The following is a 118,500-nucleotide window of genomic DNA, read 5'->3' as shown; positions in this document are numbered from 1 at the left end:
CTTGAAGGCCCTTTCACACAAAGGAGAATAACTATAACGGTAACTATAAAGATTTAATAATGAGAATAGGGAAAGTCCACATCACAGCTATAATGATAACGGCACAGAGGAATGTTATTGTTGAAATCACTTTCAGAACGATTTTTTTCAGCTGATGAACGATAAAAACATGTCAACCAATCAGAATCCACCACCTGACTTCAAAGAGCTTGAGAATTAAAGTGGCAGACGACAACTGCAGTGCGCGCTTATAATAAAAAGAGTGTTATGGTCCATGGTGTGGATGCTAATATAGTTATCATTATAGTGGCACAGTTTACTGGCAAAAATTATTCAATAGTTGCTGTATTTCATACCACAGTAAAATTACCGTAAAAATAACTACAGTAGTTGTAATCATACTGTAAAATAAAGTACAGCATTAAGTATAATGCTGCACTTTATTTTACAGTATGCTTAAAACTACTGTAGTTATTTTTAGTTAATTTTTAATATTATTATTATTTATTTTAATTTTACTGTTATAAATTCAATAACACAAGTTATTGCTTCACATCAACTTTATTTAGGCTTCATCTTTTACATTTCTGAACTTCAGTACAGATTTACCAGCATATTAATTTCATCAGTTAACAAAATACAATTAAAGTAATACCACTAAAATCACATTAACACATAGTGCCAGTGGAAAGTAAATGTTGGAAATATAAAAATAAAAGTTTGAAGAGATAAAGTACTTAATTAGTAGCAGTATACAACAATAACCAGCGAATACATATAATCTTAAATCTTAAAACCACATGCTATAAAGAAAAGGGTCTTCTTTATTGCGACGACTCTTCCCCCCTGTCTCACGATGGTTCAGCCCGTTCAGCCGGTCTCTGCCAGCGCCGGTGCCGCTGCGGGAGGAAAGAGCTACTTAGTGCGCCTTAACGGAAATGAGCACCCGCTTCGATGTTCTTACGGACATTTACAAACTTAAACATATTTATACCTTGCAAACAATATTGGTACAAAACAAAAAAAGTCGATTACATAAATTTTAAAGCTGACCTACCAATTTCACGTAGTAGGCTTTTTGTCTTCACAACGACTTTTCCCGCCTGTCTCGCAATGGTCCAGCCGGTCTGCGAACGCCGCTGCGGGAGGAAGATTCTAGTTAGTGCGGCTTAAATGGGAAATGCTCACCCGCTCCGATGTTCATACATATATTAATTAACTCAAACGTATTTATACTTTGCAAATAACATTTGTATAAAACAAATAAGGCAATTACATGTGTTTTAAAGTATACCCACCCACCAATCTCACATAGGCCTACTCCGTCCTCGGACTTTCATCTTCACCACGCTGCAGGAGGAAAATGCCAGAAAATGAACGCTTGCTCACGTATTTTTATGGAAACGTATTAACTAAAACGTAGCTTTATATCTTGCAAATAACATCAGAATAAAACATAAAGGGAAAAAAGAGAAAAGTTAACCTACCATACTCTTGTGGGGTTTCATCTTCATGATGAGTCGGTCATTTAGTAGCCTACTGTATTTAGATATACAGTAGGCTAATATTTTCCCAGAATGCATTGAAAATCTACAGTAACATACTGTACACAGCTTATACAGTTGGAAACTTAAGAATACAGTAACAAGCTGTGAAAACGAATAAAATCTACAGTAATATGCTGTACTCAGATTCTACAGTAGACAACTGTTGAGAACACAGTATAAAACAACAGAAATCGTTTACAGTGCATCTTTACAATTATCAGGCCAACATCCATGTCAGTAAGTCCTAAGTCACTAACAAGATTTTACAATCTCTAGATCGTGGTCAGCAGAGGCTGATAGGCAGAGAACTGCATAGACAAGACTATAAACCCTCCAAAGATGCAAATACTTTGGCAGCCTGTTACCAAAGTGTGAATTTGCAGATCACAGCAAAGAAATAATAAAACTTTGTTGGAAGATGAACACAGGCTAAGGGGGTGGGGGAGACTGGGAGGCTTTGTGGTTGTTTGCAGGTTGTTGTGGTTTAGGAACTACCCAGACAACAAGTGATTGTCAGGACGTTTTAACCTACACCCCTTCCCCCACCTCTTCTTTTGGGGGTGGAGGGGAGATGCCTGGTTCTACTAAGAGCAAGGTGTCAAGCCCTCCTCCCATTGTTATCCACACAGATCAGAGCAGAATTGCCACCATAACCAGCACATCTCATCTCCTCTCTGTCCCGCTGCATGTAGTGACTGGAAGAGGCGCATTCCATCCCTCCATGCCAGAGCCGACCCCCTCCTTCCCCTGTCGTCCACTCAAACGTACCCCTTGGGGTGTTTATGGGTGAGCCAACAGGATGCTCGGCCCATTGGGAGATCAAAGGATTCCTGGCTCAGATAAATGTGGTGTAACTGTGACCTCTTCAACTCTAATAGGGTTTAACACGTCAGGACAGGAGGAGGGAATAAAAGACTGAGACGTCAGAGGAAAACTGAGACTTTATTTGAGAAAGGGATAGAACCTTCATTTAAGGATCTTAAAGGAGTCAATTTGAGGAGGGGGAAAAAAATCAATGTAAGATGAATTATAATACAAGTTTTTGTATTTCCTTTTTATGAAAAAAAGTCAAATAAAAGTATTATTTTTTTAAATAAAAAATATGTAAATTAAAATAAATCTCATTTAAACATTATTTGACGAAAAGCAGGGTTATTATAGTAAACTAAAATAAAAAATACTAGAAATAAACAATTTGAATTTAAATTAAAGGGGTGGTTGTTACGGCGCTCAAAGTTCAATGCAAACGGAGATATTTTCTTTTAAAGAATTCTCTGTTTAAGGACTACAACAAATGGCTGGTAGGGACTACAATGAGCTTCTTCCCTGGTTAGTGACATCACTAACCCTAAAATTTACATAAACCCTGCCCCCAGGAACGTGCAACAAAGGGGGCGAAGCCATGTTGTAGTAGAGTGTTGTTACCATGCTGTCATTTTATGCCGGACTGCTTCACAAACGAGGGTCAATTCAATGCTGGATTTGCACAAAAGATTAACATGACGGAACATGCTAGTCGATGAGTTGAATTAAATTATCCACTAACCATTCAGAAACGTCCAGTTGCATTCTAGAAGTTGTAACTTCTTCCTGAGTCTCTCCATCAGTGTTTGACTCTGGTTTGAACCACGTAAAGCTGAACACCGTTACTGACAATCCTCATTTTGGCTGCGTGAGATTCTCCAGCTTTGCTGTTGAGCAACTGTTAAAGCTCCGCCCTCTTGGGAGCTGCAGCTCATTTGCATTTAAAGGGACACACAAAAACAGCTTGTTTTTGCTCACACCAAAATAGGGGCAAATTTGACAAGCTATAATAAATGATCTGTGGGGTATTTGGAGCTGAAAATTCACAGACACATTCTGGGGACACCAGAGACTTATATTACATCTTGTAAAAGAGGCATTATAGGTCCCCTTTAAAATGAATTAAAAACAGTAGTAATAATTAAAAAGACAAACACATACCACAAAATTACTAAAACTAACAAAAATGAAAATGGAAAATATAAAAATAAAAACTTCAACATAAAAACTAGAATGATACTAAAATAATACTGATGAAAGTCACGACTCAAGTCAATTTAGACCATATATTTAATTAAAAGAAACAATATACATTTACACAAATCTCTCACTCAAGCAGGAAGGCTGTGAAACAGAAATGGGCATGTGTTCAACAGAGAATGACTGTTTACATTTCTTTTGAAGCCATCATTTGTTCGAACAGACACGAAGCTTAACATAATTCAACCAGTTTGACATGCATAAAAAGAATCATGGAGTGATTTAGTCATAAGCATTTCATAAAACAGGACTTAAACTCTTATGGCTTCAGTTTCTCATCACAAATCTAAACTAAACTGACTAAACTCAAACAAAACCGACTCTCAAGGCTTTGTGTGTGTGTGTAGCTGGGAAATACAGTGAAAAATAATGCACACTCTTACAGTAATCGTTTCAGTGGCAGTGTTTGAACTATGAGTGATAGTGATACAGAGGACAACACTGTATTTAAGGAATAATTCACTGAAGAAAATGAAAATTCTGTCATCATTTATTCACTCTCATGACGTTCCAAACCTGTATGACTTTCTTTCTTTTGTGGAACACAAAAAGAGGATTTTGAAGACTCGTTCTAGTCGCTCTCATTCATGCAGTTAAAATTAATGTTGACTGAAGCATTAAAAAAAGAGAACCATATAAACAATGATTCAGTAGCTTTGAATGTGGAATTTTAAGTCATTATTCATTAAATAAAAGGTTCCAAAAGGGGATTTTCACAGCAGTGCCATAGAGAAACTATTTTTTGGTTTACCAAAGAACCAGTCAAGCGATCTTAAAGAGATCTTATAGAACATTTTAAAAATCAAGACTTATAAGAACCCTTTTTTTGAAATCGAAAGGTTTATGGATGTTAAAGATTCTTCATGGAACCATCGATGCCAATGAGGAACATTTATTTTTAAGGGTGTAACACGAAGAAATTGTCCGAGTTTTAACTTTTCAGTGAATGATCGAGTTCACAGAGCCTGAATAATTAATTCGTGAATCAAACTCACAGCTGTTAACAGCTCACCAGAGGGGAAGATTTTCAGTGAGTAACACTTTAAATATAGCTTCTTTTTTTTTTTTGTTCACATAACGCGTATTGTACGACTTCAGAAAACGTAATATATAGACATGCGCCAGAGAAACGTGCGCGCAGCCATCTTTAGAAATTTTGTCCTGAACTTCCGTTTTTGCTCTGTATATTTCTATGGCATCGCTGTCAAAGAATAACTAGCTGGTGAAGTGGATTTACTCATTGTAGAGTTAACGAAAGGTATCATGAGCTTTGTAATGTTTAAAGCAGATGTCTTAACAAATGTCAGTAGACCGGGAAGATTTTAAAACGAGCAGTTCATTCATAAATACGTAAGACCGCTGTGGAAATACAAACCGGAAGTCAAAAGACAACGAGCGCAGCGCTGAAAAGGTTGTGTCCTTTTTGAAGCTCGAAAGACTCAGTCCTCAGTCATTGTAGTTCTAAAAGAGAAACCACAATTTTATTCCAATGAAGAAAGAAAGTCATAGGCGTTTAGAACAATACAAATGTGAGTAAATACTGAAAAAAACAAAACAAAAAAACCCTTTAAACAGTGTGTATAATTGCTGGCCGATGTGCTCGGTGCTTCCCTTTATCTCTGCTGACTTTGCTATCCAGAGCAGAGCAGCAGATTTAACGCAACCATCCCAGAGAAGCCAGCAAGATGTGTCCTCTACTCTCTCAGCAGGGCCGAATACCCATGTGTCTCACAGACACCACTCACACAGCACAGCCTTCAAAGCATTCAGTGCGTCAAGAGAAAAAAACCCCAAAAACATCTAGACAAAAAAATTCCATGGTAACATAAACAGAATTGTGGCCCCAGCCAACAGACACATTCACAGGACAATTAAGACTAGCTGGCATATGTTTCACATATTACAAATAGTTTCATAATTACAGTGAACAACACAGTTGAGGCACTTTGCGAAGTTCAAAAATGGATACAATTTCTATTAAGATTTAGATTTTGTGTAAATGAGATTGGAAGTGCAGCACATTAAGCAGCATACAAGGATGTTCTGAAACCATATCACAACTATTGTATGAAAAGAAGCCAAAAGTGCAATTTATGCCCATTTTAGAAAGCGCTGCCGTACAGTGGAAGATCAAACAAGTCTTTTTAACATTTAAGAGGATTTTTGTGATGGCTGTGCGAATCCCTCAGTGCACCGACAGGAAAGGCACTTCCTTTTTATAACATATAACACGATATGAAAGATACACAGTGCGAGTATGGAGAAAATCATTATTTTTATCAGCAGGACCTAATGAAATAAAGTGATAGTTCACCCCCAAATTAAAATTATGTGATCATATACTCACTGTCATGTTGTTCCCTAAACCTTTATGGCTTTCTTTATACAATACATAGCAAAAGATGATATTTTGAACAATATCTGTTTTTCTGACCATACAATGTTGTATTGAACGCCATTGACTTTAATTGGAACAAACAACAATTCTTCAATATATGTATTTTGTTTATTTGTTCTTAATTTATTACTGACTGTTTACTTGTTCTGTAAAAATGTTTGAACTTTTAGTAGTTACGATAACAGTTTTTGTTGTGGTATAAAAATTGTAAATCAAGAATTATGAAATATCACTAGTATGTAAAATGTTGGTGTCAAACTTACGAAAGTAAGTAAAAGTAATAACTTTTTTTGTGGGGAGGCAAGTGGAAAATTTCTTCAGTTCTGAGCCCTGCTGTATTAAAGGAACAGCTAAATGTGACATTTATTATAATGGGTTTATGTCAAGATTGTTTTAAGTTCACTTAAATTAAAAGTGTTTTTTTTAAAGATTAATAAATGTTAAAAATGATGCCTTTTAATTACCCATTTAATCCCCTAAAATTGAAAAAAAAAAAAAATTACAGTATAATGTGTGATTAATTAGTATATATTATATATATTTATTTATTTTTTTTATTTTTCATTCTTTTTTTTCCTTTTGTGTTCCGCAGGAGAAAGAAAGTCATACAGGTTTGGAATGACATGAGGGTGACTCAGTGATGACAAATTTTCATTTTTGGGTGAACTATCCCTTTAATATATTTTATGTCATAATCAATCATAATTATGAACATTTATATTGTTTACCCTTTTTTAAGGCACCAGAGGTACTGAATCAAGTCTTAAGACTTAGTAGGGCTCAAAGTGCTTCACATCGACAGACAAGAGTGAAAAAGGATCTTGTTCCAATTTAGGCATCACATGATTATTGCGTTATACAAAGCATCTGCAAGTAACCGTGCAAAGCAAAACAAACACCCACACCCACATACATACACAGAGCTAAAATGTCTCTGTTGGTGCCTGTCCCATGGAAAAATCTGAATTCATAGACGACATTGCTCAATAAAAGAAAGTTTTCAAGTGTCAGACGGAGTACCAGTGTTGCTGTGCCGACCGTGATCAGCAAAGCAAAAGCAAAAATCAGCACAGGAAGATCTACTATACTATTAAACAGCTCAGGTGATTACGGTTTGTCACTCAGTGACAGAGACTAAGTCCATCACGCTGAGCGTCAGTGCCTCGGGCTCCAGCCCAGTCTGTGATTCACAGGACAGAACATACTGCTTTTAAAAAGTTAAAGTTCTATCTTAGCCGTCAATGCTCAAAAAGTTGCAGGCGACTGCCTGATTTGCCTGACCAAAAATCTTTGGAATGTTTGTTTGTTAAAAGCAGTATAAATCATCGCACTGTCGAGAAGAATGTTCCCTTTTCACAAAAAAAGTGCATGTTTGGATGTTCCCTTTATGCTCTCTTGTTCCCAAGCTCTCTGTTTTGGGACTGCAGGAAACCAGATGGAACCAGGCAGGAACGGTGACGCTATCGTCTCTTGTGGAGGTTTTGCTGAAGGCACGTGGGGCTCATTTACCAGGAGGTTCAACAGGGTTGTATTCGGTCTCTCCTGAGGACACCTGCGAGATTCTGCGTGTGGATCCCCACAGTCGGCGGGAAAACTGCCCCGATCGCACCTGAATTAAGACAAATGTTTAAATATTATATATATAATGTTTAATGTATAATGTTTTAAATATTATATATAATGTTTAAATGTTATATATTTTTTTTTTAGTCCTTTAGAAAAGAAGGTGCTGATTTAAGTGAAAAAATCAACACATCTTCAATAAAGAAAAGGTGAACATTAATTTTTCTAAAAAACACAATACAGAAGTAACGCAATATTTAAAAGCGAACAATATTTTTACAGCATTTATTAATATTAATTTCTACATGTACAGTATGCATATGCAGCATGCATTTCATTTCAATCAGTTAAAGCTTTATGGCAAACCCTTCCGCATACAGACCCTTTCAAACTCACTCACCTCTTCCGGTTTTCCTGCTCCCACCACAATGAGTTTGCCATCCTCTAGGCCCACCAGGATATGACTGCTCTCTTTTGTGACAGAAACACAGCGCACAGGGACCTTCAGGGCCAAGGGAGCCACAGCCAGATTTAAGCTACACACACACCCACACACACACACACACACACAAAGACAGGAAAGGAGACTTGGGAATGAGAAATAAACATGGACCCAGCTGCTGAAGATTTAATGTGATGACACAAAGGATTTAAGAATGCTTCTACAAAAAAAAAAAAAAATTAAATAAAAAAAAATATGATCAAACAGGTGCTAAGCGGGGCAGCTGTACGCCTACACTACTGTTAAAAGGTTTGGGCTCAGTAAGATTTTTACATTTTTTTGAAAGAGTCTCTTATGCACACACAGGCTGCATCAATTTGATCACAAATAGAGTTAAACAGTAATATTCTTAAATATTATTACAATTTAAAATCTATTTTAATATTTTTTTAAAATGTAATTTATACCAAAAATGAATTTTCAGCATCATTACTCCAGTCTTCAGTGTCACATGATCCTTCAGAAATCATTTTAAAATGCTAATTTGCTGCTCAAGAAACATTTTTCATTATCATCAAAGTTGAAAACAGCTTAATATCTTATGGAAACTGTGACAGATTTTTTTTCAGGATTCTTTGATGAATAAAAAGTTCGAAAGAACAGCATTTATTTGAAACAAATTGACTTGTACCAAAGTTAAAGTCTTTACTGTAACTTTTGGTCAATTTAATGTGTCCTTGCTGAATAAAAGTATTAAAGGATTAGTTCACTTTAAAATGAAAATTACCCCAAGATTTACTCACCCTCAAGCCATCCTAGGTGTATATGACTTTCTTCTTTCTGAGGAACACAATCGGAGTTATATTAATAAATATCCTGACGCATCCGAGCTTTATAATGGTAAAATAAAGTAAAACATCTAGAAGACCGCCATCCGTATTCAGCTTACGAAAGCTTACTTTTCGTAAGTTGAATATGGAAGGCGTAGGACGTAGCGTAAGCGTATTGAACTGTTAAAAAGGCGTTACACTTATAAGTTTCATAAGTTGAATACAGAAGGCGGTCTGGCGGATGCTAGATATTTTACTTTATAACTTGTTAAATATGGATATTTTTCTTACAGAAACATATCGCTTTACTTAAGAAGGCCTTTAATATCCCACCGGCGCCGTGTGGAATGCGTTTATGATGGATGGATGCACTTTCTTGAGCTTCATACTCGTTGGTCCTGTTCACTGCCATTATAAAGCTTGGATGCATCAGGATATTTATTAATATAACTCCGATTGTGTTCATCAGAAAGAAGAAAGTCATATACACCTAGGATGGATTGAGGGTGAGTAAAGCTTGGGGTAATTTTCATTTTAAAGTGAACTAATCCTTTAATTTCTATTAAAGAAAAAAAAAAAATACTGCCCCCAAACTTTTGAACAATAGTGTACAATAACCGTTAGAGGTTTGTTTACCTGTACAAGTCTCGAATGTGAAGGTTCCCCTGTTGTGTGCCCACAATGAGGTAGTCAGGCACCAGGTGCAAAGCTGAAATCTTTTCATCCAAGGTCTCAGATGCTAAGAGAGAGCCATTTACAGAATACACATGCAGTGCATACTTTTCCTACAGGCAGAAAATAATAAAAAACAATGAATGTAGCAATAAAAAAATGGGTCTCCAGGAAGGGTTTGAGAAGCACTGCCTTAATAAACCTATATATAAAAACAATATAATTTAAGTATTTTTTACAATGTGTTAATTTCCATTCTCACAATAACAATTTCATCGCTGTCAGGCGGAAACCTTGTTTCTCCAAAAACGCTACTTAAAATAACAGTTTTTTTTAAACATGCTGTGAAAGTTGATATTGTGGCTTTATATGCGTTCAGACACTTGCATGTGTCACTATATTATGAAAATTTTATTAAAATCAAGTTCAAAAGAAGTTACAAGTTTTTTGACCAGTGAATTACGTGTTTTGTCCATCATTAGAACGTAATCTGTTTTCATTGTTTTCATCAACTTACAGGTTATAAAGTTTATTGTAGCTATGTGGGCGCTCAGTTTTTTTCTGTCATTTGGCCAAAATCCTATTGAAGTGCTAAGGACAGACTATTTAAGACAGTACTGGCTATGACTCGACGACAAATGCTAGATTAAGACGCTCTTCTCCACTCCTCAAATACATAAAACATTAGCCTTCATATATATATATATATATATATATATATATATATATATATAGTGTTTCTTGTGTAAAGAGAATGCTGTACTTATTCAAAGAACCAGTTCTTTATTTACCCTTGCATTGCAAACAAGCAGAGACGGTCTACACTGCGTCCGGCACTTCATTCTCGATAGAGGTGGGTGGAGTTATGAAGTTTGACAGACAGTTTGAGGACCCATTGGATTTATGAGGTTTAGTCACAAGCTCTTTCTAATACTTTTCATTGGTTAGATATTTGCAAAACCCAAAGACAGACGTAAAGGGTGACGATTAGTAACGATTTATAAAAAAAAATATATATATATGGCGGAAAATGGAAATACGAGGTTTTCCCCTGACAGCGATGACTTGCTTATTTTGACTAACAGTGTTTAGTGGTCTGCAGTCAATCAGCACCTTTCCAGCCGAGCGGCCCTCCATAACAGTCTGTGCCACTATGTGTCCCTCCATGCCGACCTCCAGCTGTGCCACAGGGGCAGGAAGGCAGGTCTCACACGGCGGTCTCAGGGTCCGCAGGTACTGTCCACGACGCACACTGTGCATGATTACTGTGCCATCCTGAACGAGAGTCAAAGAGAGCAAGTGAGAGAAAACTCATCAACCCTGATGGCAATGCAATAAAGTTCAACTCCTGAAGGGACGTTTCAGAAATGGCCTGATTTAAACTGACCTTTGACCCCGAGAGTGCCATATCCAACTCAGTGCTGATGGCGACACACGTGACCTCTTGATCATGTCCACAGAGCACCTGCACGGGCCGTGGAGACAGGCCGCTAGAGAAACCACCCTACAGGTAATCAAAGAATATATTCTGATTTAATCACCAGTTATATTATATAACTGTAGTTCCGACTATTATTACCATTCAAAAATTGAGGTCAGTACGATTTTTTTGTTTTGTTTTTAAGTCTCTTATGCTCACCAAGGCTGCATTTATTTGATCAAAAATACAGTAAAAACAGTAATATTGTGAAATATTATTACAATTTAAAATACCTGTTTTCTATTTTAATATATTTTAAAATATAATTTATTCCTGTGATGTCAAAGCTGAATTTTCAGCATCATTCCTCCTCACGTCATTGTAATCATTCTAATATGCTGATTTGGTGCTGAAGAAATATTTCTTATTATCATCACAGCTGAAAAACTTTGTGCTGCTTAATATTTTTGTGGAAACCATAATACATTGTTTTCAGGATTCTTTGATTAATAAAGTAAAAAAAAAACAAAAAAAAAAAACAACAACATTTATTTGGAATAGAAATCTTTGTAATATTATGAAATCAAATGTCTTTACTGTCCCTGTTGATCATTTTAAAGCATCCTTGCTGCATTATTTTATTTAATACATTAATAATTTATTTAATAATTTAAAAAAATCTGACTGACCCCAAACTTCTGAACAGTACAGTAACTCATAACAGTGATATAAAGTGAAGAAAATTCAGTATATCAGTAAATTAACACATCTTGATAACAGCAAAAATAAATATGCTACTAAACACACTTTTATTAAAAAGTTAAATATCAAAATAAATATTAACAAATTAAAATAAAACAAAGGAATATAGTCTAACTGTCAATTAAGTAAAAACTGCTTCAAGTAATTTTTCAAGTAATTAATTAGTTATAAAATCAAGAAAAAAAAATGCACAAATGAGCAATAGAATAAAGGGTTAATAAAAAATAACAGAAAAAAACATAAAAATAATGTAAATAATGCTTGAATTTTTTTAGGTTACATTATAAATGTTTTTACTGTCACTTTTGATCAATGTAATGTGTCCTTGCTGAATAAAAGTATAAATATATATATATATATATTTTTTTTTTTTAATATTGACTTTTGGACATTTTGACCAAGAAGTAAAAAAAGATCTCATGACGACGCATCATGATATATGATGCGGTACGGGCGCCCTTCACATGGGCACACAAGCGTTCAAAAGCAGCTGTCTGTCAGTGAGACAGGGAAATGGGTATCGAATAGAGTCGGTACATCTACGTACTTCTGATATAGAACAAAGACTAGTATAATTTTATTTTTGTACTAACTTGGTACAAAAGTACAAGTATTTTGTGTTAGCAAACCTGCTGTAGGACCTGCCACACCATGCAGGTGGTGTCCCGTGAGCCAGAGATGAGGTAGATACCACAGAGGTCCAAAGCCAGGCATGTGACCACATCTACATCCCGCAAAAATGCATATTAATTAGCCGTAATGACATGCATTCATAATCAAATGCATTATGTAATCAGCAATTTGCACCATGCATCTTCTGTATGGTTTAAATCAAGAGGGAGCTGATGGTTATTAATTGTTCAGTTTCAGCAACAAAAGATTCAAAGAACATCTCTGCCATATCTCATTTTATTTAGGATTTAGCTCCATCAAGCTCATTCCAACTCCTACAGCTGCGTCTCGGCTCAGTAGTACTATTTCGGTATGTCTATGTCGGACAGACGGCTCTTACCTATGTGACGGCAGATCCTGCCCACCAGCTTGGCCTTGCCTAACATAGTGACCCGCAGGCTGCAGTCCCAGTGCCCCCCGCTGAACAACAGACGCCCGTCACTGGACACCACCAGCACCTGGGAGCCGATTTCCACCCCTGGGGAGAACGGCCCGCTGAGGAACCGCTGGGTCCTAAAAACAGATCAAACAAAAGGTTAGTACTAACAAACAGGACTAAACTTGTCAGCAGGAACAGTGGGAGAACATTTGAAATAGATCAATGTTGTGTTTAAGCATCAGATTCGACACATGTTAGCGAACCACTCATAAATAACAAGAAAGGCTTGGCAAAACAAATTAGCTTTTACTACAAAGAGCTCAATTTGACTGAAGAACATTCATAGAGATGAAAGCAGCCAAACCACCAGAGCTTAATGCTGTTTATATGCTCCTACAAAGCTTTTGATTATTTGTCCAAGAACCAGTGTTGTCACTATAAAAATTACTTTCTGGCTAAACAAAACTTGGTCTTTAAAACTGTATGACATCACTGACCAAAAGTCTCTGCACGTGATTATATAATGTGTTCATACTAAATATATGTGCTGGTTCAAACTTACTTTGGGTTGCTCACAGAGGGGTCTCTGGTGAAGGTGAAGTAATTAGCTATGTTCTTGTCATAGGGCAGCCAGCTATGAGTGCCTATCATTCCATTAGCACTCACTGTCACCTTAAAAACAGGACAAAGGCCAATCAAAACTCATTCGGATGCAGATATCTGTTCTTCAACAAACTTACGCCTTGAATATGGCCTTGAATCCTGTTGCACGTTCATACAGACAGTTTTTGAGACGCTACTGTAAGTTGCTCTGTGAACGAGACATTTTGAGACTCGCACCTATAAGTAAATGAGGCTGTCAATCCCAAAAACTGACAATGTGAACGTAGCTTTATTTATGTCAAAGACCCACAAATATGATGAAACATTTGTAAGGGGCTCCCTTCCTAAAATATAAAGGCAGCTACACTACCATTCAAATGTTTGGGGTCAGCAAGATTCTTTAAAAAAAAAAAAAAAAAAAAAAAAAAAAAAAAAAAAAATCAATACGTTATAAATTACTGTCACTTTTGATCAATTTAATGCATTAAAGGCATTTATAATGTTACAAATGTCAAATAAATTATTTTCTTTTGAACTTTGTATTAATTAAATGATTGTTCAAAACAGAAATCAACATATTAGAATGATTTCTGAAGGATCATGTGACACTGATCTATAATAAATACATATGATATATAGAGATAATGATAAAGATTCATGTACACTAAGTGAAATCAATATTATGAGTACGATAAATACAGAATGTTTCCAAAATTAAAAAAAAAAAAAAAAATTCAAAATTAATTTAAAATTTTAGAACTTCTACACTACCAGTCAAAAGTTTGGAAACATTACTATTTTTAATGTTTTTGAACGAAGTCTCTTATGCTCATTAAGGCTGCATTTATTTCATAATAAATTCAGAAAAAACAATAATATTGTGAAATATTATTACAATTTAAAATGATGGTTTTCTATATTAATGTACTTTAAAATATAATTTATTTCTGTGAAGGCAAAGCTGAATTTTCAGCATCATTACTCCAGTCTTCAGTGTCACATGATCCTTCAGAAATCATTCTAATATGCTGATTTGATACTCAGTTATTATCAATGTTGAAAACAGTTGTGTTGCTTAATATTTTTTTGGAACCTGTGATACTTTTTTCAGGATTCATTGATGAATAAAAGGTTAAAAAGAACAGCATTTATTCAAAATATAAATCTTTTCTAACAATTTAACACATCTGTGCTGAATAAAAAAAAGAAAGAAAAAAAATGACTGACCCCAAACTTTTGAACGGTAGTGTATATTGTTACAAAAGATTTCTATTTTAAATAAATGCTGATATTTTTTTTTAACTTTTTATTCATCAAAGAATCCTGAAAAAGTATCACAGGTTATAAAATAATATTAAGCAGCACAACTGTGTCCAACACTGATAATAAATTATCATATTAGAATGATTTCTGAAGGATCATGTGACACTGAACACTGGAGTAATGATGCTGAAAATTCAGCTTTGCATCACAGAAATAAATTAAAAATAGAAAACCATAATTTTAAATTGTAATAATATTTCACAATATTATTGTTTTTTCTGTATTTATTATGAAATAAATGCAGCCTTAATGAGCATAAGAGACTAGTAATGTTTCCAAACTTTTGACTGGTAGTGTATATTGTCGCTGTACTGAAATTATGTGTACAATACTTTTCCAATAAATATCGTTCCAAAGCAGTTTTACCCAGAATTTTGATCCCCAGTGAGCTGCTAAAGACCACATACAATATTCAAAGGTCCACAACAATATTCAAAGGTCCCAGTTGTTCATAATTGCATGAGGATTTTTAAAAATATGTTGTATTCACAACTTCCACCCCATAATTTTTTTAGAGCTTGTAATAACAAGACAATTTAGATATATTATAAAAATTTTGTCTTATTTTACTTCATTTTATGTCCTCTTGAGGCCCCCTAGTGGGCCCTGGGCCCCTTGGTTGAGAACCACTGACCTAGCACCCTCTTGCACCCTCTTCCACAAACCAACTTGCACCCTCAAATGGCACTTTTCCACTGCGTGGTACTACTCGGCTCAGCTCGGCTTGCGTCACTTTCGTTTTGCTTTTCTATTGCAGTTAATACCGCTTCAAAATGGGTGGGATTATAGACTGATCGTATAGTTACGCCGCCTCTACTGCCGTGGATCCGCTCCTCGTCTACCAATGAGTCTGCACCTTGTCTACTGACCACGATAAAGCCATTACTTTTTTCAAGTTGTGTGTGACAGTTGTTTAAAGCAGGTCGTTTCGCGAACAAATGATACTGCGGTGGCTGTGACTGACTATTTAAATCTAGCGGGTTCGGTGTCTTGTGTTTCAAATCCAATGACGCTGGTAGTGACGATTCTCTCTGACCAATCAGTGATCTGCAGTGTTTACACGTCACATTTAGTATCGCTTGGAACCTCCACTGAAGTGGTCCTATTTAAGCGAGCCGTACCGTTCTGTACCGAGCCGTCCCATGCAGTGGAAAAGCACCAAAAAAGTGAGTCATATCAAGCCGTACCGAACCGTACCATGCAGTGGAAAAGCACCAAAACTCCTGGTCTAAGTGATTGGTTTATCCTATTCAAATATTAGTGCAAGTGACCATAACTGTGAAATAATCTTACCAGTATGTCAGAACCTGGGATGATAAAAGAGCGGGTTTGATTTCTGGGCACCACGGCTTGCACTAACGGCAGACCATCACTCACCACCTACACGAAAACAACATCAAAAACAAACATGACACAAATCACAGTTTCACAAAACAATCTCCTTAAATTAAACTCGAATTGTTAGCACATGGTTCTCAAAAAGTGCCATTTCAGCACAATATTCAGTTGAAATAAAATACTGATTAATTTGGACTTACCTCCTTAAATGATCGGAGTTTACTGAGCTGATCAAACAGGTTGGGGGGTAAAATGTCCAGACGGGCCTGCCGCCTAAATGCGTTCTCTGCTGACATACGGGGAGGATGAGGCTCCTGAATAACACAGAGAGGTTTCATTGTACCATATTACCCACAATACATTACACAAATGCCTTCAGCCCCAAGTTTTTACTAAGACAAACTATTAAGAGCATTTTTGTTAACTTAAATAATGCTGAAATTAAATATAACTATTAAGGTAACACTTTACAATAAGGTCCCATTAGTTAACTTTAGTTAATGCATTAACTAACATTAATAAACAACCAAACAGTTAATGGGACCCATTGACTTCAATAGTATTTTATTTCCAAAATATGGAAGTCAAAGGGGTCCATCAACTGTTTGGTTACCCATATTCTTTTGTGTTCAGCAGAAGAAAGAAATTCATACAAGTTTGGAACAACTTGAGGGTGAGTAAATGAAGACAATTTTCATTTTTGAGTGAACTATCCCTTTAACTAATGCAGTTAACTAAAGGTAATAAATGGAACCTTATTATAAATTGTTAACTATATTGGATGAAAAACTAAAATAAGTTTAAGTTGAAGCTAAAATGTTTAAATGGAAATGGATAAAAACTAAAACCGAAATTAAAATGAATTAAACCTAAACAGTAATATAAAAAAACAACCTAATAAAAATGACAAAAGCTAAGAATTAAACTAAAATGAAAACTGAAAATATAAAAGTGCAAATTTATTATTTAATTCAAAATATTATTAAAAACTATAATAGCATATAAAAAAATAACACTGTGCAGACCAGGAAGCTCAAGTATAATTAAGCTTATGCTGACTAGAGATGGAAACATCTGTCAGATGTCCCACCTTGAGAAGCTGACAGGGCGTTTGGCCAAAGTTGCTGATGATGCCTTCCAGGGCCTTGCGCTCGGTCTCATTAGCTATGGCGTCCAGATCCACTGCACCTGAAAGCCAAAACACACACCGATCAGTCATATTTTCCATGCAGGAACATGCTTAAACTAATCTAAACTCATAAGAGGCCTCTTACCCTCATAAGTGCAGTAGTAGAAGACATTAAGAGCCTCCACTGCTTCAGGTCCTCGCTGCTTACACCCGAATATGAGATCTATCCACTCGTGCAGGTGAGCAGACACATGCTCACTCTCCTTTAAACACACAGATACACAAGGAAAGTGTGTGTCAGATGAAGAACAAAAGAGTGTGCATGTTTTAAAAGCATTTTTTCCATTAAGCCATTGAACCTGCAGCACCAGGTTCAACGTTCAACCTGCAGAACCTACTGAAACATCTGACTCACTTCCTGGATATTTATAAGACAACTTTTAGTTATAGTAAATTGTTATGTTATGAAATCAGTGTGTTGAGCATTGTGTCAGTTCCCACACCAAGGCTTTTCGGTGTTTCCTGATGAAGTCTTCACGCGAAGACGCCCAGGGGGGAAGCAACACGTCATTGACCATCTCCTGATTCATTTGCAAGCAGCCCAGATCAAAACCTGCACACATGACATAATACAATTCAAAATCCATTCATTTAACATATTTCAGTGGCAGTGTGTTTTTCATCATTGACACACTGACCGTTCATGTTCTGCAGGAACTCTGGGAAGTAGAAGAACTCTGGGATGAGCTCCTTCACGTCAGCTGGACTCTCCATTCGCGCCTGCCACGCTGCTGCTACTGAATGAAACTGCCTATCGGCACAATCAAACCTAAACACACAAACAATCACTCACATAAGAGCAGCCCAGGCAAATGACAATGTGCATGATTACTTAAAAACCATCAGGTAAACAACACTGCAACCTAGTGGTCATTACTAGGGAGTGCCAACAAACATGATCTTTTATTTACAATATTTATAATATTATAAATATTTATAACATTTATAATTTGATATTGGTGATCTACATTCCTGCATGGATACTTAGTTTTATAGTTTTGGAGTGTAAAAGCCATCAAACTTACTTAAATGATCAATTAGATTAATACTGGGATTTTTATTTAAGAGGAACTGTTATGCTTTTTTACATTTTCAACTTTATTTAGCTCGGCACAGTTACAAAGCACAAAGTCCACTCCAAAGGGAGTTCTTCTCTATATCAGTAAGCACTGTTTCTGAACACCCTGAAATGCCTCAATTTCTTGATTTTTCTTCCGGGAATGTACACTTCACAATATTACTTATTTAAATAATTCCCTCCTAGGGCATGTGCAAAAAAAGGGGCAAGACCTGGTTGAGTTGCATTTGTATTGTGTTGAAACTAGTGGTTATAGTAAGGGGCGTGACATTTCCAAAACACGCTCAAAGTGGTTGACCAATCACAACACACTGGTCCAGCCGACCAATCAGAGCACATTGCTCTTTTCAGAAGGAGGGGCTTCATAGAGACTAAACAGAGTGTTTCAGACAGACTTGGAAGAGAGGTGCTGCAACAACGTAAAATATGTGGGGAAAAAAAAAAAGTTTTTTTTTTTTAACATTCAAGCATGAAAACCTATTCTAGCAGACCCCAAAAACAAAACTAAGACTTTGTAAAAGGGCATAATATGGCCTCTTTAATAATATTATAAAGATTTATAAAACGGTTAGTTCCTGTCCTTGATTCTGATTGGTCAATAGCTGTGTTTTATTCATGATAAAATACGGCTATGATCGCTTCACTACATATCACTACACAACACCCTTAGCAACCACTCTTGTAAACTGTTTGTTCTCAATTGATATTTTTCATTGAAGCTGACTGTATTATGTAGAAGAGTATTGTGAGAAAGAGATTGAGTGAGCGAGTTTATTACCTGTATTCAGATTTAGCTTTTTCCTTCAGGTCAGTCCTATGTTCATAATAAAAAATCTGTTTAAATGTCTGATGTATTATCTTGTCTTTTTAACATTTAAGGGGTTTTCCCGTGACTGACAGCGCTAGTCAAAGCATTTGTCAGTCACGTCTTGTTCCGTGTTCACAACAATTCAGTCTTTTCAATGTAAAAGTCTTCGCTACTGACTGAAACACACTCATAAAAGACAGTCTTTGCCGCCATCTAATGGCGTGATAATGTAACTTCTGTTGCCGTTCACGGTCAGGGACTATTTTTTCCAGCGGAAGGAAGGCTTTTAGTGAAAGTTTACTTCATGAAAGTTGCATTAATACATATTTTTGGCTTTAATATTTGTATTGTGTGGTAACCGTTTTATAAAAGCAATAAGGTACTCGAGGCTGCTGTATCTGAAGGGGTTGCAGGCACTTTAGCCGGGACTTATTCACGATACAGCACAGTCTCTTGTACCTTATTGCTTACTTATGAGTTGAATTTACATTTGTACCTCGGGTAACAATCCTTGGAATGAATAAAAGCACATGTCTGAGTACAAATGTCTTCTGTTAAACAAAAAAATCATGAAATTCAAATGTGGCCCAAAGCAAAATTAAGCACACCCTTGAGCAGGGGTGTCCAATGCTGCTCTTGAAGGGCAAACGTTTTAAAGAGTTTAGCTTCAACCTGTTCTAACACCTTCCTGGAAGTTAATCTTGAACTTTGATTAGGTGGTTCAGGTGTGTTTGAGCTAAACTCAGCAGGCCCCCAGAAGCAGGATTGGACTCCCCTGCCGTTAGCTTGCAGCATTTGCCCAGTGGTAAGACTGCACTGGTGTGTGCGTGATTGTGTGTGTCTTACTTGCCGCTCTGGAGCTGTATATGTAATGAGGTGAAGGGCTCTGTGCGGATCATGTAGTGCATGACACCGGCAGCATTAGAGTAGTGTGTGCCATAATGGAACTTATCGATAGTGCCTGTTGGGTCCTCAAAACTCTCATACCTATTCAAACAACAACAACAACAACAACAAGACACATAGCAAGTCAGCTGAAAGACAAAACATTCTACATTACACTGCTTTACCTTATTAAAGATCAAACTGGTACAATTTACTCATTTAAATCTATTTATAAATCATGTAGATATCGGCTTGTGGTATTTGTTATCCATCCTTCTAGTTTTGTCATACACATTCTTTGATAATGAAAATTCTGCAATAAGGACCGCAAGACTGTCTCACTTCTCCCTGACGTTCTGTGCATGACGAGAGTTGACAACACCAATGGGTTTGGACAGATCTCTGAAAACCGCTGGGTCTTCCAGATCCAATTCAGCAGACGTGTAGTCACACAACACCCAGGGGAACTGAGAATAAAAACATGAGCATGAAGAAAAGAGAAGACCCGTGTGACTCGTACAATATCCATTAACAACACCAGTAGTGTTGATTTAGAGTTTTCAGCAAAATGGATTTTAAATGCATAATTACCATTAAATGCATATATAAAGTGTTATATAAACATTTAAAAAAAGGAAATAAAGTATTGAATAAAAAAAACTAAATAAAATAAAAAATAAAATGCATCATTAGAATCAGCCAAAAAACTAGGTAAGCACCAACTTATCCGCACCACTACATAGGACAAAAAACAAAAACAAAAATTGAAACAAAAACAAAATTTGAAATGAAACAAAAACAGAACAAAACAAAAATTGAAACAAAAACACGAAAAATGAAACGAATCAAACATAAATTTACAAACAAAAACAGAAATTTAAACGAAACAAAAAGAAAGAAATTTAAACAAAAAGACAAAACAAAACAAAAAACAAAACAAAACAATGCTAGCTCTGTGAGAACTCACCACTGGATACTGGGATAAATCATTGTATGTGCGACCAGCAATGGTGTTGAGCTGCATCAAATATTCAAAATTGGAGATCTCTCTGCAAACCCATCTCTGCAAAAGGAACAAAAATAAAAATAAACAATAGTTTAATTTGGAAGTTTTTTTATTTTTATTGTTGGGCTTTTTAACAGTTTTTATTGGCAGATTCAATACAGAGGGAATAGGAAATTATGGGGAGAGAGGGAGGAATGGGATCGGGACACAATGCAGAACAGATTGCAATCAGCATCTCCCATATAAGCACCAAGACTCAACACTTGGCTATGGCTCTAAACACAGCTATATTTCTGAAAGCATGCTTTTTAATTCCCCACAAAAATGGAAAATATTGGCACTATGAGCCTTCTTTCATATAAGACGTACGTGAGTCAGGTTGGAGGCTTTCAGGAGCTCCTGAGGAGATCGAGAACCAAAGTAGAACAGATTGGGCGGTCTGAGACCCAGGATCCTGGAGTAGACTTTGTTTCGCACCTGTGGAAGAACCCAAACAAATATAAAAATACGGAGACCTCAAATTCCACCACTGCTTGTGGCCATCTACTATGTGTCAACAGGTCTACGGTACAACAGGTTGTGTTTGTCTAGCTCACCCCCTTCCTGAAGTTGATGAAGTAGTGTGCCTGGTCAATGAAGAACAGCTCTAGTGCTGATCTCCGCAGGTTGTATCGCCTCAGGTGGACCTCCCTTAGCTGTGACAACGGCCTCTTGAAATCAAACCCAATACCTGGATGGGCAGTCCAAAGCATACACATTATAATCATGAATCATATCTTATCCAATACACTACTGGTCAAAAGTTTGAAATAATATGCTTTAATGTTTTTAAAAGAAGTCTCTTATGCTCACCAAGACTGCATTTAATCTAAAATATAGTAAATAATTTACAATTTAAACTGTTTTCAATTTTTATATATTTTAAAATGTAATTTATTCCTGTGATGCAAAGCTGGATTTTTAACATCATTACTCCAGTCTTCAGTGTCACATGATCCTTCACAAATCATTCTAATATGCTGATTTGGTGCTCAAGAAACATTTCTTATTACCAATTCTTCTTATTCATGCTGCTTAGTATTTTTGTGGAAAACGTGATACACTACAATTCAAAAGTTTCGGGTAAATAAGGAAAAACAAAGAAATTAATACTTTTATTCAGCAAGGGTGCATTAAACTGATTAAAAGTGAAAGTAAAGACATTTATGTTACAAAAGATTTCTATTTCAAATAAATGTTGTTCTTTTAAACTTCTATTCATCAAAGAATCCCGAAATGTTTTAGCGATAATAAGAACCATTACTAATCATCAATATTAATTAATCAATAATAATATAATAATTGATGTAAGTGAGCACCAAATTAGCATATTAGGATGATTTCAGAAGGATCATGTGACACTGAAGACTGGAGTAATGATGCTGAAAATTCAGCTTTGCATCACAGGAATAAATTACATTTTAAAATATACAAAAATTGAAAAAAGTTACTTTAAATTGTAATAATATTTCACAATATTACTGCTTTTACTGTATTTTTGATCAAATAAACGCAGCATAGGGACAATTATTAAACTTTTGACCGGTAGTGTGTACACATTCATTATGTGAACAATGAATGGAGGCTTATCAGTGAGATATATATACAGTATATACAGTGCAATACAAGCTGCAACTCACCTTCCTCTGTCTCCTCTTTCTCACTGCTGCCATCGTAGAAGTACAGGTGGTGTGTTGTGACCTCCAGACGACCTGGTACCACGGCAACAATAGTGATGAGCTCACACTCTTCTGAGAGCACAAGCTTTTCTTTCTGGTTCTCCTCCTCGCCCTCTTCCGCCCTGAGGAATGACACACACCCTGCTAAACATATGCTTGATCACACAAAACCCAGTTGTTCAAGTCTATGCAGGCACCAAAACGGCTGAATCATTACTAAACTGATTCGTTCAAAGACACTGATTCACTCAGGAACAAAACACCACTACTGTGTGTTACGTGGAGACGTGCAACAGTTGATTTTGCTTTCACTTAAAAAATTTGAACCTGAAATAAGTAGTAGTGATAAAGTTTATGTACGGAAATTACTAAAACTGAAATAAAGGTCAATAGAAATATTAAAAAACAACAACAACAAACTAATAAACATTACAAAAGCACCCCCTGCTGGCCTCACTAACATCTCTTCCAGCAGCAACCTGTTTTTCCCAGGAAGTCTCCCATCCAGGTACTAACCAGGCTCAACCCTGCTTAGCGTCAGTGGGTAACCAGTATTGGGCTACAGGGTGAAATGGCGTCTTTATGGCCCTTATATTTTAGGAAGTGAATTGCTTGCAAGGAGCTCATCATATTTGATGGTTCTAGGCATCAACAAGTTTGATTTAGATCTCTTGGTTTAGATAACTTGCTTAAAGAGTTATTTCTGAAAATTCTGTCATTAATTACTCACCCTCATGTTGTTTCAAACCCGTAAGATTTTTGTTCATCTTCGAAAAATTTGGACTAAACCATTTAATTCATATGGATTCGTTTTAGGATCTCTTTATGAACTTTTTGAAGCGTCAAAGTGTCAGTTGCGTAGCAGTCTATGGAGGGACAGAAAGCTCTCACATTTCATCAACAAGATTAATTTGTGTTCTGAAGATGAACGAAGGTCTTACAGGTTTGGAATGACATAAGGGAGAGTAATTAATGACAAAATTTTAATTTTTTGGGTGAACTAATCCTTTAACAAAGCAAATGAGTTACAGCAGGACACTCACTCATCAAGAAAGACAATTTCCTCATCTTCTAGTTTGTCATCCTCCATGTCACTAACTTTGGCTTCCTTGGCAACAGCAAGAGGGATGGGCTCGGTCGAGCTGCGAGGGCTATCGGCTCCTGCAGAAAAAAAAAAAAACTCAAACATATAAACATTAACACTAAAACAACAAAGAGTTCAAGTGGAGAGAAATGATTTTTAAAATTGAAATAAAGAGTTGAAATAAATTCAGAATGTTCATTTACCAGCAGTCATTCTGAGATCTTTTACTCCCTAATGATTTATTCAGTATCATTCATTCATTAATACTCATTTAGCAGATTACGGGACAGGCACATTCTCCACAGTTATACTAACCCATGTTATCTCTCAGTGCACTGGCATCACAATGGGAGTCAAAGTTGTAGTTCGGCACCAGCTTCAGACGCATCTTAGAGTAGGTCTCTGCACTTGACAGTTTCCACTTCACCTCTGGCTGAACCCTGAAACACAAACACTTCCACTCAGTCCATCATCACACATACCACAACATAATACTTGAATATACAGTATGAGTGTATACAACTGAACCTCACTTCAACTCTATTTACAGTGGCATTGTTATACTGCTTCTATTTGCAATTTTTATAATTGAATACATTCTTTAGTGACCTAGAAATGAAAAATTGTCAAGCGATTCAATTTTTTAATTTGAAATTAATCACAAATTAATTAAATCGCACATCAATTTTGGCTGAGAAATTACCCCAAAAAAATAATTAAAAGTCATTATTGTGTAAAGCATCAAATAGACATTACAAAAAGTAGCTTAAGAAAGAAATATTTTTTGGATTCAGCATAGAATTTATTACACATAAATCTTTGGACCATGAGGTTGAGTAAATAATAATGCCTGATTTTTCATTTTTGGATGAACTATACCTTTAATGTTTTTTTAATAATATGGAAATATGAAATTATTTTTAATGAAATTATACTCTAAATAAGAAACTAAAACTGCCAGTAGGTGGCAGTAAATGTCTTAATGATTAAGTCATTGAGTCATTCATTCATTCGATTCATTCAAACGGTTGATTCATTCAGGAGTGACGTAAATGATTCTCTTTATGAATGGTCCTTTGAATCATTGGTTCACCCGATTCGTTCAAAATGAGGAGTTAGAAATTAAACGCTGCAGTGTGTTGCTCGGAGAAGAACAATTCTGCTTTGTCTTTATATTTTCGTTATCAAAATTGAGCAAAACAGACAATATTGTGTCTAAAATAACATTAACCTCTGATTTATTGAACTGTTGTATAAAAGAAGTATCGCATTTGCACTTGTGCTATTCTGGACAGAAAAACAGCACTCGTGTGATATTGCGCTTGTTGCTCGTTTGATATAGCATCTAGGCCTATATCATATGATGTAAATATTAGACAAAAACTCACACAGGGGCATTTTTGCCCCCATATCTTGAATTTTAGGGACATTAACTATATTCTATAGGCTCCATTGCCTCCATGAAGATTCGGAGCGTTATGAATCTTTTGTGTCGAATCAGCGGTTCGGAGCACCAAAGTCACGTGATTTCAGCAGCTTGGCGGTTTGACACGCGATCCGAATCATGATTCGACGCAAAAGATTCATAACGCTCCGAAGCTTCATGAAGCAGTGTTTTGAAATCGGCCATCACTATATAAGTCGTTATTTTGGTTTTTTGGCGCACGAAAAATATTCTCGTCGCTTTATAATATTAATATTGAACCACTGTACTCACATGAACTGATTTAAATATGTTTTTAGTACATTAATGGATCTTGAGAGAGGAAATGTCATTGCTGGCTATGAAGGCCTCACTGAGCCATCGGATTTCAACAAAAATATCTTTGCGTTCTGAAGATTTACGAAGGTCTTCCGGGTGTGGAACGGCATGAGGGTGAGTAATAAATGACATTATTTTTATTTTTGGGTGAACTAACCCTTTAAATGTTGAGCAAGCATCTCACTGGCTGCAGAATCAACAAAGGCCAATCAGCTTGTGCCAGGTGTTAACAGTGAGATGTAAAGGACCTATCAGCTTGCGCTATCTAGAGTTTAATGAATTAACTACTGTGTATATATATAAAACAGTTAAACGCTTGCAGACCTGAGTGCCCATGCTCCTCTCTCACTGCTCAATAATCTACGCAGTGATTTCCAGTGCCTCACCACCACCGCCTGCTGGCCGTTAATCATCTTCTGCACAGTGTGGTAGCGGCTGTTCTCTGTGCGCACTCGTTTTAGGTACGGGTCAATGATGAGCTCCTGGAAAGAGAAGAACACAAACAGTCCATGTTATTAACTCATCTGTCATAAACACATATGTTTTGGGATGTGTAATAAATAATCCCAATATTCCCGAGCAGTAGGCACTCATGGTTTGCTCCATGTGTGGATTGAACCAGCAATCTTCTCTTTACCAGCCTAACATATTGCCTCTGTAATTGAATAACTGGGGTTAGCAGACACCTGAAACTTGGCTTTGCAGTCAGAACGGTCCTTGTCTCTTCTCTGTGCAGAGCTCATGAGGTCATCAAAGCAGGAATTCCAAAAGTTGGACATCAGGTCGTGACTCTTTCCAAAAGTGTCTAGCTCATACTGCTGCATTGTGGGCTCCACCTACGGGCATACATTATGAAAAACATTTCCTGTTACTGTTAACACAGGCACATCTGTGACCACACATCAGAAATATATATTAATGTGTACATTTTATTTTTGTAGAATTGTTTGGAAAAATATAATATAATATAATTACAAAATTAATACTTAAAACTTAATTACATTACAAATGCTTACAATTTATTTAAAATTATTAAAAAGTATTATAAAAGTATTAAAAGTAAAAATAACATAATTAATGCATAAAATAACTTAAAATAATAATTTTAAATATTTTATAAATGCATAAAATTCATTTAAAATTATACAAATTGTTTAAAGTAAAATAATATCATATAACAAATAAATGCATAAAACTATTTAAAATAATAATTACTTTCATATTTTTCAAATTTCAAATTATTTCATAAATGTATACAATATATTTACAATTATTAAAATTTGTAAATTCAATAAAATTACATATTATGCATACAATAATTTGAATAAAATAATTCTTTTATTTATATTATAAATGTATAATTTTTAAAAAAAAATATTAAAATACTTGATAATTTAATATAAATTAATACAATAAAACAATATAATTAAAATAATAATTATTGATGTCTTCTATCATATTACTGTTGTTGACATTTTGCTGCTTTTATTTATACTAAATATGTATTAAATGTACTGTATCAACCTTTAAAATGCAAAGTTAATGAACCTAACACATTTTAATGCTGAACAATCAAAACACACACATTTTTCTCTCTCTCTTTACCTCCCCTCACCTAGATAGATGTTTGGGCATATTATAAAACCTGGTTTACTTCCCGATTCACGGCATGGTAATATACCATGTGATTTGTATATACAAACAGTCCAAACAGGGTAGATTTATAACCACACACAGTCACACTCCAGCCTCCATAAATCTTCTCCAGGTCACTCTGCCGTGATGTCTGTTTAATTTAAACGCATGGCTTGTTTTGGATTTGTGAGACGAGGCGAATAAATCAGAATTTTTCTGTCTTGTTTTGGCACTGGATGAACAAAATAGTCTAAATATAGAGTTCATCACTACAATGGAAGCGGATTAAACGCCAAAGTGCCCTCATGCTAAAACAAACACACGTCCACCAAGTAAGTTATTCACTGTTTTAGAGAGAGGGGTCTACAGCTCTGAAATCAGGCGAACAGCTTTAGGTTAACCAAAATGAATCCAAGGTGGTTATATAATATGCTACAGATGTGAACGTGGGAATGGGTTATTTCAACAAAAAACTTCTTTAATCCTTTAGGACTGAGCTTTGTGTGAGATGATGAGTTTATCTCATGTTTGACTGAGAATGAGGGCTGAGAGACTTATTTTTGTCGTTCTGCATCCAAAAAAGGTAAAACAATACAGGTTTGTGGTAACATATACTGACAAGGCTGTGGCGGAGAAGCTGCCAGCTTATCGTAAGGTAAACAGTCTAACTGGGTGTCTGCTAAGCTGTGTGTGTGTGAGGAAGATTGGGCTGTACTGACGTGGTTCTGGAAGAACTGCTGCCACTCAGCAGTGCTGCAGTAGTTCTGGAGGTCCTCGGCGAAGGAGGGGCTGCCGTTGGTGGCGGGGAGGTTGGGGAGCATATTCTGAAGGGTGGTGCGATCCGCATGCTGGTCCAAAAGCGTTCGGACGATGGGCACCAGCGGGCTCAGCAAAGCCTCGGTGCCCGGGTCTGAACCAGAGTTTGCTGGCCAAAGTGGTGCACCAAGACGACCCAGCAGAAAACACACCTCCTCCCAGGACAGACATAACACAGTTTGCAGCAGGCTATGAAGCTTTAAACATGCCATCTCACACACCTAAGGAGAAACAAATTGCAGATATTACGTGTTATGGTCATGATTTTGGGATTATCTGCGTTTATTGTCTTTTTTTCTGTTCATATTAGGCTTTTATGTTGATATCTATATTGTGAAAGTATTTTGAATATGATCAGAATGGCATACAATCATATTACGTATTATTCCTGCAGTATATACTATACTATACTATACTATACTATGTGATATGGTACAATACTATTATGGATTAATAGCTTATACATAATGCAACATAATATACTAGTATAGTACACTGCCCGGCCAAAAAAAAAGGTCGCTGTTTGGATTTTAATAGGCAAATACTTAATACTATGAATGGATCATTATTACAGTGATTATGTTTCTAGCATGTTATGTGTTTGGCAACGGTTCTTTTAACCCTAAAATATGGAGTGTGTAGCTTTTCATTTCTTAAAAAAACATGTAGGAAGACACATCATGGCCATATTCCAGGATGACAATGTCACGATTCATCAGGTTCAAATTGTGAAAGAATGGTTGGGAGGAGCATGAAAAATCATTTTCACACATGAATCGACACCTCTGAGTCCAGACCTTAAATTTATTGAAAGTCTTTGGGATGTGCTGGAGTAGACTTTACAGAGTGCTCACCTCTTGCATTGTCAATACAAGATCTTCACCAAAAATTGCTAACCTCTTGATGGAAATAAATGTTGTGATGTTATTTCCATCAGTAGGTGCATCAATTTTTGGTCAAGATCTTGTATTGACAATGCAAGAGGTGAGCACTCTGTAAAGTCTCCTCCAGCACATCCCAAAGACTTACACTAAGGTTAAAGTCAGTGCCAATTCATGTGTGAAAATGATTCTTCGTGCTCTCTGAACCATTTTTTCACAGTTTTAACCCTGGTGAATATTGGCATTGTCATCCTGGAATATGGCCATGATACAAATTCCAACATGGCTGTTTAAGAAATGAAAAGCTACACACTCCATCTTTTAGGGTTAAAAGAACTGTTGCCAAACGCATAACATGCTAGAAACATAAAAATCACTGTAATAATGATCCATTCATAGATTCTTAAATATTAAAATCCAAACAGTGACCTTTTTTTTGGCCGGGCAGTGTATATACTCTATACTATATTTTAGTGGTGTAACTTTGTTTTAAAAAGTGGGCGGTACAATACAATGCTATATCAGATATATGTACAATAACAATTGCAGAAAAAATAACATCACAATGTCCAGAAATCAACTTACATTGGGTTTAATTGGTCAACAGAGAACTCATGTTTAACGTAAGTCTGGTGGTAAAACTTTTGTTAAGCGTGTCAGAGGTTCTGGATTCTATCCACCCTTGTATAGTTTTTTCACATTAAACCAAAGATGTTCATCAGTGACTGTATATCAAGAACAGGGACATGTTTGTGTGCATTTTGTTTTGTGATTTCACCAGACCAAATAGAGAGTCTCCGCAACGGCATTAAGCGAGAGATTGAAATACTATACCACACTGCAACATTAAATATTTGAAATGGAGTATGATGCAGTCATGTGACTATGTAAAACATTTTTTATTGTTACATAATGCATTCTGTATCAGATTAAACAATATTAGGCAGTATAAAGTATATATTGTGCAGTATGTAGCAAACAGTAAGCTAGACATGAATTATTCTATTAGTATACACTATAGTTCACTGTAAAGTATGCATATTCTCTGTATGGACAGGATGGAGTTAATAATAAGGTATTATTCCTTTCTGAACACACACAGTATCTGAAATCATGCTATAACTGCATGAATCTCCAGGGATTTCCTCGTTAGTCTTGTTTATCTACTCATGTTTGCCTCTTGTCTTTGTCTAGGGTTATTTCTGAAACACGGCTTTCGTGGTGAGTGGCACTTGGTTGTCAATGCTTATTATAGAGTTCCTGTGAACACAGCAGCTCTTCATGAGAGCTCATAAGCTGAGCCATTTTCATTTTATGGTTTTAAGGATGCATCTATGTTAGTTAATTTATTCTTTGATCCAATTAATGATTTCTATGAATATTCACACATGCCTTATGGTCAAAATTAAAGTGTCCTTATATTGCTTTTTCAGATATTACCTTTCATGCAGTGTGTAATATAGATGTTTGTGAATGTAAAAGGTATGAAAAGTTTCAAAGATCAAAGTGCTCAACAAATGGAGTAATTGTGTACCAAAAGAAGGAACCGATTCTGAATAGCCTGAAACGAGTCGTCAGTAACTCTCAAATTTGCATAATTCCAGCCTGTGGCCTTCATTGGCTGTCTGTGAACAACTTCTAATTTGACCCACCCTCAAACACTATAGTTGTAGCTGAGGCCCGGAAGAGTTTGGTTCGTGTTGTCGACATGTTGAGAAGACACTGTTTTCTGTGCTATGAAAGCAAATTTAGATATGCTAATGGGCATTTTGTGTCCGACACGCACTGTAGGCAGTAGACCAATCATAACAGATTGGACCATCTGACCAATCAGAGCAGAGTGATTTCAGAAAGGAGGGGTTTTAGAGAGAACTAATCTTCGAACAAAATAGAGTACCTCAGGGATGACGTGTTTTTGTAGGCAAAACCCGGAAGCGAGTTAGCATTTTAGGACTTCCAGTTCCATCGCCCCGAAGTCAATGGGTTTTTTTTGAATGGGTTTTTGCTAAATCGCCTGAAATAAGGTCTGTGGTTAACAAAGCCTCTAAATATTTTCACGTTTTGATCTATGACATAAAACACACCAGTTATAACCCGCTTGTGATTTTTTTAAACCTTTATTGTGTCTTAAAAACGGCGGTTGCTAACAAGTTGCTAAAAGGGACTACTTCCTTTGGCAGGGACTTTAGACGTCATCATGACAAACAGGACATTTGGACAGCATTTCTCATGAAAAAGTGGATAAGTATTCATACAAAGTGCAGATCATAATCAGCGAGCATGTTTTTAAATAAAGTTGTTTTCTAAATAAAGTTTGAGGAAGCTTGGTGGTGGTGACGTTGATCCGCGACCGTGGTGTGCTGTAGTTTATATCCTACTGTTAGCTTTTTATATCTGATGACTTCATTTAGGCTTCAAAATGTATAAATCTTGTGTTAACTTGTGAAGATTATCTTGATAGACAAAACGTGTAAGTGTCATAACCCTTTGTTAAACACAGAGCTTATTTTTTGCGATTTTCCAAAAGTCTATGGGAAAAATGCATTGGCTTTCAATCAAGGGAACCCGTGGGCCGCTAACTTCCGGGTTGGCCTACAAAAACATGTCATCCCTGAGGTACTCTATTGTTTCAGACACTGTGAGAAAAGAGATGATGCTGCAATGTACTGTATGTTATGAGAAAATTTAAGTGTTTTTTCAAAGTCGGACCCTAACAAATTTAGAGTCTTTTTTCCCAAACAACAACTGAATTTTTAGAATTGAGGCACATTACACTAAAGGTAATAGTTACAAGCTTAGTGCTGTATAAACAGACAACCAGTCTATAGGAAAAAACATGTTCATGAACAACAGACTGAAAGAAGCGCATGTTTTCCTCAACTGCCCCACAGTAAGTCAGTTCCTCAGTCAGTTGATATGATCTAATTTAAGTGTGGGATGGTCTTGAGTGAGTCTGGAGAAGAAAGATAAAAAAAACCACACATCTCCATATACGGACATCTGCTCTCCACTGGAATGAACTGAAGCTACTTACAAAAAAAGCTCTTTAAAGCCTAAAGGCATATCCAATAATCCTGAACATGACCATGGAAAATGTGTGTGTTTTTAAACACTCCACCTGTAGAAGGGAGTATAACTAGTGTGCAGTTTCAACACCATTTATTTTATTTAGTTTTGTTTGAGACTGTCATAATAATCATTCAGTTCATCCCACATAATCAGCTAATAAAAAACACATTTGTAAATGTCAAAGAACAAGAATTTTATAAAACAACCCAGGAATCCGTGGTTTATCTAGTAAGACAGGTGTGTGTGTGTGTGTGTGTATGTGTGTACCTGTGGGTTCTGCTGCTGCTGAATATATCCAGTGATGATACGCAGGCCAATCAGAGACATCTCCTTGAGCTCAGCAGACCCCGCTGACCCGGGGGTCGTGTGCCACGCCTGCAGCCTGTCCAGCAGATTCACCACACCTTCAAAGATCTGCCACGAATATAGACACACTCTTATCCTCATTCACAAATAAACGCAATAAAAAAGCAGCATCAGAACAAAGTTTCCTTAAAATGAATTTGCACACTTATTATTTATATTACATATACAACCCGAATTCCGGAAATGTTGGGACGTTTTTTTAAACTTGAATAAAATGAAAACTAAAAGACTTTCAAATCACATGAGCCAGTATTTTATTCACAATAGAACATATATAACATAACAAATGTTTAAAGGGAGAAATTTTTACACTTTTGTCCACTAAATGAGCTCATTTCAAATTTGATGCCTGCTACAGGTCTCAAAAAAGTTGGCACGGGGGCAACAAATGGCTGAAAATGCAAGAAATTTTAAAAAGATTCAGCTGGGAGAACATCTAGCAACTAATTAAGTTATTTGATATCAGGTCTGTAACATAATTAGCTATAAAAGGGATGTCTTAGAGAGGCAGAGTCTCTCAGAAGTAAATATGGGCAGAGGCTCCTCAATCTGTGAAAGAGTGCATAAAAAGATTGTGGAGTACTTTAAAAACCATGTTCCTCAACATCAAATCGCAAAGGCTTTGCAAATCTCATCATCTACAGTGCATAACATTAAATCTCTGTGCGTAAGGTACAAGGCCGAAGACCTTTATTGGATGCCCGTGGTCTTCGGGCCCCTCAGACGACACTGCATCACTCATCGACATGATTGTGTCAATGACTTTACTAAAGGGGCCCAGGAATACTTCCAGAAACCACTGTTGGTAAACACAATCCGCCGTGTCATCTGCAGATGCCAACTAAAACTCTATCATGCAAAAAGGAAGCCATATGTGAACATAGTCCAGAAGCGCTGTCGTGTCCTGTGGGCCAAGGCTCATTTAAAAGGGACTGTTTCAAAGTGGAAAAGTGTTCTATGGTCAGACGAGTCCAAATTTGACATTCTTGTTGGAAATCACGGACGCATCTCATTTTATTTTATTCAAATTTAAAAAACATCCCAACATTTCTGGAATTCGGGTTGTATGTTTACAAACTCAAACCAAACCGCATCCTGTTATTATATTAAAAGCAGATTTTTTGGAATGTGCATCAATGGTCTTAATGATCTGTTTCCAAATACAGTTATTTTTGCTAACAGATTTGAAAGCCAAATTGGATGTGTGCAGTATGAACATCCTCATTCTGACATTTTGTCTCAAACTCTTCTGGATTTGAAATAAGAGTGTGTGAGTTATAAAATCTATTGTCAGAGTAAGAATATATCAATCCATTCCCCACCTTCTCACTCCATAGTGTTTGATTGTCAGTGCCCTCGGCGAATAGGAAGTCCTGGAGCAGTCTGAGGAGGCGAAGCAAAGAAGGCACATGGTGCAGAGACACACCCTGAGAGTCCCTCAGATCTGACAGAGACGACTCCAGCATCATCTCCAACAGACTACAACACACAAAAGACACATGAGGCATCTGTAACACCCCCAACAGCTTATAATGTTTGTTCACAGCCACAAAACAAAGAGAATACAACTTGTCTTGAACAAGTCATCAGACAGGCACACCCTATGACTTAAAGTAAAAACAAGCTCTATGGTGATGCAATGCTGGAGCCACCCCAAAGAAAAAAGCAACAGCCCAGTAGCGCAAAGAACTTCTGCCCTCCAGAGATCCCCACCCTGCCCTCATCTGAGCCAAGGGAATCCAGAAAACACTTTAATGTACAGTACCTCCCTTCAGTCTCAGATCTCTACTGGATTTCAAATACAGTAGTTGTTCTCATAATGGCATCTTAAAGAGGCAATATTATGCCCTTTTACAAAGTCTTGATTTTGTTTTTGGGGTCTGCTAGAATAGGTTTCATGCTTGAATGTTCAAAAAACACATTATTTTTCACACATTTTACATTATTGCAGTACATCTCTCCCCATTCTGTCAGTAACGCTCCGTTTAGTTCCAGCCTCTATGAAGCCCCTCCTTCCGAAAAGCGCAATGTGCTCTGATTGGTCGGCTGGACCAGTGTTGTGATTGGTCAACTGCTTCGAGTGTGTTTTGGAAATGTCAATGCGTTTTAACACACCACTAATGCAACTCAAATAGCCCTCGCACCCCCCTCCCCCCCATTATTATAATGAAGAATATTGTGACGTATGTTCCCAGAATATAACTCAAGACTACAGTCGAGTTCAGAAACAGTGCTTACTGACAGAGAACAACCTCCTTTGGAGTGGACTTGGTGCTTTGTAACTTTGCAGACCTTTTTCATGTTTAAAAAGCAACATTACACACTAAATAAAGTTGAAAATATATAAAAAGCACAATATGTCCCCTTTAAAACAAGCCTTACAAAGCATAAAACAGAAAGATGCCCATTTCTGTGCAACCAATAGTATGGTTGCTAGAGTGTTCTGTGTTATTAGGTCCAAATCAAAAAAAGCCCATCCCCAAAGTGTCTAAATTCACCCTGTCTATTTTCTAAATTCATGTTATTGATTTTATTGTGAACAATTTATCCATGCATATGTTTTTTAAAATTAGTTTTGACCTTAAATTTAATCAAAATGTCATAACTCAATGACATATGCCGGACTACTCCAATCATTTAGTGCACTTAATCCAGCCCCACCCTCCACAATCGACCGAAAGCTTGAAGTCAGATCTGCTTCCAATGAATCAACAACCGATTTTTTTTTTCGTTAATCTGTTGTTCTCAGATTTACATCACAATACAGAGGAAACTATCTGTCACTGTTTCTGTTCCATCGCAACTTTAAAGTCTCTAGCACATCTCTTCTCAGCAAGCTGCACAACTTGAGGTATCATTCAAGTTCAGATGCAAATTTAAATACTTAGGGTTAAGGGTTTTGTTCAAAGTTCGTTCGGTTTCAAAAAGTTAAATCTTCAAAATTCAAATCAGTCTGAAAAAAGTCTTCATTTTAGCTCTCTGGGACAGAGGAATTGTTAATGCAGCATTAAAAGCATTAAAGTTTTAAGTTTCTGACCTGCGTTTGATGTCATCAGGTGGCCGCACCAGCTGGCAGGACGAGCCAAGCTTGGTAAGGACAGAGAACACCTGACCCCTTTCTCTCCATATCACATCCTCAGACCCCTCAGTGCCAGTCCACAGCACAGAGAATACGATGTTCGTCAGCAAATTACACAACTCCTCCTCTGGAGCCTAATGGGGGGATAGAGAGGCAAGTTTTTAACAAAGTTTAAGGTCAAAGGTCAGAAACATCTCGTATTTCATCAAAAATATCTTAATTTGTTGTCTGAAGATCTTACGGGTTTGGAACGACATGAGGGTGAGTAATTAATGACAGCATTTTCATTTTTGGGTGAACTATCCCATTAAATAGGCTGATTTCAGACACAGACAGGGTGTTCAGCATGTACCTGTGGGTTGGATGTGTTGGAGATGGTGTCTGTGGGCGGTTCAGTGCTATAGCTTGTGTCATCCAGAACGTTGGACAGACTGGAGCTCTTGCGTGGTCTCATGCCTGGGAAGGTCTTACTGTGCTCCAGAGGAGAAGGAGTCTCTGGTTGACTACCCACAGGGGTCTGGGGTCCTTTTTGGAGGCTTAGTTCCATCTCAAAGGGTAAGTTGAAGGGCGATTGCGGCTGATACACACTTTCATCTTCCTCTAGCAGGCGGGACGATGCTGGAATATCCACAGTGTTGGACAGGGAGGATGAATGACTGCTTTGTTCTCCAGAGTCAAATGGCTTGAAGTGGAGGGAACCGTTCTTGAGTTGTTCAGATGACGGGGGAGACTGGGAGAGGTCAGAGTAGCCCTCTGACACATCCTGAGTTTCTTCCTCCTCAAACTCCTCTTCATGGCGGGTATTGAGGGAGATGTAGACGTTCTGCCGAGCGTCCTCCATTACGCTGTCCTCCCGACGGAAGACGGTTCTGGAAAGAACGGGGTCCAGTGAAGTGGTGGGGCTGGATAAAGAATTGGATTGGCTGAGAACACGAGACTCGTACGATTCTTTGACGTAGAGTTTGGTGAGAACATCCTGCCAGCCTGATTGACGAGCGAGCTGTTTTACATACTCTTCATTGGAGTGGATCAAGTGGAAGAGCTACAGGAATGAAGGATGGAAAAAGAAATGTAAATTAATTGATTTAATAATTAGTCATTTAGATGAGAATGTACCACTTCAGGACAGTCACTACATACATGTTTAAAAAAGGGCTTTGTTTTGCAGTGTTTCAAACATGCAATGTCAGACGGTGCACTTGTATTATTATGAATGGGAGAAAGTCCCGCCTTCTAAAGAAGAGCCAATCGGCGATTGGTAAAGTCATTGTGTCACTGCAGTTGCCGTTAGAAGCTCTGGTTCCTATAGAAACAGTCAGGTGAACAGCTTTGGAGAATTTGATGTTTCCCTTTCAAAGAGATAGGAGCTGCACTTGCATGCCTGAGAGGCGTTTCAAAGATGGCAGCCGAAATGACTTGTCTTAAAGGGACTTTGATTACCTGAGAGATTCATTTTGTTCGGCGGTGTGAAATGATGATTTGTAGATTAGTAGTCAACATGAACATACTTATTATTATGATATCTTGTTCTAAATAATCAAAAGAGCTTTTCTTAACCAGTTATCGCTATGCTAAAGTAGCAAGCTAAGCTCTTAGCAAGTTTGCTAACCACAGGCTAACTGACAAACACAAAGAAAGGGAAAGCTACAACACCAATTCATTAATACTTTCCTACATTTCACTAAAAGAGAAAATATATTTCCCTTATCCTGCTGAACCCCCCCCCCCACTCTTAGCTGGTTTAAGATGGACATATCTGGTTTAAGCTGATCAAGCTGGTCTCCCAGCCCTGCCAAGTTGGTATTCATCTGGTTTTAGCTGGTTGGGCAACCGATCTTCCAGGCTGACCAGCTTAGACCAACCAGACCAGATAAAGAAGTGGTCAAAACCCCCCTAAAACCAGCTATGACCAGGCTGGAAGACCAGCCAACCAGCTAAGGCTGGTTTTAGCTGTTTTTTTAAGCAGTCACTCACCTTTCGACAAATATCTAGTCGTACACTGAGGTCGGCGCGATGGGACAGATATGCCACTGCCAACAGGTCTCTAAAATTAGGAGTGGGATCTGCACCAAACAGACAACAAAACAGACCAATCAACACCTGAAGCATAAGTTGAAAACTACTGCCCACCTTTTCTTCAGTTTACCTGTGGCGAGCACCTGCTCATACAGACAGCGCACAGTTGCCATGGTGATGGGAATGTCTACAAAGGAGCAGACCAGCCCAAGGTAACTGGAATCCTTAAGTTTGATGCGCAGTTTATTGCGCTCAGGTACACGCTCACTCTTCAGGACTTTATACATGACCTGTAGAAGAGCAGAAGAGATGTGCTCATTTCACACCGAAAGAGACTGATCTCACCGTGATGCTTTCAGCAGTGCATCTCAAAATGTGCCTTAATGATTTTTGAGCCATTTAAATCTCACCCGGAATAATCTCTCACGAGCCTCGTCTCCAAAGTTGTGTTTGAGCAGCAGACAGTAGAGCTGCTCCACCCCTCGCTCCAGAAGAACCGTCACAGCCTGCTCACGTGGATGAGGAGAACTCCTCAAAACAGTGTATAACACATCCAGAATACTGATCACCTACAGAGAGAGAGAACATTCAGTCACCAATCTGTGAACTCTAGTCCTACCAGAATATCCTCATGATAAGAAAGACCACAATAAATGGAAAAGTGATCATTCAAAGAAAAGATATTCTGTTTTAATCTTTATTTTTCAGTGTAATAAAATAAAAATTTGATTATACACAAGTCTTAAAGGTTCAGTAATGCCTTTTTGTCTTTTTCCAAAATAAAATATTAAATTGACAAAATGTTGTGTCAGTGTTTTTTTAGTAACATTGATGTACTATTATAGTTTTTGTCAATATTTTCAATTAAATTTTATTTTTAATATTTTATATTATCATTTTAATTAAAGTTTTAATCAAATTTTGTTGTGTTTTTTGTTTTTAAAATAGGTCTGTATAGTTTTTGTTAAGTTTCAGTTTTTGGTTTTAGTTATTTTAGTACTTGAACTTACAGTAAATGAAAATGAGAAATGTCACCTTGGCAACTAGCTGAAATAAAATGAGTTTGTTTTTTTTATATTTTATTTTATTTATGTTAATGTTAATTTTCTTTCAAGTAATGGAAATGTTTTGTATGGTTTTAGTTTTAATTAATAATAAATAATGTGTAATCCATGGCATGCCAAGCAATTCAGTATTGTTATTAATATTATTATTTTTTTTATTATTGACAAAATTCATGACAAATCAATAACATGGTGAGTCAGAATTCGATTGGAAATGCATACAGGTCAGTTTGACCTTCTTTATAAAAAATTTTGGGTCATACAAAAATATATATATTTTCCTGATCGTATGAAATTAACTGAGGCTCACATACAAGATTTATAAAAAAAAATACTTAGGATAACAGAATTAAATTAATTATTACTATTATTATTATTTTCATTATTAATATTTGTTATTGAAGAAATCTAAAAGGATAGAATCACTGCACTCAACCGTTTTTTTGGGTGCGTAGATCAGTGGAAATTGCAATAAAATTATTGAAGAAATCTACAAATCATTTACTTTTTGTAAACTTGACCCCCTTAAAGCATTCTAGGGTTAAATATATTTTAAAAATATATTTTATTCCAAATTCCATTGGTTGGGCAAATATAGTCTCGCCCCAAAATAGCATTATTGGTTGATCCAATGTGTCAGGCTTGTTGGGATACTCAAAGAAACAATGATCTGACACAAACAGACGCACAACAGACACTGTTTACTCTTTTCAGGAAGTCAACCTACCAGTGTCTAACTACTTCCAGCTATCTGTGTGAATTTTCTGTCTCTTATGAGTTTCCATGGGAGTTAGTATACTGCTTTTGAAGGCAGTGCCTCTGTAGGCAGAAGCAGATGACTACATTTTAAACAGAGCTAGTGTGCTTGTGTGGTTCACCTGTTGCTCGTCCTGCACTATAGCAGCGTAGCCTAGAACACTTTGCAGCTCCTCAGCAGTGGGAGATTTCAGAAGGTCTTTCAGCAGAGCGAAAAGCGAGATTTGCACCGTCTGCTTCTCTTCAGACAGAGGACTGCCGTCCTTCTCCGCACTGTGGACCCCCCCCCCCAAAAAAAATGTATAAACATTGTCTTTTATCCACATGTAATTAGTTAATTTTCTTAGATCTGTCACCAAAATCATAATATTACAATTTAAACCTGAACGCACCTGTAGTGTGTCCGAATCGAGTCCATGATGTATTGAACACCGTACCTCTTGCGAGTCTTCAGCTTGCCTTCATTGATGACAGTGGTTAGGTACTGCACATGACCTACAAACCAACACAAATACAGACAAAGGGGTTTGGAATGACATATTGAGGTAAATAATAACAGACGTATCCTTTTTAGGTAAACTATTCCTTTAGGAACTGATTATCATTTGCATTTAATGCCAAAGTTGAATAAAAAACAATGGCTAATGCTATTGTGATGTGTAGCGGTTGTTTTTTTACCCAGACAGACAGCAAAGTGGCTGTGGCTCCAGATCCTGAAGTCAAAAAGCAGGTACTGGTACAGTTGTGATAGGAGGGCATTGTTGCCCTCGTAGGACACCTGCTTGAGCAGGAACTGACAGGCCATCAGAACGCTCATGTCCATCATACTGCTAGAGACCTGGAAAAGACAAAGAGAGGCAGGAGATGATCAGAAAGTGTTTGTAGTTATTATAGCCATCCATCAATTAGAATTTGTATTCAAATTAGTTAAAGGTGCAGTAAGCGATTTCTTAGAAATTTAAACCAACACCTAAACAAACAATTTTGTGCATATTTGTTAGATGTGTGTTCTGTGTGTGTGCTGAAAAAATATTGTGTTTGTACATAGTCCTGGCTGTGTAAATAGGAGAAAAAACAACGTGGATTGGACTGAATCACAGAGCACCACAACACACTTGTATCCAATAGGGGGGCGTATACGCTCATGATGGGGGAGGAGAGAGAGTGAGCAAGCGGTACATTTGTAGAAAGACTGTAGAAAGAGAGATATTACCAAAGAGGAATATAATTGGAAGAAGAAGGGTTATGATCAAGCAAGAGCTTTAGGCCCTGCGTTAATACTGGAAAAGCTTTCCAGCGCTAGAGAGACATTAGAGAGAGGGAAGGCCAGAAAACAAACACAGAGGTTGCTTTGTTTCTACTCGACACGCGAGTAACATTGTTTATTTTTTGATGTTTCACAGAACCAAGATATGCTGTTGTTGAATCACAGCTGATTCATCCATACTTGTGCCAGCTGTTAGTGGTTGCCTGTGTTACATAGCATGTTTGTTATTTTGGGGGCGGAACAATGAAGGAAGTGGTGTGTTTATTTGGGTGTCTTTCATATATCAATAGTGTATCATACTGTACCTTTAAATATGATGATTAATTACATTATTCACATATATCAATATTTGCTGAGAAAAGCCTCCAAATATTTTGAAAATTTCTCGTTTATGGTTAAATGAAACATGAGACACACAACTTTGATTGTTGCATAGTGTCTCAATTCAAGCTTGATGGTAGGAAAATTTTCTTTTACATAATTTACGTATGTATTAAATTGATCAAATGTGACAGTAAAGACATTGATACAAAAAAAACCCAATCTTTCAAATAAATGTTGTTCATTTTAACTTTCTATTCATTAAAGAATCCTGAAAAAAATGTATTACCGTTTCCACAAAGACATTAAGCAGTACAACCGTTTTCAACATCAGCTATGTTTCCAACCACCTATTTTTATCCGCATTTTGGGATATTGCATAAAAAATTGCTGGATGGAAATGCCAAGATGCTTAAAAATTCTAAAAATGCACATAAAAAAAAACGTATATGCTCAATTAAAGTGGAATTTTTTTATCCGATAAAAAGTCATGCGCATAAACTACAATGGAAACACATTCACTGAATAAATCCCTCGATGCGCAACAAAAACCTCAACAGTGGATGTGATTGGATAATTAGACTTTTATTGCATTTTGTCTGCGTGCTCTGAGAAGAAATTCATTTATGATGTAGGAAAAAGAGCCACAGTGGCTTCCCAGATTGCAGAAACTTCCATTTTTATTACACATATTTTACATCAAGTTCCCAGGAAGTGACGATTTTGTTCTCTTGAACACATGGGATGGAAACGCTGCCTTATTCGCAAATGTTTGCACACACATTAAATTCTGAACTTTGGATCGAAACATAGCTATTGATAATGATATTAAATGTTCCTTGAGCAACAAATCAGCATATTACAATGATTTCTGAAGGATCACATGACACTGAAGACTGGAGTAATGATGCTGAAAATTCAACTTAGCAATCACAGGCGTAAATAAACGTTTTAAATATATTAAAATAGAAAAGAGTTATTTTTTTTTAAGTAATATGTAAAAATATTTCACAATATTATTGTTTTACTGTATTTTTGATCAAATAAATACAGCCTTGGTGAGCAGAAGAGACTTCTTTTTAAAAACATTAAAAAATACAGACCACATACTTTTGAATGGTAGGGTAAATATTAAAAAAAACAATTAATAAAAATTGTATTTATATTTTTTTATTTAAGTCATTTTAATTTAATGCTTGTCCTAAATTAATGTATATAATTGACAGCCTGAGTATTTCTGCCTGAGGATGGTATACTCGTGTAACTCTGTGTGGGTGTGAGTGCACTTTTCAACTCTCAATCTCAAACTCCTCTTCAAAGGATTTCACAGGCCTGTCAAGTCACAGTACATCAGAAGCAGAATAGATACAACTTTTAATTCAGTGGAACAATATAAGCCACTGCTGAGCCTAATGATCCGCAGCAGATCAGCATCTGTTTCTATGAACTTCAGCTGCTGTTTAATTACATGCTGTATCATAGCTATCATTTTCACTTATCAACTTCTAATCAAGTTACCTGATTAATATCATGCGCCTAGTAACTGATCTTTGTCTAATCACAAATGTAAAGACAACTACGCAGCTTCTACACATTTTAAGCTTTTATTTAATATCGATTAAGTGTTAAATGTCACACAGATTTAGGATTGTGCTGTTTCGCTACACGTGTGAACTCTTGATTTGAATGCATTTACGTCACACTCAAACACTGCTTGTTAATTTCTTGAAAGATTCCTGGCACCAGATAAAACCTTAAAGCATGTGAAACTGTGGTTGTGTGTGTGCATTGTGCAATATCATGAGATTGTTAGCACAAGTGTTTCCTAACAGGATGCTACGCCTTGAAGTCACATACACCAATATGTCCTGTTAGACCTACAGACGCCCTCTCTATTGACCAGTATGCGTGTGTGTGTGTACCTTGCTGAGCATGGCTCCGATGATGGGCGGCCCGTGGCACTGGAGCAGACTCTCCTGATTGGCTGGGTGGTTGCGCAGCATGTTTTTAATCATCAGCAAAAACGCTGCCACGCTGTTCTTCTCTAAACGGCCCTCTATCACACAAACACCAGCAATGGTTTTACATTAGTGAAGTTTAACATTGACAAATAACTGCAACAGCATTACAACAGTTCAACAGTCAAAGGTAATATAAAGTTCAATAACAGTACACGAAAAACACAATCTTGCCTGCAGCCTCTTGCACAGGCATATACACACATATGCGAATACTGAAACGCAACTTCATGAATCACTGACTATGAGCAAAAACAGCATGCTTAGAAAATATCAATGATGACTCATACTGCAATTACAGAAAAAATTTACATCATCAATCTGCTAAGCAGCTCAAAGCGCCAAATAACAAGCTGTTAATAGTTCATGCTATAACGCTGCAGACTGAAAAAAATCCCAAAAAATAATAATAAATGATACTTTGCATGAAAAAAAAAATCTGATTATTTTACAACCCTTAATATATTTTTTTCATTGTGACATTATTTCATGAGAATTAAACATTTTCCTCAGATTTCTCACTTTAATGAGTCAAAATGTTTTACTTGCAAGTCTGTTTGTAATTCTCAGTGGTGATTCTCATCTAGGTTATAAGTCCTTTAATAAAATGTCATTTTTTTATATTCATTACGAAAAATTAAATTGTATTTATCTCTACAATTACTGTAAAATAATGTTTTTTTTTTTTTATTTTCCAACAAATACTACTATGTTCAATAACTTGAGACACTTGTAAGTTCAATATATACATATATGCAATATCACTGCAAACCAAAGTGATGCATTAGAGACATAATTATAACAAAAACTTTGAATAACTAACTGCATAAGTGTGCACACCCTTGAACTAATACTTAGTTACTTAGTTGAAGCACCCTTTGATTTTATTACAGACAGACAGATAGACAGATAGATAGATAGATAGATAGATAGATAGATAGATAGATAGATAGATAGATAGATAGATAGATAGGAGATTTTATACGTAAGCAATAAGGTACGAGAGGCTGTGTTGTATCGTGAATAAGTCACGGCTGAAGGGCGTTGTTAGGCACGACATGAAGCGGAGACTTCAGCCGTGACTTATTCACGATACAGCACTAGCCTTGAGTACCTTATTGCTTTTATAAAACAGTTACCACACAATACAAATATTAAAGCCAAAAATATGTATCAATGCAACTTTCATGAAGTAAACTTTCACTAAAAGCCTTCCTTCCGCCGGAAAAAATAGTCCCGGACCGTGAACAGCAACAGTTACATTATTACGCCTTTAGATGGCGGCAAAGACTGTCTTTATGAGTGTGTCAGTCAGTTGCGAAGACTTTTACACTGAAAAGACTGAATTGTTGTGAACAAGGAACAAGACGCAATAGACAAATGCTTTGACTAGCGCTGTCAGTCACGGAAAACCCATTAACTGTTAAAAGGACAAGATAATACATCGGACATTTAAACAGATTTTTTATTATGAACATAGGACTGATCTGAAGGAAAATGCTAAATCTGAATGCAGGTAATAAGCTCGCTCACTTGATCTTTTTCTCACAATACTCTTCTACATAATACAGTAAGCTTCAATGAACAAAATCAATTGAGAACTAACAGTTTACATTAATAAGAGTGGTTGCTAAGGGTGTTGTGCAGTGATACAAAGAACCGTTGGGTGAAGCGGTCATAGCCGTGTTTTATCGTAAATAAAACACAGCTATTGACCAATCAGAATCAAGGACAGGAACTAACCGATTTATAAATTTTTATATAGCAGAGTACTGACCAGATGACTTCCCCAGTGGCAGCAGCATGCCGGCAGGACCCCTGGAGGATGTGAGCTCTGGCCCGAGAAGATCTGAAGTCTCCTGACCTACTATCTCGCCTTGATCCAGTGAACATACCTGCTCCAACAGGGGCAGGAGAGCCCCCATACCACCTACTGAGCTCAGCACATCCTACACGTAAGACAAGATAATAAAACTTAATTAGCGGTTACTGCTCCTGCAGGGATGTATGAGCATGAACTTTGTTCTAGAAGAATGTATTAAATACACACATTTCCAAAAACTGGTAAACAAAAGGCCGTACTGATGTCAGGACTAGATGAATCATTTTAATCTTAAAAGACAGTGAAGCTCAGTGACGGATACATACTTTGACATCCCAGTTCACCACTCTGTGACCAGTCAACCTGCCATCGTACAGATGATTTGGGGACAGATCCAAGCAGATCTGACTCTTAAAGGCCTACAAGACAAAAGAATGTGGGCAATCCTTCAATATAAGCAAGATATTATCATCATAATATATACAGTGGGGTTCAAGGTCTATCTTGACTGAATGATATTTCAAATTTGTGTCTTTTATCATGTGAACTCAAAAGGTCAACAAAAAGGTCCAGCTTTTGCATCAGGTTTTAGAAAATAAATATATTATAAACATTATTATACACATAATACTGATAATAATATAATGTTGTATGACAATATTTATATTTATTGTGTAAAAATATAAAAATATATTATACATATTTAAATATAGCATCATCAGACATTTTGTACAACGGAGTCCCACATTATAATTGACACAAATTAGAAATATTTTGTATATTTTAAATATTATTAATAATATTATATATATATATATATATATATATATATATATATATTAGTCAAACCAAAATGTATTCAGACACCTTGAACATTTCATTCATTAATACAGTTTATTCACTATAGTTTAAAAAAACTGTAATAAAATATGACAAGATCTCAGAGTTAAACTTAAACTTTAGACTTTTTAACCTTACTTTATATTATATTTATTTTATATTACTATCATCATAAATATACAAGACAATCAATCAGATGGATGGGAAGATAATTACCTGTGGGGTATAGTATAGCACTAGTTTACTGTTGACTTCTGACGGCTCACCATCAGCTTTGAAAAGAGATACATTATTGGGCCCTGAAAAGCAGAATGAGAGAAGCAGAGATAGACATACTTTAACACTTGTTTCTTTGTGGTTGGAACTGTGAATTTATGCTTTATTTGTGGGAATGTCACATTCATACCTGCAGTGAACAAGGCTCGTGCCTGAGCAGGCTGCAGAGCTTCATGGCAGATGAACGCCGTGGCTAAAAGGCCACCCAGTGATGTAGGAGAACCCCACGCGGTGTCCTGTAGCCCTGCTGGGATGGTGTGGACCGGACTGTCACGACTCACACCTGGCCTCCCCCCTGTGGCTGCTGCAAAGGATGCTGGGAAGGACTGGGAGCGTGCAAGGGTGGGTGGCCCAGTATGAGCTGCAAATGCCATCTCAGAGGGCGAGTGGGATGGGTTGGTCAGGGTTGGAGAGGTAGTCATAGTGGTAGTGGTGCGGTGACCAGCTGATCCAATGCAGCAGGAAGTGAAAGGCTGTAACGTCGAAAGTCAAAAAGACCAATAAAACAAAACATATTCATAAAAAATAAATAAATAAATAAAACTACTGCAAACAACAACATTTTCTCACCTCATTCAGAGACGGAAAGCGCAGGGGTGCTGTTTTACACTGCACTCCATCCACATAAACAGTAACCACATTCTGTCCAAAAGGTCGACGGCCAGGAACGTGAACTATGGCTACTGAGTGCTAGAGTGAAGAAGAAGGGTAAGAATGAGACTTTGAATATAGAGAGTGGACTTATGCAGATCATTTTCAACTTTACAGTACCAGTGTTGTTTTTGTTAACTAAAACTATGAAAAATCATTTTCGATTTCAGCTGAAATCAGCTAAAGCTAATACTGAAGCAAAGATACATGTGATGCCTCTATTAAAAAGGTGACTGACTTTTTTTAAAACTTAAAGGGACTTTTTTTCTGCTGCCATTTTGAGCAATATTTTTATAGTTTAAATTTCTCGTCATATACTGTCAATGTTAATTTGTGTGTGAGTTATCTGTAAGATCACTAACCCAGGCACAGTCTTTGAATGGGTGTTCTGGCAAGGAAACTGCCATGTACTCCTTTTTAGTACATACTGCAACCACCAAAACTTCTTCTGTGGTGAAAAAAGCTTCAAACCCAGTTCCGCTTGCTGTGAAGAAACTACACACAGGACACAATACAGCTTTAAAATGTATAAATACACACAGAATCATATCAGTATTTTTAGTTATAGATTAGTACAAAGTGTACTAGTCTAATACAGGCACACAATACGTAAAAACCTTTTGTCACAAGTAGGCCTGGGAAATATATTGAATATTCTCTACTTACTCGCTATGATTTTGTTTGCCATATATAAAATGATATACTGCAGATGCACGATATACATGTTTATATACACAACTAAAAAAATAAATAATAAAGATGTCAAACCTGTAAAGCTGTTTCCTGCGTGGTCCCATAGCCATGCGAACTGTATTATCTGGGTGTGTCAGGTGGGATTCGGAGTAGTGGTGCTGGGGTGGAGGAAAGTCCGTGTTGAGGCACAACCAGGCGTGGAAAGCAAACGCGCTCCCTGGCCAGCGTTGTATAGCTGGCACCATAATACCCGCCATAGGGGGCGTAAGGTCAAAATACTGCAAGGCGCTGCACCCGCCCTCCCCACGGGCTGCCATGGCGGAAAGCACCCTTACAACGCGCCCGCAGTACGGGTGAGGGGGTGCTCTGGGCTCAGTCCGCAAGAGCTTCAGCAGACTCTTCAGTTCACGGGGCCGTAAAGAAAGAGATCCCAAGTCTTGAAACAAGCCCAGGAGGGCGTCCGCACACTGCCGGTCAAGCCGCTCCGGGGGTTCAGAAAGCACCTCCAGCACAGCGCCCACTAAGCCCGCTTCGACGGCTACAGTACGGCAGGACAGAGTTCCTCGACACACGGCCGCCAGCCACTGGGACACCAGCAGCTGCAGAGAGCGAGAGCCCAGATCAGGCAACCACTGTAGCAGCAGGAGCAAAGGCTGTTCGTTACTGATGCCCAACTGCATGGCCTGGGAATACTCTCCTTCAACAGCCTGAGAGAGAAAAACGTGGAGAAAGAGGAAGGAAAAAGCAAAAAATGATGTTGAAGGATACAAGTTTTTTGATAGCACAGTGACTGGTACTGGAATAATTCATTGTTGTATCTAAAATTGCATACAGCTTAGTGTATATGTTGAAGAACTTCTTGACGTTTTATAAGTATGCATGTGTGTAGTATGAATTCAGTCTTATTTTAGTGTCAATTACAGAGTATTATAGTAAAGATTACATAGTGTAGCTTTAGCAGTATTAACAATTGGCAAGCTACAATATCCACCATGTTCTCCACCATTTACAAATAGTTAGACTCTTCTCCTGCAGCCTCATGGGATAGTAAAGTGTCCATCGGATGCATACTTCAGAATCTTCTTGGTGGTAGTAGTAGATTTTTCATCTACTATTGTTTGAATACTGTGTTATGGACATGCTACTCATTTTACATTGCTTTCTGCATACTATACATATGTGGAAGCATTTTTTGAGCATTTTTTGAAATTTGAGTCAAAGTTATCCAAAACATGCAGTGTTGTGAGGCCTCCAGGACTGGGAATTGAGAATCAGTACTATAGTACAGTTAACAACAACAGAAGTTGTTAAAATACAGGTTAAATAACAAGAAGCCTAAATATTAACACACATCATACATTAAATGACTTTTTACAGGTACAGCTTTCGTTCTGTTCCTCACACAATTTCTACTGTATGGCTTCAGAAGGCTTTAAATACATAATAATTATTGAATAAATTATTACTTTGAAAAAAAAAAAAAAGTCAATTCAAATTTAATTCTGTTCAAGTATTATGGAATTTGGCTAGTCATGTGATTTCAAGATGGCTGCCCCCATGAGGTGACCCCCTCTATGTAAAATAAAACTGCTTTTATTAGGCTACTGATATTATAGGAGTCTTCATATCACGTGAGTGTACATTATTTTAATTATATGGTTTTTTATTATATTATGTGTAAAAACAAATACTGAGTACACATTTTATCTGACTAAATGACAAGAGGGAAGGAAATGGATGTCGCACCATCTTTGATAGTAGTCAGAGTTAGGCTGCATTTAACTCCACTTTTAGACGTTGGCTGAATCCCAAATGGCACCCTAAACACTCGTGGTCTTCCTCTGAGTCCACACTTTCGTGACATAATGCCGCTTTGACTGCAGGGTAAAGTCCTCTGCGTAGCTGGCAAACTTACGGGCTCAGCTGAAGTGCGCATCGAGGGCGCATAGCGGCTGCAAAGGGGGCGCTCTCGAGCACCCTTCTGAAACCTAAAATGATGAATGGGACACCCTACGGTCTCGTGGACTTAACAGACACGTGTACGCGGCAGCCATTGTAAGTCCAGAAGTAGTGCCATTTGGGATTCAGCCATAGACTTGCGAACTTCCCTAAGCACCTCCCCTCGTGGGAATCCCTGCTGCCATTTTGAATGCGTTCATCGTCAAAGTGGGCGAGGGAAGTTTATTTGGATAGACCCTAGACCCCTTGATTTTGACCAAGGGAGCGAGTCTACTCAATATGTAGAGTTCAGGCAGATCCATAGACCACAATGCAACACAATTGTGACGTCACAGCAGATCTCACTTAATTTACTTCCACCCCACAAAACTGTAGTGGATGATATTGAAATTAATTTGACATTTAACTGCATATTACTTGTAGCTACCTTAAGCTGACTGTTTATAGTTATAGTTTATAAAATTTTCGTTTGTGTAATTTTTTTTATATTTTCTCCAACAGCCCAAGCTACATACAGGCCTATTGAATGGTGTGTAAAACAAATTCAAAAGGAAAAAAACTGTAAATAATAAATCAGCTCCACTGCGGATTCTAAGTGATCAAGGGCTTAGGGCGTTCCAATACAGTGGTTCCGCCAGTAGTGGGCACTCGTGCAACATGAACAATGACGAACATCCGAGTGAACGAGTCGGAGGGAAGTCAGCGAGGAAAGGGCATAAAAATTGACTTAAATGCAGCCTTAGTCTCTTTACCATGTTCATCAGCTCCTGCAGAAGTCTTTTGGTGGGCTGTCCTTGACTTTTCAACACATCGAACAGCTGTGAGTAGCCAATCCGTTCCTTGAAGACCTCCTGGGAAGACAAACCACACAAAACCAGTTACATTACAATTGAACACGCATTGAATACAATGAGTGTTTTCCCCACCCTGTTCCCCAAAATAAACCAAAACACAAAAGCTATTATATAAAGTAGAAATGTTTTCACATGAAATCAGGATACTAAAGGGGGGATATCATAAAAAAAAAAACCTGAATTTTACTTTCAATTTAAATTAAATAGAAAGTCCAATCTACTATGTAAATTGCTTTCACAACGCAAGGCCATCCAGATTATTTATTGAAACTACGCTGCAAAGACAGAGAAAACAAAGTTATAAATCTTCATTGTGCTGCAGTATAATGTTTGTTTGCAAAGAGGGTGTTATAGAAGAACGGGGCGGCACAAACTATATTTGACCCAACAGCAAAGGGCATTTACATAAAGAGGTAGCAGTAAAAAGAACCTGTTTAATTCTGAAAAATAGTCATGAAAAACTACTTTATGACAGTTTTGGTAGAAGAAACTTTGACTGAAATTATAAATAATAAACAAAAAATAGGTAATGAGATTAGGATACTTTTGGACCTGACAAACAACTGTCACTAAGTACCATAGCATAAAGGAGGAAGCGCATGTCATAACGTCACCATGGGTGACCTGGTTCTGCACCACCACATCAAATGCGCTGATAAGATTAACCACATACGCATAAGGGGCACATCACACGCAAGCACTTTGACTTATCATGCTGATAAAACGAGAGATGTCTGTGAGCTAGCTGACCTTTCAGAGACTTTAGGAGCAACATACATAAGGAACGAGAGGAGATGTGGTGTGAGAAATGAGTCAAAGGAGATGTGTCATACCTTGGCAGAGGGCGAGTTGCTCATAATGGCAGTGAGGACTCGAATGGCGTGTACTGTGATGCAGTCAGAGCCCTTTTCCCAGACCTACACATGTAAACGCGCAAAATTCACACATCATTTAGTTGACAATCTTCACATAATCTCATATATTAAATTAGTTCACCCGAGAATACACATTCTGTCATTATTTCCGACCCCATAGGAGAAGTTTTTGAAGAACCAATGATGTGACGTTTCTGAATCTAACACCGAAATGAATGAGCTTTCAAAGCTTCAGTGAATTTCCGTTGATTAATGACTTATGTTTTGGCTTCAAAACAGTGCACAAGTCATATGTACCACTTTTATTCTGCATTTATGGTGTTTGTAGTCCATTTTAGAGCTATATATATTGTAAGAATTATTGCATAAAGATTCTTCAGAATTTCTCCCTTTGACAAAAACAACAGAATATGGGTTTGGAATGACATTAGTGAGTAAATAATGATATACACTATTGTTCAAAAGTTTGGATTTAGTAAGATTTTTTTTTTTTTTTTTGAAAGAAATAATACTTTTATTCAGCAAGGATGCATTAAATTGATTAAAAATAGCAGACTTTATATTGTTTTTCCAACATTTTATCAGTTTCCACAAAAATATAAAACAGCACAACTGTTTTGTACATTGATAATAACAAAAAAAAAAAAATGTTTCTTGAACAGCAAATCAGCATATTAGAATGATTTCTGAAGAATCATGTGACACTGAAGACTGGAGTAATGATGCTAACAATTCAGCTTTGCCATCACAAGAATAAATGGCATTTTAAAATATATATTATAATATTATAATTATATATATATATATATATATATATATATATATACATACATATATAAAAAACAGTTATTTTAAATGATTAAATATGTCACAATATTACTGTTTTAACTATTTTTGATCAAATAAATGCAGCCTTGCTGAGCATAAGAGACTAATAAAATTACATTTTGTGTGAAAAATTTATTTTAATTAAAGAGTTTCAGAGAGAAATCACACAAAGTCGATAGATTCATAGTTTCTGAACATTCCTCTTTGAAGTGCAAGATTTTAATAAATATCTCAAAACATGCAATAGTAAAGCAATTTTCTCACTAGAAATATTTATCACCACTCCACCACAAATATCCCACTAAAGACCACCAAATGAAACACATACCAAATATTACACCCACAGCACCACAGCCAGAGTAGACATACTAGAAATCTAGAAACACTCTGCACACTGCAAGACTACATGCAAGGTGACACGGCCTTGCAAGTACATCCAAAGAACTTCACACATACACACATACACACACACGCAGCAACACAAAACCACCATCAGCAGGATCCTCACCCTCAAACTCTGTGTACTGACACTGCACAAACCTTTAAAAATGTACTGGTACCATAGTATCAAATGCTATAATTTCATGTTACTATATGATTACCATATTTATATACAACAGTGTTCCAACAGTCGTTAACTAAATCTATTAAAAATATTTTTGTTAATTGAAATAAAGCTAAAATAAATTGTTTTATTAAATGTAAATAATAAAATTAAATCTTAGATAAATATAAAAATATTAGAAAAACTACTAAACTACAGTCAAACCAAAAAATTATTCAGATATTTTTGATATATTTTTACTAGTGTGTGCAGGACACTATAGTTCATTTATGTAAGTGAGGATAGCGAAATAAAGTAAACTTTGACATATTATACCCAAAAATTCTTCATACAGTGGACTACCAGTACAATTAATAAAAAATTGGGACAAAAAATTATTCAGACACTTTGACCTGACCATGTTTTGTTTAAGTGTTATCTGACATAATTAAGATTATTTTTTTCTGACACAGTTTAACTCAGAGATCTTGTCATATTTTATTACCATTTTTTTTAAACTATAGTGAATAAACTGTATTAATGAATGAAATGTTCAAGGTGTCTGAATAAATTTTGGTTTTACTGTACACAAAGATGACATGTTTCTTTGGCAAATAACTGTAATAAGTTTAAGATGAAGTAATAACATTACTAACTGAAATAAAATAAATTGAAATAGAACTAAATTACTATTTAAAAAAATATAAAAAAACATAAAAATGACAAAAGAATTTAATGTACTAAAAGCTAAACTAAAAGTGAATTGAAAACTGAAAATATAAATATAAAACAATTCAAAATATTAATAAATACTATAATATTATATAAATAATATTAAAATAACACTGATATACAAAGGTAATAAAGTAGTAGACAAAATACATTTGACAAAGTTGACATGTCCTGTGGTGTGACATGTTATTGCTATTTTATATATGCTATTTTCAAAAGGATTTTGCTTTTTTAAAAAATAATTTTACGCCTTCCACATTTATGACTAATATAATAACACTTTTCCAAAATATTTGTTTAAATTTCAAACTATCTATCTATCTATCTTTTTTAAAATAAAAGCACAAGCACATTTTTAAGCAAAAATAAAAAAATAAAAAATATTGAATTTATTCTACATCATTTGGCACGAGAATATGGTAAGATGGAAGTCAGTCTGATGCCAGTTTTACTCTAAAATATAGATGTTATGCATCAACTACCATTAGAACACGAGTGATTACCATCAATCTCATTTCCAAATATCATGGGATGTACAGTATTACCATGTACGAGAACAGCATAATGTAATTTTCCACATTTCTTTTGTTGCATTTAAGTCAACGGTGTAACTAACTGACATGCAAAGACACGTGTGCATGCATGCAAATGTTTTGCTACTGTATATTCATCTAGACAACATTGCACATTTGTGGAACGGTGTGGAGAAGGTTATGCAGAATCTAATGTTGCTCAGTCAGCAGTTGTCTGTCTGTATATTTGTGTTTGTCTGTGTTTGTGTCAGTCGGGTGAAGGGTGTGTTTCCTGCTGACGAACGTCACACTGATCAGCGGTGAAGGGAAAGTACCTGCTCCACTTCAGCCTCTGTGAGCAAACGTGTAGTGAGGTCACATTGGCCCTCACACTCCACCATAAACCTGTTACTCTGATAGAGCTGCAGGACGGACACACGTTCACACACATACACACACCGTCACAAACAAACACATAAACAAGTGAGAGATAACATAAGCAAGCAGAAATTGAACTTTCTGAGAGATAAAGCAAAAAGAAATGAAAAGGTAACAGATGAAAAAGAGAAGCTCTTCGCAATCCTCGTTACACAACAGAATGCCTAGTTACAACACACTCAAAAACCACCCAGCTTAGTCAAACCAACTGTGATTACATACAAATATATGACGCAGCACCTATATTTCATCATATGACGGAAACAGAAGCTGTGCTACAAATAATTGTTATTCGTCACTTTGACTCACTGGGTTGTAAATTGTCTGTCATGCTCTATTTTTATCTGTCAGTAAAATATTGTAAAGCGTGATGGGTTAATGACAAATAAAATGTCCAATCTTTAAAAAAAAAAAAAAAAAAAATCTAGCTTAAATGTATGTTTCAAGTTCTTAGAATTGCAGCATTTGTATTAATATTGGCTTCATGTGGTTCAAAAATCATTTTCTTATATCAACTTATATGTGACCCTGGACCACAAAACCAAATAGCAATAGCCAACAATACATTGTATGGGTCAAAATTAGCATTTTTTCTTTTATGTTAAAAATCATTGGGATATTAAGTAAAGATCATGTTCCATGAAGATATTTTGTAAATTTCCTACTGTAAATATATCAAAAATTTATTTTTGTGAGTAATATGCATTGCTAAGGACTTCATTTGGACAACTTTAAAGGTGATTTTCTCAATATTTTGATTTTTTTGCACCCTCTGATTCCAGATTTTCAAATAGTTGTATCACGGTCCTATCCTAACAAACCATACATCAATGGAAAGCTTATTTATTCAGCTTTCAGATGATGTATGAATCTCAATTTTTAAAAAAATTGACCCTTTTGACAATTTTCAAGAAAAGTTTCAATTTTATGACTTAAAAATGTCATGTGGTGTAACTAAGTAAAAGGTAGTAACATATTTTTCTTAAATACATGTAAGTGTACACATCTTAAATCATTATAGCAAAAACATTTTAACATATAGTTTATAGTGAAAAGTATTTTTGTACAAATATCATGAATTATTTTTATTATAAATATTATTACATTTTCGTTATTTCGTTATTATTCGTTATTATTACATTATTACATTATTACAAAAGTTGTACTTTTACAACCACCTGAACTGAACTAACCTTGCATTGTCAAATTATCTAATATTTTTAGATACTTATTGACCTTGACACACAGTCATTAGGGTCTGCAGGGATCCTCTCTATGATATTATTTCCTCTTTATGTCATTTCTGCATGTTGTTCGCACCACTTGACTTTGATTTGGTAGACATGTTTTTCAAATATTTATACCAAATTACTTATTAAAAAAAATGAAGTTCTTGAAAGATTGAGGCTTTTAATATCAGGACAGTTTGACATTTTTGACTTTGTCCCCCCAAAAAATTTTAAAGTGAATTTTGATTCAGAAACTAAAACATGTTCATCTTAGAAGACGTGTATTAAAGTCAGTGTATGCATGAATTAAACCTTTATTGTATTTTTAAATACATTAATAGATCTACACTAAAAAAATGTCCTTGACCCTGGTATTTCTGAGACATTTTTGTCTTATCAAGCACTGTGTTGCAGTTTTTATTCTGCTCACGAAATGTGAAAGAACTGCTTCAAATCCCTACTGACATCCTTTAGTGGAGAACTTTCTAAAGTAGGGGAAAACATACCTTAGAAATACCTTAAGTAAAAATGATAGACAGCATATGAATTTATCGGTCACTGTTTTTAAAATTTGATAAATATTAAAAAACCTTTCAGTTAAAGCAACCTCTGGGTGGAACCATGGCAAATCTGTGGTTCAGATTAGTCTACTTGAGTAAAGGTGTCTGCTTGTTATCTTTCAGAACAAATATCAGCAGATCGCCACATTTCCATTGTCAGCCATGAGAATGGTGTGAATCCTCAAGGCTGGTATTGTGAAACGCTGCTGCAGATTTCTCAGAGGGTTTAAGAAGATAGCGTTCTGACCTTGCTGTTCTGGATCAGGCGGAGGATGTGCTCAAAACAGTTGTTATTGAGAAAGATGGCCTGCAACACCGGCCGGTCTGAACACTGCAGGATCTCTGGGATAGCATCTGCAAGGTAAAAACACAAGAACATTCAGTCTTTTTGACCTGTACCTTCTGGACAGACAAAACTGTGAAAGTTTTAATCACTAAAAACAAGCATTTGAATGTCTACATTACTCATGGAGAAGACATTAAATGCAATCAAACAGCTGTTTTGTGGCCTTTTGCAACTTCTCTATTCAAATTGTTTCTAGAGAACTGGCTACAATTACTCTGAACTTCTGTAAAAGGGATGGAAGTTCACCACAAACATAGTATAAATGTTTAAACAACATCAAACATATCAGACACAGTGATCTGGGTTAAATATTTAGAATCAAAAGCACTAAAATTTGCCATGTATGATAACAGTATATTGTTGAGTTGACATACAATCTCAAAGATTTTTTCTTGATGCCAAATGGCAAGAGTTACATCATGACATAATATCACATTACATGCCGATTACATTAAATACTTTTGGGATGTTGACATGTCCTATGACATGCTATACTATTTGGCATTTTGCTATTTATTTTAAAATTATAATGCATGCAGTTTTATGACCTTATATTAATTGAGAAACTAGAGTATTTGTATTTTTAAAATTATTTTGTCACAATACAGGACAAATTAAGTAAGCAATAAGGTACTCGAGGCTGTGCTGTATCGTGAATAAGTCGACGCGAAGCGCAGTGCCTGCAACCCCTTCAGCCATGACTTATTCACGATACAGCACTAGCCTTGAGTACCTTATTGCTTTTATAAAACAGGTTACCACACAATACAAATATTAAAGCCAAAAATATGTATCAATGCAACTTTCATGAAGTAAACTTTCACTAAAAGCCTTCCTTCCGCCGGAAAAAATAGTCCCTGACCGTGAACAGCAACAGAAGTTACATTATTACGCCATTAGATGGTGGCAAAGACTGTCTTTATGAGTGTGTCAGTCAGTAGCGAAGACTTTTACATTGAAAAGACTGAATTGTTGTGAACACGGAACAAGACGCAACTGACAATTGCTTTGACTAGCGCTGTCAGTCACGGGAAAACCCCTTAACTGTTAAAAGGACAAGATAATACATCGGACATTTAAACAGATTTTTTATTATGAACATAGGATTGACCTGAAGGAAAATGCTAAATCTGAATGCAGGTAATAAACTCGCTCACTCAATCTCTTTCTCACAATACTCTTCTACATAATACAGTAAGCTTCAATGAACAAAATCAATTGAGAACAAACAGTTTACGTTGCTAAGGGTGTTGTGTATTGATACACAGAACCGTTGAGTTGAAGCGGTCATAGCCGTGTTTTATCGTGAATAAAACACAGCTATTGACCAATCAGAATCAAGGACAAGAACTAATCGTTTTATAATGTTAATTATAATTGAACTAGTGCAAAAAATTGTTTAAAAATTGTTTAGTGAAACGTTATTTAAAGAAAATGGTGACCATGTAGAGGACATAAGATATACACTTTCCCGCACATATCCATATAAATTTTAACCTAAAATTTTGACAGAAACCTTGAGAAGTAGGCAACATGAAAGCTACACCAAATAAACTGCACTAAAACTGCAAACAGACCTCGAGAACCTAATAAACGCAAACACAACAGACAGTGCAAATACAATGCAACTCATTAACAAAGCAAACAAGCCAGTGCAAATATACCACTGAATTACATATAATGATTTGCTTAATGAAAGGGTGTGTTCAAATATCTGTAATCCTGGAAGAGGCCGTACATGAGGGTGAGTAAAAGATGACAGAATGTTCATTTTGGGGTGAACTATACCTTTAAAAGGATCTGTAATGAAACGGGAACCGCCCACCATAGAAAATTTAATGCATCAAATGAACACTTGAGACTAGTCAGAAGCAGAACTAACCAATTGATGACTGAGCTAAGTTTTTGTTTCGCTACATAATGAAACTACAAGAAAGAAAAACAAAATAATACAAAAACACCCTAACGTCATGAAACCTCAAAAATGAGTGATTTAGAGGCAGCAACTCCACACAAATAGCATTCAGCACAGGAGACTCAACTCAAAATGAACTGTTTCAACTTCGACTATAGTCAGTTGGGTGAAACTTTTCAAAATATCTTCTTTTGTGTTCCACAAAAGAAAGTCACACAGGTTTGGAATGACACTAGGCTGAGTAAATGATGAAAAAATTAAAGTTAAGGAGCGATGGCAAATATTCTCTTACTCAGCATATGTTCGAGAAGGGTAATGAGGTTATCCTCCCAGGCCAGGATATCTCCCTGCTGGCTCTCCGGTGGCCGGTTCCAGTTGAGCAGCTGGAAGTAACTGTCCAGTACGGTCCGGATCTCCACCTGCCTATCATTCGGGCTGCTGGAGTGCAAAAGGTGGATCATTGCGGTCAGGCACCGCAGGGTCATTCTGAGCAGCTGAGGGTCCCTGGGTTCTTGCGGGGATGAGGCAGGACACAGGCACCAGGAACGCAGCACAGACATGAGGTCCTTCACAGCCTGGGGGGTGATGGAGAGAAGGCCGTTTCTCTGAAACACACACAAAAAATGGCAGCACTTAACACACTCATGTAGTAAGGTATGTGGTTGCAAAATCAGAGGTCCCTATGACTTACAGGGCCAGAGAGTCTAATTTACCTTGCATCCACTGATTACGGCTCCCTGTAGGTGCACCAGCCTCACCACGAGGGGTTCCGGGATTAGTTCAATGTCTTGTAGGTAGTCTGCGGGTGTAACCACTCATTTAGTCACAAGAATCTTAAAGGGGTCATGACATGACGAATAAAAATGTCTTTGATCTTGAAAGCCATGTCATGACCCCTTTAAAGCTGCGCATCTTTTGTGCAATTGTCATCATTTTAATGTTTTATGGCACAAAAACATCTTTTGTTGAGGAGAAAGTTCATTCAAAAATGAAAATTCTGTCATTGTTTACTCAGTCATGTCTTTTCAAACCTGTATTCATTTATTTTTTTTAAAAATGTCTTAAGTGTACTTTCTGTCTATATGATTAAAGTCAATATTGTTTGACAGAATTTTCATTTTTGGGTGAACTATCCCTTAAAAAGGAACTGTCATAAAAATGGGAATCGCCTACCAACACTGGATGCTTCAAATGAACACAGATTAAACTTGAAACCCAAAGATTAGTCAGAACTAAACAGTTCATGGCTAAACCGAAGTTTTTTTGTTCTTCTACTTACTGAAAATACAATAAAGAAATAATAAACACCAAATCAAAAAAAACAAAAACAAAACAAAAGCAAAAACAAAAAGCAAAAAGAAAAGAAAACAAAACAAAACAAAGCAAAAACTAAAAACAAAGCAAAGAAAAACTAAGAAGAAAACAAAACCAAACAAAACAAGCAAAACAAAGCAAAAAAAAAAAAAAAAAAAAAACTAAACAAAACACCAAAATGTCAACCTGGAGTGTTTTAAGTGAATTGCACCACAGCGTGGACCTGAGATTTCTTTTCTTTTTTTTTTTTTTTTTTGCAGTACCACTCGCTTAAACAAAAATTCTGCTCAAAAAAACCTGACGAGTGTGTATTCATATGGCCAGCCTTCTTTTGGATTTAAGACATGTAGAGCAGAAACTAGTTTACCTCACCTCATGACCACTGGCCACTTGGACCCACTGTCGCTTGCCTACTAAACCCATATAGGTGTGGAAGTTGCTCTACAGAGCTTCTAATCACTTGAACAAAGCTTGTAACATTGTCAGGATTATGCTATTTGATTTGGCCTTTGTCTGCAGGCTGCAACACAGTCTTGCTTCTCAGATTTGTGAGTCGTGCTGATGAGTAGACCAGCTGGAATCTATAGCCTCAAATCTAACATCTTAAAGGGTTAGTTCACCCAAAAATGAGCTCCCCCTCATGTCGTTCCACACCCGTAAGACCTTCGTTCATCTTCAGAACACAAATGAAGATATTTTTGATAAAATCCAATGGCTCAGTGAGGCCTGCATTGACAGCAAGATAATTAACACTTTCAAATGCCCAGAAAGTTACTAAAGTTATATTTAAAACAGTTCATGTGACTACAGTGGTTCAACCTTAATGTTATGAAGCGACGAGAATACTTTTTGTGCACCAAAAAAAAAAACGAAATAGTGACTTTATTCAACAATATCTAGTGATGGGCGATTTCAAAACACTGCTTCATGAAGCTTCGAAGCTTTAAGAAACTTTTGTTTCAAATCAGTGGTTCAGAGCACGTATCAAACTGCCAAAGTCATGTGCGTTATGATGTAACGAAGCCTTGTTTACTGAAATCACATGACTTTGGCGCTCCGAACCATCTTAATTTGTGTTCTGAAGATGAACGAAGGTCTTACGGGTGTGGAACGACATGAGGGTGAGTAATTAATGACAGAAATTTCATTTTTGGGTGAACTAACCCTTTAATTTAATTTCTCTCTCTCTTTCATTCTTTCACATCCTGTATATTACATCAATAGTCTATAAAAAATATGTAGATCTCTCCCTATATATCTATAAGGAAGGTTGCTTCTACAAGCTGCACCAGTGCATGTCCAGACAGAGCTTCTGAGATGAAACCAACTAACAGAGGAAACAAGTCATAACCGGCTATAACTTTAAAAAGCTGATAAAAGTATTTACATGAAGAACATTTAAAGGCAAATAACATGACAAAACAGGGCCCTTAATCACAATGGATGAATACTATAGGGATCAGATCACCCTCTCTTTACAAACAACAAGCCATTTTGTCTCCTGGGAGGCAGGATGTGTGATATCTCCCAGGATGTGATGAAGCAAGTAAATGGGGGTAATGATTGTGTCAGAAGGCAGGAGTTGGTGACATACCATGGAAGAGCAAAGGAAGCTCCTCTGGCAGAACAAGAGGGGAGAATTTATACTTGCTTCTCTCCAGCATACTGACCTCCTCCCTGAAAAACACACATATCAAAGCTCATTTTTGAAATACTTGACACATTCTCATTTATTACTGAAACAATAAGCTACAGGATACTGCAATAAATCATCTTCTTAAACAGTATAAGCATAAGATATTAAAGGGATAGTTCACCCAAAAATGAAAATTGTGTCATCATTTCACCCTCAAGTTGTTCCAAACCGGTATGAGTTTCTTTCTTCTGTTGAACACAAAAGAAGATTTTAAAGAATGTTGGTAACCAGACAGTTGATGGCACCCACTCTTTAAAATAACTTCATTTGTGTTCAACAGAGGAAAGAAACGCATACAGATTTGGAACCACTTGAGGGTGAGTAAGTAATGACAAAATTTTCATTTTTGGGTGAACTATCCCTTTAAGACTTGTTATTTTTCTTTATTTCCCCAATGGCAACTATCTTTTTCCTTGTTTTAAGCATTACTCTACCAAAAAGTAATACATTATTCAATAATAATAAAAACAATAATATATCATGGTATACTGATAGATACATCAAGTTATTTCACTTGTTTTAAGCAAAAATCTCTTTAAAATAAAAACTATTCAATTATGTTATTAGGTTGTAATACCATGGTATTTTGATATATACATTCCATATTCCACGGTACGTCAGATAATGTTATTACCATAATGGCTGTTTCCATAAAAATGTGGTAACACTGCAATACTTTACTGTAGTAGAATGGATGGTCTACACAATTCTTCTGCCAGTTAATACATTATACTGTTAATGGAGGCCAAAATATGGACTGTTTATAGAATTCAATTTATGTTTAGTCACTATTATACAACAGCTTTTAACATCCAACCCAATTGTAGAGCTGGAACTATCCATTTTATAACACATACTATTTCATGAACTTCACCTTAGTGGATGGGTAGAACAGTGCTGCTTGAAGAGATGCATCAGTGCTGTGAGGAGTTTATGCTTTGTGCAATTCAGACAGTTGAGCATAAGAAGGCTTGCGAGCTGAGAGGTGAGGTCTGGGTGTGTTATTAACTGTTAAAGTGGAGCTGAAACGGAGCTTGCTGCTCTCAACGGCTCCTACGCATTCCTATTGTGGTTTAACACCCTGCCCAACTCACAGACACACACACACACACACACACACACTCACCCAGCACACACACACTCACCCTGCCTGCCGTCTCCTCCACGTCTGATAAGGGTCAAAGAGATTTTCGCACAGCAGCAGGCCATGTTGTACCACCGACTGTAAAGTGCTATCATCTGGCTGCTTCTTCAGCTGTAACACATAAAAACACGCTTGACTGAGTCTTGTGAATACACAAACTTAGCTTGTTAACACACAAACATTCCTTTGACTAAAGCAGAGATCTTTCACCCAAAGCTTTCTGATTCAACCTGTTCTGTTAGTTCAGAAACCTATAAAAGTGCCGCAATCACACGTATAGTAGTAACAATAGCTGCATAATATACAATTAAGTGGACAAAAGTTTCATTCATATGTTTAGAATAAACAAACATGCAATATAAACGTGAACTAGTTTTAAAGTCTAATCCTAGAGTAACATTAGAAAATTTTTCAGCTTTCTTCTATTGATAAGATAATGGAGATATGACAAGAGAACATAAGAAGATGAGGGGAATAGGATTAGCAAATGACGCAAATAGGGGTGTGCGATATAACGATTTTTGATCGTGGACGATTAAAATGTCTCCACGATCTGCTTATGAAGAAATAACATAGTATCGTGCTAGTGTTTTTTATCAGTTGCAGTTCCAGCGCCTCCGTCTCAGCATACTGTTCAACGTAACGTACATTCACGTCACATTTTAACGCAGCGGTAGAGTAATATTCGCGGGACACTTCAATCCACAAAAGTTCATTATTTCATGTGCCTTGACGTTTAAATTTTTCTTTCGCGTGCTGATGCGCTGTTCTGACATCCGTTTTTCAGAGCGCGTTCACGCGAAGCGCACAGGCACTAAAAGCCTGTCAAACAGAGCCTGATTACTAAGTTATCTTTAGAGTCCGATTGCTCTAATACTGTCAAATACGCACAAAGTTTACATAAACATAGTTGGTTATGTCTAAAGTGAAAGTAAACATTTGAGAGAAAATTGGATGTGTGGCTGTATATTAGATAGCCTATACGTGCAGGTCTTTAAAGTGACAGCAGCCTAATATTAACCATGCGGTCGCTTGTCCTTAAAGGGATAGTTCACTGTAATGTTGTTTCAAAACTGTATTAATTTCTTTCTTGTGTAGAACACAAAATAAAATATTTTGGAGAATGTGGGTTAGCCGGACAGTTGCTGGTCTCTATTGACTACCATGGTAGGAAAAACATAGTCACTGTGGACCAGCAACTGTTTGGTCACATTCTTCAAAATAACTTTTTGCTCTTGACTGAGAACTTTAATACATTAGCTTTATTAAGAATCAATGTATAATTTATACAGTGAAGTCTAGTGTTATATTTTTATATTTGTTCATTTAATTTTTTACTTGAATGCTACTGTTAAATACATCTACTGTAGCTGAAAAAATAAATCATTTTATTAATTTCATTTGTATAATGTGTAGCCTATGTTTTTCTTCTTTTTTAATAACAAAGATAAAATTAATAACAAATAATAACAAATAACATAAAAAATAATGACAACATTTTTTATCTTCGCCACTTTGGCCTAAATGTCTGCCATTTTTAATTTTATTTTATATTTTGTTATTTTGTAAGGCTTTGTTTTTAAAATAGGGAAATTAGTTTGGCTGTAATGCTCAGTCACTTGCAAAATAGTAAAAACATGAAGAATCGTGATAAAAATCGTGAATCGTGATTTTCCTGAAAAAAATCGTGATATGATATTTTTGCCATATCGCCCACCCCTAGACGCAAACTATACGCGCATTTCCCACATGTATCACCAGGGGTGCAAACCACTGCGAAACAGCTTCACAGACTTTTTGACTTTCTTACCTGAGTCAAACAGAAGTTTAGGAGCTTGATTGTCTCAAACACAAACCCAGGGGTCTTTTCAGAGTCTATATTCTCCATATTCCTGCAGGCAGAGATTTCAAAAGGATTTGCATCAGCACTGGTATTATTGTACACTCAAGGAAGATCCACATCAAATTTGCACTTTAGCATAAACCGCTGCCTTGCATTATCCCTGCTGTTCAAAGATAAAAGCTTATCAACAGGGATGTGAGTCACTGGGGCATTATCACAAAGAGAATGATGGTGTTCCGCAGGAACTGACCTGCAGATGATGATGAAGAACTTGATGAGGAGCAGTGGGTGTGGAGCAGTGCTGCTCTGGTCCTGCCCTGACATGTGGAGGGGGCTGTGCCACAGCTGGGTGCTGAGGAACACCAGTACCTCCTTGGGGAGGAGGGGAACATCGGCGCTCCATTCCTCCAGCCTGCAGACAAAAAGATGTTTGTTTTGCTTTGCTTTGCTTTTTGTTTGTTTTGTTTTGCTTTTGGTTTTTTTTTTGCTTTGCTTTTTGTTTCTTTTGTTTTGTTTGTTTTGTTTTTCTGTTGCTTTTTGTTTTGCTTTTTGTTTGTTTTGTTTTGCTTTGTTTGTTTGTTTTGTTTTTTGTTTGTTTTGCTTTTTGTTTGTTTTGTTTTTGTTTGTTTTTTTGCTTTGCTTTTTGTTTCTTTTGTTTTGTTTGTTTTGTTTTTCTGTTGCTTTTTGTTTTGCTTTGCTTTTTGTTTGTTTTGCTTTGCTTTTTGTTTGTTTTTCTGTTGCTTTTTGTTGTGCTTAGTTTTTTTGTTTCGTTTTAATGAAGGACTGATAAATAAACATCAAAAAAAAAGTCAAACATTGGGTTGAATGCCCAAATTGCAGTTTCAATGCAGCTTCAAAGGTCTCTACACGATCCCAGCCGAGGTATAAGGGTCTTGTCTAGAGTGGTCAGTTTCTAAAAAAAATAAAAATTTATATAATTTTTAACCACAAATGCTCATCTTGCACTGCTCTGCGATGCGCCACACATTAAGTAATCATGTTGGAAAGGTCACGCGTGACATAGGTGAAAGTATCTTTGTCTACGATTCAGTGTCTACAAAGCGAACGTGCAAAAACGTACTCTGCATCCCAATGTGCATACTATCCAGTATCCACCCTATCCGCCCTAAATAGTTTTGAATATTACTAATGTCACATACTATTTAGGATGGATAGTATGCACATTGAGACGCAGGTTAAGTCAAACGGCCTTTACAAAAAAAGGTAAATGTTGGACGATTTTGAAGTTGGAGGAGTTTTTCACCCTACTGTGGTACTTCCGCCTACGTCACGCATGACCTTCCCAATGTGATTACATTATGCGGGGCACATCACAGAGCAGTGCAAGACGAGCCTTTGTGGTTAAAAAGTATATACATTTTTTTTTTTTTTTTTTTTAGAAAATGACCGATCATTTTGCTAGACAAGACCCTTATTCCTTGGCTGGGATCATGTAGAGCCCTTTGAAGCTGCTTTGAAACTGCAATTTGGACCTTCAACACGTTGTACCCCAGTAAAGTCCACTATATGAAGAAAAATCCTGGAATGTTTTCCTCAAAAACCTTAATTCCTTTTTGACTGAAGAAAGAAAGACATGAACATCTTGGATGACATGGGGGTGAGGAAATTATCAGGAAATTTTAATTCTGAAGTGAACTAATAACTAAGTCATTGAACATAAGCCTTGGTCATTCTCATTCTTATGCAATTTAGATTTGTATTTTATTAAATTGTTCTTCAAAATTTTAAATTAGTAGCCCTTGATGAACTACAACACTGGGCTTAAATTGATCCTTCATCTCCAACACCACAGCTGAATAAACTGTGTGCTAGTCTTTAGATCACAGATCTGGTGTGCATAGGTAAGTCTTTAAAAGATGGATTTTTCGAACTCAGCAACCATTAAATAAGCAATTAAACAAATATAGACCGCTAAATACCATCATAGTCAGAGTTCCATTCTGGACCTGACCACCTACAGATCAACTCCCTGTGTCTGTGACATTTTGATAGGTCAGCAGGTAACTGACTCACCGGCGAGGCTCCGTCGACTGCACATCAATGACCTTCTCAAAAGACGCCACGAATGCCTCCAACCACTGCTGCAGGTAAACGACATCTTTCTGAAAGACAGAGAAAGATAAAGGGAAATATTAAGAGTCGGTAAAACATCTTTTGACAGGACAGCCTCATTGTCAGAGGTCTGGGTTACAAAGAAAGAAACGCACACTTTAGGTAATCCAAACTGAAAAGTTCCACTTCTGAAACCATGTCTCCAGGCCACTGTGCTCAGTCCAGCTGTTTTTGAACACATACTTTGTGAAAGCTCCCATAAGAAACACACCTGATCGGGGTCAGGTGAACCCGAAACCAGCTTATTTGGGGTTTCCTTAAGACCAATTAATCAACTAATCCAATCAATAGTCTCTCAGGGAACCCACCAGCTAGTCAACTTATGTAGTTTTGCACATGCGTAGTAAGTCTTTACGCCACAAGGTTTCACTAAAGCATGACTGGGCGCTATCTCTAAAATCAGAGCATGCACACACTTGTGTTAACACAACAGGAAACTACAGAGTATGCAAACTTGTGCAATGTAACAGTGGATACTGTGAATTCTTAATGCAGTCAACACAGTGACATTGACAAAACCAATGGTTTTGTCATTGGGACAAAAACAAGTAGTGTTTGCTAGTGGCATTTAAGTCTGATGAACAGCTGCATTGCTCGAAACGTCACATTATAGTATTCTGGTGAGCTCAAAAATTGCAAAAATTGAACGTTTAAAAAGTACAACAGCTTGTCACTAGGACAGGACCCTCAAAGGGACACCTTTGTACCTTATTCACCCATGAAAGGTTCAAAGTAGGCCATTAAGGGTACACATAACAACTTTAGAGAACTAATATGCACCTTTTAGGGGTAGATGGTACAGCACTGTCCCAAAGTTGTACTGCCACGGTGACAAGATGTTGTACTTCTAAGGGTATAATTTTTCCACATTTTTTTGACAGTGCACATTACAATATTTGCCATATGCCAATATTTATGTTGTAGTTTTATTGGTTTTCTTGATGAATAAATCATATTATCGTCACCATTGCAACCTAATCTGCAAGAAATTGTCTCATTGTCTGCCTTCAAATCACATTGTTGTTAGAATTCCCTTTTTTTCCAAGCCGTGAAGCATGAAGTTGTCATCTTTCTACTAGTCGAGCAAAGCAAAGCTAGTCATGGTTGAGTGTGAAGGATCAACTTGGATGCACACCTGGAGCTAATGGCAGCAAAGGTGTATAAACCAGCAGTCATACCCTGCTATTCAATCTCATGAATCCATAATATGAGACAAGAGGCCTAGACTGCATGTCCTTTCTGGGTAATTTAATGAGATAAAGTCTACGTAGAATGATTCTGCCACCAGCAATGCCATAGTGATGGGTTTGAAGGGAATGCATGAACTGATCAAATGTAGACCTTGAATGCAATATAAGCAGAATGCAGTAAAAGGTATCACTCTGACATTTAGTTTTCCCAGTCATCATCAATAAATTAAAAGAACTACTGATATAATTCAACTTTGATGGAGAGATCACAATAACCTTTACTCTAAAGTTCTTTTGAGAATGAGTCAAAAGCAAGAACATGTGTATCAACACGAACAAACCCTTGCATGTGACTGTCACTTGAAAGCGGCTGGTGGAAAACATTTCAAAGAGCGAGGAGCTATGCTTAGCTTAAATGATGCAGCTTGATCCGCCCACTCGTACAGGGGAAGTTGGGCTGTCAACAGCTTCATAAAACACATTCTGAAATATAATAAAATACAGGGGGCTTCTGGTATACCTAAGCAATGTGCACTCCAGCAGAATGCAACTGTAAAATAACATTAAACCTGCTCAAGGTGGAAAAAAATTCACTTTACCAATTTCTGTTCATTTAGGGGCCAGTCCATGTCTCATGGCAGGTGATGTGCGGTGGAGGGGCTCTTGTTACCCCGGTCTCTGCTGAGCCCCCACCAATTTGGTTCTGAAAAGTCCAGAATGTGTCCACTTGTAAGCCTCAGTATCGTTCAGAATCCATCATGACGTCTCCGTTTAGATGCGCTGGCTTACTTCTCTGCTCTTGCTGTCTGTACTTCTGTCAAGCAACCAGGAAATGGCAAGTCACTTTAACTGAGCCACATTTCCTGTCTTCTCTCAGCTGGGCTTATCATCGTCACCACGTTCGCTTCCTTCTTTGCCACTACCACAGCTTTATTAGTAAAGTGTTTATCACCTCGCCATGAACGACAACCGGTAAGCTACGGTGTACCTGATGCAACCTTTCACAATATTTTTAATGAAAATTATTTATTCTCTTTCATGTTGTTTAAAAACTGTATGACTTTGTTTTATTCGAGGAACACAAAAAGAAAAATGATGGATGGGGAATGGAGCTTTCAAGTTTCGGAAAGTGTAAAAAAAAAACAATTTCACTATAAAAGTCTCATAAATAGTGACAACTAATGCACAATTTGTCTAAGTCTTCTGTAGTCATACGATAGCTTTATGTTACAAACAGGCTGGAATTTATGTCGTTATTCACTGATAATTTTCCTCTCCAGTGAGTTGTTAAAGGGTTAGTTCACCTAAAAATGAAAATTATCCCGTGATTTACTAACCCTCAAACCATCCTATTAGGTGTATATGACTATGTTCTTTCAGACAAACACAATCGGAGATATATTTAAAAATATCCTGGCTCTCCAAAGATTTTTAATGGTAGTGAATTTGGCCTGTTTTGAAGCCAAAAAGTGCATCCATCCATCATAAAAAATAATCCATACATCTTCAGGGGGTTAATAAAAGCCTTCTAAAGGGAAGCGATGGGTTTTTGTAAGAAAAATATCCATATTTAAAATGTTATAAAGTAAAATAACTAGCTTCCGGCAGACAGCCGTACACATTGATTTGCGCCGGAAGAGTGAACTCTGACCTGACGCATGACACAATGACGAACGCAGAATCACAAAGGAGAGAGCAAAACAAAACACCGGTCACGAGTTAGAAGTCTAAAACAAGAAATTTTCGATATTAGATATACTCATTTAACGCAAGTACGCATACGATCATCTGGCAGAAGCTAGTTATTTTAGATTATAAAGTTTTAAATATGGATATTTTTCTTACAAAAACCCATCACTTCCCTTCAGAAGGCCTTTATTAACCCCCTGGAGCCGTATGGATTATATTTATGATGGATGGATGCATTTATTTTTGGCTTCAAATATTTATATTTTTAAATATATCTCTGATTTTGTTCATCTGAAAGAAGATAGTCATATACATAGTCATATAAGATGGCTTGAGGGTGAGTAAATCATGGGATAATTTTCATTTTATGGGTGAACTATCCCTTTAACTACTATGCCTGAACTGCTATGAGAGTTGAACTTGAGAAAAAGGTCACTTTGATTACTTTTTAAGGTCACTTTGATTACTTTTTAAGAAATAATAAAAACTTAAAGGGTTAATTCACCCAAAAATTAAAATTTATGTCATTTACTTACACTCATGTCATTCCAAACCCATAAGATGAATCCTATATGATTCAAGCTGTTTTAAGCAAAGTCTTCTGAAGAGGCATGATCTATTTATTTGATGAACAGATTTAATTTTATTCACACACATTGATCAACGCATACAGAACATCAAATATAGTAAACGGAAACTCAACAGAAGCTTGCTTGATGCCTGAGAACCAATGAGTTTTGTTCATGCACGTCAAACAAGCACAGTTGATCATTGTTTTCATGTGAATAACAGCCTAAATTAAGTCTGTACATCTTATAAAGTGATCATGTCTCTTCAGTAGAACCACTCAATTCATATGGATTTCTTCTACAATCTCTTTATAAACTTTTTGAAGAATCAAAGTTTTGTTGGAATAGACTTTCAATGGAGGGTCAGAAATCTCTCAGGATTCAACAAAAATATCTTCATTTGTGTTTCAAAGATGAACAAACGTCTGGAATGACATGAGGGTGAATAACTGAAACTCCGGTCTGTTTCTCACACAAATTGATGTGTCAAATGACTTCAGAAGACTTGGTATATAGTGCATTAATCATTATGTCATTTTGGAGCTTGCCTGTTCTCATTCACTTTTATTAATCTGAAATAAAAATCACATTTTTTGATTCTCTGTAACAACTTCATGGTAATTCATCATGCTACCCAAGGCTGATTGACAAAAACGTTGTGACGCTGTAAATTTAAATGAATTCTTTCAATAGAACTTGACAGAGTTGAAAGCCCAGTTGTGCAACAGAGAATCCTGTCCTTTTGGTACACAGACTCTGCTTGAAAGTGCTATAATAGTCTGCTTTCATCCCACAAAAGGCAAAAACATTTGGTGTGGCTTTCAAGTAATAGCTGGAGGGAAACCTGAAGTTTGAGTGACGATATATCACTGATTCAGTCATTGGTATGAATCAGTAGTCAGGTGGAAGTGGCATGACCTGACTTGACCAGATGCATAAACCAATACACACTGACATCCGCATGGGGAAGGGAACCCTAAAATTAACCTTTTAAAGCAATGACACAGAACTGAAGTTGAGCTGGTATTGAGTCACTCTGTCGATTGATCACTTGATCCTAACTAAGTGCTGAGCTTAAAAGGGGGAAATGCCAACAGTGTGTCTCTGTGGACCTAGTGTTGCCTACTGTTTATATCATCACCCTTAATGAGTTTTCCATTTTAAGCTCTGGCACAGCTGAATCCAGTAAATTAGATTTTGAACTTGACACAGATTTCATTTATTGAGAATACCAGATTAGCGAGACCATTTTGGACACTTTACTGAGTAAAAAAAATATGATCAAATAAGTCATGGCAACATGTTTTTCCATTACTTTAACTCAAAATAATTTAACCAGTTTCAACTACCTTTTTTAAGTTAGACAATATTCAACTAGGCAAAATTTAAAAAAAATGAGTTGAAATAACTTGTGGAGCCAACTTCTAAAACAGCAACTGAACTTAAGTTGAATTAGGGGGAACTTTCTTAATATTATCAGCCACTGGCAGATAAAATATGAGAGAATATCTATATTATTGTACTTTGTTTACACAGAGGCTGGGTGGTCTCATTACTGCTGTTACACCACTCGATATTCTGTCAGGGTTGCTTCATTTCAACAGAATTAAAAAATTGCACTTCCTCAAACTAACCGTCAAAAATAACAACAGCCAACATACTATTTTTTTTTAATTGATAATGGGAAATGAAAATGTTTAATGCAGATCTTAGAACTGAAACTATTGTGAAACCATTGTAAATTCATACTCACATCCATATGTGGTAAACACTTTAGCTACATAAGGCATACCTGTCAACAAACCTGAGCTACACTAAATACTTTCTACATAAAACTTTAACTATTTCTGACACGTTCCATGAATAAGGTACAAAACTTGAATAAAATCAACAAAGTCAGTATATGGAAACTAAAATTTTGGTTAAAATACATTTTAGATAATGTGTGATTATGATTTTTGGCAATTAACAATAAATGAAAAAACATATTTTTAATGAAAAATGAAAAAAAAAAAAAAAAAAAAAATCAGTATGAAGTTTTAAAGTTAAAGGATTAGTTCACCCAAAAATGAAAATTCTGTCATTAATTACTCACCCTCATGTCGTTCCACACCCGTAAGACCTCCGTTCATCTTCGGAACACAAATTAAGATATTTTTTGATGAAATCCGATGGCTCAGTGAGGCCTGCATCGCCAGCAATAACACTCCCTTTTTCAATGGCCAGAAAGCTACTAAAAACATATTTAAAACAGTTCATGTGACTACAGTGGTTCAACCTTAATATTATAAAGAAAACTATACAAAAATAACAAAATAGTGACTTTATTTCACAATATCTAGTGATGGGCTATTTAAAAAGACGAAGCTTCGAAGCTTTACGAATCATTTGTTTCAAATCAGTGGTTCAGAGCACCAAAATCACATGATTTCAGTAAACGAGGCTTTGTTACGTCATAAGTGTTTTGAAACTTCAATAGTTCACATGACTCTGGCAGTTTGATATGCGCTCCGAACCACTGATTCGAAACAAGTGATTCGTTAAGCTTCGAAGCTTCATGAAGCAGTGTTTTGAAATCGCACATCACTAGATATTGTTGAATAAAGTCGCTATTTTGTTATTTTTGGCGCACAAAAAGTATTCTCGTCGCTTTATAATATTAAGGTTGAACCACTGTAGTCACATGAACTAACTTATTGAACTTACATTATAAAATTAAAGAAAACTATTTGTTTGATCATTTTTCTTACAATAATTTTGGTTTCAGAATGGAATTGCTAAATGAGTAAAAATTACGAAAATTTAATGAGATTGTTGATGTGGAGATGAATACTTCCTGGGTGTCATAATTGTATGTAATGGTCCATTTTTTTTCTTACTAGGGTAAAATCATGCAGTTTTTGGTAATAAAAACACATTTGATGTTGAAACTATGACATTGTGTGATTTTCATTGTTTGATATAATCAAGAAAGTCAACACTGCTGAGGTGGAACAGGCCAAAACCCCCATTTTAAGGGGGAGATGGAGACATTTGATGTGTTTAAAATTAACTGCTTTTTATGCTAGGTTAATTCCATGTTAGACAATATTTTATCAAATTGGTCTCTTTAATGAGACACCAATTTGCACCCTATTCATGGAAACTAATTGCTATTCATTTCCCTTTTCCATTAATATGACAATTGTCTTGTGATGATTTAAAGTAGAGTTAGTTAAATTCAGGTCAGTTCTTGAATGGTATATTTGAGCTCAGTGGTGTTCTCTGAAGATGGCAAATCACAGATGAGCCATTCTGTTTGAGATTCCTGGCGGCTCTCAGCGCCTGCAGCTGCTCAGCGGACACAAAGAGAGTTTTTCACCGGGTTTCTATTAATTATTCTCAATGTCAGTAAACACAGGCCTCAGGTCAGGATACATGTGAAAAAGACTTCTCAAGAGCCAACACATTCAAAATACTTTAACATTCAACCATTTTCATGATTATTTAAGGCAAATTAACTCCATGCACACCTAGCCCAACTAAAAAGGCTCAAACAATTGCACCATGTACTATGTGGCTTCCATACAAACAGCCCATGCCACAAGCCTCACCCACTATACAAGCAACAGGGTAATGTCCTTTAAACGTAACCATAAAAGAAGGAAATGATAACTTCCTCTTAATTAGGTCACAGACTGACTGGGGGATCAAAATTATTACAGAATAAATAGTAGCTTTATGACATACCATTGAACAAAGTAGTGTAGCTGAATTACTGTTCCTGATTAGCCTTCTTCCAGATGATTGAAGCCGTTAAATGAGTCAAAGAGGACTAAATATAGTTGAACAGTCCCACGGGGAAGTCTCGGAAAGTACTGGAGCTCCTTGACAGCAGCGGCCTGGACTTATCCCTCCACCTGGGGCTTTTTGCAGTCTTTCTCTAAAAAGCAGTGTGAATTTCCCCGCAGCATTGAAAATGTAACAGCACCTCTATTGAACTGGTTTTCAACAGGTCTGCCCATTTTGATTTGGTCTTTAAATAAGTTGTGTGGGAAAATAAAAAATGTAACAAACAAAAATAAGTTAAGAAAAAGTTAAGAAGTCAAAGTTTAGCTAAATGTTGCATTTTCCCTAAATTTAGATATGATAGTACTATATGATATATGCCAGACTTAAAAAGCAACAATTCCCTAGCTGCTACATCTTTTTTACCACACAGAGATCCTGGTTTCACTTGGGTATAACAGAAAAATTGTAGTATCACTTCCAAAACCAGTCATATTAAAAATATGTCTTCTGCATACAGTATAATAGGTATGTTTAATCAAATGTGTGGGAAGTATCTGCTTAAAGTGACAACAAATTTTGTGTTGTTTTTAACACATTGCTAGCATGTTTTGTATATATATATATATATATATATATATACATATTTATTCACAAGTATGAATATCTACTATATATCTGCAATAGTTTTTAGCAGATGACTTTTACAGGATTTAGTTTATCATTAATGTTAGATAATTCTGCTTATGGATATTGCATGTTGAGCTATATAAAAACACAAAAAAAATCTCAACTGTGAAATGTAAGGTTGCTCCGATTAGGATTTTTGCAGCTATACTGATTACCGATTTCTTGTCATAATGATCTGCCGATACATCTAAGTGGCATACTTAAAAATAATGGCTTATACCTAAAAAACAACAACAACAACAAAACAAACAAACAAACAAAAAAACAAGGGATAATCAAGTACATGGTCTCATTTGATAGAAAACCTAAACCTAACCTAAGCCTCAAATTTGAAAGAGAATAGATTTTGATCATGTTTGGAGGTTATGTTACATGTTCTCAACACTGTTGAGAAAATCCTAGAAAAAGTGACGCAATATATTGTTTTATTCTGTTATTATTCATTCTTGACGTGATGACTATTAGAATGTTTATATGACAGGTCATAAAATCAAGTTTGGGCTTGTTCACAATCATGTCAACTGCATCTGGGTCAAATTTTGTGTTGATATCTTAAAGCAATCAAAAGTTATGGCATTTGGAACCATGGTAACCTTTTTATCAAAAACCTCTCCAAACAAATGATAAAATGTTTTACTGAACATAAGAACTACTTACATGTGTAAATGCCACAAAGCATAAAAATATTTATAATTACATAGAATAAGTAATAAGATCCTGGTTGATGATCGATGATCTTCCAGCGCTGTTTCAGCTTTGAGCTCCTATTCTATGGTGCATGGTAAATCAAGACCTGTCAATCTGAGCAATAGATCCAACACATCGTCCCTACCCAACATACCTGAGATCCAGTTTACATTGTTTAAACTTTTTAAATGACGTTAGAAAACATGGCGTCATAATCACTATACGATCAGATCCCGGCAGTCCTATAGCTTTAGCCAAGCAGCATGTCATGTCACTTCGTAAGAATTTTCTCAAGATGTACACATGCAAATAAAGATGTGCGATTTACTATGGTTAACTGTTTTGCAAAGTTACAAAGCAGAACGTGGCGCAAAAGTCTCATCTGTATACTATTTACATGCGCGTCGGTGGCAACTTTTTACATCATTAAATTGTGATTGGTTTGTGAGATTGGCCAAATACTGATCAAGTCATAGAATGTGATATTACCGATCTGAGGCTGATCGCTTGGTAAAAGGTTATCACATTTTGTTTAAAATGTATAGATTGGCAGTTATTACAACTATAGGCTGCACAATGTTGTGGTCTTTTCGATGAAAATTCATTGATTTGTTAGTGTGGGTTATGAACAGCATCTTGGAACCGTTCCAAGATGGCAGATGCATTGACGTGTCTGGAGCAGCAAATGTGGTATCTACCAATATATATATATATGGTTTTAACACATACATACAGTAGCACACAAAAATATATGCTAAAATATTAATATTATTATACCGATGTTACCCTTGTTGATTAACTGTCAGAATACCGTAAGTGGTGCATTCCACGGATGAGAATCCCATGAACTGCATTATTAGACCACTTTCTAAGGCTGCACAATATATTAAAACCATTTAAATATCATAATATAGCATAGTGCTATTGAGAAATCACAAAGACTGCGCTGTAGGTTTCAAAGTGAAGCGCGCAACGCTTTAATTATTTACATGCATTAAGGTTACGTGTTTCTTCCAGCGTCTCAGAGATTAAGTGGGCATTTGAATTAAATGTTGTTTGGCCAATATTAAATGAGGATTTGATCATTCTATAAAGTGTAACAACATCAATCACCAGGTTGTTGGCGCCCTCTGCAGGCATTTGTTATAATACACAATGTACATAAAGTTAATTATGTTTATATTATATTACATTATGTATTTTAAAGGTGTTGTTCAATAAAACCATAAGATTACTTGCTTTTGATACTTCATTTAAACCAATTATGATTGCCTCATTGCTATTATACTATGTATATTAAGTCAATTTAAAGCCTATTGTTCACATAGGTCTATTTTTATTACCACAAAAAGTGTCTGATTACTCAATTAATCATCACAATTATCGAACGATAAATAAATTAAACGGTGTCTAGGTAGGCAGCCTACTATTGGAACAGAACTACAAATCTCTCCTGTTTGATATTTTGCTGGACGCAGGAAAAGCCTATAACGTTGTGTAAGCAGGAGTAAACAAGCAGATACATGTAGATTCATAGATTTAAATAAAAAAGAATGATTTCTATGTGATCTCCTGATAAACACCTGCAGTTGAGTAATACAGAACGTCTTGCAACATAAAATCCACAAATCCATTGTACAAAAACAATAGCATTGGCACATCAATGCAAAAACCTGAAGTCAAAACTTAGATCACAGCCCTCTGGTTTATCCAGTCTGCTTGTGTGCACATCCTCAGCCCCTTTAAGAGGGTGATGAAGTCAATGACAATAAACGTGACGGTCATAAAACGCATTACAAAATCAGGAAGTAGCAAACTTTTTAGTATCTTTTTGATTAATCTGCTGTTCAAAGTTCATGTTGTAACTTGCTGTAACTTGGACTGTGAAGTTGGGTTTGGGTTTGACAGCATAGAGTCATTCTCATGTCTGCCTAAATGTTACATACTCAGGTGGTTATCCTGGGCTGTAGTGCATTTTCTAAAAAGATAATTGTTTTTGTTGATAAAACCATAAATATTACTGAGCAAGAGTGGATTTTGGCAGTTACACTCGCCATCTAAACATGGAAATATATGAATATATCTGTAGAAATATCTAGTATGCACTACTACACTAATTTATAGTAAGCAGTGTGAACTGCTAAGTACAGTCTATGCTCTACTTATGAAGATTTTTTCATTCTTTAAAACTGGGCAGTGAGTGACCTTAACAAAGTGATAACACTTTGTAAACACTCAAAACTTTAAATCTTTTCAACAGTTTGCAAGCTAAGTCAAGTGTGAAAATAACAAAAAAAATTAAAAAGAAATCAATCAATCAATAAATATAATAAACAGAGTATTTATATAAAATAATAAATACATAATATAATAAACAATATATTTTAGATGTTTTTCTAAAATAAAAAAAAATCCATTTTGAAATTAAATAAATATTTTAGATCATTTTCACAAAATATTTTGTTTAGATATTCTTAAAATAATAATAATAATAATAATAATAATAATAATAATAATAATAATTACTGATTAATGATGACTAAATAATTAGTTAAATAATCATCCACTCTTAAAACATAGTGTAGCATGTATCAAAGAGGGCAGACAAGACCAGTCAAATATCAGAGATTCATCAGAGATATTATCAGAGATATCAATATACACTGCCCGGCCAAAAAAAAAGTTGCTGTTTGGATTTAATAGGCAAATACTTAAGAATCTATGGATGGATCATTATTACAGTGATTATTATGTTTCTAGCATATTATATGTTTGGCAACGGTTCTTTTAACCCTTAAAGATGGAGTGTGTAGCTTTTCATTTCTTAAACAACCATGTAGGAAGACACATCATGGCCATATTCCAGGATGACAATGTCAAGATTCACCAGGGTTAAAATTGTGAAAGAGCATGAAGAATCATTTTCACACATGAATTAGCACCTCTGAGTCCAGACCTTAATTTCATTGAAAGTCTTTAAGATGACTTTCCTCACAATTGCAAAATATAAACTCACAATTGCGAGTTACAATGTCAGAATTGTGAGTTAAAAAGTCAGAATTGCAGGATACAAACTTGAAATTTTGACTTTTTTTGCATTTCTCACTTTTTTCTCACAATTGCGAGTTTATATCTTGCAATTCTGACTTCTTTTCTCACAATTGCGAGTTTATATCTTGCAATCCTGACTTTTTCTCAGAATTGCGAGTTTATATCTCACAATTCTGAGAAAAGTCAGGATTGAGAGTTTATATCACGCAATTCTGAGAGAAAAAAAGTAATAATTGTGAGATAAAAAGTCACAGCTACCCATTTTATTTTTTTTATTCAGTGGCGGAAACAAGCTTCCAAGAACCTTTTGTGCAATGAAAAGGTTCCACAGATGTTAAAGGTTCTTCATGGAACTACAGATGCCAATAAAGAACCTTTCATTTTAAGAGTGATTGTTAAATAAGTTCTCGGGGTGTTTTGCTCTGGAAAGGCAAAGCCCTGTTGAACAACTTTAAGTATCTATTAACGTATTGAACTATCCAGCACAAAGACTTTAGATTTTTTAGAAGTTGCTCTTTGTTGGCTCCACCACTCTGGGGAATCAGAGAGCCGTTCCTAATTGCTTGCAGGAATGTGAAGGAATAGATAAAAGGAGAGCTGAAAATGCTTTTTAGTGCCTCATATGCACAACACTGGTATTCACACCAGATTAAGGTCAAATAATGGCACCTGTACACACATTTGTCTTAAACGTGACGTAAATCTCAAAAACTCGAATTACTGGTACATGACAAAGGTACACAATGGCAGTTGAAAAAATTGAGGTGGGTGATGTGTTTTCACGGCTGCCTACACAAGGACTCTCAGCCTATTGTGACAACATACTAAAATCTATTCAGATTAACAAGCGGCTTTGTTGCCTATAAAAACACAGACACCTGTCAAGTCAGTCTCCTCCTAGAAGGAAAATGTGTAAGGAGCAACCAACAACTGAAAAATTGTTGCAATATAACGTAATATGCATATGATTGATGTAAATGTGAAGGAGTCCAGAAGGTCTGTACTTCATGTTGAGGACAACTTATAATTGGTGAAAAGTTCTATGATGTTCTATCAGTGTTGTCATCATTTACTCATCCTCATCTCAACCCTGTATTTTTTTTTCTTCTGTGAAAAACAACATGAGATATTTTGTCTAAAGCTTCTGTTCTTCACACAAGGATGGTGATTTATACTTCCAAGTTCCAAAAATTATCTTAAAAGCATCATAAAAGTATTCCACATAACTTCCACAGTTCTAAAGTCATTTGTAGCTGTGTGAAGTTTAAGTTATTCTCTGACAATCTTCTCTCTTGAATCTCTTTTGCACTTTTATGAAAACTAAAAAAATAAAAATGTAATAAATAAGAACCAAAGTTATTTGGGTCAATGAAGTGATGGGTCATTTTTTTGTCCAAAGGCCTTAATAATAATAAAAAACAAAGATATGACATCCAAAGTATGTAAGGTAGTACAACTGGAGATTTTATTATTTCCAAAAGGTTTTAATTATATTTTGCTACATATCAAGGTATTCTAAAGATTTTGAAGTGTCAAAAGGTCATTCAGTTTAACCATACAAAAGGCCAATAGAGCCATTTCATTTGTGATTAAAATATAATAAAAATGTAATAAATGTATGTATTTTTGTATTCTGGCATGATTTTATAACATCAATATCAACAGAAGTCGTTGCTTTGTTATGAGAAAGAATGTCCGGAAAAATTAATTTCATTAATGTCATTCGGAGTAACCAATATAAAGGGACTATTTTGGATCAAGTCATGCCGTCAATATCATGTGACAGGATGTGACATCATTCAGACACCTGCAAAGGACCACATGGTCATGAAGCAAAGTAACTAACTCTCTCTTAACTATTTGAAAAATTAATGTTTTCACTTGCTCATACGCATGCCCCGAAACATCAGGTCATTCGGTACAACCGCTATAAAACATGGAAAATGTTGTAATATTTTAAAAACTTGTACTAAATATAAAATGTTTGATTGTCCTTTTGCTAGCTAGCTAACAAGCTAACTATCTAGCTAGCTAGATATCAGCCTGTTAGCACTGTTTGAAAATATCGTCATTTGGTATAACCAAAAGTGTCAGTCGGTAAAACCGAAATTTTGGTTAAACCGAATGACTTTTTTGGTGACAAATTTTGTCCATCTTGTAAAAAATGACAAAAGCAGTGTTAATTGATTATAAAAACCACATAATCTCATTGTTAACACTTAATAAAACTTAATTATATCTCCATTATGGTTTTTTTTACACTTTTAAAAACCTTATTTGTCAATGACCCATTTATTTATTTATTAATTTTCGGGGCTTGGCTATCATCATCTACTTTTGTTTTCACACACACAAAAAAGCATGATATTGGGAGATATTGGGAGATATAAATGACAATTTTGTTATTTTGGGGGGACTGTTTCTTCCATTGTAACGATCCAGACTACTAACTCAAGCTCATTTGTAAATCATCTTCATGGAGGACTTCCACATATCAGATGTTCATAGAATGTACAGTGTCAACCCTTAAACTCACACAAATCACAACAAACAAACACAAGCTTGTTATTTTCCAAAAACCTCTTCCTCAATTGGGCTTATGCTGAACTGTGGTGATGATGTGTACCATGTGTTTGTCAACTCAAAAACAGGTTGTTCTGGGAGGTTACCAATGGTAGCAACCATGACGGGAAGTGGTTTTATCACATCAGTGTTGTCCTCTGAACAGCACACTCAAGAGGAAGTGGTCTGACAGAGAGGCAACATTGCTCTAAAAGCCAAATGAAAGAAGAAAAAAAAAAAAAAAAAAAAAGGGCTGGCACAACATTACAATACAGCAAGATCATCAGAATGACATGACATTAAACTTAACTGTTCTTCTGCGATTGTATACTGCTGCCTCTGACGGGGAATGAGTATTTGGTTCTAAAGCCAAGCAACCACATGCATTCTTATTATTGCACTGATACATTAAACACTTGCTCAACAGTGGACTCTGTAATCTGTAAAGTTTTATGCATACAGAAATTGAGAAATATGTTTAAAATAATCTAGACTCATGTGTGACGAAGACTGCTTTTATAGACTATCATAACAGCCTATAAAAGCTGTTTAATTCTACATGGAGTGGGTCCCCTCATGGGGGCGGCCATCTTGAGATCACTTAGCAAATATTATTCACTCTATCTTGGTAGTCTTTCTGTAATTCTGTACTTCTTCACTAAATACATTAATCGTGTCTGACTGCAAATGGCACATTTCTACAACATTAGATTTCATGTAATGCTACATCCACACCACTAGGTGTCAGTAAGTCCAAGATGAGTGTCATATTGATCAACGCCAGAAATAAAAAAAAAAAATACTAAATACATCTTTAAAGTTACAATGAAACAGAAATTACAGTAGACCTTTTCTTCCGTATTGTGATGTACAGCCGAGAGTTACAAATTATCTGGAAAAAAGTAGGGCGGGAACTTGGTTCTATGCATCAACTATTGATTGGCTCTCGAGATGTGGGCATTGCCCTCAAAAATGGAGCCAGAAGAAAGCAAGCTTGCTGGAACGGGGTTTTCACCAGAAAATCCAGGTATGACATTTTGATTAAAAATGACGAGGTCAAAAAATTTCTTTAAACATTAACATGGATGAATTGTTTTAGAAAATATATTGGGTGAATTTTAATTTTATGCGGATTTTAAACTAACAACCAGACTTTGATATAACATCTAATTGCAATTGATACAAAAAAAAATAGTTTAAAGAAGGCATCAGTCCTAATTTTCTAGCTTCCCATGAGACCTCATTACACTGGGGGGGGGGACACAGGACTCATTCTACGGTCAAATAACTTGCATAATAGGTGAGGAGAGGTTTAAATGGGTTTAAAATAGAGAACAGCGGAAATAGAGCCCAGAGGAAAAACAAGCAAATTTTCAACTACAGCCCTTATCCAGTTAGAATCTCAGCAGGCAGTAGCCAGCAGAGGCATTAAAATGTGTTTCAAACAGGATTGAAAACACACATTGTGCTGTCAACCATGTGGGGGAAACTAACCCATAAATATGAGTGTACAAAAAAAAAAAAAAAAAAAAAAAAAAAAATCACATAAAGTTCGCCTTTTATCACATGTATGTCGTTTTTTGTCAGTGTAAATGTGGAAAATGTCAGAGTCCATCTACTTTGCATGTCTGGTGTGGATTTCTGTCAGCTGTATGTGAGCAGCTATTAATAAATGGGAATGGAATGACAAAGGGTTCCTTTTTGGATTATATGATAAATGAGATCTTGAGAAACACTTCAAGCTATCTGGACAACTTTGTGCCAATGGCAAGACCAGACTAGAACACTGCTGCATAATTCATACACCTGCTATGCCATGCAATCTGCTAACTATACAATATTTTAGAGTGTGAGCACCAAATTAAAACAGTGATCTGCTAGAAAACATTTCTCTATGGTGACCCCTGGTGCTTCTTGTATCCTGCACCTGCTGTTTTAGTTACCATGGTAGCCATTCATAAAGAACACTTCTTATAGTGAGCCATTACAGCTGACTTCAGCTGCTGACCATCATGACAGAGTTTCAGATGGAATACATGGATGTCTAACTTTACATTTTGTTTTAACAATATAAAATAATCTCTCTCAAATATATGCAGGAGTGCAATTTGGTCTTTGTATACAACGCCAGAGGGTGTTGTCAACAACCATTCTTCTTGGGGCATATCCATTTCTTGTTCATAGTGAAGTGAAGGGTTCTTCCAGATAGCTTGTTTCAATGAACCAGTTAAAAAACGATTCAGCGATTCTTTAATGTCATAACATAACCACGTGGCCCTGCATGTAATATTACATATTCTAAAGATCTCAGAAAAAAGCCACGCGAGCACATATTGATGTTGATTAAACAGTTTTTAAAAAAAAGAAGGAAAAAGTACTGGTAATTTTCTGGCAAAACATTATCTGTTGATAATCTATTTTTTGTTGATTAAGTTTTATTATTAATAGTTTGCATTGTAATTTCATGGGCCCCAGTTCAGTTTGTTGCAACCATGATTTATCTCATAAAAACAAAGTCATAAAACTGCTGATAAAACTGTCAACTATCAAACTATAAACAGACAATTTTAGATTCAATTATACTGCTCGGGCCATAGACTGTAAAAAAGATGGACAACATATTTCCACTTCCTTCCACTAAAGAAAAATGAAGCCATAATATCCGTGAAATAACAGTTGACATCTTTCACCAATTATGTCATTTGGAGCCCGAGTCTGTGCAGTAGTGATCCTGAGGTGAGTCGGATCAAGATCCTGCCCATACTCCCGCCCCCGCAGATTTAATCGCATACACAGCTGTCGATCATGATGTTACACCCCGTTTTTATAGCATCAAACAACTAACTAAAACCAAACTTGTTGGAAAAACAAACATTCGAACATACGTCAGCATGATAAGGATCAAAAAATAAATATAAAAAGTATTTGAAGTGTAATTGGATTTTTTTTTTTTTTTGGCTCTCCTAACATTCAATTACATGGAGAGGGCGGGGTTTATGACCTATACAGCAGCCAGCCACCAGGAGGCAATCAAAATGCTTTGGCTTCACTCTATTGCTGCATCCGAAATCGGATACTTCCCTACTGTATAGTAGATGAAAAACAGTATGTGACTAATGATAATGACAACATGGCGGATGTAGTACGTCCAGATTACATTGATACTACACACATTCATACTATATAGACCTTATTTACCAGAGAAACAAGCACGCCGCCATCTTTAGAATATTGTCTTTAAACTTCCGTTTTGCGGTAGCCCTGTATATTTCTATGGCATCGCTGTTGAAGAATAATTAGCTGGTGAAGTGGATTTACCTGTTGTAGAGTTAATGAAAGTTATCATGAGCATTGTTATGTTTAAAGCAGATGTCTTAACAAATGTCAGTAGCCCGGGAAGATTTTAAAATGAGCAGTACATTCATAAATACGAAAGATCGCTGTGGAAATACAAACCGGAAGTCAAAAGACAACGAGCGCAGCGCTGAAAAGGGGCGGAGCTACATAAGGTCTATAGAACATACTCTTTTTAGCAGTCATGAAGTAATTACTTATTCAAAATAAGTACCTGCTAAAGAGTATGCGATCGATTTTGGACACTTTTCAGAACGTGTGCAGCACACTTGGCTCAAACCGATTCATGAACTATCGTTTAGACCGAATCGTATGTGAACAAATCGTTAGTAGCCAGTTCGACCGATTCAATGAAAAGATCTGACTCAAAAGAATGATCCGTTTGCGAATCGGACATAGCTTATTGAGAAGTAGCCTAAATCTAAAACATTCCATCAATGACATAAACTAACTAAACATATAAACAATTTAGTTGAAGTATCCATGGTAATGTAATTAACGTATTAAAATTAAAACATTAAATAATACATCGCTGTTGATTTAGGTCAAATAAATGAACCACAGAACTTGCAAATCATGTTGCATATGAACAAGAGACTATTGGGCTACACGACATCGTTTTCAACTAAAAAAGGAAAACTTTTTATGCGTTTTGGCCGTTCATTTACACGACAACGGCATTTTGGGGGCCTGAAAACACAAACTTTTGAAAACAGATTTCAAAGTGGAAGTTTTTGAAAACGATACCATTATTATCTCCGTGAAAACTACAAAAACGCGAATTTATGGGAACGGTGACGTCATGCGCATGCGTATTACGTGTTCAGTCTATGGGTGCGTAGTTTTTCTTTACAAAGTGACATCGCCAACTACTGGACTGGCATGGATAATACAGCGGTTTTAATCGTTTTTGCGAGTCAGTGTGAACGGGGATCGTTTTGACAACGTTGTCATCTGTACGCAAAAAAAGCAAAAGGAAAAACTTTTCCGTTTTTAGTACATCATTGTCGTGTAAACGTAAACTAAGAGACGTGAGGAGGAGGAAGCATGACATTACCTGGCTCACACAGGTAAACACTAGAACTGTAAACATCAAACTGTTCTGTTGTGATGAACTCGTGTGCTTAGCCAAAATATCATCAGTCCTTGTCATCACGACTGTCAATCTCTTCATAAAATACTAATGAAATATTAAGCGTCAAATGTTTTCACTGTGTACGTGCACGCGCAATCTTCCCAAAAAAAAAAAAAATAACCACAGGCGCACTTCCTGAAACTGTTTCAACACAAAGGAGCAAGGAATTATGGCGAAAATATTTGCCTTATAACTATATGCAGGATGCGACATAATATTAAACGACAGTGGCAAGTTTGCGACGGTATAAACTACTCAGAAGCCAACAGGTGTCGAGCGGCTCGCGCGATCGCTTGCCTGCTCGTGACTCACCTTAGTGTAATATAACATCCACAGCTCGTACAGTCGCTCTTTCGAAGCCATTCTCCTTCGCCTTTCTGCGTATTCCCTCCACTTAGGCGTCAATCAAACCATCTGAATATACATCCACAAACGAAGTATCCATGGATTGACTCAGCGAAGATCCAGGGAATGTTGTTAGAAACAGCATGCTGCTGCTGTACAGCTGTCCACTACCTGGTTGCCAAGCTCTCCCAAAGTTGCATGTCTTTTAGATGGAGGGTGGGTCAAAATGACAATTCCGAGCTAAGAAACTAGAGAATGTAGAGAGCAACATTTGAGAAATGTCGCCGAATAGGCGGTGGATAAACGTGCATCTCTGCTGGAGGAATTCTAGGGGAGTTAAACGCACTTGTCTGTGCACGCAGAACCCGGTTCACACTGCCCTCCTCTTGAGCATTACAGTGGCAGTAGAGAGCAAACCGAGGAATAGCCGGGAGGAGTTCTGCCTGCCTCAAAGCTGCTCAGACGAAGGAAAAACATTAAGCATCACAGTGTCACAGCTGATTGTGAAAATTAGCTGGGATGGAATAGCACTGCACTGGAGCACACAGACCTTTCCTGGTGGATTGGTTTTGTGGAAACAAAATTTAAATTAAGAAGTAAAGATCAGAATATGATATGTTTCTCTCTCTTTCTCACACACAAACACACGTTGGGTTTCCATGTTTTATGGGACTTTCCATTGAAATAATGATTTTATACTGTACATTGTTTTTATTTACAGTGTTATTTACATTGTTTTATACTGTATATTCTAACCAATAACCCTACCTCTAAACCTATCAATTTCAAAAAACATCACTTAGTATGATTCATAAGCTGTTTTTCTCACGGGGACCAAAATATGTCCCCAGAAAGACAAGGATTTTGGATATTGCCATCTTTGTGGGGATTTTGTCCCCATAACATAGGGATTACCAGGAACACACACACACACACACACACACACACACACACACACACACACACACACATACATACATATATATATATATAGACAAAATAGATAAAAAGTGTACAAAATACTCTATGGTACAGACACAATTATGCAAAATGTGAATAAGAAAGGGGCAGAATATATATGTACCTAGAATATTTTGTACATAATTTTTATCTATCTTGTCTATATATCATCTATATCTATTTATCATGTCTTAATAAAATCTGTTTCTATCTTGATTGAAATTTAGCTGTGCACATTAGGACATTGTCTCTGATTCATTGTCATTGTGTTTCTTTTTTTTTTTTTGTAATTCAGTGTTTTTTATTTTTAAGAAAGCATACAGAACATTTTGCAATACTAGACAGTAAACTTATTAGACCACTATTACCCCATCCCCCCCCCAACCCATTGCACTCAGGACGGATAAACATAATACAAGATAAAAACAAGACAGACTGACATATATACATATATATAAATAAAATGGAATAATACAAAATAATAAATAAATACATATATAAAATAGTAACAATAATTATAACAGCAGAAGCAGTAGTTGCAGATTAAGTATCTAAAATTTCTTTGACTGTAGATATCCAATTCTTCCACCTAGACAAGGATTCAGGTTTAGCGTGATTAGTCCGTGCAGATGACAGTCATTGTCATTGTGTTTCAATTAATGAAATGATTAGTCTTATGGCCTAATGGTTAGAGAGTCAGACTGGTATCCCGAAGGTTGTGGGTTCAAGTCTCAATACCAGCAGGAAAATGACCGAGGTGCCCTTGAGCAAGGAACCTAACCCCCAGTCACTCCTCAGGCGCAACAGCAAAAATGGCTGCCCACTGCTCAGAGTGTGTGTGTTCACTACTCCTAATGTGTGTGCACTTACTTGGACAAATTCTGAGTATGGGTTTCCATACTTGACCTTGACATGTCACTTTCACTTTTTTAACTACAGAGGTGGACACCTGAGGTTGGAGAGCCTGTAAAAGCTCTAGAGGCACAGGTAAAACCAAAACACAAACATACAAATGATTATCATTATTCTAAAAAAAAAAAAAAAAAAGCACTCTGCAGTATTATTTATAGCTACGCCACAAACAAATTATCAGTCCTGCCATCTAGAAACAAACAGGATCTAGATGCATAGAGAGCAAACCAAGATACAAACTTAGCTGCATAGATGAAGGAAAGCATTGACAACATGGTATATCCACAAATGTTAAATAGGAAAAAAGTATATGAAACCTATTTTTTTTTATAATACATGCCTTTGGCCTGCCATGCCTTATGAAGTATTAATATTCCTTCCTGTTGCTGTTTTTATTGCAAAACAATGTGACTCTGATTTTTTTTTACACAGTCAAATCTTTTGAGAGTAAAATACCACTATTTTACAGTCAAAATCATTGAAGATTTCCATCAATACTATGGCCATTGTATCCCTTGAGAACCTATGCAAACTCAATGCAAATAAACTGGTGTTGGTAGAGAGTCTGAATGATCTCATTTAATGTCTTGCCCATTTTCATTTGGCATATTTGTTTTTGCCTAAATGCATGTGCCATCACCATATTTGACATAACTATTGAGTTCTGAAGGGTCTGCTGTGTTTGGTAATGTACTGGAGCAACAATATGCTTTTGAGATAGATTACTACATCTTAAACAATACATCCATTCTAAATCAAAGCAAATATTTACTGCACTACCACACTATTAGTCTATTAACCTTACTAACATTTTTACTCATTTTAGTAATCCATCAAATAAAATGATAGTATGGGAGGGGGTCATAATGCACTATTTGTATTTATCCCATTACTAACTGCATCTTTGTGACTGTTTGGTCAACATGGTCACTGGGAAGAGGATGGACCTAGAGGCAGCTGTATTGCCATGGCAATGCCCTACATTCCACACCATGTCATGTTCGGGTGTTTGTTTGCCTGTTTGGAGAACTTGCGTAGGCCATTTTTTTTTCTATTTAGATGAGTTATGATTTTCTTTTCTTTTTTTTTTTTAATTTATAAGTAGAGTTGTGTGTTCATATATTAAAATGTATTGTTCAATCTTTCTTAAAGTTACTTTGTTGTTCTTTCTTATTTGAACGGACCATAGCATATAGCATATCACTTGTCCGTCTTACATAATTACTTACTGCTTTAATGTTTTGAAGTCTATATGGAGTTGTAGCATTTAAAACTATTGATTTTATTTATAAAGTTGTCAGTCATAAGATGAAATTATTGCGTATCTAACTTCTAATAATTTATCGAATGTAAATACAGCCATTTATTTATTTATTTCAATCTTTTTATTTTTTAACATTTAACATTCAATAAATACCATATAATTATGTTATCACTTTAGTCAATGAATTTTAGTTATTTACATGTTTACTGGTAGTTTATACAAAATCGGTGTTTTCGGTGCTCCTCTAGCAGTCTCGGAACAGACCTCATAATCGATTACAGATTCATCGATCCTGCTACCCATGCTTTAATTTCACCATGGAGAAACCTGTAGGTACTTTACAAGAGCAAGCTTTGAAAAGGAAAGAACGATTAAAAGCTCTACGAGACCGACAGCTTCAAGTGAGTTGCGTTATAAATGTTATTTTCTGTAAGACATGGAGTAAAAAAGTGCGCTCGCTGGCAAACTTGCTTTAGTTAGCATGTTAGCAAAACAATTAAGAATTTCACTTTGTTTTAATCAAGAAGATTAATTCCGATAAATTGGGTAATTTCGATGTCTTCCCTCCGTCTTTTAACGCATTTATTATTATCCAAAGAAGCTATAAATAATACTAGCATTTCCGCCTCAGTTGATATTGTATTTTATGTTTGAATGATCATTAAACAAATACTGTTTTTCCCAAGCACTGTGTCAGACTTGACTGCATTACATGATTGTGTAACAAATAGAATGCTGTACCCTGTTTAGTTCAGTGATTCCTCTACATTCTCTTACAAGGAATGTACAAAACCTTGATAAGCAAACAAATTTTAGGTTGGTTTAAGCTGCTTCTTTTTTCTTTTCTTTTTCTTTCTTTCTTCGCCAGCAGGATAGGTCATGCAAACCGATCAGCTGTGTTGGTAACTTATAACAGAAATAATCAACACAATGAAATTATTTGTCTTCTCTATATACATTAACATAGCGGTAAATTCAAGTTGATTGGGACATTTTTTCCAAGTCATTTCAATGGCAAAAAGTGTCCCAATCATCCTGAATTCACCCTATAACTAGATTGAGTGCTAACTGTCACTGCAAGTTTTGCCTTAAAAATGAGGAACAAGTCCATTGTTATCAGTGTTAATCAACATGCCACAAATGTCGTTAGAGTTTAACTTTAAACCAGTGAAATTCCCTTTAACCTAGTTTGAATATTTTTTTTTTTTTTTTTGTTTCCTTAAATGCGCACAGTCGTGTTTTGGCTCTGATTCATTGTGCATCAGAGTTTTCATGTGTTTTATTGTATGTCATTAGTTTTGGATCAACATTTTGATTTAGCTTTTTTGCTCACGTTAACCAGTTATTTTTTTTTAACTACAGGGACAGGCACCTGAGGATGGAGAGCCTGCGAGCAAAAAAGCTCTGGAGGACACTGAGACAGAGGACAGACACAGGTAAACGCACAGATATAAAGTCTGGTGCCACTTCTACTAAAGAACACTGCAAAGAACTAAACTAAATTCTCAGTTTCACCATTTAGAAACCAATAGGACTTAGTTGAATAGACTGCCTGTTGTAAATGGACAATAAATAACAAAGCTGTACTCTGTTTACGTGATCTTAAGAAAGGCTGCGAGGTAAAGGTCTCTCTTGCTCTCAGCTCTATTTTAGGCTCAAGCCAAGGCCTCGAGCTCTCTGCTTTTTTCCGTTGTTTACAGATTCACAGAACTCTTGTGCTTCCCTCCTCCCTGAGCTCAAGAGGTGTTTGGCATTAACAGTTTGCAAAGGTTCCTAAACACTCATCACCCAATATCTGGACTTCGTCTACCTTAGTACATAATTCACATGAAAAGAAAAAATCTGTCATCATTTACTCACTCTCATGTTATTTCAAACCTGTATGTCTGTCTTCTGTTGAACACAAAAGAAGATATTTTGAAGAATGTTGGAAACCAAACACTGACAAAAGCAAAACACTGAGACATTTTGTAAAATATCTTCTCTTATGTTCTTTAGAAGAAAATGATAGTGTTTTGGAATGACACTAGGGCGAGTAAATGATTTACAGAATCAATCTATATGACTTGATAGATCTACACTTTTGTGAATATAAGGCTTTTACTTTGTTTAGAGGAGGTTTTTGAAATGGAGCTGATATGGGAGGTTGTCTGGGAGAGAATGTTTTAAGGTGTGTCTCCTTAAACATGCATTATTAAAATGGCAACACAGCTTGGAAACAATGAGGTGTAATTCACCACCCAGCACACTTTTGACACTTCCTATGCTGCAATACTTGACAAATAATCTACTTGTCTTTAGAAAAACAAAATGACAGTTTTATTATTTACAGTAGTATTATTATTATGTCAGAAAACAGAAATTGAACTGGTTATAGAGGGAAATATTTTATGATCTGTTTTTATGGTTAAAAAGTGAAAAAAGCAAGAATGAATGAATTAACTTTTATTCAGCAAGTATGCATTAAAATGATTAACAGTGAAAGTAGACAAATATTCCTATTTCAAATGCTGTTCTATTGAACTTTCTATCATAAAATCCTGAAAAAATGTATCTGTTTCCACAAATATATTAAGCAGCACAACTGTTTTCAACTTTGATAATAATAAGCATCAAATCAGCATATTAAAATGATTTCTGAAGGATCCTGTGACACTGAAGACTGACTGCTGAAAATTCAGCTTTACCATCATAGAAATAAATGTCATTTTAAAATGTATTTAAATAGAAAACAATTATTTTGTATTGTAGTAATATTTTACAATATTACTGTTTTTACTGTATTTATGATCAAATAAATGCAGCTGTAAGAGATTTTTTTCAGAAACACGCTATGTTGGAATTATAAGGTTCTATCTGCATTCTGAGCAGTTTTGAGATATTGAGCTTCAAAGTTTTTGCATTCCATACTCCTTTGTGATAGAACCTTTTTGTTTTCTAAAAAAAGTCACAAAATGTACACAACTTAAAAACAAAAACATAACGTAAATAAGTTGTCACAGAATAAGAATATGTGAATAACTCAATTTTATAATTGACGGACATTTAAAAATCTTACTGACCCCAAACTTTTGAATAGTAGTGTACTTTATTGTGCATGAAAGTGCTACTTATTTATTTCCAGGCTGAATGAGAGGAAACATCCACTTTGTTTGGGCTTTTTGTTTAAGCTGTCAAAATTCTGAAATAAGGTGAGTCAGATAATGAATATCTGCTCAGGTTTTGAATGAAGCTCAACCTTTCACCTGAGCCAGACAGTATTTTGTCACAGCTTAAGCAGTAGGACAAGAAATATCAAATCTCCAACTTGGTTTTGAATTTTCCCAAGCAAAGACGCAGCCCATCTCACCACATTGCATTTGTTATTTCTGTACTTTGTAAATGAGTTTTGTCAGCAGCCAGTATTTACTGTTCCACTGCTGCCTATTTTAGGGTGAAGGAAGCCCAATGTTGGTCCCCTCGGTTGTTTTGCAGGCTCTGAGAAACGAGAGACCTTCCACCAAACTGTCAAGGCCCTTAATTCAGCTCCGGCCCTCTGAGCACTTCAAGAACACAAGAGCTTTTCCCTTGAGCATTAATCCCATCTTTCTGCATGTGATTAAATTAGAAAACAGGATACTGTTCTAGCCAATGCGTCCAAACCCTTGGCCACGAGTTATTCAGGACTTCAGGATGTTCAAAATGCTCACTTAGGGTTGACAAACGACTGTTTACATTCTGAAAGTGTTGGATTGTTTGGCCATTCTACTGTAGATGAGGAAAGCCAGTGGTCTGGTATTGTTCCAGCAGGTGGTCAGGAAGTCTGAGGACAGGGAGGCGTTCCCTGCTCTTTGTTTCAGTCTGTTGTTTTGAGTGTTTTCCCAATGTGCTTCAAAACTCTTGTTTGGGGTCATAATATTTTGTGCCGCTTTCCAGGGCCTTGATAGGGTTTGGCTATGAAATTGAGTATTATTAAGGTAGCGGTCGCAATGCTTTGTGTTGGCTGACATGTTGTTTCCCTTTCATTACGCTTTATTTTGACAGCCCTACACCCAAGACCATTGAAAAGGAGTGGTGACACAGCTGACATTAACAGTCTGTTTGTTCCCAGTCCATCTAATTACATGGTTTGACTCTCACTGATATTCATTTAGATCAAGTGGTGATGAATGTGGGCCTGCTGTAACTGGGTCAGTGACAAATAAGAGTGTCCAGATAAAGAAGAGCAATCGTGTTTTAAAAATCTTTTTTAAAAATGTGTAATTTTTGTGTTCATGTTGGTTTAATGACTCCAAAAATGTCTTTTGGTGTAACACGTTTTCCTGATCTAAAATAATTCCATGAAAGAAAAAAAAAAAAAAAATTAAAACATTTTTCAAGGTGAAAATAATTGTAATTGAATCTACGTTTTTGGGGAGTTACACCACATGACATTTTACAACTTGAACTAACCTTGCCTAGTCATGAAAAGGTCACTTTATCTTATTGACCTACTGACCTTGACACAGTCATGAGGGTCTTCAATTGTCCTCTCTGTCATTTTCTAAATGTTAGTCACATCAAGATTTAGATTTTTTTTTTTTTTTTTTTTTTTTTAAATGAGGCTTTATTTCATTATAATATCAGGGCAGTTGTACCACCCTGACATGTTTGACTTCATGTCCCTCAAAAAAATATATTAAAATTATTTTTTTAGTACTATGCTCATCATAGAAGAATAATTTATCAATAGAACAAACCAAGTGAACATCACATCATTGACACTACTCTATACTGGCTCTCATTTAGATCAGATGGTGATGAATGTGGACCTGCTGTAGTATAATAGCTATGTTTCCATCCACCCATTTTTTTGTGAATTTTGAGATATTGCTTTAAAAAAACGCTGGATGGAAACTCCAAGATGTGCATAAAAATGTGCATAAACATATGCGTTTTGTCTGTGTGCTCTGAGGCGCAAGTAATTTATGAAAAAAAACAGGCACAGTGGCTTCTAGGGCTGGGACAATACATCGATTCTCGATTTGTGATACAAAGAATCTGGAGCGATTCTGATATTTTCCGATATATAGTGATTCTCTCTCGAATCGATTCTGAGCTTAGTTTTTAACAGCAGATGGCACTACGTGCTTTAGAAACATCCATACTCTGCTTGATACCGGTTCACTAACACACCACTTAAACCTAAAATAACCATTCATGAAGTTTGAAAAGATTGAAGCGAATTACAAGGGTGTTCGCAGTTGGTTATTTACATTAATCTTGCATCATAAAAGCATTCTGAGCCGAGGTTCAAGTATATACCACTTACATGATCGCTGTCCAGCATTCTATGTGTGCGGTTTAAAAACTAGCCTATAGCGCCATCTGCTGTTAAAACTAAGCTCAGAATCGATTAGAGAGAGAAAATAACAGGATCGATCCAGATTCATTGTATTGCGAATCGAGCCCTAGTGGCTTCCCCAATTACAGCATCTTCCACTCTTATTATTGATATTTTTCTCAAATTTCTAGGGAAGAGGCGATTTTGTTCTCTTGAACACATGGGATGGAAACTGTTTTGTGTGCAAATGTTTTATGCGATATTCCAGTTTTGTGCACAAGTTAACTTACAACATAGCTGATGACAAATAAGAGTGTTCACATTTAAGAAGAAACATGTTTTTAAAATCGAGTTTAAAAGCACATTTGCCAGGTTTTAGAAATGTACTTATTATATTAATGTTGGTTTTATTAGGGCCCGAGCACCGATGGTGTGAGGGCCCTATTGTAATTGCTCGGCCAATTATTCTTCTTCTCCAAAATGAATCACATTTTTGAGGGCCTAAGCATGCTCAAAAACTCATGAAACTTTGCACACGCATCAGAAGTGGCGAAAATGTACATTTGATGAGGGTTTCAGAATTAGGCGTGACAAAATGGCTCGATAGCGCCACCTACAAAATTTCAATTAAGCGCCCTTCACGCTACGTTTCACGTACAGTTATGAAATTCGGTAGACACATGTAACAGCCCAATACCTACAAATGTTGGGTGCAAAAATCTGTAAACCCAACAGGAAGTGAGATATTTTGAGTTTTCTCTGCAAAATTTTGGCAGTTTTTGCCATTTCCACACGTTGTACTTTAACGAACTCCTCCTAGAGCTTTAAACAGATCAACATCATATTTGGTCAGTCTAATCTAAAGGCCTTTGCGACGTTAAATTGCGAAGATCTAGAGTTTTCGCTGAAGGGCGTGTCTGTGGCGTCCTGACAAAGTTTAATGTTACACTATGAAACAGGAAGTTGTTGTAACTCGGGCATCCAATGTCCGATCTGCCCCAAACTTCACATGTTTTATTAGAGTCCTGGCCTGAAGATATCTACATGGCAATAGTTACAGTCATAGCACCACCTGCAGGCAACAGGAAATTACAAGTTTTACACTGTGATTAACTCCTCGTAGAGATTTAACCAGATCAACATCATATATGGTCAGTCTAATCTTAAGACTTAATGATGTTAAATTGCGAAGATCTAGAGTTTTCGCTGAAGGGCGTGTCCGTGGCGGACTGACAAAGTCTGATGTTTCGCCATGAAAGAGGAAGCTGTTGTAATGCAGGCATACAATGTCCAATGTGCCCCAAACTTAGCCTAAAGACATCTATATGCCAATATTCAGTTAAGCATAGCGCCACCTGCTGGCAACAGGAAATGGCATGCTTTACACTGTAATTCGCTCCCAGAAACGCATTTAAACATGCCATAAAGTACCAAACATACTAGAAACACGTTAAATAATGCAACACTTGGCTAAGTGCTAATGTATGCGATTAACGCCACGAAACGGGAAGTTGTTGTAACTCAGGCATACAATGTCTGATTTGCTCCAATCTTCAAATGTTTGATAATAGTCCTGGCCTGAAGACATCTACATGGCAATATTCAGTTACAGTCAAAGCACCACCTGTTGGCAGAAGGAAGTGTGGCACTTTGAAACGTCTTGGCCATAATTCTCCTGTATTTACTCGCTTACATGCATGTCGCCCACTGTTCACTGTTTTCCTGAGGCCAACAGATGGCGGTGAGCCCGGGTGTGAGGGCCCTTTCATCGCTGCTTGCAGCTTTAATGTGGTTTTGAATTTTTTTTATACCATTGTCAAGAAAAGTTTGTGTAATTACTCTAAAAATGTCATGTGGTAAAAATCTCAATGTAAAAATATATTTTTACTAGTATCATGAATTATTAAACATCCATAAGGTGGTGATAAATGTGGGCCTGCTGTAGCCCCTTTTCTGAGAACAAAATGGGCACACATCTCAAGAGACCGAGTGAGCAATTTGATGAAAATGAATTCTCAGTCTCCTATAGGACAGTTTGAAACAAATCTTCATGTTCTGTTGATCACGCTGTGAAGAACCCTCTGTGCTTCCCTGGAGATACAGCAGCACATTTTGCTGTAACTTGCAAGGATGTTAATAGACCTGCCGACTGAGTGATGGCATAATTGGGCTTGTTTCAACCTCTCTCAGCTGTGGTCCCTAGACGCGGTCAGGTGCTACATGCTAATTAGCTAGTTCTACAAAGATGAAGGGAGGCTTTGTACACATGGTGAGCGAATGTACTCTCTGGACAGGCTGGATTCAGCACTCAGATAGCACCAGCTGCCCACTGTCCAAACTAAATGTTTATCTGCACTGCCACCTGCTGGTTACTGGGGTTTCCTGTGATTGCCTTTGTAGTATCTTCTTGAATTAATAATAGGTTATAATGGACGCAGTGACAAAACACTTGTTCATAACTGTGAGTGAATTGCATAGTTTTGATATGTTTGCAGAGAGCTGAAGCTGAGAAATTACACACCGGAGGACGAGGAGCTGAAGGAGAGACAGGTGCCCAAAGCAAAACCTGCATCAGGTGAGAACACTTCTGGATTACCTGCTCAATAAATATTAATGGCTGTATCTTTAGATTATATTGTCAAATGTTTATACCTGCAAGTTAAGCTGACCTTTCAGTAATTGTCATGCTGGGTGATAATGTTACAGCAGGTGATCAGGTGTTGAGTTACCGGTTGTCTTAATAGTCTTGTTTCATATTCCTGTAGTGGAGGACAAGGTCAAGGACCAACTGGAAGCTGCAAACCCAGAGCCTGTGATTGAGGAAGTGGTGAGTGGATTTTCCCTCAATCCGAAGACTCCGTTTTCAAACATATGGACAGAGTTTCCTGACTGAATACACTACTTGTCAAAAGTTTGGAATAAGATGTTTTTCTCGACTTGTGTTCTCAGGATCTGGCCAATCTTGCCCCCAGAAAACCAGACTGGTACAAACCTTCAATTTTTATTTATTAAACACAATCATGCATCATATTCACTGTGATTTGATTTTAGCTCAATTTTCATTCATTTAAAGGATTAGTTAATTTTAAAATGTAAATTACCACAAGATTTACTCACACTCAAGCCATCTTAGGTGTATATGACTTTCTTCTTTCTGATGAACACAACTGGAGTTATATTAATAAATATCCTGACGCATCCAAGCTTTATAATGGCAGTGAATGGGGTTGACGAGCTTAAAGCTGAAAAAAGTGCATCCATCCATCATAAACGTATTTCACACGGCTCCAGGGGGTTATTAAAGGCCTTCTGAAGAGAAGCGATGCATTTGTGTAAGAAAAATATCCATATTTATATCCAATATCCAAGTAATAAAATAAAACATCTAGCTTCCGCCATGCCGCCTTCCGTATTCAACTTACAAAGAAAGTGTAAAACTCTTGCAGTTCAAAATGCTTACGCTACGTCCTACGCCTTCTGTATTCAAATTACGAAAAGTTACATGACGACAGTTACGTTTTTTTCCATAAGTTGAATACGGAAGGCGGTCTGGCGGAAGCTAGATATTTTACTTTATAACTTGTTAAATATGTGTAATATATTATATTTTTATACCAAAATGCATCTCTTCACTTCAGAAAGCCTTTAACCCCTCGTGTGGAGTATGTTTGTGATGGATGCACTTTCTTGAGCTTCATACTCGTTGGCCCCATTCACTGCTATTATACAGCTTGGACGCATCAGGATATTTATTAATATAACTCCGATTGTGTTCTTCAGAAAGAAGAAAGTCATATACACCTAGGATGGCTTGAGAGTGAGTAAAGCTTGGGGTAATTTTCATTTTAAAGTGAACTAATCCTTTAATGGTCATTTGAACTAACTGTTTTGTGTTTGTAATAGGGATCTAAAGAGGGATGTTGCTAAGAAGCTTGAGAAACTAGAGAGGCGAACACAAAAGGCTATTGCTGAACTTATACGTGAGTATGACACTAACTTGCTAATAGATGTAGATGCTAATATAGTTGTCGTTATTGGTGTGAATGGGCCTTTTGACTAGTGTCAAAAGAACAAACAAACAAGAAGCACTGTAGCACTGAACACTATCCATCTCTACATCACTTTTATCAGTAATATAGTTAAAAGGCTTTTAGTAATGAGCTCTGCCAGGGCTTCATGTAAGGCTAATTGCTATGAGGATTCAAAAGCCCTGGAGATCTGATGTCTCTCTATGACATCAAATATGGACTTCCTGTCTCTATATGCTCCTCTGGCACAGACTTTTGTCTCTCAAACCCACAGTAAAAATGAAAAGTCTGTATTTAGAAAACAAAAATTTTGTGGATCACCAATCAGAACTTAACTAGAACACACATAAGTCTTTGAAGCACATAGTCATATCTCATGATCATAGCTTGTTTGTGTTTGGGCATGTGTGATTCCACAGGGGAACGGCTCAAGGGCAGCGAGGCAGAGCTGGCGGGAGCGGTCGGAGCAGTTGGCATGGAAGAGGGAGACTCCGATTGAAGGACGGTCCCACACAACAGATTTTCTAGAACTTTCTGGCCTATTTCCCGTTACATAGCAGTGTGTGTTTAAAATGCATTTCTTAGCATGAATTTACACACAACCAAATCAGGTGATTAGAAGTGTGAGAGAGAATGATATAGAAAGAATGACATACATGTGTGTGTTTTCATATGGAGTACACAAAGAATGTCAATCCTTCTTTTTTCGTTGTTGTTTATAAGTAAACAAATGTTTTTTAAATTGACTCTTGTCTTTTTCCTCTCTGGGTTTTATGATAAAAACATTATGCAATGTCAGAAGGCTTTATTTAAAACAGAACCTGGATGCTGACAAAGAAGGGGTACAGTAGTCACATTTTCATGTTGTATTTCTCTCCTTTCTCAGAAATATACATTAAATGGGAGGTTCCAAAATTAGACTTATAATTTGGGTACTTGAGCCAATTTCTTAATAAGATACCAAGTCTCAAATATTTCCCCAGAATTATTCTGCCAATTTTCACAAACAAACTGATAGACCTAATGTACATGTTTTTGGTTAAAAGACAAGTTGTATGGACAGCACAAGTCTTTGACAATAAAGTGCATTCATTATCCTCCCCACTGTCACATGGCTAAAACTAAAACACTGAAGAACTGACATTTCACATCAAACGTAAACTTATCCTAAACATCCCAGAATGTTAGTACTTATAATGTGACATACCAATTATTAGCCTGGATCTTAAAATGCTAAGCTACCACCTCCGCAGAGAAATAAAGTCAGCAAATGCTGATTTTGTGCAATTTGGCTGAACTCGCATCCTTTGTACTTAATAAAAGACAGATTGACTGGTTCTACATACATAATGTAATCATGAAAGTACACACCAACCATACACAAAGAAACATAATTTGGCCATCACTTCCTATATATTATACCAAATAATTTTGATGTTTTTGAATAAATATCAGTATAAATGTCAAACGTTATACAATTAAGATACTGTGGTCTCTTGTGTTGTGACTCCCAAGTTTTTTTCTTATGCAAAATTTGCTGAAATATCCTCACCAATTTTTCCTGTGGTGATATTTTGAACTTACGGTGACAGAGCTTGTCTTGATACTGGTGGTGGTGGGTGTTGGTGAGACTTTGACATGCAGATCAGCTAATAGAGAAAAGCCATTGCTAGATATGTGGCATCACAGATGTTTCCAGAACTGTAGCCCTTGAGTAGGATTGGAAGCCTCAGCCAAGGGCTGAAAAGTGCAAGGCCATTTAATGCCATTTCTGGTCCTGTGGTTACTTGTGAGGGTTGAAGGTATGCATTAACTTTTGTTTTCATTATGTCCTCCCGTCTCAATTTTTCGTGCAGCAGGGCCCAGCTCCACCTTGCACACTCGCTGGGCAAACTTTAGCGAGCACAGGGTCTCTCCGACGTTGCTCTCAAGAGATGAAACCTAAAGGTGACAAATTATTTCTACATGAGTATTTGTGTTCATTAGATTTAATTAAAATATGTAGGTTTAACTCTGTGATCCATCAAAATGGCATTCCCATGGAATACCTGTAGACCTATTCAAGGACCATTCAAGGGGATATTTTGCAAAACATGGAACAAGTTGGTTAAAATTGCTGGTTCCAACCCTATTGGAAGATTTCAACTCAAATTTCATGAGTTAAGGTGCACAATTGTTTTAGTACAAGGTTTTGTTTAGAATATGAGGGCTGCCAGGGTAACTCATTGCTAAATTAGCCAAAATTAAAAAGGCAAGGTAAGAGTTATGAGGCATTTAGTAACAACATGAAAAACAAGCTATCCATGTACCCAACTGTATATTCCACATTCATTGCAGAGTTAAGTCCTTGAACTATTCAGTACTCACTACTTTTGGATTGACAGAAAGTCTGATTAAAAAAATTGTCTGCTTCTGCGTTGTCTGTCTAGCCTTTAAGAAAAAAGTTGCATTTTGGTTTTGGCACCCCCTATACAGTTGGATGAGCATTTAATATGTCAATGACTTCAGATTTCCCAGCCCCATACATTCCAGAACTCTCCCAGAAGTCCCAGGAGTCTCCCGCACATTGATAGTGTCTCCCTGAAGACAAACTATATACAATATTCTAGAGATCGAGTGCATGCGTGCCTTGTTTCCACCGGTTACGGCAAGCAATTCAAATGTGTCTATTGTGACCACTTGTGTATATCGTTAAACTCTACATTACTTCAGCGAGGGTTCGTTTGTTGTGTGTGGGTGTTACCTCACTGCAATTAGTTTTTGAATGGCAGAATGTCTGAATCCCATTGACGGAAATTAGATTTATTTTTCGGTGAGTTACAATGTCCCCTTCCTGTCTAATTGGCTGGTACAGTATAGACCAGACTTTGTGCTGATAGTCAAATGGGTTTTTCACACTGCACTTAACCCTGGGTTATTGTCTCTTTTTTTAACCCTGGGCTATCCCATGGTTTCACATTTGTCATTTTGAAAGGGGCTTAGCACAGCTAAGCTAACAGGGTTAACTTGGTAAGAGTCTTGATAAATCCTTGTACCTGAACAACCATGGCGGTTTTGTTGCCTTTTCCCAGTGAGTCCTGCAGCAGGTAGGTGAGTCGTGAGTTCCTGAAGGGTATGTGAGTCTGGTGGGCCTTGAGAGCTTGGATCACATCTCCTAGAGCCAGCAGTGAGCGGTTGATATTCTGGGCTTCCTTCAGTCTTTCCCCCTCTGCTCCAGACTTCCACACCCTCTCAGAACCAGCCAGATCCACAAGATTCAGCTTGCCTGCAAAGGAGAGGTCAGGGATTATGGTCATTCAAGGATACAGAGGGCTTTTTGGATGGAACTCATGACTTTTGAGAACTCTCGCACAACTCAAGCAATCTAAAGATCATGAATCGTTGGGACAGACCGGTGGTTTTGGCTCCACTGGCGAGGTCTGTGCCCAGCACAGTCACAGTGAGCAAGGCATGTGATCGAGAGCTATGCTGGTTCATCTGCGTTCCAAATGTAATCCTGTTCTTTCGAGCTATGGCCAAAATCTGCAAAAAACAACAGATGATTGGAGACAATGTTTTTTTGCATGGTCAGCATTACCTTGACAGATGACTCTGGGACTCACTTTCTTGATATGCTGGAAGCTTTTGACCTCCATGACCCTCAGTCCTGGCACATGGAGCTGACCCGTCCCATCAGGGTTGATCTTAATGTCAAGCTTCTCTCCATCCTTACTGAGTAGATCTCTGTTGTTAACAACCGAAAGTTGTTAACAATCTAATTGTATTGAAAGGTTAGTTCATCCAAAAGTTAAAACTCTCATTATTTACTCAACCCTCCTATCATTCTACAACTTTCGTTAATCTTCAAAACACAAATGAAGATATTTTTAATAGCTCAAGTTTTACTTAGATGCTTCTAACATTGTTTAATTAAATGGGCAACAATTTATTTGAGATTCAAAAAGGTTGTAAAAAGACATTTTTTCATGATAAAAGAGGTAAAATACAATACCTCAGGACCTCGTTGTAAATTTCCACTGAACTGACACTGACGTTGTACGTCCACATGTCTTTTCTTTCCTCAATCTCATTGAACAGGTGTTTCAGGGCTCGTTGGTTGATGCCGGGGTTCTCAACAGTACCCTGAGCAGACACGGATGGTTAATGAGACCTGACAGTCTTATTGAATAATTAATGGAAACAGATCATCTGGGTCAAAAGTATGAAATCGGAACCATGTGTTATGACGGGTATATAGTTACAGATCCCTATATATTACCTCCATAGTATAGGTCTTGCCAGATCCTGTCTGGCCATAAGCAAAGATGCAAACATGATACCCATCTATACAGGATGTGATGAGTGGCTCAATTTCCTGGAACACCTGAGAGATAAAGGATGGTGAAAAAAACACATATAAAAAAAACTTTACTAAAAATGCTTTCTTGTTTAATTAAAGTTATAGTTCACCTAAAAATGAAAATTCTGTCATCATTTACTCACCCTCAAGGTGTTCCAAACTTTTACAAATTTCTTTCTTCTGCTGAACAAAAGAAGATATTTTGAAGAATGTTGGTAACCAAACAGTTGATGGGCCCCATTGACTTCCATAATATGGAAAAAATAATATGGAAGTCAAAGGGGTCCATCAACTGTTTGGTTACCAACATTCTTCAAAATATTTTCTTTTGTGTTCAGCAGAAGAAAGAGATTCATACAGGTTTGGAACAACTTGAGGGTGAGTAAATGATGATAGAATTTTCATTTTTGGGTGAACTATCCCTTTAAGCAAGGTATACTAGGGATGCACTATACAGTATTTGGTACCATAACAGTTATAGGCAGATTTTAGAGAGTTATTGGTACACTTTAGTGCTGGTTATCTACTTGTGCATGCTTTTCCTGTATTTCATCTAACGCTTACGTAATCTTTACAAATGACTTTATTAAACTTCAGTGTAATCTTTAGCTAATCTCAAAATGCAGTATGAATTTTTAATAAATGTTGTGATGCTTAAATTCACTTGTAGCATTTAAAAAAATTGATTTTATTTTTTAAGTGTTTTATTTTTTATTTATTTATGCAAAATAGTATAGAATTTTATTATCAGCCATGAAAATAATTACTAACTTAGCGATAGCAACCAGAAATTAAATATTGGTGCATTACTACCGATGTTTATTCAGTGCTGCTTGAAACTATGTGAACCACTTGCAGAATCTGTGAAAATGTGAATAATTTTAACAAAATAAGAGGGATCATACAAAATGCATGTTATTTTTTATTTAGAACTGACGTAAGATATTTTACATAAAAGATGTTTACATATGTTCCACAAGACAAAAAAATTTATAAAAACGACCCGCTCTAAAGTTTGTGAACCCTTGATTCTTAATACTGTGTGTGGTTACCTGGATGATCTACGATCGTTTTTTTGTTTTATGATGGTTGTTCATGAGTCCCTTGTTTGTCCTGAGCAACAACTGAGGGACTCAAACACAACTATTAAAAAAGGTTCAAACATTCACTGATGCTCCAGAAGGAAACACGATGCAGTAAGAGTCAGGGGGTGAAAACTTTTGAACAGGATAAAGATGTCCAAATTTTTCTTATTTGTTTAAATATCTTTTTTTTTTTTCTTCTTCATTTAGTACTGCCCTTTGGAAGCAACAGAAAACACTTAAATGTTTCCCGGAAGACAAATTAAGTACAAAATTCCTTGATCTTCAAATTCAAAAAGTTTTCACCCCCCAGCTCTTAATGCATCGTATTTCCTTCTGAAGCATCAGTGAATGTTTGAACCTTTTTTAATAGTTGTGTTTGAGTCCCTCAATTGTCCTCAGTGTGAAAAGATCAAAAATCATACAGTCACTGCTGGAAAAGGTTCAAATACGCAAAAGATGGTGGAAAACTGAAGAATTTTTGGGACCTGGAGGATTTTTCTGAAGAACAGAGCTCAGTTTAACTGCTCAGGACAAACAAGCAACTCATGAACAACCATCACAAAACATAAAAACAGTCGTAGATCATCCAGGTAACCACACACAGTAGTAAGAATCAAGGGTTCACAAACTTTTTAATTGGGTCATATTTATAAATTCAGCTATTTTTTTTGTCTTGTGGACTTTATGTAAACATAGTTTATGTAAAATATCTTACTCAGGACAGTACTAAATAAAAAATGACATGCATTTTGTATGATCTCTCTTATTTTGTTAAAATTTTATAAATTTTTCATGCAAATGTGATTTTTACTCTGCTTACCTCTTCTTGAGTGGCCTGAGGGTGAAAGACTTTATCCAGCTCAAAGTTTTTGGGCTTTCCCTTGCTTAAAACTGTGAGTGCAGATTCATTATTGGGATCTGTTGTTACAACTACCGCTTGGCCTTCCTCATGTTGATCTTCCTTCAGTACTGGCTTTACACGGCACAGCACACGGATATTACCTGGTGAAAAGAAAGAAAAAAAAAAAAACCTTTAATACTTTGCTTGATTCATATGGACAAAAATAGTAAAAATGGTCATTACTGCCAACCTTTAAGCTCAACCAGCTGCTCGTGGTACTTTCTGCGGAGCGCTACCTCCTTTCTGTATTTTTCTAAAAGGTCTTTGTTGGCCTCTGACATCTCATTTATAGCTGCCATTATCTAGCAAATAATGTTGTAATATTAGAAAACAATTTAGAAATTAAAGCAACAAATAAAATGTGACTATATCAATTCTTAGATCTTAGAAGTTGTACATTTATTACAGGCTTACTTGTTTCTTGGCTTCTTTGATAGCTGTTCCATAGAAGTCGGAAAAGTTGCGGACCTGACTGCGCAAGCTGGCGTAGTCGGTCTTCATGGAGCGTAACGTGGGAGGGAGAGCACTCAGACGCTTTTGGAGGGCTGAAAATTACACATGTAAACATGCACTGAGCCACACATTGCCACACATTTAACAATGTCAACAACAGGGGCGCTCATGAGCACACTCCTAAATCATAAGTCTTGTGGACTTCACAAGTTTTGCAAAGATTATAGACAATATCAAGTGCGCCATTCAAGACAAGGATGATTATAGAGACCAGAAAACATGAAATCACCAAAAAATGTGGCATTAAGGCAATCATCTATTAAGATGTGTAGTATATATACAGTAAACTCACTTATGAACTGGGTCTGCAGGCTCTGGAGATGCTCCTCAGAGCAGTTGGCTGCCGCTTTTACGGCTGCCTCTTTCTTTTCCTCAAGATGTCCAATTTCCTTCAGCAGCTCCTCCCTCAGGGTCCCAATCTCCTTCTCATATGCAGCAATCTGCGGAGCCATTAATTTTTAGAAGAGCTGAGGTTTTCTACAGTTGTGTTCTGACATGTACTGTATAATTCATGAGTTTTGTATCTGAGATCCCTGCAACAGAGGCTGTTGAGATCTTTAGCTTCAGTTATACAGTATGTACAATCATAAAAATAAATGGACAAAGCTTAGAAACCTTGTGTTGCAAATTGCAGCTGACTTCATCAGAATGTCTGATGTTCTCCTCCAACTGTCGGCATCGTTCTCTCTGGTTGCTTAGCTTCTCAGAAAGCTGTTCATTCTGATGTCTGGCTTCAGATAGTTGACGTAGAGTTGAAGGTGACTCCACCTCCACGGTTTGTGTAACATACTAGAAGACAAAAAAAAAATATGATTTATTACTATTGATTCTCATTCTAGAAATTATGTGATTGAAATACTATGACCCAGAGTGTAAAACAAATCAATATTTTTGGTCCGTTTTCTCCAAATACACTAAATTACTTATCTATACATTATATCTTTTGTGTGTGTGAGAATGTGTATCTGTTAAAAATCAATTTTATCAAGTTTGTTGTGGCTTTTTTTAAAGGTTAAGGTTTTTCTTACTTTAACCACAGGTTCCTTGTTGCGTTCTTTGTCTAATTCAAGCTGCAGCTCTCTCACGCTCTCTTCTCGTCTCCTGAGCTCTTCTGTCTTCCTCCATTCACTCTGCTCCTTCTGGTGCTCCAGACGTGACAGCTGCTCTGCCCGCTGCTGCAGTGAACTTTCCAGCTGCAGAACACGACTGCGCAAGTTCTCATTTTCCTACAGGGTACAACAGTATACTAATAATTCGTATAATTCATACAACAGGTGCATATGCACATAATGATGTCCAAGCTATGTCCACATACAACCTCAACCGGGCTGCATTTTGTATTTTATTTACTACTTTGTTATTCCATTCGTTACACTGTAAAAAAAAGCAACTGGATATTTTCCAGTTACGGGACCTTTTGGATCACAAAATCTAGGAAATGCGGATTACTTGCAACGACATAAAACCCATGTTAGACCAACAGAATTCCTCCAAATGTTGTCCCAACTAGTCAAACACAGTTGTCTGAACATTGAATTTCAAATTGATCAATACTGCTGAAAAGTTTTGTGAGTTCCCAGCATGCATTGCACCATTATAAGATTATTGCTTCGCTGTTTGCTGACTTTTTTTGACTTTTGTTGTTTTGTCATTATTGTTAGTTATTTGTTACATTCTGATGTTAAGAACTTGTCTTTTTATATTTATTGATTGTCACGCTGTAAAAAAACATTGTTAGTTTAACTTAAAAAAGTAAGTTAAAGGTGGAGTAAGTAGATTTTGAAAAACACTGTTTGGAAGTTAGTCAGGCCGACACCAACAACAAACGTGTAACCAATCAGCATTAGGGGGCGTGGCTATAATGGCGGAGGAGACAGGACTAGTAAGAGGGAGATTTGAGAAAGAAAAAAAAAAACTGCAGAAAGATAGATGAGACAATACAAAAGAGCTCAAAAGAATATCACTGGAATGAAGGTTTATGACTGGGCAAGATCTTTAGGACCAGCATTAATATTAGAAAAGCTTTCCAGCGCTGGAGAGAGCTAAGCGGGAAGGCCTGAAAACAGCCGTGGAGGCTTCTTCACATGTGAGTAACACTGTCATTGTTTCATTGATCGTCTGGAGCTGCTGTGCTGTTGGCGACTAACAACAAACTCTTGTTTGTATTTAGACTCTTGTGTACTGTACGTTCATTTTTTTGTGCTTCCTTGTCGTTCGTTCATCATCTGCGCTTTATATTTCGTGAAGCATTTTGTTGTGCGTCAGCTGTGATAAACAGACATCCACTTGCATTGCGTGTGTAACAGTAGCCAGATAGTGAGAGTTGAGCACTGCACACTGAGGATTGTTTGTGACCGAGCAGGGTGGTTAGGATTGGAGTGTGAATTTTGGAGGCGGAGCAATGAAGAGAGGGGTGGGTTTGTTTGGGTTGATTTCAAATTTCAAATAATGTCCAACAGCGTTTTTCAAAATCTACTTATCCCACCTTTAACTGGTTTTCTTAAAATTTTGAGTTCATAGAAATTAAAAATTTGAGTTAATACAATGAAAACATTTTTTTTTACAGTGCACCATTGTTTAGGGTTTGTGTGTCAAGTGTTAAGGTCTATGTACATCTATCTCAACAACAAGCGCCCTATAAATACTATTTTTATGGTTACCACTTGAAAATTTGTTGGACAAGAAATCTGGTTTATTTATTGGCTGAATGAGGCATTTTGCATTTAATGAATGAACAAACTGAAATTGATAAAAAGTAGTGTTATTTAGGAAACTTATTAAAACAATAGTTGAGAGAACCTAAAAATCTGAACGCATGTTGAATTGAAGTTAAGTTTTTTCAACAGATCTTTTTTTTTTATGGTGTATAATATAAGCTACAGTTGCAAGAAAAAGTATGTGAACCACTTGCAGAATCTGTGAAAATGTAAATAATTGTAACAAAATAAAGGAGATAATACAAAATGCATGTTATTTTTTATTTAGTACTGTCCTGCGTAAGATATTTTACATAAAAGATGTTTACATATAATCCACAAGACAAAAAAAATTGCTGAATTTATTAAAATAACCCAATTCATAAGTATGTGAACCACTGATTCTTAATACTGTGTGTGGTTACCTGAATGATCTACGACTGTTTGTTTGTTTTGTGATGGTTCTTCATGAGTCTCTTGTTTGTTCTGAACGGTTAAACTGAGCTCTGTTCTTCAGAAATATTCTCCAGGTCCTGCAGATTCTTCAGTTTTCCACCATCTTTTGCATATTTGAACCCTTTACAACAGTGAATGAATGATTTTGAGATCCATCTTTTCACATGGAGGACAACTGAAGGAATCAAACACAACTATTAATAAAGGTTCAAACATTCACTGATGCTTCAGAAGAAAACACGATGCATTAAGAGTCGGGGGGTGAAAACTTTTGAACAGGATGAAGATGTCCAAATTTTTCTTATTTTGTTTAAATATACATTTGAGTCCCTCAATTGTCCTCAGTGTGAAAAGACGGATCTCAAAATCATTCAGTCACTGCTGTAAAGGGTTCAAATATGCAAAAAATCCTCAAAAACTGAAGAATCTGCAGGACCTGGAGGACTTTTCTGAAGGACAGAGCTCAGTTTAACTGCTCAGAACAAACAAGGGACTCATGAACAACCATCACAAAACAAAAAAACAGTCGTAGATCATCCAGGTAACCACACACAGTATTAAGAATCAATGGTTCACATACTTATGAATGGGGTTATTTTAATAAATTCAGCTATTTTTTTGTCTTGTGGATTACATGTAAACATTGTTTATGTAAAATATCTTACTCAGGAGAGTACTAAATAAAAAATAACATGCATTTTGTATTATCTCCTTTATTTTGTTAAAATTATTCACATTTTCACAGATTCTGCAAATGGTTCACATACTTTTTCTTGCAACTGTATTTTTTACAACTGTAAAAAAAAAAAAAAAAAGATGGCTTATCAAATCAGGGAGTGGAGAGGGACCACAGGGAGTATATTTTTGCTTATGTGTGGTTTCAGTTGGTTTTTAAAATGTTATCAAATTTAGAATACATTTAAATATATATAAAAAAAAATAACAGTGAAAAATCAAGATTTCTGTGGAAAAATATTTGCATGCAGTTTTTTACAAATATGTGTGTGCCCATGGTTAGTGAAGGAGAGCCAGTGTCTCTGGGACACAGTGGTGAGGCGTACTGAAAATGTCACGAGGGAGGGAGTAAAGACACCAGCCAGGAGTGTCATAGTTTTGATGTAATCAATTCACAGTATACCCAATGCATTAAAAGATCTCACCTTGATAAGCACAGAGCTGGACTGGGATGGGATGACTGACAGCTGCTGCAGAAGACCCTGTGTTACTGTAAGGCTGTGTTTCAAACTCTCATTCTCTGCTGATAAGCAAAGCACTCTTTTTTCAGAGTCTGTTACTCCCTGGTGAAAGAAAAAACACCAAAAAAGTCACAGCTGACCTGGAAAAAAAAAAGTGTCCGATAAAGCAACCTAGATAAGCTCTTGGTCATGAATCATTTTGAGACTCTCTGGCCTGGTTTTAATGCACTCAGTTTCAAATGCAGAGCACTGGAACAGATTCTTCCAAAAGCTTACTGATGCCACTCTGAGTTTAGACAGCTCCTCTTCTCTTTCCTCAATACAGCTCTTCAGCTCATCAATCTACAGGGAGAAAATCAATTCTGTCAGCTTAGCAAGTCTGGAAAGAAAAATGAGTGAAGAGGATGGATGAAACTGATGGAGAGCTGAATGGATGAAATATGCAGACTGATATATTACGGCCTGGATAAAGGTAAAAAAAGAGATGCTTTCAGGATCATTGCTGAGGTAGAGAGAGATGAATATGTGGAGATGTGCTATTGAAAGCACTGAATAGCAAAGCATAGGTGATTGCATGAATAAATGTGATGGGTTGAATGAGCGTATGAATGTATAGAATGAGTGACTGAATGAATAATGCTCAGCACCTGCTGTTGGAAGGCCTGTACTTTAGTGTGGCGATCTTGTTCTCTCTGCTCAAGCTGGGAATGAAGCGATCGCAGCTCTCCTCTCAGTTGACTCCTCTCTCCCTGCAGCCCACATAGAGACTGAACCAACTTATGCAGCCCGACTGGAGATGCTGCAGGAAGCATGTACTCACCTACACACAAACACACACGACAAGACTGTTTAAAATGGAATTTCAAAAGAAGCTTATTCATGGCATAAAAAAAGATAAAATGATTTAAAAAAAAAAAAAACTAGAGAAATTATTTTATAATTCATTCATTGTGATCATTTATTTGATTTGATTTGATTTCTGTATTAAGAAATTACAGTATACTGCCCTAAAATGTGAGTTTCACTTTTACATTATAAATTTTATGCCACTGAATAATTGAAGATATCAATAAATCAATTAACAAAAAAATAAAATGAAATTAACAATGAAAATTTAATCATCTCTTATTATGTATGCATTCTCACAGTCATATGCTGAGTTCATGCGATGTCGTAATTACCGTAATTCCTAAATGACAACATGTGACGATCTACTCGGAGCTGTTCACGTCATCAGACTGGGAATTATGCATTTCTATGTCAACACTCTCAATGCCTAAATTAATCTGCAGCAGTCAGGTGGTACAGCGGTCACGTGGTACAAGTAGCTCTCAGAAAATTCCCAGCTTACAAGTTGAAATTACGAGCACTATGAGGACGTGAAGGCTTTTTACAAGTTGAAATCTTGTAATTACGGTAATTACAACATGGCGTGAACGCATTCTGGTTTTGTCATGCACAGCAAAATCCCCAGAGTTAAATCAACTCTGCTCAGAGAACATATGGTCTCTCTCTACATAGAGTTAAAATAACACTGAAGCAGAGTTAAAGCTAATGAGACAATATGCTGTTTGTGGAGTTTAATCAGATCTTGAGAGATTTAATGTCTTTTGTCTTCAGTTGAGTTCATCTTAGGCTGTGGCTGGAAGTCAGTTGTAGTTCTTGTGTTTCTCTTCAGTGATTCTTGTTAACAGCAGGTGTTCATCACTAATGCTCAAACATCACTTAATCACTTAATTATCTCATTAACTTTAACTCTGCTTCAGTGTTACTTTAACACTATATAGAGAGGGACCATATGTACTCTGAGCAGAGTTGATCTGGGGATTTTGCTGTGTGTGATTCCCTTGCCCTCATGTGATCTTGCCCTTTGGTTCTTTTTCTTAAGCGTCCTTGAGCCCTGGAAAGGCGCTATATGAATAAAACTTATTATTATTATTATTATTATTATTATTTGCTGCATTCGAAAATGCTCCCTATACACTCATTCACTATTCCCTACATTACCCCACTAATATCCACTTGAAGGAGTGAATGAAATTGAGTGAGTGAATTTGGATACTGAGTGCGCCAGAAGGGCTGCTGCTTTTACATAGTTTGTGATTGCTGTTTAATAATCATTTAAAACGAAGCAAATTGGCAGATCCAGTAATAAGATGAACATATTTATCTTGAACTCTGTCTTGGAAGCTATGTATAAACCTTAATTAATTTAATAATCAATTAAAAATGAATTTATACCTGTATGATATTATTCTGTAGCCACATTGGACCAGCGTGGTTTGGAAAATGGATGGATGAATGATTCAGCTGCAGGCGCCATTTTCTGGCAAGACGCAGGAATTCATTCAGCGCGCAACTCTCACAGTGCATTATGGGTATTCTCTAGCCATTGAGCGTACATCAGTTGTACACTCGTTATAGCAGTGCATTGTGTGATTGAATGAGTGCACTCGATATCGTCCACTATAGTTTCGGACACCACTACAAATGGCTGTTCCCTTCAAATAGTGCCCGATTTAATGGTATTTCGATTTCGGACACAGCCTTTTTCTCATGTGTCACGTTTTGATTTATTCATATAATTGGCCATATAACTTTCCTCTGGGCTAGCTTAAAACTCAAGACCTGAGTTTTGAACTCAAAGACTCGTGCAACGTGCCTGGCAGCCTAACTGCTCTGCAACATTTTATTTAGATTCCCGCCATTAATTATTGATATGCCGAGTCAGAGTTGCGGTCTTTTCCTGTGCTGTACACTAATTACTGAGGCAGGCGGCGTAAGATATGCACTGTCAGTCTCAGGAGGAGCAAGTGGATTGGTGGGAAGGATGAATGGAGACTCGCTCACGGGGAAACCACTGCAAACGTGATGTGGAACAAACGTGATGGAGGAACAGGCTTGAAAAAAAAAAATAATAATTATACACACAACTTTCTGCAATCCCAGCTAACATGGTGGGACCAATGTAGGCACAATATGGGATATGGGCCGACATGGAACTCATGTAAGGCCCATAACTCAAGTCCATTTAATGGGCTCCATCATGAAATGTTGGCTGGGATATTTGAATCTGAATGATTTTGTGGTCAATATTTCTATGCAATGAATGCCAAACTGACCAATACACATTGAAACCAATTTCCTAGCTGTACTTTTTTCCCCATTGTTCTCCCTCTCGCATAAAATAAAACTCAAATCATAAGAGCATGGTCTACGATATAAACTTTTTATGCTATCGTTGTTTAAAGGTGAATTTCCTCTCCACTGTGCACTGGATTTATATAGTATCTAGCCGCAGTACACGTGAAGTTCAGCTGTGCTAGTTTGTAAGTGCACTTGCATTTGTAAGAGAAGCAGCTCTCACAATGTTTTATTCATCTCTGTGAGCCACAGAGAAACATGCCAAGTGCTGTAGATGTGCCAGCCGTGCAAATGGGTATATTTAATATATGGCTAATAAAAGATATTGACGTCTCAGGAGCAACAAATGTATTCCCATATGTCAGTTAGTCATTTGATTAACATGATTCATATTGTGTTTGTATTTTGGGTGGCTAATGGATCAATTGAAAATGTCTGCAGACATGTGGGCACCATGACGAAGGAGTCAAGGTTTGGTGGGTTAGCATAACCTAGTTTGCTGGGAGATAGCTATAACTACACCATCTTTCTCATTTGATGGAAATATTTTTTATTTTTTTGCAAACAAATTAATTCGACATGTATATCATTATTTAGACATTTTAACAGCCTTTTTCTTTTTAAGGGATGTTGAAAATCATGATTTATATTTTCTGTTCGCTGCCTTTCAAGAAAGAGCATTATTGGTTTGTGAGCATTCTGGGGTGTCATCAGCTTTATTAACCCCTCGGAGCCATGTGGAATACAGTTTGCTTTGGATGGATGCACTTTGTTGAGCTTTATACTCGTTGGACCTGTTCACTGCCATTGTAAAGCTTAGATGCGTCAGGATATTTATTAATATAACTCCGATTGTGTTCATCTGAAAGAAGAAAGTCATATACACTGAGGATGGCTTGAGGGTGAGTAAAGCTTGGGGTAATTTTCATTTTAAAGTGAACTAATCCTTTAATATAGCTCATTATATCCTGATATGCTGATCATTAGGTATCACGTGCATGTGCACTACAAAGCCAAGTACATCTGACATTGAATTAGTGCAAGAGACGTGCATTTTAAACACACGCAATGTTTATTAGTGAGTCTGGTTGACAGCAAGCCTGTTGTAACATTTGACAGAGGAACACCTGGTGATGTCTGAGGAGAAACAGACAGCCAGAGAGTCCAGATGTCCAATATAGCTCTGAGGTCACTGCCAGATACGGTTTCTAAAACTGTCAGTCTGCTATTTTTTTCTGCTTTTTTCCAGTATTTTCATTTAAAGTACAATTTTAAGCTGTCCACATGATGTGAACAGGTCATTGTCTCTTCCCTCATTGACGTCAAATTACACAGTTCAGAATCCAAAAAAAACATGCAATGACATTACCTGGGGCCAGATTCACAAAACATTCTAACTTAAAGTGCCTCTATTATGCTATTTTTAAAGGTTCCTAATTTTGTTTTGGATGTCTCCTACAATAGGTTTACATGCGTCCAATGTCGAAAAAATTTTCTCATAATATACTTTGCACATGAAATCGGTTAATTCGAAGATTCATTCTCTTTAAACCCCTCCTTTCCGAGAGCTTTCTTTTCTCTGATTGGTCAGACGGCCCAGTCTGTGGTGATTGGTCTACCACTTACAGCCTGTGTAAACGTAACCGAAATCTGAATTTCAGCCCCGGAAGCTTCCTCAGCACTTGAAACACAGTGATACGAACGGTAACAATGGTGTTGTTTTTTCTCACTCAACTTCAGCGAATGCTCATCCTTTGGAAGTGCATGTAAAGTGGATTTACATCGCTGAAAACAGCGTCTTCTTGACACACGTCGACAACACGAACCAAACTCTTCAAGGCGTCAGTTACAACTACAGTGTTTGAGGGCGGGTCAAAGTAGACATTGTTCGCTGGCAACCAGCTGGCATTATGCAAATGTGTTACATTGTTACGTAGGTAAGTAATAGGAATATTTTGTACTCTCAAAAACATTTCTTAAGAATGATCATAAGAACATTGTTCTAAGGACAAAATCTAAGAAGAATTTGAATTGAATTAATGAAAAGAAATTAAGAAATTAATTTCATTAAGAAATTAAGCATTTCTTAACTTCTTTCTTAAAAAAAAAAAGTTTATTATGAATCCAGCCCGTTTCCACCAGCCTACTATTTACACAGTCCTGCAGTGTGACTTCTCCTACGACAAACGTCAAATTGTCTTCGTTTTTCAACATAAGCCGTGATCAAAATTAACGCTAGAGATTTCTTTGTTAGCCACCATTTCAGTCCCGTGTGTAATGCAGCTCACTGTCACCAAATGTGTGTGGGTTGATGATGTAAAACTCCGGACAAGTTTTCAAGCGCGCGTCCGTTAATGCGTCTTGACTGTCGTGCAGTCTGACATATAGGACAGCTGAGATCCCACAGTGGCATGAGGATCATGTTCGTACAGTCTGACAAGCAACAATCGTAAAGGACTATTATAAATCACACAGTGTGCACCCGGCTTTAGTCAGTTTTCTAGTTTGTTAATTGTTTCAGTTCTTCTTGTGTGCCTGCCTGTTCGTCTCCTTGGTTACTGATTAATTAGTGTCTTCAGTTCAGGTGTGTCTTGTTAATTTCGTCTCGTTAACTCTGTTTTTTGTCTAGCTTTGTTTATGTTACGTGGTGTTTGTAGTTTGCTTTCTTGGTGATTTTTCCTGTTCCTTGTTCAGATTACTCCGTTAAAAGTTCTTGAAGATATCTCCTTCGTCGTGCATTTGAATACTGCAATCTTAGCGTGACAATGTAAACATTATTTCTGAATGTTATCTGAGTGTTCAAAACATCGTTTTTTTTAAAAAAATTCTGGGTTATGCAGATACCTTTGAACAAATGTTCTATTAATGTTACTGAAAGAACATTTGTTCATAACTTTGAGAAAACCTTCCCAGAACATTAAAAGATCTGAGAAAGTTCCCTGTTAGCTAGGAAAAGTCCTACAAGCTCATTTTCCCTGAAATAAAAGTTAAACTTGACAGCATCTGTATCATGCCATAAAATAATTTAAATGTGTACCACAGTTTGTAAAAAAAAAAGAAAAAGGGTTTACAGTTACATACATACAATTGAACTCTAAGTGGCAATTAGTAATGTGGTACTGTCTCTGATAATGGGGTACTCACTGATAATGAACCAGAAATATTCAGATGCTCATCCTGATTTTGCCGAGTTAGATGCGTTCCTGGGTCAACATATTTTGCTGACCCTGGAACAACATTCCTGTGCGAAAATTTACTCCAAACCATATCCCTACCCTTAAACCTAAGCCTACTCACATAAGTTCTCCATAAAATCAGAGGGAAATGATAGATGAATAACACTGATGTAGAAGCACCCAACTCTGATTGTAGAAGCACCCAACTCTGAACAAAGATGTTGATCCAGGAACATGTTGTACAGTACCTGGCAAAATCAGGTTCTGCAGTGTAATGATGCATGAGGCAGCCTCCAAAAAAATCAATGTCAAGGAACATAAAGCAAGGAATCTAATATTAAACTCATCATTATTCACAGCTAAATTCTTCACACTGAAATTTATTTAGGTTCAAAAGGTCTCACCCTCATTTTCAGGTGATGGGCTCTGCTGCTGAGCGATCACTTCCTCCAGGCTGTTAATCACACTGTTCTTGTCTCTGAGGCGCTGGCGGTAGGACGCACGCAGGGCCTTCATCTTCCGCCGGTGCTGGGCACGGTGTCTGCGTAGCTGCAGGCGGTACTGATCGGCCTGCTGTTGCAGCTGTTGCAGGTGGGAATATTGCTCCAGGAAGCTCAGGAGGTGTGACATCACAGACAGCAATGGAGACTCTGTCACCTAGAAAAAATACATCTTTAATATTTTACTTTAATGTTTTTACATTACATTTCTACACTTTCTTTCAGAAAATGTGACCGGTGCTTCTACAAACAAAATTAGTTGCCACAATGTTAGGGTGTTGTGGAGTTAAAACAAAAGCTGAAATAAAATTAATAAACACTCTAAAGATATATAAAAATAAAGTTAATAAAAATGCCAAAACTCAACAAAAACACTAAACCTTTAAAATTAAAACAGAAAATAAAAATAAAAACAAATTCAAATTATTAATAAAAATTATGATAGTATCCCAATTATACTAAAATATTATATTATAAAATTTATATAAAAATAACAACGCTTGGTGGTTACTTACCTAAGGACATCAAATAAGGACAGCAAATATTGAATTTTTCGCTAATGAAAATGAGGCTGTACAGTACAGTACGTACAATGGGCTGCACTACAGTGTAAGAACACTGTAAAAAAATTATTTTCATGATTTGTTATCACAATTTTTTTTTCTTTTGTCAAATCAACTTATACAATTATTGTGGTTCAGATAACATAATATTTTGAGTTTCTGTTGATTAAACCAATCGTCTTCATTGTATCAACTAAAATTTTTAATTTCAATAAACTCAAAAGGCAACCAGGTAACTTACTTTTTTAAGTTAAACCAACAATTATTTTTTACAGTGTAGTAATAGCCTTTACATCTATCCCTTCCAGCCTCATTTTAATTAATGAAAAATAAACAATGGCATCTATCCTGACTAAAGTCTAATGAGGTCCTTAAGTTTGACTAGGGTCCATGCTTAAATGTAAGTCTTTTTTCTGCCATTTTATTAATTTTGCTCATTTTGAAATGTAATAACAAAATTTGAAGTATCATTCATAATCATAGAACACACTGAATTACATGTGCCAAAGGTAAATACATCCTGTAGGCAGAACCTGATTTCACCAAGTACAACATGTTCCTGAATCATCATCTTTGTTGATCCTGGAACAAAATTACAATCAACCAATCAGATCTGAGGGACAAGTTTACAGTTTATGTCAAGTTTAGGCTTACAATCAGCATTAGGTGTTTCTACATCAGTGCTATTCATCTATCATTTCCCTCTGATTTTAAGGATAAGTTATGGGTAGGGCTAAAGGTTTGGAGTAAATTTTCGCACAGGAATGTTTTTCCAGGATCAACAAAATATGTTGACAAAGGAACGCATCTAACGGCAAAATCAGGATGAAATACCACCACCAAATCACCTCCACTATGAAATGTGGCAAATGTGAATATAGTTAGAAGGCCTTCACCTTTTCACTAGGTTCTGTTGGAGAATTAGTGGCTCTTCTCTTTTCTGCCTCTTGCTTAAAAGACAGGAAAGCTGTTAATGGTGTTTTGGTAGGTAATCCATGACCTTCATCAAACTCATCATCTTCATCACTGACAGACGTCCCATCACTATCACTGCTGCTACCTGCAATTTAATAGGCGATATAGGTTGAATGCTGATTATGTAGAGCACTTCATTGTATTTAGAGCATCATGCAACATTATGGAAACATTCTTACTTGAATCGCTCAGTCTTGCACATCCTCTTTTGCCCAACCTGGGGGTGTGGCTACCCTTACCCTTGCTCTCTGTTTCCATGGAAACATGGCCAGGCTCCTGTCAGTTAAAGAGACGAATGTGATTATTGGAAGGTGTTAAAGCCACCACTGAGGACATACAATACGTGACTGTGCATGCGTACATGATCGAATCATCACCTGAATGAAATTACCTCTAGTTTCTATATTGATCATAATATATTAAATATTGTATTCAATAAATGATATTTTATAAGCTTTTTTTTATTATTTAAATACATTTAAAATTAATTTTCAAATCATTCCATTTTTCTTGTTTGCATACATTGTACGCAGACAATAGCGAATGCATATATTAGCATATCTATCGGCGTGCATCCACTGCGGCCACACATACCTCCGGGGATTCTCCATACGCCCCCTCGAGCGCTGCCTCCTCCTCCTTTTTGAAGACAGTGTAGAAGATGTACACCAGCAAAGAATAGAAGGCATACATGTTTCCTTATGTGCGGATGTTACAGCGACAGCGGCTGGAAATGCTTTGGCTTCACAGCATCCCTCTGCTCTTCCCACACTGCAATACAATCAGACAAGTGTTACTAAAACGCAGCTCCAGAAGCAAATCCACCACAACATATCCAGTCCGGATGGCATTCCCATTGTTGTCAAGCTCCATAGAATGATGCTATTCCCATTGTTTTGCAGAGTCTTACCATCTGCTGAGGTTGATCCTCCACCACTGCAGTTACTGCATTCTCATTCTTCCACTCTTAAGCTCTACATGGTGAATCTGCAGGAGTGTTTGTACCAGTGTTTCAGGGCTTTGGATGGCAACACCAGCTCTTGACTCCGCACATCTGTCCAACCTGCTATTCCTGGCTTCCTTTTTCCCCTCCTTTTCTCCTCCTCTCTCCTTATCCAGTTCTCTCCTCCCCCTTCCTCTCTCTCCTCAGCAGTGTTTGAGAGCGCTCAGCGCAGATGTGTAGTGCACTGCAGTGGTGGGGTATAGCTGATGGAGATTGATGAGAGAGGGAGAACAGGAAGTCAGATGCTCAACAAAGCGCTCTGATATTGCTATATTCAAAGTGACAACCATAGAGAGGGATTCTATGGTAACGAATCATGCAGAACCAAAAGTGTTTGTTCCTTTTATAGCTTCACCACAGCTAGACTGTGATTTAACACAGGCTCATAGAGCTTATGTTCAGATGATATTCT

At 36.6% G+C, this 118,500-nt stretch overlaps 3 protein-coding genes across 10 annotated transcripts; 1 reads left to right on the top strand and 2 right to left on the bottom strand.

Annotated features, from left to right (window-relative positions):
- Positions 1 to 3,623: 3,623 nt before the first annotated feature.
- nbeal2 (neurobeachin-like 2) lies at positions 3,624 to 85,608 on the bottom strand. 8 transcript variants are annotated; one of them, XM_051864397.1, is made up of 57 exons: positions 73,213 to 73,788; positions 71,579 to 71,716; positions 67,825 to 68,039; positions 65,937 to 66,025; positions 64,153 to 64,314; positions 63,870 to 63,951; positions 62,061 to 62,170; positions 60,814 to 60,896; positions 58,619 to 58,704; positions 58,198 to 58,510; positions 55,892 to 55,998; positions 53,753 to 53,839; positions 50,760 to 50,843; positions 49,825 to 49,923; positions 47,189 to 47,820; positions 46,783 to 46,915; positions 46,340 to 46,459; positions 45,900 to 46,242; positions 45,710 to 45,792; positions 44,980 to 45,072; positions 44,609 to 44,780; positions 42,736 to 42,869; positions 39,904 to 40,063; positions 39,618 to 39,720; positions 39,348 to 39,498; positions 37,816 to 37,974; positions 37,536 to 37,695; positions 37,364 to 37,452; positions 35,742 to 36,431; positions 35,348 to 35,523; positions 33,633 to 33,789; positions 32,212 to 32,358; positions 27,898 to 28,215; positions 26,230 to 26,379; positions 25,868 to 26,025; positions 24,097 to 24,221; positions 23,741 to 23,858; positions 22,659 to 22,819; positions 21,576 to 21,709; positions 21,349 to 21,456; positions 20,941 to 21,036; positions 20,316 to 20,440; positions 19,935 to 20,075; positions 17,841 to 17,971; positions 17,646 to 17,755; positions 17,288 to 17,405; positions 17,104 to 17,201; positions 16,214 to 16,327; positions 15,969 to 16,055; positions 13,312 to 13,421; positions 12,711 to 12,883; positions 12,328 to 12,422; positions 10,904 to 11,020; positions 10,630 to 10,791; positions 9,481 to 9,629; positions 7,973 to 8,108; positions 3,624 to 7,618 (listed from the first exon to the last, which is right to left on the bottom strand). In XM_051864397.1, exons 3-57 carry the CDS (start codon positions 67,852 to 67,854, stop codon positions 7,511 to 7,513), a joined length of 8,376 nt encoding a protein of 2,791 aa, XP_051720357.1. In that variant the 5' UTR covers positions 67,855 to 68,039; positions 71,579 to 71,716; positions 73,213 to 73,788; the 3' UTR covers positions 3,624 to 7,510. The 8 variants fall into 8 exon arrangements, 7 of the variants coding, with proteins under 7 accessions (XP_051720357.1, XP_051720359.1, XP_051720358.1 ...); XM_051864399.1 differs by lacking the exons at positions 71,579 to 71,716; positions 73,213 to 73,788 and adding an exon at positions 85,043 to 85,556; XM_051864398.1 differs by lacking the exon at positions 71,579 to 71,716.
- Positions 85,609 to 88,444: 2,836 nt separating this feature from the next.
- On the top strand, positions 88,445 to 98,287 carry ccdc12 (coiled-coil domain containing 12). Its single transcript, XM_051864394.1, has 7 exons — positions 88,445 to 88,612; positions 89,574 to 89,647; positions 96,009 to 96,088; positions 96,279 to 96,340; positions 96,463 to 96,497; positions 97,417 to 97,493; positions 97,961 to 98,287. The coding sequence occupies exons 1-7, from the start codon at positions 88,529 to 88,531 to the stop codon at positions 98,038 to 98,040; spliced, it is 492 nt and encodes a 163-aa protein (XP_051720354.1). The 5' UTR covers positions 88,445 to 88,528; the 3' UTR covers positions 98,041 to 98,287.
- Positions 98,288 to 98,326: 39 nt separating this feature from the next.
- Positions 98,327 to 118,288, bottom strand: si:ch211-257p13.3 (kinesin-like protein KIFC3). The gene is made up of 20 exons (XM_051864392.1): positions 117,996 to 118,288; positions 117,680 to 117,856; positions 117,265 to 117,361; positions 117,007 to 117,170; positions 115,452 to 115,704; positions 109,375 to 109,547; positions 109,004 to 109,069; positions 108,692 to 108,829; positions 105,408 to 105,605; positions 104,995 to 105,168; positions 104,672 to 104,819; positions 104,281 to 104,411; positions 104,057 to 104,168; positions 103,786 to 103,967; positions 101,800 to 101,904; positions 101,533 to 101,663; positions 101,144 to 101,264; positions 100,934 to 101,063; positions 100,577 to 100,806; positions 98,327 to 99,482 (listed from the first exon to the last, which is right to left on the bottom strand). Exons 2-20 carry the CDS (start codon positions 117,776 to 117,778, stop codon positions 99,351 to 99,353), a joined length of 2,784 nt encoding a protein of 927 aa, XP_051720352.1. The 5' UTR covers positions 117,779 to 117,856; positions 117,996 to 118,288; the 3' UTR covers positions 98,327 to 99,350.
- Positions 118,289 to 118,500: the final 212 nt, after the last annotated feature.

This window comes from Ctenopharyngodon idella, chromosome 16 (genome assembly GCF_019924925.1).
Source record: "Ctenopharyngodon idella isolate HZGC_01 chromosome 16, HZGC01, whole genome shotgun sequence".
NCBI lineage: Eukaryota > Metazoa > Chordata > Actinopteri > Cypriniformes > Xenocyprididae > Ctenopharyngodon > Ctenopharyngodon idella.
This window is presented reverse-complemented; position numbering and strand designations above follow the sequence as displayed.

Bases quoted from the DNA above. Each gene is read 5' to 3' on its own strand.
- si:ch211-257p13.3 (XM_051864392.1), bottom strand. From the start codon at position 117,778: ATGTATGCCTTCTATTCTTTGCTGGTGTACATCTTCTACACTGTCTTC. The intron at 109,070-109,374 runs GTGCTGAGCATT...TTCTCCCTGTAG, and splicing joins TACAGGCCTTCCAACAGCAG to ATTGATGAGCTGAAGAGCTG. The intron at 104,412-104,671 runs GTGAGTTTACTG...TGTAATTTTCAG, and splicing joins CCTGCAGACCCAGTTCATAA to CCCTCCAAAAGCGTCTGAGT.
- nbeal2 (XM_051864395.1), bottom strand. From the start codon at position 85,093: ATGGCTTCGAAAGAGCGACTGTACGAGCTGTGGATGTTATATTACACT. The intron at 39,721-39,903 runs GTAAAAAAACAA...GTTGGTTTGTAG, and splicing joins CCACTTTGCTGTCTGTCTGG to GTCATGTGCAGTACCTAACC. The intron at 26,380-27,897 runs GTCAGTACAGCC...GTATGCCCGTAG, and splicing joins AGCAGTTCTTCCAGAACCAC to GTGGAGCCCACAATGCAGCA.
- ccdc12 (XM_051864394.1), top strand. From the start codon at position 88,529: ATGGAGAAACCTGTAGGTACTTTACAAGAGCAAGCTTTGAAAAGGAAA. The intron at 96,498-97,416 runs GTACAAACCTTC...TGTTTGTAATAG, and splicing joins GCCCCCAGAAAACCAGACTG to GGATCTAAAGAGGGATGTTG. The intron at 97,494-97,960 runs GTGAGTATGACA...GTGATTCCACAG, and splicing joins GGCTATTGCTGAACTTATAC to GGGAACGGCTCAAGGGCAGC.